The 144179-nt window shown below is 41.0% G+C and overlaps 1 protein-coding gene and 1 long non-coding RNA gene across 9 annotated transcripts; one reads left to right on the forward strand and one right to left on the reverse strand.

Moving 5' to 3' along the window:
• Window positions 1–34943: 34943 nt before the first annotated feature.
• LOC116989504 (guanine nucleotide-binding protein G(I)/G(S)/G(O) subunit gamma-7) lies at window positions 34944–106243 on the forward strand. Of its 8 annotated transcripts, XM_033046959.1 has the most exons (5): window positions 34954–35025; window positions 35574–35635; window positions 50093–50152; window positions 94180–94300; window positions 99323–106243. In XM_033046959.1, exons 4-5 carry the CDS (start codon window positions 94220–94222, stop codon window positions 99446–99448), a joined length of 207 nt encoding a protein of 68 aa, XP_032902850.1. In that variant the 5' UTR covers window positions 34954–35025; window positions 35574–35635; window positions 50093–50152; window positions 94180–94219; the 3' UTR covers window positions 99449–106243. The 8 variants fall into 8 exon arrangements, with proteins under 8 accessions (XP_032902852.1, XP_032902850.1, XP_032902856.1 ...); XM_033046961.1 differs by lacking the exon at window positions 35574–35635 and having other exon boundaries at window positions 34944–35025; XM_033046965.1 differs by lacking the exon at window positions 50093–50152.
• On the reverse strand, window positions 73936–80724 carry LOC116989506. The gene is made up of 3 exons (XR_004416257.1): window positions 80665–80724; window positions 78163–78165; window positions 73936–73947 (listed from the first exon to the last, which is right to left on the reverse strand). It is a non-coding gene; the product is annotated as an uncharacterized LOC116989506 (long non-coding RNA).
• Window positions 106244–144179: the final 37936 nt, after the last annotated feature.

Raw genomic sequence — 144179 nt, forward strand, 5'->3', positions numbered from 1 at the left:
GTGCATTTCCATCACGTTTGGTTTATTAAGTAATAAATGCTGCCGACGAGGTATTAGGAAACTAAAAATACCAGGAAATATGTTTTCTGGAAGATTAGAACTCCCACACCACTTCCGCTCGGCTCAGTTCTCAAGGTATCACGTTTTCAAGGTCAGTTTATTGTTACATGTACCAATTAAGGTACAGGCAAATTCGAGTTATCAAATCACAAATTCTTCCTTAGGAACCAACTATCTGTAACATATTAGTGATGATGAAAGGTTTTCATCCCATTGATTTGTATCTCATAACTCCAGGAAACTTAACTATATGTTGGCGTCATTTTTAATTTAGTTTAGTTTAGAGATACAGCACGGTAACAGGCCCTGAGTCTGCACCGACCAGCGATCCCCGCACATTGAATACTATCCGACACGCATAGGGACAATTTACAATTTTACCAATGAAATTAACCTAAAATTGAAGCTTTTCTTAATACTGCTATTTTAGTTGCTGCCATCACGAGGCAAATATCCTGTCTTTCACAATTCTAAGCTTTCCAATTTATAATGGTCCCATTCTCCGCTCTAAAGTGGTGACCTGAGTCTTAAGGCAGCATTAACATAAAGGACGAGCTTGGTCAAGTGCAATGTCTATCCTGTGTGTGCCTGAGACGGATGAAAACTGTCCTGATATTACCGAGTTCTACAGGTAGAGATTAACAGTTCCAATCTGAAGCTTGCCCAGCACTTCCAACCTGGCCACCATGGTTTCAGATCTGACATCTAGTTAATCATCCTCCTACACAATAATTGTACACTGTCCAATCTGTCAGAAAGTTATTAACCTTCTTGTCTGGAAACAGTGTCTCATGAACACATGATTACAATCCCCGTGGCATTCTGTTGAAGAACCACCTTTCTTGGCATGGTGTCTCCATTCATTTAATCTTTTTTTAGATTGAGGTCCCCACTCCACTGCCCATTCAGGTGAAGATTTAAAGATCCAATGGCATTTTCCAAAGAGAAGTGAGGTATCCTCACAATACAGGTCGGGCAAGCTAGGACTTTATTCCTTGGAGCCCAGAAGGAGTATAGCATCATGAGGGGAATCGATAGGGTAGCTGCACAGAACCTTTTACCTAGGGTAGGGGAACTAAGAACCAGAGGACATGGGTTTAAGGTAAGAGGAGAAAGATTTAATAGGAACCTGAGGGGCAACTGTTTCACCCTGAATGTCAAGTATATGGAATGAGCTGCCAGAGGAGGTAGCTGAGGCAAGTACAATAACAACTTTTGAAAGACACTTGGATAGGTACATGAATAGGAAACGTTTAGGGGGATCTGTGCCAAATGTGGGCGAATGTGACTAGCGTAGATGGAGCATCTTGGTCGGCATGGACAAGTTGAGCTGAAGTGCCTGTTTCCTTACTTTATCATGCTGTGACTCTCCATGTCCCACTGAGTTCCACCAGTACTTTCCAGAGTATTTGTTTGATAAAGTGGTTTTACTTGTTGAGGGACAAATATTGGCCTGGAAAGGAAGTTGCAGCAAGGAAGTATTCTTTTAAAAATAGCATTTTGGTATTTTTTCCTCCAACAGAGAGGGCAGATGGGACTTGGATGTAACATCTTATCTCATGACAACATAGCTATGCAACATTCCGCACAGCACTGAAATTGCCAGCTGTCATGTCTGTGGGTTTCTATTGTGTTGCTACTTGTACAAGCATATGGACAGAGATAGCGTTGTGAAGAAAAAATCGTTTACTGACTGCAGTAACTCTTCAACTGAACTGCAGTCAGTGTGTGTGTGTGATCAGCGAATTACCAGGAGTCATACTACATAGAGCATAGAATAGTACAAGGTACACAAAAAAGCTGGAGAAACTCAGTGGGTGCAGCAGCATCTATGGAGCAAAGGAAATGCTATTTCCTTCGCTCCATAGGTGTTGCTGCACCCGCTGAGTTTCTCCAGCTTTTTTGTGTACCTTCGATTTTCCGGCATCTGCAGTTCCTTCTTAAACACATAGAATAGTACAATGCAGGTACAGGCCATTGGTCCGCAAAGTCTGTGCCGAACATGATGACTACTTCAACTAATCAACTCTCCCTGCACTTATCCCTCCATTCCCTGCAAATCCATGTGTCTATCCAAAAGCTGGTTAAATACCACTATTGTATTTGCCTCCAACGCCACCCCGACAGCACGTTCTAGGCATCCACCATTCTTTATGTAAAAACACTTGGCCTGCGCATCTCCTTTAAACTTTGCTCCCTCTCACCATAAAACTATGCCCTCTAGTCTTTGCCATTTCCATCCTAGTGAAAAAGTTCTCTCTGACCAGCATATTTATGCCTCTCATCATTTTATATACTTCTGTCAAGTCTCCCCTCTGCCTCTGATGCTCCAGAAGAGAAGAAACAATCCAAACCTGTCCAATCTCTCCTTATAGTTTACACCCTCTAATCCAGACAGCATTCTGGTAGACTTCTTCTGCACTCTTTCCAAAGACTCCACGTCTTTCCAGTAACGGTGTGACCAGAACTGCACACAATACTCCAAATGTTGCCTACCTAAAGTCCTATGAAGCTGCGACATGACTTCTTGACTCTTATACTCATTGCCCCAACCACTGAAGGTAAGCATACCCTATGCCTTCTTTACCACCATATCAAGTTGTACTGCTAATCAGTACATGACACAAACCAGTTTGTAAAGGAACACTACAACCTCACACACTTGTATGTGGGTGGGTAGATAGATATATCCACTATATCAGCTGCATAATCTTCTTAAATCTCTTAAATGGTATGAGGAATCTACATTCTTCTGAATCAGAAACAAGAATGCTACCCAGTGACTTTCTGAATGTTATTGGTGCAGAATGATTGCACTGCTGAAACGGTGGTTCCCACCCTTTACCTATCAACATCATCACACACAGATGCCGCTTGGATCAAAGCTCTTTGGCCCACTGACCCTGCACCAACCATCTTTTTACACCAATCCTACGTTAATTCCTTTTTTCAATTCTCCCCACATTCTCATCAACTTCTACCTAGAGTCCACCACTCACCTACACACTGAGGGCAAACTACAGTGGCCAGTTAATCTGCCAACCTGGTAGTAGCATTTGGGATGTGGGAGAATACTGGAACACTCAAACGATACACATATGGTCACAGGGAGAGCCTGCAAACTCCACGCCGACAGCGTTGGAAGTCAGGATTGAACCCGGGTCTCTAGCATTGTAAGGTAGTTACTTTTCCAACCACACCACTGTGCCATCCTGATATCCTAGGAGATATTCTACATGCAAATATTGTCCATATTATTTATTGTTAAATCGGTTGAAAAAGTTTGTTGGATTTGACATTCCAGTTTCCTTTTGAAACTTATAAGTGTAAATTGATTCAACTTACCGAGTTACACATTACGTTTCACTCTGTACAACCAAGGGCAGATGCTCTTGGTGTTTACATCTATCAACAGGAAGTAAATCAATCATATCAAGGTCAGCTCCGGCACCCAAGGCAGGGCGGCAATAAGTTGGCTTTTTTTAAGCCTGAATAGCCATTACCTATGTCGGTATACAAGAGTTAGGAGAGATTTTGTGATAGACAAAAACGGATTAAAGAAAGGGAGTTCAAGGGAATATGACAGCAAGGGAAAGGGAATGCATCGAATGCCAGCTTTCGCCAATTGACTGAATGGAGCAATCGTCCCTGGCTATGCATGAAATCAGTCAGAACTGTCAGTGCCTCTCTTCGCCTCAGCTCTGCATGAAGGGCTGGCAACCAGCCAAGTTTTTTTGTATTCTAAATGGAAATCGGAAAGGACAAGAGTGCTCTGATATTTGATTTCTAACGGATTGTGATGGACAGATACTCGATTTGCATTAAAGTGCATTCCAATTGAAACGTTAATTTTATGCAGATATAAAGTGGTCACATTTTTTTCGGGATTTTGTAATGTGTGTGGAAAAGCCATTCGAGTTCAACAGCGTGACGATTTCCATTTACAGCAACAGCTCCCTGAAGTAAAGCCTTGAATTTCTAACAGTTATTTCACATCCTCTTCCTTATGCAGCAGTGAGGCAGTGCGGGCAATGGTGTGTACGTAGTGGAGGACACGTGGCAGCCATTTGTGCACAACAAGCTCCTGTGAGTAGTCATGTGTTAATGAGGGATACATTTTGGTCAGTACACCAGGGAATAACTCTCCTTCTTTTCTGCAAAATACTGCAATGGGATTTTCAAGGTCGATTTACGAGAGCATTCGGTTTAATATAAGGTTAGCTCAGTGGCGCAGCTAGTAGAGCTGCTGCCTCACAGCACCAGAGACCTGGGTTCGATCCTGACCTCGGGTGCAGTCTGCGTGGATTTTGCACGAGTTCTCTGTGACCACTTGGGTTTCCTTTGCGTGCTCTGGGTTTGTCCCACATCCCAAAGACGTGGGTTTGTTGGTTACTTGGCCTCTAGAAATTGCCCCTTGTTTGTCATGAGTGGGTGCGAGATTGAGATAACATAGAATTGTTTGAGGCTGGTTATGGCACACATTACATCCAGCCTAACAAGCAGCCTTGATCCACTGCAGTTCGCCTATCACCACAACAGGTCCACGGCTGATGTCATCTACTTGGCCCTACACGCATTCCTGGAACACAAGGATAAGAAGGACACCGACGTCAAACTCTATTCAGACTGTAAGTCTTCTTTCAATACCATTATCCCAACCAAGTTCATCTCCAAACATGTGGAACTTGGAGTCAGTATTCCGCTATCTGTAACTAGACATTATTGGACTTTATCTTGCATTCAATGTTGTACACTTTATCCTTTTTTTTGTACACTGCGAACGGCTGGATTATAATCATGTGTGTGTGTCAATATATACATAAATAGATAACCTTATGGTTTACGGAGAGTTAGGTTTGAAAGTTTCCTGCTTTGTTTCCTGCAAAATACAGTAGTTAATAAGCAGAGGGAGTTATCAGTCTGAGCAATATTTATGATAACACTGGAGGGTCAAGTTGAAAAGACACTAAAATTGAATTTCTATGAGTTTAATGGAAAGAATTGGCTGGCATAGTGGTAGAGTTGTTGCCTTAAAGCGCCAGCGACTCAGGTTCGAACCTGACTACGGCTGCTGTCTGTATGGAGTTTGTACGTTTTTCACATGGGGTTTTCTCCGGGTGCTCCGGTTTCCTCGCACATTCCAAAGACAAGTGAGTTTGTAGGTTAATTGGCTTCTGTAGATTGTTCCTAGTGTGTAGGATAGAACTAGTGTATGGATGATTGTTGGTTGGTGTGAACACAGTGGGCTGAAGGACCTGTTTCCACGCTGTATCACTAAACTAAACTAAATTAATCTAAATCTATTTGAAGAGTTTAAAACCAAAAATCGATTTGGTAGCATATGTAGAGAACAAAACCTTTGATGAGGGGAGTCCAGAACATAAAATACTGAAATATAGATTACTAAAGGACTAAGAACTGGGAATCGATTGAAAGTTCTTGACTTTCGATGGGTAAGCATATCAATTGGAATAAATGCATGATTTGATTAAAGGGAAAAACAAATTATGGTCTAATTAAATGTCAGAATATGTTTCGGGGATTAAATGTCCTCCTACTTTTCGTGTGTGCGCTGAACTTCATCAGCAAATCCCCCGACAGAGCTGAGTGATTAGAGTTAGAGAGTCATAGTGTCATACGGCAGGGAAACGGGCTCTTTGGTCCAAACCATCCATATCAACCAAGATCTCCCATCTAAATTAGTTTCATTTGCCCACATTTGGCCCATATCCCTCTAAACCTTTCTTATCCACATACCTGTCTGAATGTCTATTAAATGCTGTTACAGTGTCTGCCTATCACCAAGTACTTCCTTTGGCAGCTCGTTCCACATACCCACCATTCTCTGAATGAAAATGTTGCCTCTTGGGTTCCTATTACATTTCACCTTAAACCTAGGCCCACTAGTTCTTGATTCCCCTACACTGGGAGAATGATAGTGTGTATTCATCCTATCTATTCCCTCATAATTGTATGCAATTATGAGGGAATTATAAAATCATAACATCTTTCTTTATAAAATCAGAACATCTTCTTTCACTAATCTCTTCTTTGGAGAAAATCTCTAATCTGTAGATAGTGTGTCACTCGTGAATATTGAGTTGTGATTTCGAAACAGCCACTCATTGGGGAATACCAAATCTATCACCATGTATTTACCATGTCAATGTCCTGTCAAGGCTGGACAGTAAGTGCTGACAAATTAATTGTCCATGTTGGGTATCAAAACTAGACCTCATTATGTCTTCTCGTTAACCCTCCAGAAAATTAACTACCTTTTCTGTGTCGAATGCAGTCTCAATGTTGTTTTCAAATTTCAGGATCCTTGACTGAAACACATGTCATTTAGATTTAATCATGGATCAGATTTATGTCCAAGACCAAATACCACACATATAATGTGGGTGATATTTAATTGCCCACTGCAGAGAATGGGAGGATAACTCAGTTGTATATTTTTCACACTGAAGTCTGGCTCAGCCTAGGAATAGACTGGGTGACAACCAAGAATAGTTTGGTGACTACTGGAGAGACAGTTGACGGCCCCCGGGAAAGGTTGGGTTAGCACCCCAGTCTGTGTCTTTCGTGAGAAAGAGACCCAATAAAGCTACGGTAAGGCGTAATGAACCACCATGGCCTAAAAATCCATCAGGCGAGAATGAAATGCTCGGAGAAGGGGATAGAGGTGCAGCGTACAGGCCTTGAACCTGGTGAGATGCAGGAGGAGCCCGGCCAGGACTCACCCCAGTCCCTCCACGCACAAGAATCTCCCAACCCCTGCAGAGTAGTTATTAAGATGGCTGATCCGTGGGCGTTTGCTGCTGGGATGCAAGTCGAGGCCTGATCAACCCTGGCTGGGTCGCCTGGGCGAGGGTGTCTGATGTTGTGAGACCCGAAACACCCGATGACCCCCGATCACATCACTGAGGATGCGTCCCAGTGCATCTAGAAGATGTATATTTTTCACACATAATATGGGTGATTTTTAATTGCCCACTGCAGAAGCTGGGAGGATAACTCAGTTGTACAAACCCCACAAAACTTTTCCAAAGTTAAGGTGCTGAGAAGACCAGACAGCATTACTTGCCCCAGTGAGATGGGAGGTTACTCAAAATAGACCCACCATCATCTATGGGACGACAGATGGCACAATGGGCTAAGTGTTCGGCTGGCAACCGGAAGGTAGCCGGTTCGAATCCCGCTTGGAGTGCATACTGTCGTTGTGTCCTTGGGCAAGACACTTCACCCACCTTTGCCTGTGTGTGAATGTGTGTGAGTGATTGGTGGTGGTCGGAGGGGCCGTAGGCGCAGAATGGCAGCCACGCTTCCGTCAGTCTGCCCCAGGGCAGCTGTGGCTACAGAAGTAGCTTACCACCACCGAGTGTGACTGAGGAGTGAATGAATAATGCGATGTAAAGCTCCTTGAGTATTAGAAAGGCGCTATATAAATCCCATCCATTATTATTATTATCATCTTTATGATCACGTTTTGTCATGGTTATATATTATAAGAAAATGAAGCTGCACTCATGATAGCTAAATATAATGAGGCAGTGGATTTCCAATCATAGGAGATGCCATAACATATTTCAAATTTAATCCTAATCATTATATGATTTTTTTTAAAAGAGTCAGTTCCAGCATTGGTTTGCAAATGTATGTAAAAAAAAAATCTAAGTCTGTGGGCGATTTGTGTAGGTCATCAATTATTCATCACTGTTACATCAAAGTGAGCAGAAATCCCAACATATTTCTCATTGTCAGCAGCTGCTTCTGCCTGCTGGGTGGCAGTTCTGATGCAGTGCTGAGGTTAACAAGACATGCACAACACTTTGATGCACTCTCGGTAGATGCTAATATTACCCACAGCGGGACTCTGCAGGAGGGATCGCTGTAACTCTGAGCCGCATCTTTACAGCGCTGGGTTGAAACTCAGATGTGATATGAAGACCCAAGGTTTCTTTTAAGTTTCTCTTTTTTATTCTAATATTTTTTTTATCTTGATTCATCTTGTTCCTTTTGAATGTATTTACTTCTTCCTAGAGTATGTCTCCCAAGGCAGCATTGGGATGTGAGACCAGACATTAATGGAAAGGTTACTGTAGCCTGTCCCCAAACCACACACTGGTTTGTGATTCTAGTAAATGTTGCTAAATCATAATTGGGGGCAGGAACTCTCGACAGTTCGCCCCTCAATAACTCAGGATCACTGTGTCCTTGCAATGGGGATCGACAGAGAATAATCAAGAGGAGGAACTCGGGATAGTTTACCCATCTAGAGTCACAGAGAGTCGTACAGCATGGAAACAAGGCTCAACTCGTCGATTCCAACAAAGATTCCCCATCTAAGCCAGTACCATTTGCCCGCATTTGGCCCATATCCCTCTAAATCTTTCCTATCCATGCATTTGTCCAAGTGTCTTTTAAATGCTGTTATGGTACTTGCCTCAACTACTTCCTCCAGCAGCTTGTTCCATATACCCACTACGCTCTGAGTGAAAAGGAAATCTTGCCCCTGCCATTTTGCCCCAAAACATATGACCTCCTGTTTTTGATTGCCCTACCCAGGGTAAGAAACTATGCATTAATCCTATCTATTCCACTCATGATTTTACACACTGGTGTAAGATCACCCCTCAGCCTCCTGTGCTGTAAGGAATAATGTCCTGGCCTGCCCAACCTCTGTCTATACCTCAATGCCTAAAATCTTGGCAACATCTTCATGAATCTTCTGTGCAATCTTTCTAACTAAATGACATCCTTCCTATAGCAGGGCGACCAAAACAGAACAGAGCATTCCAATGTTGCCTCACCAATGTCTTTCTCAACTGTAACTTAACGTCCTACCTGCTGCACTCAATACTCTGACTGATGAAGGCCAATGTACCAAAAGCCATCTTCACCACCCTATCTACCTGTGTCGCCACCTTCAGGGAACTATGTACCTGTGGCTCTAGATCCCTCAGCTCTGAAACACTCGCCAAAGCCCTACCATTCATAGTGAAATCCTGTCCAGGGTTGACTTCCCAAAATACAACATCTCACACTTATCTGACTCAGGATGCCATGTCCTTCCAATAGAAATCAAGAGGTAATAAACAGAAGATATGAGGAACAGCAAAGTGCTGGAGGAAGTCAGCGGATCAGGCAGGATCTGTGGAGGGAATGGACAGGTGACATTTTGGGTCGGGATCTTTCTTCAGACTAAGCAGAAATCCCAGGCAGTTCACCCCTCATTAACCAAGAATCATTTTGTCCACCAACTGGAAGCATTGGATAGTAATTAGGAGAAGGAACTTTGCTTTGTTGACCTCTTGTAAAGTCGGAACACTGAGGCTAGTTAGCTTTATATTTCACTCCAATTTCACCCCCATCCCCATATTTGACACCCTCATCACCTTCTGGTCTTGTTTTGCCTCCTTTTGTCTCCATTGGTCACCCATCTACCAATCACCCCCACACCTCACCTGTACCTACCTATCACTGTGGAACTGCTGAATTGAGTCTGAAGAAGAGTTCCGACCCAAAATATCACCTTCCCATTTCCCCAGGGATGCTGCCTAAACTGAGCTACTGTTGCTGTGAGCATTTTGTGTCTTCATTCCCTCTATCATTTGCCAGGCTTTGTCACATTCCCATCTTTTTTCCAGCTTTCTTCCTCCTACTACAATCCAACTGAAGAAAGACCTCAACCTGAAATGCCACCAATCCATGTCCTCCAGAGATGCTGCCTGACCCACTGAGTTACGACTGCACTTTGTGTTTTACGCAAGATTCCAGCATCTGCCGTACTTTGTGTGTGTCTAGCTTCAGCACTACCTTGCCTGAGTCAGGTAAGGACAGAGACAAGGAATTCTGTTGATCTGGCTGGTTCTTGTCTTAGTACCAATCCAGGTGTTGCCTCTTAAGGATTTGCTTCTGGAAACAAGCCCTTTGGCCCATCGAGTCCATGCCAACCCTTGATTACACTAGTTCACACCAGTTCTATGTAAGCATGTTTTCGCATGCACTCATGACACATTAGGAGCAATTTACAGCGCTCAATTAACCTCTGGCAATTTGTTTCCAATATCCACCACCCGCTCAGTGAAAACGTTATCCCCTTGGGTTCGTATTAAAACTTAGACCAATTAACCTACAAACCCGCACATCTTTGCAATGTGGGAGGAAACCGCAGCACCAAGGGAAGCCCATGCAGTCACAGGGATAAAGTGCAAACCCCATACAGACAGCATCTGAGGTCAGGATTGAACCCGGGTCCCTGGCACTTTGAGGCAGCAGGCATACCAACTGTGCCAGTATGGTACCATGTGTCTCCATAAATTACCTCTGCAACTCCAGCAGCACTGTGAGAAGAAATATCTTCATGTGGCCAGGGTTGGTAATATTCAGGACAAACTGTTTGAAAGATTGGTGGAATCAGATTCAACCAAGGCAACTGGATATGTACCTGTACAGGAGTGATTTCAAGGTTAGGGGATAAAGCTTCAGTGCAAGGCTAGATATGACACACCAGTTTTTATTTATATAGCCCCTTTGACACAGCAGATCATCCTGAACCACTCATGGAGGATTTGAAAAGCAAAACAGAAAACCAAGACATGAGGAATTGGAGACAAGGTTATCAAAAGAGAATGGTTTTAAGGAGTGCTTTGAAAGAGGAAAGGGAGCCGGAAAAGTGGGGAGGTTCAGAAAATGTATTCCAGAGACGAGGGAGATGACTGTTGAAGGCACAGGTGCCAGTGCTGGAGCGATAAGGCTCAAGGAGTCCAGGATTGGGAAGAGTTCCACAGAAACTCTACGGCTACTGCAGATGACTAAGAAAGGGAAGGGCAAAATCCTGTAGGGGATTGAAGATGAAAATTACGGCTTTGCTTAACTAGATGATTGGGACCCAGTAGAAGCGAGAGCACCAGCAGCAGACAGACAACCCTTTGTTGACTTTGTTTACAAAGGGTGAACTGAAGGAATTTGGGCAGGAGTCCAAAGGAATAGTCAGGTCGCTAATTAACAAAGGTGTGGATGGGAGTTTCGGCAGCAGATGAAATGAGATAATAAGGAATGCGGAAATAGAAATGGAAATTCCAGTGAATCTTAATCGGGTGAGGATAATTTGGACCTGTTACCAATACAATTATATCGCTAATATTTCAAATTTAACCCATTGTTCAGATTTGGCCACTTATTTATTAAAATGCACTGCTGGCCTGTCACGGTTTAATTTCACCAATGGTCTGAATGTTTGTATCTGACACCACCCTGCTCAATTTACCATTATTTTTTTTTATCCCCATTCCCAAATTAGTAATCTCCAAATTCCACTAATTGCTCTTCAACAACTTGCCTATTCCTGGCCAGGCGTCCCTTCCCCTCCCACTCCACTGTGGCACCTGGCCTAGGTCTGAGATGCAAAGGTACCTTGCGTCAGTTCCTTGACTGAAACACTCGTCGGCACCTTGTGTGCTTTTGCATCCTTAATGGCACTGTGCAATTACTAGGAGCTACTGAAGGGGAAGGAAATCCCTTCACATACCCCCTCTGTAAGGTTTATACCTCCAGTCATAACCTGAAATGCGTTTCCTGAAACTGAAATTGTTCCTTAGTCTATACCTTTAAGATATTTATGTGGGCAGGAGGTCCAGTATTTACTGTTTAAGAAGGAACTGCAGATGCTGGAAAATCGAAGGTACACAAAAAAGCTGGAGAAACTCAGCGGGTGCAGCAGCATCTATGGAGCGAAGGAAATAGGCAACGTTTCGGGCCGAAACCCTTCTTCAGTCTGTTAGATACCCTTCTTCAGTTCTCCAGCTTTTTTGTGTTCCGTCCAGTATTTACTGTCTATCTTCAGTTTTATAAATTCAGCATGGAAACAGGCTCTTTGGCCCACTGAGTCCTCAGCGACCACCGATTACTCGTTCACACTAGTTCTAAGTTATCCCACTTTCACATCCACTCCCCACACACTAGGGACAATTTACAGCAGCCAGTTAATTTATAAACCCTCATATCTTTGGGATGTGGGAGGAAACCGGAATACCCGGAGGAAACCCACGCGGTCACGGAAAGAACGTGCAATCTCCACGCAAACAGCACCTGAAGTTCAGATCAAACCCGGGTCTCTACCAACTGCTCTACCAGCAGCTCTAACAACTGCGCCACTGTGCCACCCTTGCCTTGTATGGCTCACTGGACCATATCGGGGAGCGGTTAGGAGTCAACTACAGGTAGAACTGGAATCATCAGGGATGGGTAATGATGGCAGATTTCCTTTCCTGAAAGACATTAGAGAAGTGGCTGGTTTTGAATTTGCAATTGGGCAGTTCATCGTTACCAATAAAGATCCTAGTATTTTGAAATATTCAAAATACATTTAATTACTTAAATATCCATCTCTGGATCAACTCTCTTGACATTAGTCCTGTAACATAATCACTAAGCTACTATATCCCTTAGTATACAATAAAGCATGTTTTATCTGCATGGAAGGAAACTCAGCCAATTTATTTTTTGCTGTCAGTGAGTTTCATGAGTTTAGTCTTTAATTTCTGCTTATTACTTTGATGGGCTGATGTTATCATTTTTCTTCTCTATTATAAATGCCAGCTCGTCAAAATGATAAACAGCAATTTATTTCTGGAAAATATATTTTTGGTAACTGCTTATTATCTCCAATTATTGATTGTCAAATTAACTGTCTCTGCATTGGTCTGGTTTTTTTTTCTGTCTCTTGTTTCTGTTACTCTCTCGGTCTCTTTCCCGGTCTGTCTCTCTGCACAGTGTTCTATACTTTAAAAAACACTTCATGGCACAGAGTGCTTGTCTGCAATTTTATTACCACTCCTGTAATAGCTTTTCATTCTAAAAATGGATGATTAATATCTGCAGCACAGTAGTTTACAGTTGACTGAACGTACAGATTAAAATGGACTGATACACTCACTGAACTCCATTTTGTTGCATTTCAATCCTCAGAGGAGATTCAGTGCATGAATACAATTAAATACCTCAAGGTGAATAAAACAATCCATAAATGTTATTGTTTTGCTTTTGAAGTGGCAGTCAATATTCTCAGTTTAATTGATCATCAGAATCTATTTTTATTTCAGGCAGGTCTCATTGACGTCCTTTTGTTGAACTGTCTGCAAAGGTCCTGAGTGTGGTCTGTTGTTCAAGGCTAACCAAGTTCGATTTTTAACTCCTGGGCAGGAATATGAAACAGTAGGTGACCATGCCAACCAAGAGCCTAGGCCAGTTAACAGGTTAGGCCTCATTAACTGGCTGACATCCAAACAAAAAGAACAATGGAACTCCAGAGCTCACTTCCATCCCGGATGGAAAATTATCCTTGATTAGTTGTACTAAAGCCAATGCAATCAAATTTTAAAAACAGTATGCAGGGTGGAACTATTTGCATGTTTTGTGGAAGCATCCAATCCTTTGGGTACCAGGCAGTGGTGGACTGGGTCTAAAAATATTGGTTGCCAGGAGACAAAGGGGGCCCACTTCATCAGGGGCCCACTTGATATAGGGGGCCCACTTCATCAGGGGCCCACTTGCCATCGGGCAAGCTGACACCCTGGCCAGTCCGCCACTGGTACCAGGTCAAATTAAAGTTATCTAGACTGAGATTAATGGAGAGTGGTGAACATGAGGGGGTATGGAATAAATGGAGGTAAATTAAGTTGCAGATAAGTCATGATCAGATTGAATGGAAAGCAAACTCAAGAAGAGGCAGGGTCAGGGAAATGGGAACAAAAGTCTTATGGCTTGCTATGCTGGACCCTGGAAAATCACTTTGCATTGTTATCTTCCCATATTCATAACTGAAGGAGTGTCCACCAGGAACACCCGAAGAGGAATTAATCTTCCATTAATTGTAATTTTTAAGCTCTTCCATATTGCATGGAAGAAACTGGAGTGACCCTCATCTCACTCTCCTCCTGTCTCCCAAATCCAATCCATTCATATTCTTCCCGCAAGCCAGTTATTTTGATCGTAATTATAGCTACCTCAATTTAGCCATCTTTGTTCCCTCAGAACCCCACCTCCATTCAGATTTATTGACCCGAATCGTAAACATTCCAACAACTCAGCATTTTTGGGGTAAGTAATTACAGATTTTGATTAGGTTTGTCAGGGTAAATGTGGAGATGATGTTTCCTCTCATGCAACAGTTTAATAATAATAATAATAATAAATTTTATTTTTATAGCGCTTTTCTAAGACTCAAAGTCGCTTTACAATAGTAACAGACAATAGCAAACGGAGAAGCGGCGAACAAACAGCGCCAGCGTCCTCTCCGTGCAGCACATAAAGAAAGAATACAGACATAACAATAATAGACATTTAATCGGAATAACATATAATCGGAATATAACAAATAATAAAGACATCACAGAGACACAAATTAAAAACAGAATTCAATCCAAAAACAGAAAATCAAAAACACAGTGTGAAGAGAGAGCAGCGGCAACCAATTCGTGCCAGCGTCCACTCTCCCTTCACGGCAGCCATCTTGGACACAGACTTACAAGACTACAGTTAGACAAAAAAAAATCATCCCCCCACAGTGGATAGCACTATGGGGGAAGGCACAATGTCCAGTCCCCACCCCATGTTCACCCCAAAGTCAGGCCTATTGAGGCCACCGCAATTGCCTCTACGGAGGCCCGATGTCCCTGGCCGTTCTCACCGGGTGGTCTTGCCCCGGCGTCGGGAGAGTCCTTTCGGCGGCTGGGCCACTTGGAACGGCCGCTTTCTGGTTGGAGCCCGCGGCTGCCGAAGCCGACAAGGCCGCGCCGGTTTGGAGCTCCCAGGCTCCAGATGACAAAGTCGGCGCCGCCTCTCCGCAGCCCGCAGCCCGGAGTTGTTGCTCTCGGCGGTCCAGCTCGTTTGACACTTTGACACTTGACACTTTGACAGTTTGACACTTAGCTGTGATCTGAGGAGGAATTTTTATTCTCAAAGGATTGTGAATCCTTGGGATTCTCTATCCTAGGGTACCGAGAAAGATGGCTTATTAAAGGCTGCATAATGGGCGTGTCCCACTCACGCGACTTTTTCGGCGACTGCCGGCACCTGTCATAAGTCGTTGTAGGTCACCGAAAATTTTCTACGTTGAAAATCCAGAGGCGACCAGAACAAGATACGACTCTTTGGGCGACTACTCACGACCATACAGGGGGTTCACACCGCGACATGTCGTCAGGGTGTCGCCTGTATAATCGTGAGTAGTCTCCTCAGTTGCCCAAAGAGTCGTAGCATCTTTCTGGTCGCCGCTGGATTTTCAAGATGTTGAACATTTTCGGCGACCTGCAACGACCTATGACAGGTGCCGATAGTCGCTGAAAAAGTCGTGTAAGTGGGACAGGCCCATAAGGCAGACTTTTGCACTGAAACAAAATGTTCAGGCAGGAACATGGAGCTGAGGCTAAAACCACTCCTGATTCTATTTCTTATGTTGTATAGAGTTTAGAGATATAGTGTGGAAACAGGACCTTTGGCCCTCCATGTTCATGTCAACCATCGATCACTCGATCACTCGTAGTTCTGTTATCCCACTTTCACATCCTACACTCGTGGGGGTAATTTATAGAACACAATTAACCTACAAACTCACACGATTACAGAGAGAGTGTACAAACTCTACATAATCAAGATTTGTAGTCAGGATCGAACTCTGGTCTCAGGCGCTGTGCGGCAGCAGCAGCTCTACTGTTGTGAGACTGCAACTCATTTTTATTGTTATTTCTACCACTATTTCTACTGGCCCTTGCATATGGTTTTGTTTCAGTTTTATTCCAAAATTGCTTCGCCTCTCCTGTATTCCTCCACCAGCGGAAATGTTTCTCTGTTTCTGCTTGGAGGAATCAATTTACCACTTCTATCATCCTAAGTGAATGATCCCTGGTCAAAGATGTAAATCATGTGAATGTAATCTGTACTTATAATATTATCCTTTAATTCTGGTTATTGTAGAAGGGCATCGTGGTGGCTCAGCGGTAGAGTTGCTGCCTTACAGCACCAGAGACCCGGATTTGATTCTGACCACATGGTGCTGTCTGTACAGAGTTTGTACGTTCTCTCTGTGACCTGCGTGGGTTTTCTCTGGGTGCTCCGGTTTCCTCCCACACTCCAACAATGTAGAGGTTTGTAGGTTAATTTGGCTTGGTAACATTGTAAATTGTCTCTAGTGTGTGTAAGTTAGTGTTAGTGTGCGGGGATCACTGGTCGGCCTGGACTCGGTGGGCCGAAGGGCCTGTTTCCATGCTGTATCTCTAAACAAAACTAGACTAAATAGATCTACATATTATTTGAAGGGTAATACTTTCTATTTTTATATTGTGGGATTTCAATCTTCCTACTCCAAGGCCAGTATTCATGCCGCAGATTATAGAAACATAGAAAATAGGTGCAGGAGTAGGCCATTCGGCCCTTCGAGCATGCACCGCCATTCAATATGATCATGGCTGATCATCCAACTCAGTATCCTGTACCTGCCTTCTCTCCATACAGTTGATCCCTTTAGCCACAAGGGCCACATCTAACTCCCTCTTAAATATAGCCAATGAACGGGCCTCAACTACCTTCTGTGGCAGAGAGTACCAGAGATTCACCACTCTCTGTGTGAAAAATGTTTTTACTGTTATAACTGTTACAATGTTATAACTGTATTCCGTTTTCTTCTGTACTTGGAAATATATACTAATCAAGTTTAATTCATAAATACGGCATTTGTTTGCGTTACTAGCTTATGTAATCCAGCTGTGTTTGAAAATTGGTTCAACATACAATTGTAAGTTTAAAAAACACTTTGTGGTTTAAAATGAGATTGATGGTAATCTGAATGGACTGGAACATAAACGTTGGGAGTGTCAGTTGTGGGAGGAGGAAGGAAGACTCACAGCAGCGGGTTAGGAACACTAACATTTAATGAATCACATCTGAGTTTATGGATGGAAATTGTGGACTTGGCAGTGTCTTACTTTGGCTGCTGCTGTTACTGGAAAGCGGTCAGAACACTTCCTCCGAATTCCCAACTCATCGGCACCACTGGGAACATGGTAAATGAAAGTGGAAATAGGAAGGATTTTATTTTTTTTATGTTTTCTAATGTTATACTCGAGTTCTCTTGTCAAGATAACTTATGGGTAGCTGTTGGTTGCATCAATCCCAGAAGCCTGGGCTACCCAGTCATTCATCATACTGTGCAACATGTCTGATTGTTTCCAGAATCCATATTTCTCGCACTGATGAAGACAATACTGTATGAAGTACTGCTATAGAGGTAGTTTTATGCATATGTCCCTTCTGTTACATATACCCACAGCCAGGTGCCCACTGATATATATATTTGCAAAAGCATATCATCACTGATATACAATCTCGCAGATACAGCTTTACAGATATACATTAACACAAATACATCCCCACTGATATACAATCTCATAAATACATTTATACTGATAACATTCCCGTGATCACATCCCAACTGATGTACATCCCCGCAATCTCAAGCACACTAATGTACATGCCCTTCACATTGATATGAGTCCACATCAGATACAACCATTCAGAAATACATGCCCATGTACATATCCCTACATTTGATTATGCCACATTGAAATGCATTGTTCATCCCTACAACCTGTCCTGGTCCAACCATGTGGAAACAACAGCAAAGTATATCAGTGTCTCCACTTCCCCAGGAGGGTAAGGAAATCCGGCAAGTCTCGAATGATTCTTACCAATTTTCACAAATATGCCAAAGGAAGCATCCTATTCGGGATGCATTGCAACTTGGTATGGCAACTGTTCTGCCCGAGGCCACCAGAATTTCGAGTTGTGAGCGCGGTCCAGTCCATCATGCTAAGCAGCCTCCCCCTTATAAACGCCATCTCTTCTTCAGGAAAGCAGCTAACATAATAAAGGACCACTTGCACCCTGATCATTCTCTCTTCTCCCTTCTTCCATCAGGCAGCAAGATACAAAAAGCATGAAAGCACATATCACCAGTTTCAAGCAGAGCTTCTTCCTCAACTCTTGAACGCACCTCCCATATGCCAAGGATGAATTCCTAATCTTCCAATCTACCTCATTGCAACTCTTGCACATTTTTAAAATTCTGCGCTTTCTCTGCAGCTATAACAATAATTTCTGCACCCCGTATTTTATTTTTAATTTTGCGCCATGTAAAGTATTTAGGTGCGGTGTGATTTGTCTGGATAGTACACAAAATAAATGTTCACTATCTCAGTACACATAATAAAAATTGTATTATATTTGTCCACAAGCATGTCCACATTAATATATACTCACAGGACACTCCGACCGTTAGCAGTGTCCTTCAACGACATCAATCTACTATCCCTATCCACAAATAGAATTGTGCTGATATGCACACAGAACTTTATCTGCAGCCTTATCCAGTTTCACACACATATATATATATATGCCCACCCCAGATTTACATGACCTTCAGATACACCTACACTGCTTTACACACACATACATAACACTGTGCATTAACACCCAGTGCCTGAGCCCATTGCCTAAGGAGCCAGAAAGTGACAGTCTGATGAAGCCAAGCTATCTTGAGTCGCTACTCTCAAGCGGGATGACTACTCATTTAGCTGTCTACACGAGCATAAGCTAAAATCGGCCCCTATGGTTAGGGTGATAACCTACACTGGAACTAGTTTTAAGTGTTCTTATTTCATTGTTGCATATAAAACCTTTTGATTGTAAAGGGAATGCGCGGTAGTCTTGTAAAACAGATTTAAAAGTGGCTGCATTGTTCCACCTCAGGCACCACATCAAATACTTTCCACACTGCATGTTTTGCAGATGCTTCAGTTCACATCATTGAAGTGGCTGGAAATGGATAGCCCAGAGGAAGCGATTGGCTACTGACGGCCCTTAAATCTCTGCCTTGCTTCCTACTCTCTCTTTAACTCTTTCCCTTCATTTTTTATGTCCTGAATTCCATTCATCAGTTTGCAATCTTACTCCCTCTCTTCGACTTAGCCTACCCTTCTCACTCACTATTTATTTTCCAATTCTCTTTACTATTTGCCTCATTAACCACCTTTTTACATTCTGTCTGTGACTTTATTTTTCACTGAGTTCTTCGCTCACCGCTCTATCTATTCTCGTTTTACCAATGCATCTTTGCAGACAAAATGTGTAGGAAGGAACTGCAGATGCTGGTTTAAACTGAAGATAGAAACTAAAAGCTGGAGTAACTCAGCGGGACAGGCAGCATCTCTGGAGAGATGGATTGTGTGACGTTTCGGGTCGAGACCCTTCTACAGACTAAAAGTCACGGGAAAGGGAAACGAGAGACATAGACAATGATGTAGAGAGATATAGAACAATAATAATAATAATAATGGATGGGATTTATATAGCGCCTTTCTAATACTCAAGGCGCTTTACATCGCATTATTCATTCACTCCTCAGTCACACTCGGTGGTGGTAAGCTACTTCTGTAGCCACAGCTGCCCTGGGGCAGACTGACGGAAGCGTGGCTGCCAATCTGCGCCTACGGCCCCTCCGATCACCACCAATCACTCACACACATTCACACACATTCACACACAGGCAAAGGTGGGTGAAGTGTCTTGCCCAAGGACACAACGACAGTATGCACTCCAAGCGGGATTCGAACCGGCTACCTTCCGGTTGCCAGCCGAACGATGATAAAGGAAACGAGCCATTGTTAGCTGTTTTTTGAATGAGAACAAGAAGCTGGTGCGACTTGGGTGGGGGAGGGATGGAAAGAGAGGGATGCAGGGGTTACTTGAAGTTAGAGAAATCAATATTCATACCACTGGTTTTTAAGCTGCCCAAGCGAAATATGAGATACACTTCCTCCAATTTGCATTTAACCTCACTCTGACAATGGAGTGAGAGAACAGAAAGGTCAATGTGGGAAGGAAGGAGAATCAAAGTGTTTAGCAACTGGGTGATCAGGTAGGTCCAGGCAGACTGAGCGTTGGTGTTGCAAAGTAGTGCACAATCTCCCCTTGACACAGCTCAATGTGGAAACCCCCCCCCCAAAAAAAACTTAAAACTCAGTGATGAGGTGAAAAGGCACAAAAGACTGCAAGTGCTAGAATCTTGAGCAAAAAAAACCAAACTGCTGGAGGAACTCAGCGTGTCAGGCAGCTCCTGTGGAGGGAAATGAACAGTTAACGTTTCAGGATGGTACACAAAAATGCTGGAGAAGGGTTTCAGCCCGAAACGTTGCCTATTTCCTTCGTTCCATAGATGCTGCTGCACCCGCTGAGTTTCTCCAGCATTTTTTTGTATTTGCATTCGATTTTCCAGTATCTGCAGTTCCTTCTTAAACAGTTAATGTTTCAGGTCGGGACCATTCTTCAGACTGAAACAGACCCTGTCCATTTCCCTCCAGAGATGCTGCCTGACCTGTTAAGTTCCTGCAGCAGTTTGTGTTTTAACGAGATAAGGATTATGGGTGCAAGTTTAAAACAGGGTAGCTAGCGATGCATCCATGAATCCTAAGTTTGAAGCAGAGTTTAAAATAGAAATGTTACTCTATCGTTTAGTGCATGCAACAGAGGACATATTTTTAAGCAAAGTGTAAGTTTAGAAATGATTTTAAGAAGTTCTTGCAGATAGACCGCTGACACATGGAAAGAACTTCAGGGCAAAATAATAGAAGCAAAATAACAGCAACGTGCTTATTGAATGTGACAAAATGTACTATGATGTTTTATAGTGGTGTTATAGAATTACAGAATAATAAAAATTCATGCAACATTTAGCTCATTGTGTCCTTAAAAGCAAAAAAAAAAAAGATTATTGGAAAACATGTAACGCAGAGGCACGGAGATTCTAGGAGAGGTGGTCAAAAGGTTTGCTTTTAAAGCAGCGGGTATAGTTGGAAAGGTTTAGGGAAGGAATTCAAGAGCAGCACAGTAGCACTGCTGGCAGGGCTGCTGCCTTACAATTCATAGACCCTTGTTCGATCCTGACCTCAGTTGCTGTCTGTGTGGAGTTTGCATGTTCTCTCTGTGACCACGTGAATCCATGGCAGGCTTGAATCTGTGGAACGTAGAGAGCACCAATTTAATTCTAAAGAGTCTTGGAGGGAAAGGTGGGGTAAACTCTATGGATAAAAATTTTAATCTTCATTTGAGGCTTTGATCTGGGTGCCATTGTAAGTTAATCACCGCGGGGATGATTGACGAACAGGATGGTGTGAGTTTTGGCAAGGGCAACAGAAGATAGATGATGGTAGAACAGCATGAAGGAGAGATATAGCTGCAAATGGGAAGAGGAAGGAGCAGAGATGGATGCTAAAGCTAAGAAAGATATTGCTGCCACTGGTATGGTATCAAATGTTTAGCCAAAGTGCCAAGTTGGCAAATAGTGTGCCATCAATTATAAATGACTGGACACCTGTGAATGAACGAACAAGTTGCAATGGACAGGAACGGGTTAAAGGGATATGAGCCAAATGTGGGCAAATGGGACAAGCTTAGATGGGGCATCAGTTGGGCTGAAGGGCCTGATTCTGTGCTATATGACACTATGGGTAGATCCTGATTTACGCCGAAGATAGACACAAAATGCTGGAGTAACTCAGATACTAAGGGGTGACCGGCCGGCTGAATTGCTCCAGCATTTTGTGTCTATTTGACTATGACTGGTCATACTCGTCCATATTTATGTAATGACTGCGCTTGGGTTGCCAGGTTTAAGCAGTGTGGTGCACTTACTGGAACTGTATCTCAGGTTGAACCCCTGACACAATGCCGTCGAAAGTAGATACTCATCAAGCCTTTATCACCCCTTTCTGTGATGCCTCTGTTTTTTTGTGTAGGAGAGGAACAATGAGTGCATGCGACAGGCCAGAAATTTACCAGCACATAATTCATCGACTCAGCAGCACGGCCAGTCCTCAATCTAACCCCTGGGAGGATTTTGTCAATTCAGGTCATCCTGATATGCAATTAATATAATCCCTGCAGGCCTGAAGTACAAATGGATCTATTTGTTTCTCTTTTCCTTTGTTCTCTCTATCTCTATCTTTCATTTTAAGCTCTTTGCACTAAAGTGTTTTTTCTTTTAATGGTGGCTCTTGGCTGCCAAGGTCAGCTGCACCTTTCTAAATATGCTTATCTCATCCTTTTTCTGCAAGAAGCAGGACTCAAAACACAATGGGTGAACTGGTGACAAGAACAGGCTTTAGTGTTCAAATCTCTTCGTCCACAAGATTCATTCAATTCCGAAAACTTTATCTGAAGAAGGATTTCGGCCCGAAACGTTGCCTATTTCCTTCGCTCCAAAGATGCTGCCGCACCCGCTGAGTTTCTCCAGCACTTTTGTCTACCTCCAAAAACTTCATTGGCGGTGCAGAAAATAAGGTTCAGAAAATAGATATTTCAGAATGGTATCAACTTTCAAGTCCTGGCTCGCGTATATGAGAAAGGACTTTTCAAACCAGGGAAGGGGTTTACATAGTATGGGTCCCGTGTTTTAAAATGGGAGGAAATTGGGGTAAATCAGGTCAGATGCACTTGAGATGGACATTTGACTCCTGTAAATGCCGGACAAAATGGAATCCAAGATCTTAATATATTTATTAATGTTGAATGATGGTTAGATATTGGGCTGCACACTGGGAGAATGCACTCTGCTCTTCTTTAAACAGCGACCGTGAGATCATGGGCATCCATTTTAGTAGGTGAATAAAAGTCCTGATTTTCCCTTGCTCGCATGAAAAGGTGTGTCTCCTGATAAATGACCCAGTTCTAATTATGCTTGATTCATTCCCAAGGGGAAATGGTTTCCTAATGTCAATTTGAGTGAAATCTTTTAATCTTTAAAAATATTTTAGGTTTTCGGTATTCAAGGGTGCACAAATCCAATTTATGCCTCCTGATTCATACATTAACCTTGAAGTCCTGCTTTGCTCATCGGAGAATGATCAGAGGGAAGAGATGGGGATAGATAGCAGAGAAGAAAATATGGCTGAGGCTAAGTGTATGGTGTGGTGATGTGATGGATACGTCAATAATAAGATAGTACCAGCATGTATACTAGTATTTAGTACTGTATGCTAATTTAGAGTTTTAGCTGGGCACAAAAGTGTTAAAGAGTTGCTCAGACACAGCAATTCTATGATAGAGAGGAACAAGGAGCCGCAGATACTGGTTTGTAAAAAATGACACAAAATGCTGGAGTAACTTAGCGGGTCAGGCAGCATCTCTGGAGAACAAGGATCTGACCTGACCTGACCCTAAATGTCAATTATCCATGTTCTCCAGAGATGCTGCCTGGCCCACTGAGTTATTCCACCACTTTGTGTCACTTAATATTTCGCCATACATGCCTCACATGCTGTTCATATTCATTCTGGATTTATGTCTGGTTATTCAAGGAGCAAACACCCCATTCTGATTGAGTGTACTGGGTGAAGCCCTTTCATCAGTGCCTCTCTGCTGTGTAGATTCATACTGACTGAGCAACGTTGAGGACAGCTGGTCACTTTAGAATCTATTTCCTATGCTATGAATCAAATGGGATGAATAAAAATTACATAGAAGACCTGGTAGATCATGTTTCTTCCCTCAAGATTAGTTTCCCATTGATTATTTTTCACTTGCTGATCTGATCATTGAGTTTGTATAATTCCGGTAATGCATCCTGCTTCACCCCAATCTCCCACTCAGACTGAACAGAAGATTGATTGCAACCGAGACTGTTCAGGTTATGAAATTGCATCATGAAGTGCTGTACCATTCTGGCAGATCAAGTTATTATATTTTGTCGCCTATTTCCTTCGCTCCATTGATGCTGCCTCACCCGCTGAGTTTCTCCAGCACTTTTGTCTACCTTCGATTTTCCAGCATCTGCAGTTCCTGCTTAAACAAGTTATTTTATTTTGTAGCTTTTATTTGAAGGATGCAGAATGAGCGGACCTGGTGCATAGAGATTAATACAAAGGCATTTCATATTCAACAATTCCACTCACTCATGTTGACTGGGCAGTAGCAGCAGTGATGCAAATATAATTCCTTGATGATGACCTGTCTGAAAGTGTGGTGGGAATAGTTTGGAAATAGACTTGTAAAGAATTGACTTGCATTGCCAATGGATGTGGGATGGATGGGACCAAGGAACTATATAATGTGTCCGAAGAAGGGTCCAGACGTGAAAAGTCACCTGTCCATGTTCTCCAGTGATACTGCCTGACCCGTTGAGTTACATCTGCACATTGTGTCTTTTTTTACATTATAGGCTGAATGGCTTCCTAATGTACTGATGATGTTATGCTCGTTTATGGATATTTCTGCAAAAATGGGTCTTCGTGTCTCTTTTTACTTTCTAAGTGATAAGCCTGTGATGCTCTCCTTGTTATCTCAAGTGGACTTAAATGTACTGAATCAGATGGAGCAATGGGGCTCTACAAATGCTCTAATGCCCTTTGACTAGGGAAGAGACTGTAAATCAAGGCATTCATTCCTGACTGGCTATAAGCTAGAAGTTACTTCCATATGAATATCAAGTGGAATGTCACAATCTGTGACCTCAATCTAGTTGACTAGCCGACTGGGTGTGTGCTATGTTGGTTGATACATGAAAAGATGGAACAAGTAACATACCAGAGTATAACTAGAATCAGGCTCAATTGCTTTTAGATGCCTATTGGTGCTGGAAGCTCAACATTTATGTTTAAGTAGGGCTTTGATCTCTAAAATGGCTGGGGCGCCATCCTCTATCACAATGGTGGTTGACCAAGGTTAAATTCTTCCTCTAAAGGAGGGGAAAATAGTGGGACAGTTAAGGGTGATTGAATGAAATAAAGATGAAATGGTTAATGAATGCAATATGACTGATTTTTTGCAGTGTTAAATTCCACTCTTTTTTTGCTGATGTTTAAAAATGTCCTGTACCTAATGGAATTGTATGAGTTACTGTTGCATGAAAAATGCAGTAATTTGCTGACAAATGTACAATGGCTTCTACAAAAAGCTCATTCCATTCTTTGCAGGGCTTGCTAAAAAAAATCAACACTCTACATTTCTTGTTTTACCAGAGTAGATTGTCACTGGCTCATTTTCATCCATTGAATTTAAGAACATGATTAACTCTTAATGGGCTGCAAGATATGGAGATATTGGAGATATTTTCGAAGTTTACTTTTTCTTTCCACTGTCAGTGCCTTGGGGTAGCTGTATTTTAATGATGTGGGTTTACAAGGAAATGGTAGTGGAGTCGTGAAGTTTACTCTAAGGTTCTGGCACTTGGAGGGTTATTGTAACAAATAGGGTGGTACTACTATTCTCATCTTAGAACATAGACAGTACAGAGGAAGAACAGGCCCTTTGGCCTAGAATGTCTGTGCCAAACATGATGCCAAGACCATCACTTATCTACCTGCACGTAACCATCATCCTTCCATTTCCTGCATATCCATATCCATATCCAAAAGTCTTTTAAATGCCACTAACGTATCTGCTTCAACCACATTCCAGACGCTCACAACCCTGTGTGTAAAAAAAAAAGTTGCCCCTTTAAACTTTGCCTCTCTCACCTTACAGCTATACTCTCTAGTATTCGATTTTTCCATCCTGGGGAAAAGATTCTGACTGTCTACCCTATCTACGCATCTCATAATTTATAATAATTCTATCATAAGATCATGTGACAGGAGTAGAATTAGGCCAATCGGCCCATCAAGTCTACTTCGTCATTCAATCATGGCTGATCTATCTCTCCCTCCTAACCCCATTCTCCTGCCTTCCCTCCATAACCTCTGACACCTGTACTAATCAAAAATCTATCTATCTCTGCCTTAAAAATATCCACTGACGGCCTGCACAGCCTTCCGTGACAAAGAATTCCACAGATTCACCACTCTCTGACTAAAGAAATGTCTCCTCATTTCCTCCATAAACGAACATCCATTAATTCTGAGGCTATGACCTCTAGTCCAAGGCTCTCCCACTGGTGGAAACGTCTTCTCCACATCCACTCTATCCAAGCCTTTCACTATTCTGTACGTTTCAATGAGGTCCCCCCTCATTCTTCTAAACTCCAGTGAATACAGCCCAGTGCTGACAAACGCTCATCATAGGATAACTTACTCGTTCTAGGATCATTATTGTAAACCTATCCAGAGCCAACTCATCCTTCCTCAGATATCGTGCCCAAAATTGCTCACAATATTCCAAATGTGGCCTAACTAGCGCCTTATAGAGCCTCGGGTCTTTAACCTCCGGCTTTCCAGGGAAAACTATCAATGTCTGTCCAACCTTTCACGGGAGCTAATATCTCCTAATCCAAGCAGTATTCTGGTAACCTACTCTTCACCCTATCCAAAGCCTCCACATCCTTCCTGTAATGGGGGCCACCAGAACTACACGCAGTCTTGCGTTGAAATATAAGTGTCATGTTATTAATATTAATCTTCCAAACATTTGTGTTGTACAAACAGAAAATGCTGAAAACATTCAGCAGGTCAGGCAGCGTCTGTGAATAGAGAAACAGAGTTAATGTTTCAGATCCTAAACCCTTTGACGGAACTGGGAAAGAGAGAAGATAAGTTGGTTTTGATAAATGGTTTTGTACCTGAAATGCTAAGTGTTTTCCACAGATGCTAACCTGCTGAGTATTTTCAGCTTTTTCTGTTTAATTTCACATTTCCACCATCTGTGATTTTCTTGATTTTCATTTTGTTTTGTTTCATTTTGTATTGTGCATTTTTTTCCTTTTACCTTTGTGCCGACATGACAGAGGAAATGCATCTTTCTGCACTCCCCTGCCACCCTGCCTCAACTTTGAATGAGATTGATTCCAGTCTGATGCATACTTGCAACACAAACGGCTGAAATGAAATCACTTATAATTTTCCAAACATTGCTGATTCGTGTTTTTGATACCATTTTCTTGCATAGTAACTGATGCACTTGCATGAGGTATGGAACCATCTTATGAAATGATTTCAGAGCCTGGATCACCTGTTTAAAGCATTCTCGCTAGTACTCGCAAGTACTCGCTAGAATTTAGAAGATTGAGGGGAGATCTTATAGAAACTTACAACATTCTTAAGGGGTAGGACAGGCTAGATGCAGGAAGATTGTTCCCGATGTTGGGGAAGTCCAGAACAAGGGGTCACAGTTTAAGGATAAGTGGGAAATCTTTTAGGACCGAGATGAGGAAAACATTTTTCACACAGAGAGTGGTGAATCTCTGGAATTCTCTGCCACAGAAGGTAGTTGAGGCCAGTTCATTGGTTATATTTAAGAGGGAGTTAGATGTGGCCCTTGTGGCTAAAGGGATCAGGGGTATGGAGAGAAGGCAGGTACGGGATACTGAGTTGGATAATCCGCCATGATCATATTGAATGACGGTGCAGGCTCGATGGGCCGAATGGCCTACTCCTGCACCTATTTTCTATGTTTCTATGTTTCTATGTTTCTCTTTGGACAGGAGAAAAAAATATTTGTCTAAATGTCTTTAAAAATTACACTTTTCTTCCTTCCATAGCTTCCTCTGGCAACTCATTCTCTAATATTTTGTGGTAGGGCGTCAAGATTTTAAGTGAAATTATCATTTACATTTTTTTTTCAGGCTTTAATATAATTATCATGCTCACCCAATTCCTTCTTCTCAATAGACAAGATTGCTGGTTACCTTCCTTACATTTGCTTTCATTGACACTACATTCATCTTTGATCTCAAATAAGATCAAATAGAACGAGTTGTCCTACAACTTTAGGCTGTGCACGCCATACGCAAGAAGAAGAAGATGGAACCTGATTTAAGTACCTGAATCCTTGACCAGGGCATTCAAGTTTATGTTGGGTTTAATTGCAACAAGTCTAAGGCTGAGTACAGGAAAATTAAATTAATAAAATGACGGTTGACCAGAGACTCTGGGGTCTACTTTTGTACTGAAAGTATGTGCTCTGCTAAGTCATCAATCATCCTGCATTTGTCCTCTCCTGAGTCTGTTTGTCATACTCCCTTGAAGCTCACTAGGAAACTATTTCCCATGCTCTCATGAAACTCACTGTGGTCCCATTCCCCAAGCTCCATGCTCCTTTGAAACTAGCCAGGGCACTGTTTCAAATCCTCCTTTGAAACTCACCACACAAATAAGATCATTCTGTAGAATGGTTGCCCATGATGTGATTCGTTCATGCAAGCATATACTTAGTGCAAATTAAAATTAGACTCAATACTCATTAGTCGAGCATACTTAGTTAATTTCCATGCAGACCAGGATGGTGCCGGATAAATGGATAGTAGATGGTGAGTTTGCTGCATTTTGATTTGTAACATTCAGGCCAGTATAATTAGCTTTATTGTTTTCTTCAGGCAACAAACAAAAAGTTTAAATTGTAGTTCTAATTAATAGAAATAGGTATCATTCTCTCCTCAAAGCAAAGCCATCTGCTGAAGTACATCTTTTTTCTTTTAGAAAAAGTAATATCATACTAACATTGGGTATGCCACTGTTGCATTCTTTAAACCATTTTTCCATGGTCAGATTTAGCAATTTGGATCAATTGTGTATCTGTGAAGGCCAATAGCATTAATGGGCATATTCTAGTATATATTTATTTTTCCAAATTTCAGGCTTAAACCATATTGAAGGAATTTTTTGTTTTATTTTTTTAATTTGATGTAAAGTAAGAGATGGAATCAAGTCAAGTCAAGTTTATTTGTCACATACACATACGAGATGTGCAGTGAAATGAAAGTGGCAATACTCGCGGACTTTTGTGCAAAAGACAAACAACCAAACAAACTATAAACACAATCATAACACACATATTCTTTTACATAATAAATAATGGAAGGAAAAACGTTCAGTAGAGTTAGTCCCTGGTGAGATAGGTGTTTACAGTCCGAATGGCCTCTGGGAAGAAACTCCTTCTCAACCTCTCCGTTCTCACCGCATGGCAACGGAGGCGTTTGCCTGACCGTAGCAGCTGGAACAGTCCGTTGCAGGGGTGGAAGGGGTCTCTCATGATATTGTTGGCTCTGGAGTTGCACCTCCTGATGTATAGTTCCTGCAGGGGGGCAAGTGAAGTTCCTATAGTGCGTTCGGCCGAACGCACTACTCTCTGCAGAGCCTTCTTGTCCTTGGCAGAGCAATTCCCAAACCAGATGGTAATGTTCCCGGACAAGATGCTTTCCACCGCCGCTGCGTAGAAGCACTGGAAGATCCTCGGAGACACTCTGAATTTCCTCAATTGCCTGAGTTGGTAAAGGCGCTGCCTTGCCTTACTCACGAGTGCTGAGGTGTGTGATGCCCATGTCATATCCTCGGAGATGTGGACTCCCAGATATTTAAAACAGTTCACCCTATCCACAGGATCCCCATTTATCCTCGATGGAGTGTACCTCCTCAGATGATGTGCCCTCCTAAAGTCCATGATCAGCTCCTTCGTTTTTTTGATGTTCAAGAGGAGGCGCTGCCTTGGGTTTCATAATCCTATTTAGGGTTATGAATCCCTGCATTTGGCACTGCCCAGAACTGAGTATGTCTGCCAAATTGGAAGCCCACAGTTTTTAGGGATCTGGAACACCAATTTGAACACCCATCTGGCATTTACATGAATATCGGTTGCAAAACCATAAGTAAATTATGGGTTCAAATGCATGGCACACACAACGTGTTGTTCAGTGACCTGAGCTACCACACTAAAAGTGATTGATGGCTGTTCAAAAAATGACTAGAAGACATTTTTTTGTACTTTATATTTCTATGCAGCCACTAAGAGAATAAATGTTCATTCAAAAAGATAAAGTGCTGGAAAAACCTCAATTCATTCTACTCTGGTTTCACAAAAATTTTGTAAACTTGGTCTTAGTTTCTTGTTCTCCCTCTCTTCAGACCAACCTGAAGCCTGGTTTGGTCTCAAAATCAGTGAGCAGTATTAGATGGTCATATTGTCATCATTATTCTGAGTTTAAGTGAGCCCCATTGTCAAACCTTTTATCTTGTGGACAGCTTTATGCACCTGTCCTATTGCACTTGCAATTTCCATGAAAAATAAAATGTAATTGAAAACCTGTGGATCATGAAGTCAGTAATTTCATCCCAGTGTTCTTCGTGCATCTGATGCATAGAGGAACCTGAAGGTGCATATTGGTCTCTGATGTCATCTGGATGCTACATTTAATTATTTCTGTGCAAATTGATTTTTTCCTACACTTGTAGTGAAATAATGTTTGCACAAAACTCAAGGGCAGCAAGGTGGCGCAGTGATAAAGTTGCTGCCTTACAGCGCTTGCAGCGGCAGAGACACGGGTTCGATCCCGACTACGGGTGCTGTCTGTACGGAGTTTGTATGTTCTCCTCGTGACCGCATGGGTTTTCTCCGAGAACTTCGGTTTCCTCCCACACTTTAGACGTACAGGTTTGTAGGCTAATTGGCTTGGGTTTGTATACGCAGTGTAAATTGTCCCTAGTGTGTGTAGGGTAGTGTTAATGTGTGGGGATCGCTGATCATTGTGGACTCAGCGGGCCGAAGGGCCTGTTTCCACGCTGTATCTCTAAACTAAACTAAGCTAAACTATACATTTCTTTTTCGATGATAATTTGACTATTTAATGTTCTTACAGTTCTTTTCTTAAAACCTGACCTAAAACATCAACAAGTCTGCAGAAGGGTCTCAACCCAAAATGTTGTTCATCTATGTCCTCCAGAGATGCTGCCTGCCCTGTTATTCCAGCACTTTATGTTTTACTCAAGATATTCCAAGACACTCTTGTGTCTCCACAACTCCTTTTCCTGCTCTAATTGTATTTGACGTGAAATTAATGATTGGGCAGATGTTATAAGATTTATTTGGTTCAAGTTACATTAAGGACATTAATCAAAGTTATTTATCAATGTCATTTGAAGCCTCATGATTGTGCTTCTTCTAACTATTGCCATTAGTATGCAGATACAAAGAACTGCAGATACTGGAAACTTGCATAGAAAACATAGTCCTGAAGTAACTCAACCGGTCAGGCAGAATCCTTGGAGAACATGGACTGGTGGTGTTTCAGTCTGAAGCCTTCTTCAGAAAGGACATTCTCCTTTTCGTCTTGTTTAATCCCCTTTTATCATCCTTTTGTCTCCTTTTCATCTCCAGCCTTTGTCCACCCATCTGCCAATCAATTCACCTCCCCTTTCAACTATCACTTACCAGGCTTTGCTCCACCTCACCTGTTGTCCAGCTTTCTTCCCCCTACTGCAATCAGTCTGAAGAAGGGTCCCGACCCGAATCGTTGCCTATCCATGTCCTCCAGCGATGTCGCCTGACTCCAGCACTTTGTGTTCTAGGCATAAGTATGTATTGTACTACTTTAGCTCAAAATTACTTTTTATAAAGGGATGTAGATTTCTGAAAGCAATTCTCGTTTGATAACACTTATTTAATATTGCATTTTTAAAAGTTGGCATGTATGGCAGAGTGGGTCTTGTATATAAAACCCATCAAAATTGGGGGTGGCAAGGACAACACATTCTGGATGGGGCTAATGTGGGTTCTCAAGACCAGATTGAGACTGACTCAGAGATGCCTCCCTTAAGTAACAATAAATCAGATTTCAAAGGTCGCTGAAGGAATGCCTCAGCAGATATGCTCCACAAATGATAGATACAGATGAAGTCTGTATTATTAAAAAAAATATTGGTAGCATACAAATGTCAATGGACTTCACTGTGCATCCCCAGGTTCCTCCATGTATCAGATACACCAAGAACTCAGGGTGAAAATCATGGACCTCTAGATCTACAAAATTAATTCCAGGTTTTCAATTGCATTTTATTTTCCACGTGGAAATGTAATCACTTGGATCACATCAATGTGGCACCACATATCCCTATCCCTAGGCAACAGTTTTTTTTCTCATTTCTGATTCTTGTACACATCTACATATGAACCTATTAGAGGCCAGGTGAAGAAAGAAAATAAGCCCTCAGCAGAGCAGATGGAAGTCATATGATTAAATATCAACGAATTCTAAGTAAAGTTGGCGTGTAAACTAAATACAAATTGTCATATTTTTGAATAGTGTGCCTTCTTTTTTTGAGATGTTTGACCTGATTTGTAATGCTATAGCTCTTCTTCATAATAGAATAGTACTTAAAGTTTAGAGTGTGATAGGCACCAGCATCTTGAGGGATCAGGGTAATGTCATAAATTAGAAGAATTACATTCAAAGAGTTTTTGAGCATAATGTGAATAAGCTTATGTTCTTAAAATAGGCTCTCATATCTGTTGTGCCAAGAACATGCATACAGTTGGAGTCTATGAACAGCAATTTTATCTTGTTTTTGATTAATTTTCTATAGTCTAGAGCTCTGTGGCAAATAAGTTGAAACCAATTTTCCACAATTGAATCATATCATTTGAACAGAAGTGCTGTTTCTACAAGATCGGTATTTGAAATGTATCTGTGGAGACAGAAACATAGATACAGAATTGCACCCCTTCCCACTCTATCACCTTTATTTGGCCTCTTACACTGCTTCAACAAAGTCCAACATAAACTGAGGGAACAATAAAAGACACAAAGTGCTGGATTCTTTGGTCTTATGAACTCATGAAGAGTATCTCTTCTTCTGAGTAGGCATGATATGGTTCACAGAATTAAACATTGAATTCAACAGTTTTGATCAGGATCATAAAAGATCTCGTAGCAATACTATGTGGAATATCAGCTATTATCCCTGGTATGAGACCAAAAAATGCTGCAAATACTCAGCAAACCTGCAGAGAGAGAAACATGGTTAGCATGTTTGATGACATTTTATAGAACTAGGAAAAGTTAAAAAGCAAATATACCTTAAGGTGAATAGGAGAAGTTTTCCTTTCTAAAATGTCGGCTGAAAGAATTACTGAGGAAATCTAGCAATGTTGGAAATGCTGTCATGTCGACACAAGGAACTGCAGATGCTGGTTTTAAAAAGCAAAGCACAAAACGCTGGAATAATTCAGTGGGTCAGGCAACATATTTGGAAGAGATGAACAGGTGATATTTTGGGTTGTGTCTGAAACTGTCAAAACTGTCTAGTTCATAGGAAAGAACATCCATCAGTGAGGTTAACACAGTTTTTCTCTTTCCTGATTGTCAGCATTGTTTTTTATTCAGATTGCCAGCAGCTGCATTGTTCTGTATCTCACAGTTCCGGTTCATTTTTTAATTAATTCTCCTCTGTTTATTCATCTTCCTCCTCTGAAGTTTTCTTCAGAGACATTAGCTGTGACTAACAAGTCTTCACCACCCTCACTCAATGGGGGCGGCACAGTGGTCCGGTGTGCGGCACAGAGGTGCAGCTGGTAGAGCTGCTGCCTTACAGTGCCAGAGACCCGCATTCGATCTTGACCTCTGGTGCTGAATGTGTGGAGTTTGCATGTTCTCCCTGTGACTGTGTGGGTTTTCCGGGTGTACTGGTTTCTTGCCTCATCCCAAAGACATGCAGGTTTGTAGGTTAATTGGCCTCTGTAAAATGCCTAATCCGTAGGGACTGGTGTAAAAGTAGGATAACATAAAACTAGTGTGAACTGGTGATTGATGGTCAGCCTAGACTCAATGGGCTGAAGGGCCTGTTTTGAACCTACATTTCTCAATCAATCAATTGGTAATATCTCTTGGCCTTAATTTTATCAGTTAACCGTTTTGTTCTATATGTACCCCGTCCTTTTCTAAACCTCAAGATATGTTATCTTTTTAACTTTTCGTACTTCTATGGAAAGGTTATCAAATGCTAATCCTGTTGTGTAGGAAGGAACTGCAGATGCTGGTTCAAACCAAAGATGGACACAAAAAGCTGGATTAACTCATCAGGTCAGACAGCATCTCTGGAGAAAAGGAATAGGTGATGTTTCGGATCTAGACCCTTCTTCAGACCCTGTTTCTCTCTTTATCGATGTGGCCTGATATGACGAGTATTTCCAACATTTTTTGGTTTCATACTTGGGATAACAGCTGATGTTCCACAAAATATTGTTGTGAGATTTTTTTTATATGCACAGTGAGAAAAGGCAGGAATGCCAATTTAACATCTCATTGAAAAGATAGTATTTCCAAAGAAAATACAAAATGCTGGAGTAATTCAATGGATCAGGTAGCATCTCTGGAAGACATGACAGGCCGGTGACATTTTGGTTTGATACCCTTCTTTGGACCCAATCCCAAATGTCACCTGTCCATTTTTTTCCCTCATTTATTATATTGTTTACAGAGTACTATCAGTCTGAAGAAGGGTTTCGGCCGGAAACGTTGCCTATTTCCTTCACTCCATAGATGCTGCTGCACCCGCTGAGTTTCTCCAGCATTTTTGTGTACCTACTATGTTTACATATGCTGTTGTGCCGCTGCAAATAAGAATTTCATTGTTTTATCTGGGACATATGACAATTAAACACTCTTGACTCTTAGTAGGGTGTGTGCAGCTGGGGTGAGTTTCCCCAGCAATTTTGTGGCCTATTTCCTTCGCTCCATAGATGCTGCTGCACCCGCTGAGTTTCCCCAGCAATTTTGTGTACTCTTGACTCTTAACTTGACTGTTGACCATGTTTGGATTTTAATAAAATTTCCAATGATTTCACTGCTTGTACATCTATGCATTATCTGGTATCAAGATCCTCCCTCACTCTTGGTGTAATTGCAGCGTCTTCCAACTCTGTACAGTTTTTAATTCAGATTGGCTGGGCATTTTTATCAATCAGCCTGAGGGGGAGGGGGAGGGGGGGGGGGGGGGGGGGCCTGGGCCACAGCCTAACCTGCTGGGCAAAGACTGGCGCCTCTGTTGCCCCGCCTCCAGAGCCCACGACCATTGGCTGCCATCCGGATCACCCGCCCTTGGGATTGGCAAAGGTGGATGTCAGTCAGGGCGGGGCGGGCGAGTTTTCCGGTGTGAAGATTGGTTGGTTCTGGGCTCTCTGGTTGGGTCTCGTGCGAGGCTTTAAACCCAAGGGGTAAGTGCGCGCGCGGGGCGAGCGACGGTTGGGGCGGTTATTTGTGGGGGGTGGGGAAGGGGGTGGTGGGGGGGGAGAGAGAGAGAAGGGGGGGAGGTGAGGGGAGAGAGGAGGGTGGAGGGAGAGGGGGAGAGAGAGAGAGAGAGGGGGGAGAGATAGAGAGGGGGGAGAGAGAGAGAGAGAGTAGTGGTCGTTGCCATGGGCAACCCGTCAGGACGACGGGCGAAACGATGTCGGTGCCGAGGCGTGTTTTCAATGGGAGGGGAAATGGTTGAAGGAGACGGAGGGGGGTGTGGCACGAAGCGCACACAAACACACATGCATGTGTGCACACACACACACACACACACACACATACACACATACACACACACACACACAGTGGGGTGAGTTATTTCCAAACTCTTCTGCCCCAGTTTATAACTGGTGAGGTGTGAAGTGCACCCCCCCCCCCCCCCCCCAGTGCAGCGAGAGCGCAATTTGCAGCCTGTGGCTGAGGCCCCAGTTGACGGCTGGTGGGCTTCAACTTGCTGCTTTCTATTATTAAGAATCGAGGGTCCTCTCAACACCGGAGCATCCGCGTGAAGGCAGAGACCGGCCGAACTCTCAGGCAAGCAACCAATTCAGCAAGCATTTTGTTTTTAGCTATTTATTTGGTGTTTGTGCAGATTGTATGGTGAAATTGTAGCTGTTTTTGTTTAAACGCAGAATGATTGAACTCCGTCTAGGATATCGTGGGCGTTGAACGGTTCGTTCGTTACAAATTTCATAGAGGTGTTTACAATCAGATTGTACTGCCGTGTTATGGGACGCTGGATCAGTATGCCAGCCTTTTGAGTTGCAGTACAATATAGAGGTTTTGGCATAAAAATGTGGAACTGTGTATGGTTTAATTTGGATGCGATTGATTTGTTTTGGGACATTTCTAATTAATGAATACTGCATTACTGTTGACAGGAGTGCATTAAAGCCTGTTTATTATAAGAATAAGTCAATTAAATATTTTATTAGTTACTTGTATGTATTATGCCTCAATCCTAGAATATTTGTACTGACATGTCATCAATAATTCTCAGATATAAATAACGGTTATGTAAATGTCCTTTCTGATGGAAAAAAAATGGAAATTAAAGAAATATGATTTTTTAAAATCTAATGCTGCAAGCCCTGATAGATGAGTGTCAGCAGGATATATCTGATAGTTGTTCGTAACACAACAAAAACGTCACTTAGTATTGCATTACTATATACCAGATATCACATTTGGTCTGTATTCATTTTAGTTGGCATTGCTGTTGGGTGTGTCTCCTTATTTTCAAATGTGTGTTTGGGTGTCACATTTTGTTTACATACTTGTGAACTGTTTTGGGGTATTTTATTTCATTTAAAATTGGCATGTATAAACTACATTTAATATCAATGCTGCAATTAGTCTAGGTGTGGCTCTAGGTGTGGCTGGGAAAGGATGAGAAGTGATTTCCTGCTTTGCATTGTTGTTTAGTGACCTTTTTGTAGGGAAGTGTATGTGTGACTAGAACAAGCAGAACAACCAAGAAGAAAAAAGTTACTTTTTGGGTCAAGTAACAAGAGGACTACTGGAGTGAGTTCCTTCTGGACTGAGAAAAAAAAATCTAAAAATGATTGCAAGGGCCAACTAAAAAAAATTGCTGTTTTTTTTTCCCCTTTTTCCTTCCGCCCACAATATTTAATATGTAAAAGAATATGTGATTCTGTTCTATTCTGTTTGTAGTTTGTTTGTTTTTTGCACAAAGTCCGCGAGCATTGCCACTTTTCATTTCACTGCACATCTCGTATTTGTATGTGACGAATAAACTTGACTTGACTTGACTTGAACTAATCGGTGGGATCAAATGTCCTCTGTAAACCCTAAAGGTCAATATCATCTGGCTGTTAAGGGCCTGTCTCACTGTACGAGGTAATTCAAGAGTTGTCCCGAGTTTTCCCCTGATTCGAACTCGTACGAGTAACGGTAGGTACATGAGGAAATCTGGTAAACTCGTGACGTTTTTTCAACACTGAAAAATGTCCACGAGAAAAAAAAATACCCGTAATGAAAAAATTTGTTACTTTACACTCGTACGAGCCGCTACGAGACATCCACAAACTCCTACGGACCCGCTACGGACATTCTCCGAGTTCGAATCAGGGGAAAATTCGGGAGAACTCATAAAATTACCTCGTGCAGTGGGACAGGCCCTTTAAGTGAAACGTGATAGTTTCCTTCAACTTGTCATTTATTCCCTATTGTGTGTACCATACATGCAATTTGCTGTATTACTCACACTGACTTAAATATGTGAATATTTATCATGCACCTCCTATCAATATTGATATTACAGCAGCCCTTGATATCCCTTTCTGAAAAAAATGTGCCTTTACTTATTTACATTTCATAGTATTCTGAGTCTGAAGAAGCGCCTCAACCCGAAACGTCACCCATTCCGTCTCTCCAGAGATGCTGCCTGTCCCGCTGAGTTACTCCAGCATTTTGTGTCTACCTTCATAGTATTGCAAGTACTTTCATAATTGAAATAAAATTTGCAATCGTTTTAATTTTGCTACAATTGTATTGATTTTCTTGATTTGTATCAAGCGATACCCCATTCTGTTTCTTGTAATGTCCATAACACCAAATTGAAATGCACGACTAAAATGTGTGTGTTTAAGTAATTTCTGTAACAGTCATTATACTTGTATTTGTGTATAACATCAATTTGGTGCAGCTAATCAATTGTAAGTCTCAAATTTATTGCTGTCCAATTAACTTATGTGACTACTACAAAATGTTACATGCATTCAACTGAATTTTTTTTCTTTCCTTTCTGCCACCCCCAGTCAAGATAATTTGTTAGGTTATCTGCTCGTAGATATGCAACACTGTGAGGTGTTTGAACCCTCATAAGCCAGGGATTCCTTTTAAACAATAAGGGTTCAGCATTAAGTTGAATGTCTCCATTATATTTCGGATGAGAAAACTCCATCTTGTTAAATGTGCTGAAATGGACAACTGATATTTTTTTCCCCTGGGCAAAAGCTATTTGTCACGCTGAAGACCCCCTAAATAGCATGTCTGGTTTAATTAATATCTAGGGTAAAGCAAGTAGCAGTGTTCTTAATGTAGCCTTTATCAAATAATTTTTTGTTTTCGCAAGAATATTGACCCTGTGTTCTGAATTCAAAGATATTGGAATTTTGAAACTTTTCTGATTCATAGAAAAGTTGCTTGTTTCATCAAAATAAGATTTAAATGGAGGTTTTCAGTACCCCGTGTGATGAGAATAGTGCTTATGGCTGGCATATGTGGTGTTGAGTCAGAAATAACTGCAGATGCGGGTAAAATCGAAGGTAGACACAAAATGCTGGAGTTACTCAGCATCAATGGAGAGAGTGAATGGGTGACGTTTCGGGTCTTGCAGACTGATGTCAGGGGAGGGGGCTGGATAAAGATAGAATGTACGCGGACAGTAAGACTAGTGGGAGAACTGGAAAGGGGAAGGAGAGAGAAAAAACAAGGGCTATCTGAAGTTAGAGAAGTCAATGTTCATACCGCTGGGGTGTAAACTACCCAAGCGAAATATGAGGCGCTGTTCCTCCAATTTGCGCTGGGCCTCATTCTGACAATGGAGGCCCCGGCCAGAAAGGTCAGATTGGGAATTGGAGGGGGAATTCAAGTGCTGGGCCATCGGGAGATCAGATAGGTTATGACGGACTGAGCGAAGGTGTTCAGCAAAACAATCGCCGAGCCTATGCTTGGTCTTGCCGATGTAGAGAAGTTGACACCTGGAACAGCGGATACGGTAGATGAGGTTGGAGGGGGTGCAAGTGAACCCCTGCCTTGCTTTTTATCTCTCCATCCCCTTCCCAGTTATCTCACTAGTTTTACTGTCTCCTCCTACATTCTATCTTTGTCCCGCCCCCCTCCCCTGACATCAGTCTGAAGAAGGTCTCGACCCGAAACGTCGCCCATTCCTTCTCTCCATAGATGCTGCCTCACCCGCTGAGTTACTCCAGCATTTTGTCTGTGTTCTGTATTGACTTGGGCGCATAGATGACATAAAATCTTTGCTTAATAGTTGTACTTTTGTTTTAGTATGATTCTTCAATGGAATTATCCAGTCATGAAACAAAGGGATGGATGCAGGGACTGAGAGGAGGAATCTTGGGCTTTAACTTCTAACTATTTTTTATCTTAGATACATCAAAACCTAAACTCCTGTACTTTTACAACTATCTTCATTATGCTTGATATATAAGTGAAGCCATACCTGGTTAGAACACTACCTGGGTAATATCAAAATGTTTGTTTCAATCTTGCTCAGTACTGTTTTTGTCTTTAGATGTCCATTCGAGCAGCTACCAGAATTTACTATTTTTAGTCATGTTCAAATATAGTGCTGTATTTGTAACAAATACACAGCTTGTATTTATTTAGTTCATGTCTCTTCGCTTAGCATTACAAACTATATTAATGAAACTCTTGTGATGAGCTGAATTTGAGGGTATATTATGGCTGTAAATTCTTTCAGAAATTCATTGTATTCATTTCTCATTTCTCTTTATATGTGTGCCACTTAATTTCTAGATTTGAGAAACAACTGCTCCTCAGTTGTCAGCCAGTATCTCAATCTGTGACTTGGTTAGTTAATATTGATAGTTTGAGATGGATTGAATTATGATCCTGTTGGCAACAGCTGTCCATGTGTGCATTTCCTATCAGAGATTACAGTCACTTCTCTTTCCTCCATCCCCTACCCTTGGTCAGTGAAGGTGACACCCACAATACTTTGCATACTAGAAAACTGTTTGCATCCCAATTTCCAGAACACGGAGCCATGACATCCTTACATACAATGGGAAATATCAATTGATGAAAAACATCTTGTTCTCATGAAATTTGAGTTTTTATTCCATATGGGTTTTTTTTGGAAGTTTATGCATTATTGGTGTTTATGCAGCCAAGGTTTACTCGTTTAATTCCTGGGATGAATGGAGTGACAATTAAAGATTTACCAGATTGGGGCTATAATCGTTCGAGTAAAAAGAGTGAAAATTAATGTTGAAATTTTTGGAGGGGGGTGATTTACCATTTGAGTGGTAAGAGGTTTTCCCCCTCGTGAGGAGAATCTGGAATAAGGATGGGGCATATGGATCGCCAATTTCAGTTGGAAACAAGGCCAAAAAATTATGGTTTAGAATCTGGCCCGAGAGCCTGACTGGCCACCACAACCATCCCTATTTCTTTGAGTACTTACTGTCTAGGATACAGCACCCAGGGTACTAATGGTAACATTTTCACTTGGAGTATTTAAAAGGAATTGGATAAGTATCAGAGGGAGGATTGGGGGTTGCATCGAACTACTTCGGACGGGCCGTGAACATAGAAAATAGGTGCAGGAGTAGGCCATTCAACCCCTCGAGGCAGCACCGCCATTCAATATGATCATGGCTGATCATCCAGAATCAGTACCCCGTTCCTGCCTACTCCTTATATCCCTTGATTCCATTAGTCAGAGCTATATCCAACACTCTCTTGAATACATCCAGTGAATTGGCCTCCACTGCCTTCTGTGGCAGAGAATTTCACAGATTCACAACTCTCTGGGCGAAAAAGTTTTTCCTCATCTCGGTCCTAAATGGCCTACCCCTTCTTCTTAAACTGTGGTTCCTGGTTCTGGACTCTCCCAACATTGGGAACATTTTTCCTGCAATCTGTGATTCGCAGAACTTGATCAGTTACATGCTGTCCTGTGGCTTCCAGATAAATTAACGGTAAATCTGTTCTATGTTAATCATACGAATCAGAAGCAGAGGTATTAGTGAAGGCTAGGCAGTCTCGTCACTACCTTGGCTATATGACCTTGCTATTGAGTGAGACAATTTCTTCCCTGTCTGGAGATTTAAGATTGAGCTATGATAAGTTCTTATGACGACATTTTACTTTTCATTCTTCGTATTCCTTTTGCTCTAAGAAACAAATTCATAACACAATTTAAAAGGTATCAGCAGCTGGTCTGAGAGAGGTTAACCAGATCATTGTATAGCTTGAATCATTTAGTTAACGTTTTATTTTTCTTGCAATTTAAGGCAGAACTCTAGGCTTAATGTCCTATTTACTTGCATCTAAATCTTTCTTGCAGCAGATATCGACATACAAGTCGGCCTGATTGCGGCATTATGAAATCTCTAATAGCAGAATTTGTTGTCCAAATGCTCTATATAGCCAGCTGAATGTTTAAAGATGTACATTTTTTTTTGTCTATAATGAGATATTGCTTAAAACTTTTATTACTGGAGCATGCTTTAAATAAGTAACAATTCACCAGTCATGCAATTCCATGCTTTTTATTTTCTTCTGCCTCTTTGCACAGAATTGTGCCCAAGATATGGTAACTCTCCTGGATTTCTCTTGTTGCTAGGAGATTACTTCCTCAGAACTCAGCAGATTTCTGAGTATTTGAGTATAGGAGCAGGGAGGTTCTACTGCAGTTGTACAGGGTCTTGGTGAGACCACACCTGGAGTATTGCGTACAGTTTTGGTCTCCAAATCTGAGGAAGGACATTATTGCCATAGAGGGAGTGCAGAGAAGGTTCACCAGACTGATTCCTGGGATGTCAGGACTGTCTTATGAAGAAAGACTGGATAGACTTGGTTTATACTCTCTAGAATTTAGGAGATTGAGAGGGGATCTTATAGAAACTTACAAAATTCTTAAGGGGTTGGACAGGCTAGATGCAGGAAGATTGCTCCCGATGTTGGGGAAGTCCAGGACAAGGGGTCACAGCTTAAGGATAAGGGGGAAATCCTTTAAAACCGAGATGAGAAGAACTTTTTTCACACAGAGAGTGGTGAATCTCTGGAACTCCCTGCCACAGAGGGTAGTCGATGCCAGTTCATTGGCTATATTTAAGAGGGAGTTAGATGTGGCCCTTGTGGCTAAGGGGATCAGAGGGTATGGAGAGAAGGCAGGTACGGGATACTGAGTTGGATGATCAGCCATGATCATATTGAATGGTGGTGCAGGCTCGAAGGGCCGAATGGCCTACTCCTGCACCTAATTTCTATGTTTCTATGTTTCTAACCTCTAAGTAACAATGCAAGTACAGAAACTACTGTTAAACAACTGGAACTTTAGATATGTGACATTGAAGCAAAATATAGTTGTGTGAGTGATATTAATTCAAATTATCCTCCCAACCTAAAGATAAATGTTAAACTTGGACAGTTAGTTGCTGGGTTTGGTCATTAGAACATCCTGTTGAAAGTGTATTGCTTCAGACTAAAAATAATATCAGTAAAATTCGCTTTCTGGCAACTAAAGAATTATTTTAAATATTCACTGAACTGTCAAGGTATGGTTCTAACATTTATATAAACAAACATGTACAGGTCACCCTCCCCTCCAAGTTATAGAGAGGTTGTAGTTTCCTAGAAAACTGTCTATAATCATAAATTGTTTATAATTCAAAACACTTTCTGATTGAATCCCATCTCATAAGTGAACATACTTTTCTATGGGATGTTTGTTTTTCCCTCGAATGTAATGACTACCTTAGATGCTGGTTTATGGAGGTGGGGGGGGGGGGGGGCACTTAAGAGATTGCTTAGGAAATTGACTATGCAAACCTCTTAAGCGGCCTACAGCTATGTCAAATTCCTTATTTTAAAAACACGTAAATTTCAAGGCTAAAATCCAGTCGAATTTAAAGGGCCTTTTGTAGCAATGTTACAAAATTTTGAGATTTAAAAAATCAAGTCTGCAACTTATCCCATCAGATAAAGCATAAAAATAAGTTTAATTTGACACCTAATTCACTTTCATATCTCAAGTATTTAAAAAGTTATAGCCATTTTCATTCTGGGAAATGAGCATCTTGTTCCCTATTGATTTTCTATGGACATAACAAAAAAGCTGTGATCGTGAACAGTCAAAAGCCCATAACTTTCTTAAAAATTAAGAGAACTGAATGAAATTTTCAGTTATCATAGATTGAAGCATTCTGAAACAAATATAAAATAATCTTACTTGGATGACCTGAAATTAAAGCATATAATTAGTTAGTTACCTAATTGTAGCTAATTTCAGACTTCAATTACTAGATCTAAACATCTATCCATTTCTTAATAAATGATTAACATTTTTAAATAGCCTAAATGTCCAAATAATATTCACAAATAATTCACAATAAAACATGATTTTAAAATCTCATTTACATTAATTTATAGGCCAAATGGAAGGAATTCAGTGTTCAATTGCTGTAAATAAATGCCCATTTTAAATCAGCTTTCCAGTGGGTCCCTGTGGAACGCGCTGGTTTAGAACGTTCACATTGCGGTAGATTTGTGCCCCCAAATGCCGAGAAAAATACTGCGGGATATAATGGGCCCAAAATGAGCTACTCGCAATATTAAACTTTGTATAAAGGGATCTTTAGAAGCCCTTTTTAATGTAAAAATATACAACTTACCTTCTGTGGTTTGCTTTATGAGACCCTGCGGTTGCTGGTGGTCGCGGGTTTAGAAATTGATTTTTAAACTACTATAACTATTATACGAGGCCTTTAAAACTAATAATAGCTTTTGCGACGGGGTCTTCCAGCGATTTTTCGTTAATAATTAACTAGGCTGAACATCTTCGATTTGAACAGCCTAGAGAAAATCGCGTTTTAAACCCGCCCCCTCTAAACGGCGCCAAAGTCGCGCACGCGGGCTGGGACAGATTTTCAGCGACGCTTCAGGTAGGCTTTGCAACATACCTACCTTTTGGGTTCAGTGATTACATTGTAACACTTGTTTGATTATTCTACTCAACTATTGGATTTGATGCTTTTCAGATTTGAATGTTTTAGAGCATGAGGTAGAGAAAGAACAATGGTAGCCGATGGGAATTACATTCAGCCCTTTATACTGGGCTCTTTTAAAATGGTTTACGTTAACTATAAATTTACATCGCCAATTTTTAAATAATTAAAAATATAAAATATCAAATTTATATTTTGAAATACTTAATGGCAGAAAATTGGCTAGGTTAAAGCTTCTGCTCCAAAAGCAGTTCATATTTTGGTTAGATTTTCCCCAGCATTTTCTATTTGTGATTTCTAACACGGCATTTAGCTGGTGAATTTGTGTAAATCAATTTTAAGCATATTTTTCTGTAGTTTTGACGAAGCTTCTCTAATTTTAACATATTTAGTGATTTGGCTGTGAATTGCTGTATTCAACACTACAATTCCATACACTAATCCCATTCAATGTATGTATTGCATTCTGTCTTGTGCTTATCACTAGCTCCCCAAAGAGGTGAGATTTAAGTACTACATCTTTATATTTGACTTTGGCCATACAATTCATAATTCTGTTACTGGGTTAAAAGCTCATTTATTTATCTTATTTGAATGGCAATTTTTATCATTTAGACAAACGTCTCATCATATGTGAACTTTAAAGTTATTCACTGTCTAAATGGTAACCTATGATTATGTTGTGTGATGGCACCCTCTATTGTGCACGCAGGGAACAGGCACTTGTGATTACAATATGAAATAACAAGATTGGCATCACAAGCTGTTGGGGAAAGCTGAGGGAAAGGTGATGCTGACATGTAGCTAAGGATTTGAAAAGTTCCAAGTGTTGAAATTAAAAACTGGAAATGCTCAATAGGTCAGGCAACATAAGTGGGCAAAGAATGTAGGAAAGAACTGCAGCTGTTGGTTTACACTGAAGATAGACACAAAATGCTGGAGTAACTCAGCGGGACAGGCTTTGACAGGCAAAGACTACGTTTCAGATCAATGAACCTTCATTGGAATTCAAAGTGGCTAAGAAAGCCGGCAACTGACATTCATCACCAAGCTGTTTCAGGCACAAGAAGTTGTGGTTGATTCTCGAAGTTCACAATCCATAGTGATTTTTTTTAAATGATAAAGTCAAGTGTTCAGGATATCTTGTTGCAGGGTACAAGAACAATAGTTTACCCAGTGGATAGAGTATCTTTGGAGAGCTGTGGAGCCTCACATTTAATATGGAGATTAGGTAAATGTGGATTTGTAAATTAGGCATGTGGATTTGTCTTTGTAGGAATGTGACATTGAAGTAATAGATGAGCAATGATCTTGCTGAATGGCAGACAAAGGGCAGAATGGTCTTTACCCAAGTTCTAGTCATTGTCTCATCCCTGTGGGGAGATTGACGTGCCTTGTCTGGCCCAGGTAAATACGAGAGCTGTAGGCAGAAATTCTGGATGATGAAACAGGCCTGGCCTGATACAGATTGTTATTAATTATCAGTAGTTTAACTAAGTCCTTATCTGGCATTATCGCTGTGCTTAAAGTTGACAAATTGTGAAATCTATAGATTACGGTCTCAGTTAAATCTCGAATAATATTATTGTAGTGAGTTCCTTTTGTTAATGTTCTTATGGATGTTTTTGTACAATAATTTTGAAGGAAGGAAACTTGGATAAAATATGAAAGTAATGTCAATGCTGGGTGTATATCTTTGGACTTGCAATAATAAATCTTTCCTCACTGGATCGAATATAAAAGTGGAAGTTGCATATGTTTGGAATTGATCAAACCTTGTATTTAGTGTGACTGGTTATAGTATGTTTATATTTCCTCGTTCATCTCATAGATGGTGTTGAGAATAATCCCCTGATTGATCTCTGGGTAAAATTGGCTACTGCTGGTTTTAACAATTGGACAGTGTGAGGTGAAAATTTTTCATCAGTTCCATCCTCGATTGGCATTATGGTAGACTTCAGATCATGATCTACCTTGATATACAGTTTGGTCTGAGCCCTGTGAGGGCTAGTGCAAGTCTACAACTGCAGATTCCAAAGGAATGAGGCTGAATGGAGAGTTTGCTTTGCAAAATAGTAAGACTTCTTGGCACAGGAGGAGCCCATTCAGTTCAATAAGTGGCTGAAGATGCAGTGAACCACCTTTTGCATAGTTCCTGGAAATTTTGCTGATGCTTCAGTTCTCAAAATTAACCAACTGTGGCAGAGTTTCAGTTGGGTATTAATTGATGGCATTTTGCAAAGCATGTGATGTGAAGTTGTTCCTAATTTTGCTATGATGGTTGAAGCACGATGCATCGAATGATGACGCCACAAAAAAGGTAGATAATTTCATTGATAACTTGGTTTAGTCTGTCTTGTGGTCTTTATACTCGGGTTGGTGAAATCAACTGTTGCATCAGAAAATTATAGCTGCCATTTGTTTACCTTAACATCGAATGTCTGCAGCCTTTCTTGGCCTGTGAGTGGCAGGCATAGTTGATTCCATAATAGTCAATATAGATTCAGCTGTAGGATAGAAAATATATGTGAGATGTAAAGCACCATGAGTTTATTTAAATAAGTATTTGGTGATTGAAGAAGGCAATCAAAAACCAATTACAAAACATCACTGATCGGGGCTACGGATGCTTTGTCCACTGACCCGGACACCCCGCGAGTCTCCCACAGCGATTCCACTGACCCTTGCCACTCTACCGCCCACCAGCGGGCCGCAGCCGTCACCTTACCTGAGTTCCAGGCCGGCAGACTCTGACAGCATGTGGTCTGATTCTGCTGGGTCCTACTGCTCCCCCTCTCCTACAGGGAACCTCAGTGTGAGTACCGCTTGTTCTTCCCCTTCCCCTTTCAACCAGGCGGTCCCAGCTACTCCCCACCCATACAATAATACCCATGCCCCCCTCCTCTCTGAACACCCACCAGACATCGCCTCGGCCTCCATCTACTCACCTGCCCCCCACCCCCCACCCCTGTCTTGTCTTCACCATCCCCCCTGACCTCTCCTTTTCTGATACAGAAAGATCTGTCCTCAGAGGCCACACCTTTGTTCCTATCCGCCCCCCACCTCAACGGATTCCATGCCCGCCACGACGTAGAGCTTTTCTTCCATCACCTCCGCCTTCGTGCCTTTTTCTATGGGAAGGAAAATCGGGCAGGGCTGAGGAACAATAAGGTTGGAGGCTTTGGAGGGCAGTCAGCCGGAAGTAATGAAATCTGAAATGGCGTGTGATATTAAGTCCCGATGCTCGTCTGTGGGATCATGGTCTAGGGATAAGTAGAAGGTGTCCGAGAGTTGTTGCCTGGCCTCATCCCGGTAGGGGTCAGCGCGCCAGACTACCACAGCACGTCCCTTGTCGGCCGGTTTGATTATAACGTCGGGGTTGCTGCAGAGTGAGCGAAGGGCTGTATGTTGAGGGGGGGGGGGGGGCGGGATGGGTAGAGTAGGTGAGGGGAGTGGAAAAGTTGAGACGGTTGATATGATGCAGTTGGAAATAAAAAGGTTTAAAGTGGGTAGAGGGCCATCTGCAGGAGTCCAAGAGGATGGGAACCAGTGGAGACCTGAGAAAGGGTCATCACTGGGTGGTTCCTCAGCCCTGCCCGATTTTATCTTCTCCCAAAATCCACAAACAGAACTTCCCTGGCAGATCCATTGTTTCTGCTTGTTCATGTCCCACTGAATTAATTTCCACATACCTCAACTCCATCTATTCCACCCTGGTCCAATCCCTCCATACCTATGTCCAAGACACCTCGCACGCCCTTCGTCTCTTCAATGACTTTCCTTTTCCTGGCCCCCACTACCTCATCTTTACTATGGATGTTCAGTCACTCCACACTACCATCCCCCACCAGGAAGGTCGTAAAGCCCTCTGTTTCTTCCTGGACCGTAGAAACAGCCATTTTCTGTCTACTTATACTCTCCTCCGCCTAGCTGAGCTGGTCCTTACCCATAACAACTTCTCCTTCATCTCCTCCCACATCATCCAAATCCAAGGCTATGGGCACTCGCATGGGCCCCAGCTATGCCTGCCGCTTTGCAGAGTACGTCGAACAATCACTGTTCCAGACATACACTGGCCCATCCCCGAACTCTACCTCCACTACAATGACTACTGCATCGGTGCTACCTCCTGCACCCATGCAGAACTCACTGACTTCATTAACTTCACGACTAATTTCCATCCTGCACTCAAATTCACTTGGACCATCTCCGACATCTCCCTACCATTTCTAGATCTCATCGTCTTCATCACGGGAGATGGACTATCGGCTGACATCTATTATTAACCCACTGACTCTCACAGCTATCTGGACTACACTTCTTCCCGCCCTGCTTCCTGTAAAGACTATCCCCTACACCCAATTCCTTCATCTATGCCACATCTGCGCCCAAGATGCGGTGTTTCATACCAGGTCATTGTAGATGTCCTCATTTTTAAGGAACGGCAGTTTCCCTCTTCCATTATAGATGAGGGTCCCTCTAGGGTCTCCTCGATATCCGCAGTTCTGTTCTTGCACCCCCTCCCCCCATTCGTAACAAGGACAGAGTCCCCCTTGTTCTCGCATTCCACCCCATCAGCCGTCGCATACAGCACATAATCCTCCGACATTTTCGCCATCTCCAACGGGATCCCACTACTAGCCACATCTTCCCATCGCCAACCCTTTCCGCTTTCCGCAGAGACCATTCCCTCCACAACTCCCTCATCAACTCGTCCTTTCCCACCCAAACCACTCCCTCCCCAGATACTTTCCCCTGCAATCACAGGAGATGCAACGCCTGTCCCTATACTCCCCCCTCGACTCAGTCCAAGGACACCGACAGTCTCTTCAGGTGAGGCGGAGGTTCACTTGCAACTCCTGCAACCTCATCTACTGTATCTGCTGTTCCAGATATGGACTCCTGTATAGGGGGGTTGCAGTAAGGTCACTGGGTTATAGGGCTCGACGCATGGAGCCGCTAAATCCAACTGGAAGACATCCGTAACTTCCGGTATATGTTATTAATGCTAGAAACGCGTACTTTCCTACCTGTTTAAAAACCGCCAAAATGTTGAATTTTTGCACCGAAAAAAATTGGGAGTCGGGGTAAGTGTGAGAGACATGTACCCAACTTTAGAATTCCAAACGTGAAGCGAAATGAAGGTCTAGGGAAGCGAGAACTGAAGGGACTACAGCAGCTAAAGTGCTTGGTAAACATTGAAAATATTGGGAATTATCGCGTTTGCTCACTGTATTTCATCAAGTAAGGCATTATTTGTGTTTTTTCTTGATTCCTTTGGTATCTAAAAATTCTCAGAAGTGATAAATCTGGCTGTAAATTTTTCTGAGTCCGCCTGATCTCCCGGTTGCTACCGATGCGTTGTCCACAGTTCTCTGACCAGTCTTACAAGGCTCCAAATACATTTTATCTCTGTACTGCACACTCCCCTGACATCAGTCTGAAGAAGGGTCTCGACCCGAAACGTCACCCATTCCTTCTCTCCAGAGATGTTGCCTGCCCCGCTGAGTTACTCCAGCATTTTGTGTCAACCTTTCATTTAAACCAGCACCTACAGTTCTTTCCTACACCTTAAAGTTATTTACTGGTGCTAAATTAGTGTAGCTAGCATGTTTGCAATATGGTGACTTCTGTTGAGAAACTTGTAATTTAATTACGATACTTGGGCGTGAATAGTATTGCAGTATTCACGATAAGAAATCACCAGTGATTTGAATTGAATTTATTCCAACCCTGTATGGCCTGTGGCAGTATATCCTTTACTTAGTCTGGTGTGATTAATGCCATTTGGTAATGGAACTGGGAGTTTGGGATATTCAAAGGTCTTTTTATTGTCACGTGTACCAATTAAGGTACAGTGAAACTCGAATTACCATGCAGCCATCCTAAAAAAAAAGCAACAAAACACAACTACATAAGTTAACATAAACATCTACCAAAGCGGATTCCCCCCATTCCTCGCTGTGATGTAAGGCAATAAAGTCTAATAATCTTCCTCTTTATGCATATGATATTAATGCACAAGTCATGACTCCTGCTCAAAGTACTCATCAGAGAACCCACTGTTGCAGTGTATTGCTTTTAAAAGTGAATAAATAGAATTCAACACTGGCTCTTTATACATGAATAAATGTTGACTTTAAATAACAGTATTGAAGTTCATTTTGTTAAAGTAATCCTTATACATAATTTAAATTCACATTTTTGCTGTAGAAAGTAATTACCGGTAACTTTTTTAAATTTCCAGATACTGTTCATTTCTGTTGGAAGATTACGTAAAACATCAATTCCATTTGGATCAACTAAGGTAAATATTTTGAGTAAAATATGTGGTTCAATTTCTTTTGTTAAAGAAGAACATGTTCACAGTTTTATTCCATTTGAATGGGATTTACTCTTTGTTTTGCTAGTGTTATTTGATTAATCTTGAGCATGGCAACTATCCTGGTGACGATAAAATACCAAACAAGGATATATTGATGTCCTCCATTAAATAGTACCAGAAACCTTGGCTTTGATTGTGTTTCTAATTTTTATTTTTTCAGGGCTGTATTCAATTGCGTATATTATGTTTATATCTCGGAGCAGTCGAGTTTTGCAGTTAAAGGTGATCATTGGCCAATTTTTGAATATGTTGATTTTTGTTGTTGGATGAAATGCCACAAGTGGTCTTCGTGCCTTAAGAGAGAAAATAGATGAGTTCCTATTTCTAGCAATTTGTGGTTTATGTTTGTTGATTGACTTGTCTTTGATGAAACGGGTTATAAAGTGCAGAAACCTACTATTACCTTCATCAGCAGTACCTCCTTGAAAAAATGATTTGCTTTTGAGAGAAGTACACCAGTCATAAGGGATAATAGTCGTTAGCGCAGGGCTGATCATTTTAATTTTAAAAGCATTTAATTGTATATAGGGTGAGCCAAATTTATTCAGGTTTAGTAATTCGCTTGCACTTTGCACTAACGTCCGAGTTGATGAAGTGCTTTGTGAGGCTAGTTATGGCACGTATGAACTCCTAAGCAATAACCTGGATGTATTCTATTTTGCCTACTGCCACAATAAATCAATGTGGGATTGACACAAAATGCTTGAGTAACTCAGCGGGACAGACCCGAAAAGTCACCCATTCCTTCTACCCAGAGATGCTGCCTGTCTCACTGAGTTACTCCAGCATTTTGGGTCTATCTTTGCTGTAAACCAGCTACTGCAGTTCCTTCCTACACAATGAGGGATAGGGTCTTGTCACCCTCTGCTCTGGATTGGACTACTTGGGCAATGAAAACCCACATTTCATGCTGTTACCTGAATGGGGTTACCTAAAATTGGAGAATTTATGTCATTTGAGTTCATGCCATTTGGGTTGTAAGCTACCCAAGTGCAATGTGAGATGCTGTTTCTCCAGTTTGCCTGTGGCTTCACTCTGGCAATGGAGGAGGCCCAGGACAGTGAGATTAGTGTGAAAATGGGTCGGGGAGTAAAAATTGTTCGCAACTGGGACATCCAGTAGGCCTTGGCATACCGAGTGTAGGTGTTCAGCAAAACAGTCGCCAAGTCTATGCTTTGTCTCGCCGATGTACCATAGGCCATATTGGGAACACGGGAACACAGGATGCAGAGATGAGGTTAGAGGAGGTGCATGTGAACCTCTGTCCCACCTAGAATGACTGCAGGGATCCTTAGATGGAGGTGATGGAGATTGTCTTGGGACAGGTGTTGCATCTCCTGCCATTGCAGCGGAATGTACCTGGGTGATTTGAGAAGGGATGAGTGAACCACAGAGTTGTCATAAGGCCACTAGATAGGTGCAGAAGAAGGCCATTCAGCCCATCAAGTCTACTCTGTCATTCAATCATTCTCCTGCCTTTTCCCCATAACCCCTGACACCCGTACTAATCAAGAATCTATCTGTTCCTTAAAAATATCCATTTGCCTCCACAGCCTTCTATGGCAAAGAATTTTGCAAATTCACCACCCTCTGACTAAAGAAATTCCTCATCTCCTTCCTAAAGGAACATCCTTTAATTCTGAGGTTACGACCTCTAGTCCTAGACTCTCCCACTCGTGGAAACATCCTCTCCACATCCACTCTGTCCAAGCCATCCACTATTCAGTACGTTTCAATGAGGTCCCCCCTCAATCTTCTAAACTCCAGCGAGTACAGGTCCGGTGCCATCAAACACTCATCATATGTTAACCCACTCATTCCTGAGATGATTCTTGTACACCTCCTCTGGACCTTCTCCAGAGCAAGCACGTCCTTCTTCAGATATGGTGCCCAAAATTGCTTGTAATACTCCAAATGCAGCCTGACCCGTGCCTTATGGAGCCTCAGCATTACATCGGTGGACACAAAAATGCTGGAGTAACTCGACGGGACAGGCAGCATCTCTGGAGAGAAGGAATGGGTCGAGACCCTTCTTCAGACTGATGTCAGGGGAGTGGACGGAACAAACTGTCTGTCCTGCTGAGTTACTCCAGCATTTTGTCTATCTTTGATTTAAACCAGCGTCTGCAGTTCTTTCTTACACATTTTGTCCGCTCCACTGCAAAATCTCCTCAAGTTATGATTACTTTGAAGAAGTTCTCCTCTCCCCGACGTGAGTTCAACAATGTCCTCTACATTCTATCTTTAGCCTGCCAATTCCCTGACATCAGTCTGAAGAAGGGTCTCGACCCGAAACGTCACCCATTCCATCTAGAGATGCTGCCTGTCCCGCTGAGTTAATCCAGCATTTTGTCTACCTTCGATTTGAACCAGCATCTGCAGTTCTTTCTTACACACTCAGCATTACATCCCTGTTTTTGTATTCTAGCCCTCTTTAAATAAATGCTAGCATTGAGTTTGCCTTCTTTACTACCAAGTTGTGCAGGGAGTGGTCTCTGCAGAAGGTGGGGAAGGGGTGGAAATGGGAAGATGGGTGGAAATGGGATCATGTTGGAGGTGACGGTAATGTCCTAGTATGATGTGTTGGATGCGAAGGTGAGATCTAGGGGAATTCTATCCTTGTTCCTTCTGGAGGGAGGGAAAGCAAGAACGGAACTATGGAACACAGGTTTTACGGGTAAGGTATTCTATGACAGAAGGGGGGGACTACATTTACTAAAGAGAAAAATGTCCCTTGCCTATGCTGACCTATTACCTGCCATGCTTTTTCCTGCCTCTCCCCATTTCCTGCCTCCCCCCATTTCCAGCTCTCTTTTACTTTCTCTTCCCCCCGCCCTCCCAAACACAATCAGTATGAAGTCTTGTCCCAAAACTTTACCTATCCAGAGATGCTGCCTGACCTGCTAAGTTTCCAGCACTTTATCATTTAGTGTGTTAACCAGAAGCTAAAATTCCTTATTTCTCTGTCTTTTTACAATACTGGCACACAATGTGACAAAGGGGGTCAAATTTCAAATTCCTTCAAAAAAGTTGACAAGCACGTTATTGGGCTCCTGACCAATATAGTATCAAAAAATATATAAGAAAATATAGCATATTGATGGCAAGTTTCCGAAAATGGCACCAGATTACACACATACATTTTGTGTAACGGTTGTCGAGTGGTGTCCACCAGTGACCTGGTTGGCACTGTAAGTGCATGTATTTCTTATTCCTTTCTATGTTTATGAATACCACATGGAATAATAAAATTGCAAACACCATTTCCACTTCATTCACCTGATCATGTAGTAGAATACTGCATCCATCTGAGTGGACACCGCAACGCGCGTTACACGATATTACACACAAACGTAGGTTGCGGTATATCCGCAAAGGTTTGGTGTCCCACAAAACAAACATTACATTATTAGAGAAAACCAAGTTATATCCATAGATAGAAAAAATGGCACCTTACCTTATGGATTCGATGGCCGATGATTCATCGGAAAGTTTGATTTGGGATGATTTTTTTAGTAAGTTAATGTCTCCGTAACAGTCGTTGTGGAGCTTCCGGAGGTTGACACGAAGGAATGAAGTTAGCGACTTGGTCGGTACGAAAGATAAACAAGAGACAGTGTTGCCAAATTGAAGATTTTGCTCAGTTTCTTAGTTTTGATGACCAATTTATGCCGCCAAGATTTTTTTTATTGACTTTAAAAAGTTGGAAAATATATCATAAACGGTCGTTGTGTTTTTGACACTACGATGTTTTTGATATATCAAATGTGAATATAAGAAAAATAATTAACTCACCCAAAAATCACCCAAATACCATAGGATACATCATTGGGGTTTGTGTAAAGCAGTAGAGGTTTGGAGCCTCCGTGGTTTAACTTACGGAGGTACCGACCCCAATAACGGTCGTTGTGACAATGGACACCAAGCACAACGACCGTTACGGGATCTTTGCTAGGCAGAATACCAGCCATGCTACTGTAATTTTCACCTGGTATTGATGAAGATATTTCCCTAGATCATTATCAAAACGTATATGTATGAGGGCCCATATGAAGTTTATTTATGAATTAAATATTCATGACTAAATGTGGCTTAGTTTTTAATGCCACATTTTTGATGTCCAAAATGGTGCTAAATCGATGAAAATATGTCTGTTATGAAAAAGATTTTGAGTTTCGGTCTTGAAGTTATCTAATTTATATCTGTTATTTGTAATGTTTCACATGATGGGTAGATTTTTGTTAAGAACAGTGTATTAGTGTAAAAACCTGAATAATAATCTTGTTCCTCAAAATCTCTCCAGTATTGTAAAAAGACTCGTATTTTAAACTACAAACTGTCTTGATTGCACTAATTTTGTGGTTTTTGTTGGGCTTTGTGTTTTTACTTGATTTGTTTTTTAATTGATTTTTTTTTGTTTATTTTATTATCATTGGGGTAGTGTGTTTACAAACCTCTAGTGGTGCTGCAAGTAAGAATTTCATTGTTGCATTTTGATATTTTGACAATAAACATTCTTGATTTTGAATATTTGGTTTCATGATAGTTAACCAGCAGGTGGTGCTGTTGTCAGTGAAACGACAAATACATCGATGACTTGTGAACAAACAGTTTAAGGATGTTTTAATATTTCAACGCCAATTGATAATTTATCAATAAGTTCATAAAGTATGATTGTACACATTCTCTTATCAATAACAAAGATGAGATGTTGTGGTATTTACAGCCATTCCTATAGTGCAATTGTTGCCAATTGTAAGCCCCTTGCTAGTCCCTATTCTCTTTCCTCTTCTTACACGCACACGCGCGCACCCCCCACAGGTAATAAGTCCAGCCTTTCCTCAGAAGGCAGCAGAAGACTACCGGGGAAAATCAGGTTGGTACTGGAGCCCAAGAAAGGGAGTTTGTAGAGTGCCTCCGAGATGGATTCTTAGAACAGCTTGTACTGGAGCCTGCCAGGGGGCAGGCAATTCTGGATTTAGTGTTATGTAACGAACTGGATTTGATAAGGGAACTCAAGGTAAAGGAACCATTAGGAGGTCGTGACCATAATATGATGTTTTAATCTGCATTTTGAGAGGGAGAAGGTGAAATCGGAAGTGTCAGTATTGCAGTTGAACAAAGGGGACTATGGAGGCATGAGGGAGGAGCTGGCCAAAGTTGACTGGAAAGGGACCCTAGCAGGGATGACGGTGGAACAGCAATGGCAGGTATTTCTGGGAATAATCCAGAGGATGCAGGATCATTTCATTCCAAAGAGGAAGAAAGATTCTAAGGGCAGTAAGAGGCGACCGTGGCTGACAAGAGAAGTCGAGGACAGTATAAAAATAAAAGAGAAACATAACAAAGATGAGCGGGAAGCCAGAGAATTGGGAAAAGTTTTAAAGAGCAACAGAAGATAACTAAAAAGGTAATACGGGGAGAAAAAATGAGGTACGAAGGTAAGCTAGCAAGAAGCTAGAATTTAGAAGGATGAGAGGCGATCTTATAGAAACATATCAAAAAAATTAAGGGATTGGACACGCTAAATGCAGGAAACATGTTCCCAATTTTGGGGGAGTCCAGAACCATGGGCCACAGTTTAAGAATGAGGGGTAGGCCATTTAGAACTGAGATGAGGTGACGGAGACAGTGGGCTGTGGAAGAGCTGGGAAGGGGAGGGGAAGGAGGGAGAAAGCAAGGACTACCTGAAATTGGAGAAGTCAATGTTCATACCGCTGGGGTGTAAACTACCCAAGCAAAATATGAGGTGCTGCTCCTCCAATTTGCGGTGGGACTCAGTCTGGCCATGGAGTAGGCCCAGGACAGAAAGGTCAGGTACGGAGTGGGAGGGGGAGTTGAACTGCTGATCATTGGTCATCTCTCATGTCATATTTCTGTGTTCTCCCCATATCCCTTGAATTACCAACTGAGCCACTGCAATCACTGCTGGCAATACTGACACACTGTTCAGGTAAAAACATTTTAGCCTTGTGGTTTCAAGGAAGTTTAAATTATTCAAGCACAATTTGCATCTCAGCAGTTAAAAAATTAATTGAAATTCAATGGTTTAGTCTCAAGTTTCTCATGTTATTATCACATACCGCATAGTTTTCATTAACTAGTGCAGAAAAACAGTTAAACTTATCATGCAGTATGTTTAAACTTTTTAAAGGTGCTGTTTAATGTTACTTTTTAATGAGTAACAACATTCATTTTGGGGTTTTGTAATCCATTTATGTATTATACTTCACCCAGCTCGCCTAATTTAAAATATGTTACTAAAATGCTATTAACATAACCCTGGGGCTATTTGATGATATCTGAAAATAAAAATCAATAACCTTGTTAACAAAAAAATTACAATAAAGTGCCTCTTCTGACAAAACTCTTGGGTTCAGTTTTGATCATGACGATGATGTACTAATGCAATCAGAATTTTATAATTGGAATGATATTTGCATCGTAGATTTTTGCAATGTGTTGGTTGATATTCTGGAACATGTCTGTTAAATATAAATTTTGCTACCTATTTTAATGAAGCATCACTGTAATACTGGAAAATCAGACCATTGCCAGGAGCTTCCATCCTTTATGGATTTGTGCCAGGGCAGTAAAAGAGCCAGCATCTTCTCAGTAGCATTCTCCTGCTCAAAGTCCTGGTGAATAGCCACTACCTCTTACAATACAATACAATACAATACAATACAATACAATACAATTCAATTTATTGTCATTTGGACCCCTTGAGGTCCAAACGAAATGTTGTTTCTGCAGCCATACATTATAAACAAATAGACCCAAGACACAACATAATTTACATAAACATCCATCACATTGCTATGATGGAAGGCCAAAAAAACTTATCTCTCCACTGCACTCTCCCCCCCGATGTCAGAGTCAAAGTCAAAGCCCCCGGCGGGCGATGGCGAATTGTCCCGCGGCCATTAAAGCCACGCCGGGTGATGCAAGGTCGCACACCGGGTCTTGATGTTAGAGCCCCCGGCGTGCGCTCGCAGTCCCGCGGCCATTCCAAGCCGCGCGGGGCGATGCTGTAAGGCCCCGCTCCAGGAGCTCTTCAACCCCGCAACTCGGGCGGGAGAAGTTGCCGTTGCGGAAGCCCCGAAAAGCGGTCTCCCTCCAGGGACTCGCGGGCTCCCGGTGCCGCCGTCCGCCAGACCCGCAGTTGCAGCCACCGAATCTCCGGAGGTCGGGCCGCAGCAGCGTCCACCACAGCTCCACCCGCTCTGGACTCGGCCAGCTCCGCGACGGTGAGGTGAGTAGTCGGCACCACAGCCCCCGGTCTTCCTGTTGGAGGCCGCTCCTCGTTGCAGCCCCAACGACAACGGAGACCCGACAAAGAAAAGGTCGGGTCTCCCGTGCAGGGAGAGATTTAAAAGTTACCCCCCCACACCACCCCCACCCCCCCCCACACACATACCCCAACAAAAAATAACAAAAACTACATAAAAACATAGACATAAAATAATAAAAACGCAGACGGACTGCAGAGGCCGCTGCTGACGAAAGTCGCGCCGCCCACCGAACTCTTGAGTCTGCACTGCTTCAGGATGCTCATTATTCCACTGTATAAAAGCCTGACCCGAATCCATGGAATAGTTGATGTGCTTGTAATTCAATAATTTGTTAATTTTCTATCGGAAAGCCTAACTGGGCAAAGTCATCACAGTGAAGGATGTGGTAGGAGAACAAGGAAATGTCAAACAAATGTTTGAAAATACACATTCTGTTGTTGGTTTTTCATTGCCGTGCTTGTATATTAGAGTACAATAGTTTTTTTTATAGCGTTGAATTCTAAGCTATACTGCAGTTTTTTACTTTCTATCCCATTGTTAATTTAGAGTCTTGCACAAGTTGTAGATTATTGTCGGCAAACAGACTGGAAAAAGTGTCCCGACCCAAAACGTCACCTGTCTGTTCTCCAGAGATGCTGGCTGACCCTCTGCAGAGACAGAAGCTGAGTTAATATTTCAGGTCAAGGATCTTTCATCATAATTCTTTTTAATGTTTACAGAACTAATCCTAATTTTGCATATGTTTTCCCATTGAAATTAATTTTGTTAAAATAAATAATAATTCTGGACAGTGGTTTTGCCAAGTTTGTAATTGAATGTTTTTTGCATATTTCAAGCACCAATAGGAAAAATATATAAATTATCATGAAACAAAGGTTTGAAATACTGATGCTATCTGACATGATTTGCTTCCAGTTTTCTGTTTATGGATGCAGCATTTACTTTGCTTGTTTTTCACTGTTGTACCTGTTGTATCCATTGGAGGGCACTGTTTTCTTTTGTACAGAAAATGATTTATAAATGACTGTTGAAAGTTGCATTTTCAGTCGGTTTAGTTAGATGCAGGCATAAAATCAACAATAGGGACATCTTTAATTCATGAAATATTTGCATAATTAATTGAATCAGTTTTGTTTGGATTTCTCTCAGTACCTCGGCTTGCCTTTGAGGATTTATTACTTCTGCCTGCGTTTTATAGCATTGATCAAGGTAGCATTCTGGGAATCAAATGTGAAGAATTTCTAACACATTTTGTAAATTTGAGTTTGCGCTCAAATAAATCTTGGCTTCTGTTGGATATTTAATATTCCAGCGAATCAGACTTTCCAGTATATTACAATCCAATAATTCACTGATTAACTTATTCAGTTTCAGGGGAAACTATAGTGTTTCCTTTTTATATTTGTTGAAAACGCTAATTATTTATATCCTACTGTGGTGCTTCTATGAGCCAGCTTTAAATGGAATTGATCATTCCCATTTGTAAGGGGGAATAGAAATTGAGGGGGGGGGGGGGGTGGCGGTGGAAGAGATAAAAAGTTGAAGCCATATCAAACATGCTTGTATGGTTGTGTTACAATTTTGATATATTACTGTTTGTTTTTTCCTACTGTGTACACCATTTATAACTGAAATACAGGTGAATTGCCTCAAGTGACCACAGATCAAGCTTTGGTCGGTTGCTTAGCGATGCATGTTTCTTTGACTTTTGGCTTCTGTGGTTGCTACACTGTCGCAGGTTTAATAGCTTGTTCAGAGGAGAATCTGTAAAGAGCAGCCTGTCGTTATGCCTCACCCCTTCCCCTAGTTTCTTTCTACCAGCTACCTTTTGCTCCATTAGTCTGAAGTTACCGACCAAAAGTGTTGTCTGTGCATGTCCCTCTACAGACGCTGCCTGGCCCACTGAGTTCCTTCAGCTTTTGCTAGTTGCATTGTTTTCTATCTCGTAGTTACTTGGAAGTTTTTAATATAATTTGCATTCTGCCTCAAGGATGACCCTGTGGCGGTCCCTGGGGGGTAGGCCACTCCTTGGATCATCCCCCTCGCCGATTGAGGGACAGGGGCGTTGGTCTGCCACGGGGTTTCCTGACGACTCCCTAGGGGTAGAGATAAGGGTGTCGTGGTGTGTACTCGGGCTGCTGGAATTAAAAAGCTTCTTTTGAATCCCCCTGGTGTCCGGTCTTTTCCTGACCTTGACCAGGCCACTACACTGGTGACCCCACGTCGTTCATCACGCATTGTGATGGATAATAACGCCGTTGCGTTGAAGCTCCCAACTCTGTGGACCGAAGAACCCGAAACCTGGTTCCAGCTGCAACCACTACAACCCTGAGATTTAACTTATCTGTTGCTTAAATTCTTTATTCCATTATCACTCTGACATGCCTTTTTAGCCTCCAACAATATTTCAAATATTCCATATTAGCTAAAGTTGCAGCACCATTCATCTTCTGTTTCGGCTCTTACAATTCTATTAAATGCAACAATTTCGAGTAACCAGTCTTTCCAGTTAATGTAAGAGCTGCCCAGTTTTAACCTAAAGTCGCCAAATTGTTACATAGTTATCTAGTGCCTCTCAGGAAAAGTTAGTAACTCTAAGATTCGACCAATTCAAGGAATGCAGAAGGTACACAAAAAAGCTGGAGAAACTCAGCGGGTGCAGCAGCATCTATGGAGCGAAGGAAATAGGCAATGTTTCGGGACGAAACCCTTCTTCAGATGTTCTGTACTTGAATAATTGTGACCATTACCATTGCAACATATCTGGAAATTGTTATTTGAGGGAAAAAATACTTGCATTTATTTAATATCTTTAAAAAATATTGGGTTTGCCAAAGCAGCTGGTAGTTAATAGAGTAAGAATAAACACTTATTGCACATTGAAACATGGCAGACAGTTGTACACGTTTCCTTTTTGAAAATGGAAGTATCTTGCACTTTATTTTCTCTCGAGGTAATTGTCTATTTAAAATATTAGAGATCTAATATCCTAAAACTAGTGTCCCACACCCTCATACTCTTTACTCCATGGCCCTGCAAATTGATGTTGGATATTTATCCAGTTCCTGAAATGTACAATTGAATGTATCTTCACCACAACCTATCTACTGTCTTGGCACAATCTGATTTTAAATACTCTTTTGTTGGATCCCTCGCAACCACTTTTGTTCCAGGGATCAGCCGTAACTCCAGAGTGTTCACATAACTAAAATCACTCTTTGGTAATTTTGGTAAATCTTTGTGGGGTATGTACATTACCAATTGTCCTGAATGGAAACAGGCATGTACAGCCACCCACAAGCCAAAGGGTCTATTTCCATGTTACATGGCACTACACAAGGGTCAAAGCCACTAACCAGATGTTTTCCACACACAGTTTAAAAAATCTACATATATTTGGAAGAAGCCTAATTAAACACGAATTGGCTTTTGGTAAAGCTTTAGCACCATAATTGCATTTCTCCTGAAAATGTAATTTGGGATGGTTGGGAAGAATTTCAAAAGATAAATTTGTGCTTGGTTAATTTTGTGTTCCTTGAAAATGCAAATATAGACTAGAATATTGCACTAGAATTTATATTTTGAAATTATTTTTGATTAAATTAAGTATCAGGATTCATCAAATAGTTAGCAAACTCACTTTAGGATAGATCGCTGAACGTAGGAGGGCTGTGTGGTTGAAGGTGAAAGAGATGTGTAAATGTGTTATTTATCTTGAATTGTCTAAATGAGTTGGATTTGGTCTGATCATAGGATATTAAAAACTGGAGTAGGTGCAACTAAAAGCTTATAATTAAAATACCAGGAATATGGGTTTATATTTGGGGAAAATAGTAACAGGTATTCTTTTCACCTGCAAACAATAAAATTGAGTGACCGAATAGAGGAATTTAGAATGAATAAGTGGTTTTGATACTTAATGATGTGCTTATATTTTGGGAAAGAGCAAAAAAGAAGCATTAATGTAAGACTGGCATCAAGATAACCAACAGGCAATTCTGTTAACTGCGAAGTGGTAATAATGTGGAACAGTCTAAGATGGGAAGTGGCTGCAAATACAATAGAGAAAGAAGGTAAAGCAAAATAGCACATAAGTAAAGGGGATAGATATTCGCATAAATCCAAGGTGAGAAAATCTTGGAGTAAAATTGTGTGGATCAGATGGCATATGTTTTGTACATTGCAAGAAATTAGGCTGAGCCACTTGTGACCTTTGGCATCATATCTATTTAGTAACATGCTGGCTGTAACCACAGTATCTTGAGTCAGTTAATAGGATAAAAAGCTTTCTTGTGCATTGAACCAGTAAACATAGAGGAGCACATGACCCAGAAATGAGATGTTTAAAAGTGTTTGGGAAATTACTACATGACAGGAAGTGAGCACAGTTATATATTATCCATTAGTATTACAAGCTATTGTTTCTGGCAAACTGCTTTAATTCCATTAGATCTGTCTTCCCGCCTCCACTGCCGCCAGTGCAACACTAAGCTTCTGTTTCTTGTCTTTTGAATTGTTGCGTGAGTGGCAGCATGTATATCAAACTTCTCCTTTGAAGAAAATACTTAAACAAATATTCATTGTGTTGACAATCACAATTTAGAAAGAACTGTAAACTCGTTTTTTGCTTCTCCAAGATTAATATTTTATCTTTTAAAATTCCTCAAATATTTCTCGCTATCAACTAAGGCAGCCTTTATCTCAACTACATGGCCAGTTAATAAATTGTAGGTGTTGTTCATGGACAGAGCTGTGGATCCCAAACTTATCTGATGCTTTTACAAGTATTACTGCTGTTGAAAGTTATTGGAGCAGTAATTCTAACTAGTGTCAGTTCAACTAAAGTTCCAGATTTTTGTTTTTGTTAATGGATAAAAAAAAAAAACAGTTTCCTGTAAACTGTACCATTGCAGTATAAGGCTTTGTAGCAGCATTAGCAATATGTAGAATGACAGAAATGGGACCAAAATCAACTAAAATCAAACCAAGTGGATTTAACTAGTTGAACCTATTAATTTAATTGTCATTTTTTAGTGCAGTAAATTTCTTTCTGTGCACTAATTCAGAACTTACCTGAAAAGTTCCAACATTGACACATACTGCTGGGAACAACAAGCATTGGGTCGTCAAAAACAGTGCTCTCACTTGAAACAAAGAAAAAAGTGAGCCCCTAAAATCTTTGATACCGCAGCATCCTTGGATCTGTTGTGTGCAAAAGGAAATTTTGACCTCATATTAGTCTAATCGGCCACCTTTGAACAAGCCACAATACCATTAACTGGATGTCACTGTCTTTCTTGAACAAATAACAAACAGTAAATTCTTTGTCAGATAAATATATAAATTTATTTTGCTAGTTCATGCCAGTTTGATTTGATCTACAAAGTAGAGCTCTTACAATCTCATGCGACTCAAATAGCAGCCATTTCGTTTTTCCTGTGTTTTTAGCTGACGTCTATGGAATCCTCTTGTATAACAAACAATTCAGGCTATCAGCGTTTTAAATTTCAATTTAGGTTTCTCCAGCTGACTACCGAAAAATAAATGGAATTTGAACGTGTGCTCCTGTAATTGGAGTCATTTAAAATTTCATATGTATGTTACAGGTAACATTTTATAGGTAAAATTTCATATGCATCTGCCTGAACTGCTAAATTATTCCAGCACTTTGTTTATTTTGTCAGCCAGAAATTGCAGTTCCTTGTCTATGCTCATACAATCGCAAGTGTAGAAATTTGAGCTTGTGTTTTCTAAATAGCTCATTTGAGTCCTTTTGAGATTCCCCGATTAAGTATTTTCTGTTCGTATAGATTTTATCAGCTAGTTGTGCCAATCCTGCCACACTTGGTGTGTATGGCCTGGTTTCATGCCTGTTATGTGACTAAAGGGAAATACAAATAAAAATGTACCTTGAACTTGAGTTTCATTTTCCATTCTTTTATGTCCTAGCTGGGCTTTCCACATGTGGTCTTGGATATCCATAAGATATTCTGCTTGTTTACTTTCTTCTGAATTTTTTGTGCTACATTTTTCCTCTCTCCCTCTGCCACTCTCAGTTTCCTTGAGTTGTACTCTTTAATCATTATTGCACCTTGACTGTGTTAGACTATTGGCAGTTGTTTTGGCATTAGCAGCTGATCAGAAGCAAACGCATTGCTGCATCCCTGCAAGCTAAGCCAGCTAAACACCAAATGTGCACTAAATGGTTTACCTTTAGAAGCTGGTTAAGTAGACTTTATGAAAAATCATGTTGTAAACCCAAAGTTACCCATCTCACTGAATATGGATTGCAAGATCCGTTCCTGGTCAAAGCCAATTGGATAAGGCGATCCAGACAGACCAAATTAGTGGTCTGGCTGGAAAATCTCTGGCAATCTTGCGCTGCTTACCATCGCTTATGTGCAGGCGTGCACCCTGAAGGTGAACCCTTGCCTGTTAGCTTGGACTAGGAGGAAGTCTTTGACAAACAGAAAGATTTTGTGGGGAAGGACTGCAATCTAAAATCCTGCTATCACTGGCTACCCAAAGGGTGGAACGTGTGTTAAAGCCCGGCAAACTCTTGAAGGATATTTTGTTCAGAGACCACAGGAACGGCATTCGTGAATTGTACTTAGAATGTACTTGATGACATTACAAATCTGTAGACTTGACAGCACTATTAATGTATAGAATGGTCGGCACTATGAATGTAAAGAAATCCAAGTATTGTTTTGAATTTCTTGTGTGATAAATCTCATAAAATTCTCTGCTATGATTTCTGTGCTACAAATTTACTAGATACACAGATGAAGAATAGCAACGTTCAAGCTTTTTATTTTTATGGATGATTTGAGCACCTGGCTAGCAGCTTGTGGTTTTTAAATTTCAGCTGAATCCCACTATTTGTATTTAAGGTTGCAAGTACAAACACAGTGGTTTTGATTTTCAGAATACCATGCTGCTCATATAAACATTTTTTTTAATTGAGTCGTTCTTTGGATCTATTTCTGTTAAGATAGTATGACATTAAAACAGAATATATGTAGAAAATTAGATGCTCAGCCCCATTTCAAGCTTATTGGCTATGCAGTCCGTTACATGGAAACCAAAAATAGACTTCCTCGAAATATCCTTCGCAAAACAGAAAAAACAACCTACTGCAACTTCTCCCAACAAAAGCAGGTACATGTATTCAAAGAGGTGCTATACGATGATGACAACTACATAAATGAATGAATTTGTCCTATTACTTAAAGCTTTAAGGATGGGAAAGTTATCTTGACATCTTGTTCTGCCTGGATTAAGCGTTGTCACTTTTTGCAGCCATTGTTATGAAGGTTGATTAGTTGAGGGAAGCTCCAGAGGATAACAGTGATGCAGCAGTCAATTCCACTAATTCCAACTCTCAGGACCTGGGTTTAGTCCAGACCATAGACACAAAATGCTGGAGCAACTCAGCGGGACAGGCAGCATCTCTGGAGAGATGGAATGGGTGATGTTTCGGGTCAAGACCTTTCTACAGACACTTATAATGAGGGGTGTTTAAAAATGTGTGGGACAAGTTCTCTTTGCTGGGTGTAAATCCAAGAGTTTCCTATCCAATAAAGTGTACTTGACCAGATCTTCAATGGTTCAAGAAAGTCACAATAGTACAGCACAAACTTCAGCCCACCACATCAATGCTGACTTTTTTTGCCAATCAACACTAATCTTATTTGCCCGCATTAGGAGTCTATCCATGTATGCCTTGCCTATTTAGGTGCCCTGTAAATGCGACTCATCAATGGCAGTTACTGCACAAACCAATCTCCATGCCATTGACTCCATTTACACTTCACACTGCCTCGGCATGCCATCAACATAATCAATAATGTCCTTTTCTCTCCTCTCCCATCAGGCAAGATGTACAGTAGTGTCAAAACGCAGACCTCCAGATTTGGGGACAGTTTCTTCCCAATTGTTATCAAGAAATTGAACCATCCTATCAGAAACTGAGAGCATTCCCGAGCTATTATTGACCTCATCGGGAGACTGTCGGGCTATCTTTAATCGGACTTTGCTGGACTTTATCTTACACTAAATGTTATTTCCTTTATCATGTATCTGTATACTGTGGATGGCTCAATTGTAATCATGTATAGTCTTTCTGCTGACTGGTTAGCACAGAACAAATGCTTTTCACTGTCCCTTGGTACACGTGAGAGTAAACTAAACTGGTTAGAAATAGGTAGTGGGTGCCACCCCAGACAGCTCTACCTATATTTTACAATCCAAATTTGAAAATAATTGGAAGTCTTGATTCCAGAGCTTTAAATGACAGCACATTGTTTGCCCAGCTCCACATGGAAATTAAATTGCCTTTGATTCTGAAAGTACAAAAGAAGTTTATGGTACCAGCATAATTGGTGGTATTTACGCCTCTATTCTGGAAGAGCACTTGTCAGAACCATTATTCCGTTCTCTTCAATGTTTCTGATTTTGATCTTGGAGGTGGTAACACAGATGTGTTATATTAAAAAAAACATTTACTCTTTTGCAGATTCCCGTTTTACCCATTATTTCAACTATGATAACTATTATTTGTAAGCCTTTTCCCAGACAAAATAGTAGATTTGCCAGATTAGCCAAATAACAGTTTGCCAATGTAAAATTACAGATGGCACATAAGAACAAGGGTGTTTTGTCATCCAAATCAATGTTCCTCAACTTACAATTGCAAAAGTCACTTAGTCGTCTTCTCGTTGTGTGCAAACTAGCTTTGTTTACCATCAAGAGATACAAAACTGAAAACTGACCCGTCTCAGTGGGTCAGATGGCATCTCCAGAGAAAAGGTATAGGTGCATTTTGGGTCGAGACCCTTCTTCAAACCTGCACTATCTTCAGTGATCAGGCACTTCACAAGTTCTCTTTTTCCATCTTTGTAAATATGTTTGCCTATGCAATATCCATGTGTATTGAATATACAAATAACTGCTGGTGCTGGGAAAAGTGTGCCAAACAGGTCATCTTGATGGGAATAATATTATTAATTGTACCATTTTCTTTTCCTTAAGTTGTGGTCTTTTAGATTTGCAATTTTGCGTTTGTGTAGGGATGGTGTGAGTGGGCAGTCTATTTGGGAGAGGCTTGTATGCAAGCGCAAGCATGTAGGTGGGGGAAATCTCCATGACTTGATAACTTTCATTAGAGCCAAGCATTTGTCACTCTTTTGCTTGCTGAGAAGAGGGGGAGGAAACCATGCAAATAAAAAAATATCTTGTTTGTATTGGGTCAAACCAAAAGTAAACCATGTGTGGTTTGACCTCTTGATTGGGTGGAGGAGAGAATAAAGTAGCACATTAAGCAAAGCACAAATATTAGCTTGGTTACATTTTCAGTACCTTTTGGCAATGCCAGAAGAAATATGTAATTAATAATTAAATCTTGCTGAATCTGAAAAACTCCATCTCCTAAATATATTTAGGCCAATTGTGCTGCCACCTCTGCGGCCTGGGCTAATGTCACAGTCGTATCTGCAATCACATCAGAAACTGGTTTTATTGATTAGGAATGAAAGTTTCTGCATATCATATTACAGTACTTAGGAATGAAATTATTGTAGTGATGTCACAGAATTGAGGGTGTAATTTATCATTTTTAAATAGGGGATTTTTTTTTGTGAAATAAGTTTAAAAAGAAAAGGTGCTTTAATTACTTTAAGAAAGTTTTCCGTTTTATGGGAAGCCTTTTACTATTTAGCAGTCCAGAAGAAGCGTTTCAACCTAATATCAACTGTCTGCTTCTCTCCACCTGACCCAAGTTCTGCCAGCAGCTTGTTTAGGTTCACATTCGGCATCTGCAGTCTCCACCTATTTGGTCATGCCTCACTTTCATATTATCAGCAGAAAACTTTTTAAATGTTTTAATTTCAATTTGTAGTCAGTATTAGTAATTAGAAGAAAAGCGAATTGCTCCATATTTGTATCTGATATAGCTTTTGACCGATTCAGATAGTTCTTGCAGTGTCATTTGAATATTAAACATAAATCTAGCACATGGTTTATGTGCACTTTGCTGTGCTTTGTTACCACTGATGAAGAAAAACCTGACCCCACTAACTCATGGCTTTGATTGTTATTTAAACCAGAGACATCATCAATGTCTGAGATGAATGCCATTTGGGACATTTGTCTCCCCTTGACCTTATCTGCTCTGAGAAGAATGCCAGTTTCTTTGGTATTGCCATAAAACCGTGTTTGGTATTTTTCTATATTATAGATGTAGTTCTAGTGCAAGTTGTTGGTTAATTTATCTTTTGAAAGGTATTTAAGTTTCCATGGTTCCCCTTTTTTTTATGACGATCAATCTGTAGCATACACTTCTCTCTCATTTTACTTGTAAGGAGAGTTCCGCCTTCAGTTCCTCAGTTTGTCAACAAGCATTCTTGTAACAGTTTAAGTATGTCATTTATTTCATAAACTATCCAGCTACAGCTTTATCTTGCGATATGAAATAATTATCACGTTTAAGAAATGTTCAACAGTTTGGAGTGTTTTTTTGTCCAAGGTGTGAAAGAAATGCTTGTTTTTCTTATGAAAGTATAACTTCAAATTCTTGTTATTTACAGTAAAAATGTAATCTGTCGTTTAATTGTTAAGAAATCCAGTCTGGTATCTTGCATATTTGCTACTCCCTTAACTTGCTGGGCTTGCTGGAAAATGCATTATTATTTGTGTGTGATGCTTTGGTATTAATAGCTATAACATCCAATAGTTTGGAAAATCTGTTAGTCTTGCACTATCAAAGTCCTAAAGTATTAGATTATTTGAGTTTTACTGTGTTGAAGTTCATGAATCTGATTAGGAGTAATTTATTCACCTGGAGTTATGAATCTTTGGAACTCACTACCCCACAGGGCTTGTGATGTTGAGCATTTGTGAGCAACTTGCTGTTGAACGTGAAAGTGATCATATGGGTATTTGACAGCAAATGGAAGCTGAGGTAGAATTTTAAGTAGGTAGAGCAAACAAAGGCTCTCTGGCCTACTCCTAGTCCTGCTATTTCTAATGTTTTTGTGCTCATAAAAGTGTGATTGGTCCAATTTATTCAAAAGTTTCAGAATTTTACGTAAACTGAATTTATTGGAGTTTGCCATGGATAGTTTTGGAAACCAAGTTTTGGAGCAGTTAAGGCTCAATCCAGTAATAAAACTAGTTGAAAATTGTGATTGAAAAGCAAAACACTTCAGATGTTGGGATTTTTTTTAATTGAAATCAAGTGCTGGAAATACCCACCAGGTCAGGTAAGATCTTTGGAGAGAGTATCGCGGTTAATGTTTCGGGTCATCAGAACTGGGAAAGTACTTTGTGTGAGAAGGAACTGCAGATGCTGGTTGAAACCAAAGATAGACACAAAAAGCTTCAGACTGATGAAGGGTCTTGACCCGAAACGTTACCCATTCCTTCTCTCCAGAGATCCTGCCTGAGTTACTCCAGCTTTTTGTGTCTACCTTGGGAAAGTATTTTATCTGACCAAAAATTGCTATCAAATTGGACATTGTTGTTAAATTGATACTTGATGTACTCTGTGTTGATTTTGTAGTTTCAGTTATTAAATACCAATTGAACGCAAAAGGAGGCTTGTTGCTATACCTAGGGTTTGAAAGCAGCGGTATCATTGTATATTGAAACTTTTTTTGAAGGAAGAACAGTGGTGGTTTTGTGTCAGACTGATGGCTCCTCCCATGGAGCAAGCACATCACATTCAGTTACTCTGGTTGCTTTTGGCCTTGAGCATCTAAAATGTCAATAATGTGTATTTATAAAGTCAATAAAGTAAGACTTTCAGCATATCATATTACAGTACTTAGCCGTGTAGTAGATTTTGCGTTTTAAAACCACTCCTCGTCTTTGCACCTCAATTTGTTTTGTTGCCAATTGAACCCATTGCTCTGGTTTCTGCGAATGCTGCACGATTTTATTACAGAATGTTCAAGATCTGCACTTCCAGTGAATCTTCCCCATCACTAGACTGTGCTTTGAGGTCTGATATTTGAAGAGCAACACATGTATTCAATCAGTAGCTGAAATGCATTCCACTTAATCTTTTCTCCGCATACTACTACAAATGGACATCTTAGTGCGATAGTATTGCAAAATATAATTTACAAATTGCATGGATGCAGTGTAAACTGGTGCTCTGTACACAGAATTACAAAGTAAATACATGGGATTAGAACCAAACTAAGTAGTGGGTATTGGCTTTAGTACATGTAAGGATTACAGTATGTTGCCTTGCAATCAAATCATTATCAAGCCTGTTTTTACATGCAAGTTTAATGTATGGTTCCAAGAACTTGATTTTAATTAAACTTTGTTTTAATACAATTTCCAGCACTAGTATTTAAACTTAAATCTAGCTCCTTTTCTCAGAAGCAGACCTGTATGTTCCGTTTTAGTGCTGCTGCAGTCTGGAGTAGAAAGGAACTGAGGCCAGCAATAGATCAGCCATCATAGATAAGTAGAAACCAGGTGCAGGAGTAGGCCATTCGGCCCTTCGAGTCAGCATCGCCATTCATGTGATCATGCTGATCATCCACAATCAGTACCCCATTCCTGCCTTCTCCCCATATCCCTTGAGTCCGCTAGCCCTAAATATTAAATGGCAGGGCTGGTTTGAGGGGCCTGGAGGCCTACTATTTCTTTTGTGTATTGAAATAAAGCCCATCCCAAAGCTTCCTCTGTAATACAGAGTGTAGATGAACCCACTCATTTCTTGTAGTGTCTCAGCAGTTCTGCATTATTCCACTGTCTTGTGCTTCTGAAATTATAATTGACCCAAAAAGAGCTTTCTTGATAGCATTCTAATTGTACTGTAAGAACTTTATAATGAAAATGTTATCAAAAGTCAATAGGTGGTTAAAAATGTATTTAGCATTTCCCCAAACCAAGCTCCTTAAAATGTTAATGTAGAGAAGTTCAGCCCAGTCATGATTGAGCTCAGTCATATTTTGAATGAAAAGCATCAATCTGATACAAATTACTGTCATACCCAGCAATACTAAGGTCATAACACATCATTCCGATGCTGAGATGATTCAATGTTCTGGTAATAAAGCTACTCGACCTTGATGTATTCTGAAACATTTACTCTTAACATGCAAGGCAATGAAGGTGGAGAGGTGCTTTTGGTTGGTAGAGAAAATAATTGATTTTTAAATTGTTTCAATTTGTTTTATGGATAAATGTATTAAAATAGTACTGTACTGCAACACACATTTCATTATGTTGTGTCCTTTGGCTGTGCTGAAATAGTTCAGTTGGTTTTCCAGATTTGCATCAGACTGCAAATTCTTTCTATGACCATGAACTTTGGTGCAGCAAGGGTTATTGGTTCATAATCAGATACTTATTGGAAAATGGAGACATGAGACTACTGATGCTGGAATCTAGAGCAAAAAAAACCACACTGCTGGAGGAACTTGGTGGGTTTAGCAGCATCCGGGGTGGGGCAGGGAATTGTAGATTTTTTTGTCGAGGCATCAATCTGGACTGAGTATGAGGGATGATAGCCAGTTTAAAATGAGGGATGACATTGGCCAGTGGGTGATAAGTGAAATGTTGGAAAGTATTTGTGGGGAGTTGGTTTCAGGCTCTGCTCTGCTCCTGCCTGTATACACTTGATACCAATATTATATGTTGCCAATCCCAGTTTAATATCTCCATATGGAACACAAATATGTATTTTTAGAAAGGTACAAAGGACTTATTAAAATGTTTCTTACTGGGTTGGTTCTTCTAATGAAAGTAAGCAAAATATTTTTGGCATGGAGAGTAAACGTTTTGAAAAACCTTTTCTGTTATTCCAATGCCAATTCAGCTAGTGCATTGATCGACAAAATCAAATTGCTGAAAAACAATTCTCTAATAAAATTCAATGTTTTGAAGCTAATTTATTGTAAATGGGAACTCAGTACTTGCTTTCGTAGAACCATTTTTGAATAGTGGATACTCAAATGGTATGCAAAAGCAAGAAATGTTAATTGAATTTCTGATGCATGTTTTCGGAAAGAAAAGCATAATAGGTGTGCGAGATCTGATCATGTCCATGCAGATACAGGTAGCAAATCTGGGATATGGTCTCTTGACAGAATGATGACGTGAAATGTACATGCTGCCATTAGTATATATTCAATATAATTACCAGTTAAGCCCTTTAATTTGCCAATGTCAGTGACAGATAGATACCAGTCATCTGATTGTCACTGTCAAGGCAGTGTTGACAAACTAATTATGCTGTAAATTTGGTCTGCCATGCTATAACCTATGTAACCAAGCTTGAACCAGAAAGCATGGGTTTGGGGAAGTTGTGTGACCAAAATTATGTTTATAATATAATAGTTTAATTATTTGTTCTGCAAATGAATTTCAGCATTGCTGATCTTCAGTGTCACTTACCATTTCTTTACTTTCTACTGCTGTATGTTAAAATGCTAGACACAATGTTAGGTTTCAGCATATGGACTCCACAACAGTGTTAAATGAGCAATGGTGCAAAGCTGCCTGCTGAAGGACACATCTTGGTTGAGCCGCCCCAAAAGGCTGTTTGATGAAAGGTCATAATATTGGGTCCTCCTGCTGGTGGAAAATGATGGGCTGGTCCCTACGTCCAGAATTTTTAACTTTTTTAAATTATTAGTGAGGAAATGTTTGGGACTGAAATTAATGACTAGCACTTTCACTAATAATATGTCAGGTGCAGTAGAGAAAATATGATGTCCTGTGTTTTATAAATTGATCATTTTATGAACAAATCAAGTTTCTGAAAAGCGTTCCTTAATTTGCTTACGTGAACTCCATCAAAATCTTCAACAACCTAATATTCTTCTACTTGATATTTTATTTCTGATTGACTTACAAAATTTAATTCCAGTCAATCTGTTAATGTAAATTTTGAGTAGAAATTGGGTTTTAGGAATGGAAGAATGGATCTGTCCAATTCTGTTAATTATCAGATCCTTAAGATGATAATGTTTCAAGGGCACTCTGCAGCTTTGGAGAAACTGTGTAGGCAAAGATAATTCTTTGCCAATGTTCTAATTGTTTTGATTTGTTTCATGAAATTTTGCCCAAGGAGTAGTAGAATTGCCAGTTTGTAATTCATGGTATCAATGTGTTCCTGTTGCAGTGTTAATTCTGTTGCATTTTGTTTGTAGCGTTACTAATAAAAAAATTTTTTTTGAAATTAAGAATCTGTAAAGGCTCACTTTTACACCTGTCCAGGGACTCACAGGCCAGTTGTAGCATACAATGCCACTCTCACACCAGGGCCAAACTCATTATGCTATTATATTTTAGCAATGAATGTGCGTATACATAGTAGGCGTTCCTACTGTACTTGATGTCCTCAAGAACTTTCATCCAAGAGAATAAATATCATCCAATATAACCAAGCTGCCCCGCACAGGAAGGTACTGAATGCAACTCTGGGTTTCGACTGATTTGCTGATTTCGAATTGGCAGTGAAGAATGTCTACTGACATTTTATTTGGTAAATTTGCTGTGAATTTGAACAAGTTGACTGAACTACATTTGTTTTGCAGGTGTGTTTTTTGCAAAATCTGTTTTAAATATTTTAAAACTATTACAGCCTTCAATGGGTTAATCAGTACAGTACAACCTCCATACTTCCCCTGCATCTTTTGAGGTGATGTGTGAACCTCCCGTCCTATAAAGACATTTATTAAAGAAATCCCAGACCTTAACCTTTCTTATGTAAAAACCGGATGTCATGAACGATGTGCTGTGTGATTCACTGGTGTCTTTTCACTTGGTCTACATATCAGATTGCTACTATACATCCTGTTCCATAGAAGTGTGGCTTAGCTGTGGGTTGATTAACAGCTCCTCGTTGTGTAGGCAGTGCAAAGCAGCGTGGGAGGGATTCCTCTGCTAAAGGCCGCATCTCTGATGCAGCCACTGCGTCATTTCATTTACATAACGTGCTCGTCATGGGAGGTGACATGACGGTGCACACTCTAATGTCTGTTGGAAACCTTTTTGAAACACTATGTGCAGTACATTGACTACTGTATTTACAAGCCTATCAGAGAAATGGGGGATGGGGAAATCTACAGTCTTTGAGCACTTGTTTTTAAAAGAAAATTGTAGTGATCCTTACTGCAACAAAAAGGGCACACTTGTACCGTTTCAATATTGTGTGGATCATGAATGCTTTAATCTGATGACAATGTAACACATATGGGAAAAGATGCTTAATGGTTTATGGTATTCAGTTAATTCTAAACCTTTTCAGGGCAGCTTCTATTAAAATATATTTTCAGAACACGTTTTTTGAATTTGAGAAAGGGGGAAAATGTTAATCTGTGGCTTGTACCATGAAAACTGGAGCCATTTTTCTTTGAAACCAGTATTCGTGATATTTTGCTCATCTACAGGAAGATGCTAAATTGCAGGTGTAATTACAATCTTGCCTGTTCTTCCCAGCTAGTGTCACTGAATAACAATCAGGAAAGGGAAACCTTTCATATTTCCATTTGAACCTGGTAATGCGGAGACCAATTGTCATAGTCCCATACCATGTAGGGTGACCAATGTGTTAGAATGTATTCCATTGAATTGCAATAATTAAATCTATGGTCTACAATATTTGACATGTTATTTAGTGATGGAGGAACATTTCTTAAAACTGTGGGAAAAATCAAATATAACAATTCTTAAAGTGCAGAGACTGGAGGAAGGAATGATGCAAAAAAAAAGTAATCGGATGGAAAGCAAGAAAGGTTAGATGTCAATAATGCTGGGAGTAGAAGTAAAGAAACAATGAAACATGGGAAAGGTGTAAAAGAGAACAGCAAAATCAGCATCAAACACTCATATGTTAACTCGATCATCCCCGGGAACCTTAAGGTGTTAAGTAAGAGGAAAAGACGTTAGTAGTTGTGGATTTATGATACAGGAAGCAGATTTGCATTGAAGATTTCTCAAATGTTTTTTGTGCATCTACTGAAACAGATGGGTGAATGTATGAGTGAAATGTGTGCTTTATGAAACCAAATCTTATACATTAAATTCACTTAAATAAAATTGTCTTAATTTCTGTTTGCCAATGTACAATAGGATTCTCAGTTCGGGAAGCAATCTGGCATAAAAGCCCTCTTGCGTTCCAATATTTACTGAGATCCAAATTCTAACAGCCAGCTGGGCCTAACTAGATTTCACTGGAAGAACTGTCCGCCAACTTGGATCTATCAATGCCTCCTAGTATTGCTTCTGTGTTCTATTCGTGGCATGGGCAGCAGAGTGTTTGATTGCCATTAATTTTGTCAAAGGTTTTATACATTATCATGCTTTGCATTTGGACCCATGGTGACCTGAGCAAACAAAGTCCAGGCACTGGTGATACATTAAACTTAAATTTGAAGCACACAGATCTTAAAATTGCTATCTGACATTAAAGCTACTTCCAGTGATGTTCCTATGTGATAAATAAGTAAGAGCCCATATGAAAATCCAGCAAGCTTAGTCACAAGATGCATTCTTCAATTTCAACAGACAGCCATTGCATTAGGAAGGAGGGAGAGAGAACTAACCCATATTTTAAATGTTACATAATCTTAAATCATCAGATGTGGGGAAGATAGACACAAAGAGCTGGAGTAACTCAGCAGGACAAGCAGCATTTCTGGAGAGAAGGAATGGGTGACGTTTCGGGTTGAGACCCTTCATCAGATTCAACCCGAAATGTCACCCATTCCTTCTCTCCAGAGATGTCGCCTGTCCCACTGAGTTACTTTGGCTTTTTGTGTCTATCTTCGGTTTAAACCAGCATCTGCAGCTCCTTCTTACACAGATGTGTGGAAGACCTGTCTCACTCTTGAAATATTCTTGTTGTGAAGTTAAAACACACTTGATACTAGAATGGAGGATAATAATGACCTTCCACTGCTCTTAAATAAGAACATAAGAAATAGAAGCCAGAGGAGGCCGTACAATTCTTTTGTCTGCTCCTACTTATCCTCTGTGGCATTTTTCAGCACTGTCCACATCTCTTGATCTCCTTCATACATAGAAATATATCCATCAGTAAATTGAATGTCATGACTCAGGCTGCACAAATATCTGGTAGAGAATTTTAAAGATTTGACACCCTATCGAGCAAATTTCTATATAAGCTAATGTCATGTGATAAAGCACTTCAGGAGTCGGGTGTAGATTTGTCAATGACCACTGTCCGCAGAAGACTTCATGAACAGAAATACAGATGCTACACTGCAAGATGCAAGCCGCTGGTTAGCCGCAAATATAAGATGGTCAGGTTACAGTTTGCCAAGAAGTACTTAAAAGAGCAACCACAGTTCTGGAAACAGGTCTTGTGTACAGATGAGACGAGTGATGGCAAGAGCAAAGTATGGAGGAGAGAAGCAACTGCCCAAGATTCAAAGCATACCACCTCATCTGTGAAACATGGTGGTGGGGGTGTTATGGCCTGGGCATGTATGGCTGTTGAAGGTACTGGCTCACTTATCTTCATTGATGATAATTAATTCTGAAATGTAAAGACAGAGTCTATCTGCTCAAGTTCAAACAAATGCCTCAAAACTTATTGACCGGCGGTTCATTCCACAGCAAGACAATGATCCCAAACATACTGCTGAAGCAACAAAGGAGTTTTTCAAAGCTAAAAAATTGTAATTTCTTGAGTGGCCAAGTCAATCACCCGATCTGAACGCAATTGAGCATACCTTTTATATGCTGAAGAGAAAACTGAAGGGGACTAGCCCCCAAAACAAGCATAAGCTAAAGATGGCTGCAATAAAGGCCTGGCTGAGCATCATCAGAGAAGACACTCAGCAACTGGTGATGTCCATGAATCACAGACTTCAAGCAGTCATTGCATGCAAAGGATATGCAACAATATACTAAACATGACTACTTTCATTTACATGACATTGCTGTGTCCCAAACATTATGGTGCCCTGAAATGGGGGGACTATGTATGAACACAGCTGTAATTTCTACATGGTGAAACCAAAATGTATAAAAATGGCCTTTATTAAAATCTGACAATGTGCACTTTAACCACGTGATTTAAAAAAAAAATGTTGTTAGAAATTTCAAATTGTGGAGTGGCAAATAAATAAATGATAGGTCTTTGTCCTAAACATTATGGAGGGCACTGAATATTCCAATTGCCATGTTCTCATCGACAGCTTATCTATATCTACATGGTTACCTGTAGCTGTAACCTTTTAACGTAATGATCAACCAGTTGGAAGTTCGACTCATCTTGTTTGCTGAAAGCCTACACTCAAGTAGCCTGCATGCATGTCTACCACATTCGGCGCTGTTCCATTGTGATTTTTCTTTCTATAGAAATGCTGATATCTGGAAAAAAAAGATCTACTAGATACTACCTTCATTATAACTGCAGTATTTTCAAAGTTTCTAATACTTGCGTTATTTAAAAAAAATATCAACAAAGAGCTTCTCGTGCATTTGAAGATTTCTGTCAAGTTTTTAAGAAATTTAGTTAGCTTATTCCTTTCACTATTTGCTGACGATTGGTAGGAAAGGTAGGAATCTCAAACAAGTTCAAAACTCTGTGTATACACTGGCGTTTTCTGAACTGTGATTTGCATATTTCTTGTTAAAATTCAGCAAAGTTTTTCCCCAATGGTTTTTGAAACTATGAAGAAAGATCTGTTGCAACATAAATCACAAAAATATTCCCATTGCTTTTGCTGTAAAGAACTTCATGAAGTGTGCAAAACAAATTTCTATTTATAGGAAAAAATTCAAACAATGTCATTCACTAGTCTTTTATTGAGTTATATAGTTGTAATTTTAAATAGTGCTTTCATTGACAGGCAGACAAAAGTGAAAAAGTATGCCTTTTCTTTTACTTCTGAGGGAAAGGTTAGGAGCTTTACATGGGTTTCACATGATAGTTCGTCATGCCTTTTATAAGCAGCATACCAATACACAGAATCAATGGGGAGTTGAGTCACGAGTTGCAGTGAAGTTGCCAGATGCTGTAAACTCTGGAACGGAAAGGGAATGCTTCCAGCTCTAAACTGGGGAAGGTCAATCTTTTTCAAAGGCGTTAAGAGATGGAATATTTTGCATAACCCTTGGAGTTTCCTGCAATGGGAAAGGTGTTAAAATTCTTTAGAAGTCTACTATTTTTAACACTGTTCTGAAGAGGAACTATTTAAGTGGTACAGATACAAAGATTCTAAGTCACATTGGTAATCCAGTTTTTAGCACAAGTTTGTGTTATTTCTATTTAGGTTTTGCTAGTGTCACATGAAATACGACCAAGATTTGTTGAACATGAAAGTATAGATGTTGCAAAAAGGATAATTTCGCTTAAATGTACTTCCTCACATGCAGATCTTAAACCTACGGAATTATTACAGCATAAAAGGAGACTATTTGGCCCATCGAGTTTATGCAAGAGCAATCTAGCTAGTCCCACATCCTTGTCCTTTCTTGCATTTCCCCCCGCAAGTGTTTTGACCACAATTAAAACTGCCTCTTCTACCCCGTGCACTATTCCCCTCCCTCTCTCTGCAGGTTGTACATTTTAGAATCTAGCAACTCTTAACATAAAACAAGTAATTTTCTTGATCATTTTGCTAATTGCCCTGTAAATACGTCCTCCTGATGTTTGACTCTTGCAATGGGAGCAGTGTCCCTATCTACATTAGATAGAGCCTTGAAGGAAAAAGCAAAATTCTGAAGGAACTCAGTGGGTTAGGCAGCATGGAAGAAAATGAATAGATTACTTTTTAGATTGGGGACCCTCCTGCTTGACCCACTGAGTTTCTCCAGCAATTTGTTTTTGACTCTGGGTTATCTGCAGTCCCTTGATGAACCACATACCAATCACGGAGTAGATTGTATTCTTAACTCTTAAACCAAGACATGGGATATTACCAAAATCTGAGCTATTACACCAGTAGAGTAATGAGGGAATTGCCCCAGATGTCAACTTTGACGAGATGTTAAAGCTATATCCCACCTCTCATTTAAGTGGTTGTAAATGTTCTTCTCCAATGGCCAACGTCCATTCTCCCACACCTAAAACAACTGCAGTGTAAAACAAATATAACTTAAATTACAATGATTATACTTCAAGTGTACCTCGCTAGTAGTAATTGTAAAATGTTTTGGTACATCCTAAGGCTATGAAAAATGCAATGGCTATTCTATTGATGTCTTTCTTTCTCGGCCTCTAAATTTGGAGTTTGAAAAGAGTGGCATGGATGCCAGTTATTCCTCAAAGTTGCAAAAGTTCTTCAGAAGAGTCATCGTTCGGGCATGGTGTATTCCTCTGCGGGATAATACCAAGTCTTTATTAAGATCTGACAATGTGCACTTTAACCACGTGTGATTTTTCTTTATTTTTTTAATTACAAATCTTAAATTGTATACAGAGGCAAATAAATAAATTATGGGTCTTTGTCCCAAACATTATGGAGGGCACTAAGTCGCACATAACAATTGTAAAGAAGGCATTTGGCATGCTTGGTTTCTTATGTCGGGGCAATGAGAATAAGAGTCAAAGTCATGATGCAATTTTATAGGACTTTGGGTTGTATTTGGATTATTGCATGCATTTCTGATTGTCCTATAATAGGATGAATGTGGATGCCTTTGAAAGGGTGGTTACCAAAATGATGCCTTGATTGGTGGGTTTTAGCCATTGGATTGTTTTCTTTAAATCCCTAGAGGTTGGGGAGACCCGATAGAATAGAAGTACATAAAATTATGAGAGATATTGATAAGGTAGACAGTCAGAAATAGATTTCCCCAGGATGGATATGAAGCTCGGTCTTTGCATCAAGTTCAGCACAGACATTGAATGTCGAAAGGGCTGTTCCTGTGATGTACTGTTCCATATTCTGTAATTTATAATTTTTGCTGAACTGTTCTAGCAGTATCAGAAAATAAAACACATTTTAGAATTGCTTCTTTGTTATGATGATTACATGCTAACAAAATAATTTGATCACTATTGTAGTCATTTGAAAGTAGTTTGCACATTTTTATTAAAAGCAGATTATAATGCTTAGCAGCAGAATACCTTCAATAAATTATAGATTACTTTTTATGCATTGGTTTGTTCATTTTTCTGTTTTTTGTGAACTACTCCCTTCACTTACATTTGGGGCAAATGATTGCAGTTCTTGAAACATTTTCCATTAACGCTCTATAAAGCTATATTGCTTTGAGGTATAATTGAGTGAAACCCCCTGCAGAGGATCAAATACCAAACCTGTCTGCAGCACGTTCCATTTCATTCTGTGAACAGGAGTACGTGCACTGTGAGACTGGATGGATCAGACTTCAAGAAAGTACAGTCTGTATTTCTAGCTAGCATCATGTCAGAATCCATGACGCAGGGTAACATTGCCTACCACTATAACATTAGTAGGAAGACATCAGAAATAGAAAAGCGGTTTCATTGTTGAATGAAGATTATGGTTTTTGTCAAGTTATTGCCAATCAAATCAAGTCCGCTTTGGGATATGTGATTGACTCAGACCAAAACGTTACTAGGCCTGGCAAGAAAATCTTGGAGCCTTGTACTACTCGGGGTTGCATTGCCGATCTGCAAAATAGGATGACTTATTGGGGGGGGCACTGAGGGTGGGCATTTCATTTGACAGATTAAAACACATGATGGATGGGCTATCCAGATGGACCTTGGTGAGGAAATTGGTTATGATTAAGCCTCACACACAAGTAATGCAGTTTAAATGGGTAGGAAATGGAAAGTTTTCCATCATGGGGTTAAATAATATTGCCAACTCTTCTGAGCATCGGTTGTGTGTTATCAAGAGACTTTTGGTGAATCCATCAGGAAAGAAACAAGAGTGATAATGCCAGGCAGTGGGGCACACAGGTCAATGCCTCCTTGCACATGGACAAAGTCATGCCTTCTGCTCTAACCCATTGCCAGCCCGCAGATTTGATTGCTGCATGAGTGGCCATTTCAGCAGCTGACCAGACAGCATGGTGGGAGTCTAGAATCTGCTGCAGAGGTGGTAATGGAGGTGAGATACGATAGTGACATTTAAGAGGGTTTTAGATAAGCACATTGATGTGCAGGGAATGGAGGAATATGGATCATTTGCAGACAGTAGAGAATACTTGGCGTCATGTTTCGCACTAACATTGTGGGCCGTAGCGCACTTTCCTATACTGTACTGTTTTATGGTGGGCAAAAATGCTGGAGAAACTCAGTGGGTGAGGCAGCATCTATGGAGTGAAGGAAATAGGCACCGTTTCGGGCCGAAACCCTTCTTCAGGTTTCGGCCCGAAACGTTGCCTATTTCCTTCACTCCCTAGATGTTGCCTCACCCGCTGAGTTTCTCCAGCAGTTTGTCTACCTTCCATTTTCCAGCATCTGCAGTTCCTTCTTAATCACTGTACTGTTTTATGTTCTATGTACAAATCAAGTGCATTTTAAAAGAAGGTCATGATTTTCACTCATGACTATTCCTGATGCAGGAAATAACTTCCACATTTTCTGAATTCAGTCTTGGAGATGTGAGATAATATGCAAGAGCCAACAAAGTGTAGGAGCACACATTTTATGTAGTAGGATACGAAGAAGTGTGGAGTGAAAAGGGGGTATCTTGTTATATGTGTCCACAGAGGAAGCATATAATTAAGGTTTTTGAGATGCTGGCCTTTTCAACTGAGGCATGGAATTTAAGAGCAGAAAGATTAAACTAGAACCATACTAAAACATTAAGACCACCATGTGCTGTTCTGGTTGCAAGATTGTGGGAAGGATATGATGGTAGTATGGAGAGGGCAGAGGCAACTTAAGGCCATCTGGGCCAGGGCTTTAAAGTGTTAATTTGATAAGAAATAGGTGGGATTGAATAAAAGGAGATTGAGAGAAAATGTACTTAAAGTGTACAAAACTGAGGAAGCTAATCAGTGATTGGCAAAGAAGATGCGAGCTAAAGTATTGAGATTTGGAAGAACCTTTAATCGGCTGGGGACAATAAGATTGCTACTCCTGCTGTAAATCTTTGAACTATCAGTGCAAATTTACTTTATTCTCCAAATTTGTATTGCAGGAACCTACTTTAAAAACAATTTATGCCAGAACCACTTTCTAATGATGCACATTGAGATCTGTGAAACCAACAGGTCCAGGGAACAGTGATATTGAAGGTCTTTGTTAGTTAACAATGGATTTATAAAGTTTCCTTATCAAGGATGCATTTGAAATAGTCTAATACAGCAAATATTTAAGAGCCAGCATCCTTGGCTTCATTATAAAGTTTGCCCAGCAGCCATACATGGGAATGTTGCCTCTGTGTGGGATAACAGGAAGAATTTTCAAAAGCTTAGTGCTGACATTGTTCTTATGGCATTCTGAATGATGTAATTGCTATTCACTCATATTTTATGTGGTGCAGAGAGAGTCATTGTGTAACGCAGCTGTGCTATGCTTGCCAATGTCATTTACACATTGGCATTGGTGTTCGTCATTGCTGGCTGTGGAGGTTATTCATCTGTTTTTATATTTGGACACATTTGTGAGCTAACCTTTCAAACATCACCTTTTCAAACATAGTCATTTAGTATTTTGGAGAATACTGATGGATTGTTGACCAACATACACTGCCCTCCATAATTTTTGGGACAGACCCATCATTTATTTATTTGCCTCTGCCCCACAATTTGGGATTTGTAATAGAAAAAATCACATGAGGTTAAAGTGCACATTGTTAGATTTTATTAAAGGCCATTTTTATACATTTTGGTTTCACCATGTAGAAATTACAGCTGTGTTTATACATAGTCCCCCCCCCATTTCAGGGCACCATAATGTTTGGGATACAGCAATGTCATGTAAATGAAAGTAGTCATGTTTATTAGTATATTGTTGCATATCATTTGCATGCAATGACTGCTTGAAGTCTGTGATTCATGGACATTACCAGTTGCTGGGTGTCTTCACTGATGATGCTCAGCCAGGCCTGTTTTGCAGCCATCCCCTTATACTATTATGTTGAAAAGTGGCCCTTTTTGATTTTTGCTCTGGATTTGTCTGCCTGCCACTTTTACTTTTCACCTTGCTACCTATTGCTTCTACCCTCATTTTACACCCCTCTGTCTCTTTGCTCATGCTCCCATCCCCCTGCCACATTAGTTTAAAGCCTCCCCGACAGCACTAGCAAACACTCCCCCAAGGACATTGGTTCCATTCCAGCCCAGGTGCAGACCGTCCTGTTTGTACTGGTCCCACCTCCCCCAGAACTGGTTCTAATGCCCTAGAAATTTGAATCCCTCCCCCTTACACCATTTTTCAAGCCACATATTCATCTGCAATATCCTTCTATTTCTACTCTGACTAGCCCGTGGCACTGGTAGTAATCCAGAGATTATTATTTTTGAGGTCCTACTTATAAGTTTATCTCCTAGCTCCCTAAATGCCAGAAATACTCAGAAGCACTTGCACATACTCTGAAGCACTTACACCCTATAATAATTATCTCTTCTCCCCTCTCCTGTCGGGCAGAATGTACAAAAGCTTGAAAGCATGTACAAACAAATTTCTGACCAGTGTCCTAACTCCCAACCGACTTTGTTACAACAGTTACACTTGGTTTTATCTGCACTTTCTCTGCTTTAAAGCTATATTCTGCACTGTTTATTTTTCTCTTTGCACTACCAGTTGTACATGTATAGTTTGATTGTACTCGTGTATGGCAGATTTGACTGGTCAACACATAAAGGGTTTTCACTATCTCAGTACACGTGGCCATACCAAGATAATGTACAACCTGATATTTTGTCATAACTTTGTTTTGTTTCAAAGTGTTCCAACATTTATAATTCAGCATCTATAAACTTGTAAATTTAAGTTGTGCAAGGGAAATCATTCAAACGTTGAATATTCAAAATGGCTTGAACTGTTTTTTTCAAGCTTCCATTGATGTGGTCAATTGATTGATGATATGAGTTGTGGAATCTATTTTTAGATTCATTCCTCTTGTTCAGAATTATGATAGTCTCTTCAGTGAATAAGTCATGAATTTTTACATGCAGACACCACAAAAAGCTTGTTTTCCCCATATGAAATGATTCCTCGTCAATTCTTCAACAGTGGGCAAACTACTTTCTCCTAGTCACCAATCATAGAAATGTGCATGACTAATCAAAGTGACTAAAGTTCTCATTCCATCAGTGTAAAATCTAGCTCGACTCTTGTGTGCTTGAGTCGAATAACTTATTCAGCTGTTGAGAGCTTTGGATGATGCTTAAAATGGTGCATAATGAGTTGGTTCCAGTACAAAAGAAAGGAAGTAACTGTCACTAAAGTGTACGTCAGCAGTAGTTTCTCAGGAGGTCTGGCCAATGTTTTGGGAGATATAATTGATTGCTGAATAAAATTTTGTCTACAGTACATGTGGGAAAATATATTTTTCTTAAATGTAAGTGCCTCAAATAGAATATTGGATAAATAAACTGTTATGTGCTCTATTTATAAGTTTCAGTTTGCAGGAAGCACTTTATTTTTAATCTAAATTTCCTTCCCTGAAGTGGTGTATCTCATTGGTATTCTTGGTTTCAGCAATGCAACTTATGAGACGCTTTTCATTTTAGTGACAATTTTGTTTACATTTACTTGTGCCCTTCAGTGGCTGACTTGACTCTTCTGGACAACCTTTCCCCAGGAGCCTTTTTCCTGTAGAAATCGTGAACAGTATTTATTGTAAATTGAACTGAATTTGATCTTCATTTATCTATTAGCATAAATTAGAATTTATGCTAATATGTAAATTGAGATCAAACTCAGTTTAATTAAAGAATGGGCATCTAGGCAATTTTCTTGTATGTTCCAAATTGTAGTCTGCCTGGTAGCATGGGAGATAACCATCTGAGAAGAAATTTGTGCCAAATACATGTATTTTGGATAAGAAATCTAATGAAGCAAGTTATCTGGTCAGTTCTGTTTTACTATTTAATTGGTCCAGGCTGGCCAGTGCCTCGGTTATACATTTATTTGCATTTTTTTTCCAAAGTAATGGACACCAATTTGAAAATGATGGAAAAAGAGCTCAACATCTTGTCGGTCTCAATTCATTGAGATGGGAATGGTGGAGGTAGAAGCTAATAAGGCCTCTGCTGAGGAAATAACATTCAAGTTTATACAAGGGAAGAACCGAATGAATACAGACTTTTGCAAGCTATTGGATGAGGTGCAATGTATAAGCAGTTTATCTATGAACAGTGAAAGGTGAAATTCAGAATTTACATTTAAAAACAAATGCATCTTTTGGAAGTAAGCCATTGATATCTACATCTTAAATTTATTACAGCTGGGTTTCGAGAATAAAAGGTTTAATTTTATCATTCAAGCTCCGTATTAAAAGTGTTTCAGGTTCGTTCAAGTGAGTTTATTGTCATGTGTCCCTGTATAGGACAATGAAATTCTTGCTTTGCTTAAGCACACAGAAAATAGTAGGCATTTACTACAAAACAGATAAATGTGTCCATATACCATGATATAAATATATACACACATGAATAAATAAACTGGTAAAGTGCAAATAACAGAAAGTGGTTATTAATAATCAGAGTTTATGTGCAAGAGTTTAATTCAACTGTAAGATATTGATATGTATTACTCATACTTACTTTATTAGCCAAGTAGGTGTTGCAACATACAAGGAATTTGATTTACTGTATTACAATTATTATTGGGTGGCACAGTGACTCAGCTGGTTTTACTACTGCCTCTCAGCACCAGATACCCAGGTTCAATCCTGGCTTCAAGTGCTGTTTGGAGAGTTTGCAAAGTCTCCCTGTGATCATGTTGTGTTTTTTCTGGTTTCCTCCCACGCCCTAATGACATGCAGGTATGTAAGTTTCTGTAAATTCTCTCTAGTTTGTAGGGAGTGAGTGGAATAACTAGTGTGAACTAGTTAATCAGAGTGCACTTGATGGGATGAAGGGCCTGTTTTCCGTGCAGTATTTTTCAAACAATCAATAATTAATTATAGCTTTGATATTGATAGGGGTCAGTTGGTGACACTAGCCATGTATTCAAAAGAAGGATAGACCTCAGTTCCATCTATAAATATTTTAGCAAGATTTTCCAGGTTCCAGCACTTTTTCTGTGATTTTCTGGAGTATAATAGTACAGAGATAATTGTTTACATTGTAATCTATAGTCTATACGAGAAAGAATCAGAGACTCCCGTGGACTTTAAAATTCCTTGAAAATTACTCATATAAGTTGGTAATAGTAGTTGCAGAAACCAGATTGTGGTGAAAACTGGAATGCAGATTAGATAATTATAGGCATTGAAACCAATTTTTCATGAGGCAACAACAAAATATTTTCATTCCACAGTTGTCATTTTGTTAGCAGGTAGTTTCAATTATTTTCATTATGTACTCAGTATTGAATTCCTGTGCAGAAAACTGGATTGGTTGAAATACCAAATCAATTCCAAATAAGGTAGATAGCACTTTAATTTTAATGTGTAGAGTAGCACATCACCCGTGTCTAATAACCTCATGATCAGGCTGCTTCTATCCAATAGTTTTTCTGTTTTATTATAGGTGTGCATTTGCTTTCGGAAAGCTTTCTGTTGATAGATAACAGGACATTGACTAGGTGGTATTAAGCTATTAGACTCCCAGATTCCGTCTACTTTGTTAGCTGTGCTTAGTTGTCAGCCTTGTATTAATGGCATTGATGCCCCTGATTCTACAGGGGAAGAATCCTTAAGTATACTAATATATAATTAGGAAATTGTGTACTGATAACTACATTTGGAGATTGTTCAGATGATGTTCTGGGGGTTAACAGGTGGTATGTGCCTAATGTGTGAAACTATGTGGAGTAAATATTAAATAACGTATTGTTATTAGCCCAAGATGTGTCTGATTAAGAATGGCAAAGGAAGGTTTTAAATGCTTGCCTTTTCCTATGGGACAACTCACCTCTGCATGCATTGTCAGCCGTGTGAAAACGCAGTTCGCAGCCACTTTTCGGACTTGTGAACTGTTCAGGCTACAAACAGTTCTTGGGATCAGATCCCTGCTGTAACACGGGAAGGAACCTGAAACTGTATTCCATTGCTCTATCCCTAGACCAACAATAAAATTGTCAGTGCTATAAATCTGAAAGAAAATACTGGAAACGCACAGCAGGTAGCATTTGTAAGCACAGAATCTGTGTTCGCGTTTTGGGTCTGAGCCCTTTCGTTTCCAAGACAAGGCGCTTGTCCTGTAGAGGATTATGGCTTCAAGTCCAAGAGATGACTTTGAGACTCCATGCTAGCTCCATATAATCTATGTGAACATATGCTGCATGACAGCACTAATTTTCTTTAAAATCATGTCTTTCATCTGATTCCAAACTTTCAGCTAACTCGGATGCCAGCTGCAATTCAATTTCGGACGGAAAAAAAATAGTTAGATGAAAGCTCACTAAGCCCAATCGGTATGACATTGAAGATAGACATTGAATGCTGGAGTAATGCTGAAGACCAGTCTGAAGAAGGGTCTCAACCCAAAACGTCATTCATTCCTTCTCTCCAGAGATACTGCCTGTCCCGTTGAGTTACTCCACCTTTTTGTATCTATCTTCACAATTATCTGCAACCCAAGGATATATTCTCAGCCATCTACTATACTCATTGTATACTCATGACTGTGCAGCCAAATAGCAATCCAACTCAATTTACAAATTCACATACAATGCTACCATTGTGGGCTGGATATCAAATAATAAGATGGAGTACAGGAAGGAGATTAAAAACCTTGTAACCTGGTGCCAAGACAACCTCTCCCTCAATGTCAACAGGACAACGGAGACTGATCGACCTCCAAGAAGCAAAATGGTATACACACCCTGATATACATTGAGGGCTCTGAAGTGGAGATAGTTGAAAGCTGGAATAAATATCACCAGAAATTTGTTCTAGACCAGCCACATCAAAGCAATGGCCAAGAAAGCACATCAATGCCACCCTTCCTTAGAAGGCTTAGGAAGTTCAGCATGTTCCCAATAACCTCTACACATGTACCATTGAAAGCATTTAACAGCCTGCATCACAGTATGGTTTGGGAACAGCTCCATCCAAGACTGCAAGAAATTGCAGAGAGTTGTGGATGTAGCCCAGACCATCACCTAAACCAACCTCCTTCCAATGACTCCATCTGCATTTCATGCTTTCTCAGCAAGGCCACCAAGAACTAGTCTCACCCCAGTCATTCCCTCTTCTCTCTCTTTTTTGGTAAGTGTGACAGAAATTTGAAAACACATACCTCCAGGTTCAGGGACAACTTCTTCCTAGCTGGTAACTGAACCGTCCTCTTGCCAGCTAGAGATCAGTTCTGACCACCCACCTCCCTCATTGGAGACCAAACTATCTTTGGACAGTTTGGATAATTCAATTTGGAGAAATGGACTTTATTTTGCACTAAATGTTGTACCTTTTATCAGTACAGTATAAATGGCTTGATTGTAATCATGTATAATCTTTTCACTCACTGGATAGCACACAAAAAGCTTTCCACTGTACCTCGGTACACATGACAACAATAAGAAACTAAACTAGAACCTTTTGCTGAATCTATCAAGAAGGATGCTTTGTCAAGTCATGTTGAGTTTATTGTCACATGTACAAGCATGGTGAAGTACAGGTACAACGAAAATCTTGCTTACAACTGTATCAAACAGACTTAAAGACAACAATAAATTATACATAAATTATATCTAAATTACATAAATTCTACCAATGATAAGCAAAACGACTGCAAAAAAACCATTAGCACAAAACATAATTATAAAACAAGACTAGCATATTGCAGGAGGTGCTCCATTGTGTTCTGTTGCTGGGGTGGGATTAGGGCTGTACAGGTCGATTCGAGAACCCCATGGTTGTAGGAAAGTAGCTGTTCCTGAACCTGGTAGTATGCAGGGGCGGAAATCGCTATCAAAGCATGGGGGGGGGGGGGGGGACACAATTCCTTGGTGGCCGCGTGTGCACACACGTGCGCGGATTCGGCCGTGGGCCCTGTGGACGGTAACATCGGTTGGTGACCGACTCCGAACTCCAGCAACAGCAGCTTCATCCGCCCCGAATCGTGGGGCTTCAACATCAGGAGCCTCGACGCAGCAATTTGACCGAGGGACGGTAGAAGATCCCGCGGCTGATTTAAGCTCCGCTCTATGATCTTTGCTCTACTAGGACGTCTCCCGCCTCCAATCACCGCGCTCTATCCTCAGTCCCACCCCCCCCCTACTTCCGCCTCTGACCGACACCTCCCTCTTCTAATCATCGTGTGTGTGTCCCCGTTGCTTGCTGACCGACGTCTCTCTTGTCCAATCGGTGCCCTCAATCATCAGTCCTACCCCCACTGTCTTGTGGAAAGCGAAGATTTTTAATAGATTTTTTTTCACCGAATTTCAAAATCTGGATTACAAAACATGGGGGGGATTGTCCCCACCTCTTAAAACATGGGGTGGGGCGGGACGTGTATGTATGTGTGTCCTCCGGGATTTCCGCCCATGGTAGTGTGGAACTTCATGCTTCTGTAACTCTGGACCTGTACAGGAAGAGGTGATAATGACAGGCAATGGGAGCTTTCAGCCCAAACCTACCTGTACATTCGCAATCTTCTGCTCAGTTCTATGGTCGGTCTGCAGGTTGATCAGCATCTGCTGCCAGTTTGAGGAGGCCTTGGAGCTAGAGTCAACCACAGGAAGATTGTGGCGTTCTGTGGCAACTGGCCCCATCGATGACAATAGAGACTAGTCACGGGAAAGGGAAACAAGAGATATAGGCTAAATCAAATGGATATTTGAGATTAACAGATTGTTGGTTTGTAAGAGCATCAGGAGTTATGGGGAGATGGCAGGAGAATGGAGTTGAGAAGGAAAAAGATCAGCCATGATTGAATTGCAGCCGAATGGCCTAATTCTGCTCATAACATGCATTAAGTTCATTGGGGAGGACTGCACCATCACCAGCAATGCTGCCCAACTTCACCTTGCAGCTAGTTATAGTATTCAAGCCTTGCTACACTACGAATGATTATACTGGGATTCAAGTTTCCTTCCTGAGATAAATAAAGTTCGATGGTATCGTAAGTTTGTCCCGGCATTGTTTCTCGGCATGCTATGGAAGCGCACAAACGAATGGACAAGTTTGTCAGACTCCAGACTTGATGGGAAAGCTATGCTTCCCACCCATTAATTTTGACTATTACTGATATCTTGACAATTTGGGATTTGAGTATAGGAGCAGAGAGGTTCTACTGCAGTTGTACAGGGTCTTTGTGAGAACACACCTGGAGTATTGCGTACAGTTTTGGTCTCCAAATCTGAGGAAGGACATTATTGCCATAGAGGGAGTGCAGAGAAGGTTCACCAGACTGATTCCTGGGATGTCAGGACTTTCATATGAGGAAAGACTGGATAGACTCGGCTTGTACTCGCTAGAATTTAGGAGATTGAGAGGGAATCTTATAGAAACTTACAAAATTCTTACGGGGTTGGACAGGCTAGATGCAGGAAGATTGTTCCTGATGTTGGGGAAGTCCAGGACAAGGGGTCACAGCTTAAGGATAGATGGGAAATCCTTTAGGACCGAGATGAGAAAAACATTTTTCAATGGTGAATGTCTGGAATTCTCTGCCACAGAAGGTAGTTGAGGCCAGTTCATTGGCTATATTTAAGAGGGAGTTAGATGTGGCCCTTGTGGCTAAAGGGATCAGGGGGTATGGAGTGAAGGCAGGTACGGGATACTGAGTTGGATGATCAGCCATGATCATATTGAATGGCGGTACACGCTCGAAGGGCCGAATGGCCTACTCCTGCATCTATTTTCTATGTTTCTAATTGTGATTTGTTCATCTTGAATAGCCACACCGATTAAGGAGATCTCCAATATAATATTTGGCCTATTTTTAGCTGATCTGTTGGTCTCACTGCTATTGGACAATAGATGGGAATTTCTCTTTGGATTTCAGTGGTCACTTCATGTGCTAGCTCTCGTCATTATGCAATTTAGTAGGGACTAGACTGGAGCCTTTGGAGCCAGTGATCAGTGTGCGCACAAAATATTTCTGAGTTTTGTACTTCAAGAGGGCTGGAAAACAAGAGATTTAGTTCTTACTCCACATAATACTGCCGGTCATAGATTTTCCTGCAGGGGTGGGGTGATGTTGAATTGCTATATTTTTACTGGTAATCTATTGTAGGATACCCATTGAGAGTACGTAGCATTTTAGTGTGAATTAAATGTGGCCAGTGCTCAATGGTTCAGTCATTTTAGCAGTCAGGCACCCAAACGTGGATAAACAGCCTTGTGTTACCAGACAGTACAGGAAAGGAGGAAATTTGGCAAGGGTGGTTTAAGGTTAAAGTATGTAGTGTTTCTGGAAAAGTGTTTCACAAAAGCTTTTCCATTCATTTTTGAAACAAAGACAATGAAGTACAGTTCACATTAATTGGAAAATCATTCAAATTGTAGAATAATTGTGTTTTGGGATCTAACTTTCTGCTTTAACATTTAAGCAGAAATCAAATTAAGCAAACTCTCAGCAGACTATAAATCATGTTGAAATCTGATATTCCATTAACACATAATAGGTGTTGCAATGACTTCTAGTTACCCAAACACAAAGGCTTGAACCTTTTCTTGAAAGGGTGTTTCTCTTAGGCTGTACCTTTTTATCATGGTTTATCTTTTCCTTCTGAAGTGCAAGGATTCAAAAATACTGATTTTCCTAATGTCTTGTTAGTATCTCTGCATATCTGTGCTCAGGGATAAACATAGTCTGTACATCTGTGCTCATGCATTCCTTCCACTAATATTCCAGTATATTTACTAAATTGAATTGCACAAGATAAACTGCAGAAATCATCTAATAGTGGTCTACTTCCACGTGTGTGCATGCAGCCTTCTATTTCTGCAACCATTACCTATCATTGTTCTGTAGAGAATTTGTTAGTTTTTTCTGCAAGTTAACCCATGCAATGCTCAAATGTCTCTTTAAAAAAAAAAAAAACACTTTAGACTATAACCTAACCAAGCCAACATTGTGTTGCCACATATTGGGGCAGCACAGTGGTGCTGCGGCAGAGTTGCTGCCTTACAGCGCAGGAGACTTTGGTTCGATCCAGACTACGGGTACGGAGTTTGCACGTTTTCCCTGTGACCACATTGGTTTCATCAAGGTGCTCTGGTTTCCTCCCACATCCCAAAGACGAGCGGGTTTGGAGGTTAATTGGCTTCTGTAAATATTCCCAAGTGTGTAGGATAGAATTAGTGTACAGGTTGGCGTGGACTCTGCATGCCAAAGGGCCTGTTTCCCCACGCGATCTCTAAACTAAACTAAACATATGAGATACTAGCATGGTATATTGCCTTACATGTGCTGGTTACTGAAAATTTTCAAGGGGGAGGATGAGCAGCAAGAAGTTGGTGTACATATTAGTACCAGAAATCTAGGTAGCAAATGTGAGATCCTGCGGGGAGGAGAGAAATGGGTGCAAGGTCAACCAGGGCGCGAGAGAAGGTTATGGGGAAGAAAGGGAAGGGGGAGTGAAGGGTTTTGTACGGGTTACCAAAAGCTGGAGAACTTAATGTTCAACAGTTGGATTGTAAACTACCCAAACAGCATATGAGGTTCTGTTCTGGGCCTACTCCATTGCTGGAGTGAGGCGACACACAGACTGGAGGAACAGCAATTCCATATTCTGCTTGGGTTGCTTTAAACCCAAAGGTATTGAATTCTCCAACTTTAGGTAATTTCTACAAAACTGCCCATCAAAAAAGTCCCTTCACCTGTGTACACCTATGACTAGCCATAATTTGGCCGACCCTTCCACTCTTCCAGCTTTCTTTCCTCCCACTCCTGCAGTCAGTCTGAAGAAGGCTCCCAACCCGAAACGTTCCCAATCTATTTTCTCCAGAGATGCTACCTGACCTACTGAGTTACTCCAGCATTTTGCGTCTATCTATGGAAACAGGCCCGTCAGGACTTGCTCAGTAAATGGTAGGGCTCTGGGTAGTGTTGTAAAATGGAGAGACCGAGGGGTGCAGGTACATAGTTCCATGAAGGTGATGACGCCAGTAGACGGGGTGATGAAAAATCCGTTTGGCTTTATTGCCATTTGTTAGTAAGGGTATTCAGGGCAGGAGTTGGGACATCATTTTACAATTATACAGTACTTTGCAAGGCCACATTTTGACTACTAGATACAGTTCCTGTCACCCTAGCGTAGTTTAGTTTAGAGATACAGTGTGGAAACAGGCCCTTCAGCACACTGAGTCCGCGGCGATGAATGATCACAAGTAGGCTACCGTCTGAAGAAGGGTCTCGATCTGAGACTTCACCTATTCCCTTTCTCCAGAGATGCTGTCTGACCCACGGAGTTTCTCCAGCTTTTTGCGTCCATCACCAGTAGACCAGTTCTGGGATCTCAGTTTTGCATCCTATACACTAGGGGCAATTTACAGAAGTCAATTAACCAACAAACCTGCATGTCTTGAAATGTGGGAGAAAACCAGAGCACTCGGAGAAAACCCACGCGGTCACAGGGAGAATGTACAAACCCGGACCCGCAGTCAGAATCAAACCCGAGTCTGATGCTGTAAGGCAGCAACTCTACCTCTGCACCACTGTGCCACAGGATGTCATTTAACTGGAAAGGGTGTAAAAAAGATTTACAAGAATGTTATTGGATCTGGATGGCTTGAGTTGTATCGAGAGGCTGGGTCCCTGTTCCCTAGAATTTAGGAGGTTGAAGGGTGACTGTATAGAGATTTAAACTCGTGAGGGGCATAGATAAAGTGAATAGCCAGTCTTTCTCGCAGGGTAGGGCAGTCTAAAACTAGAGGCTGTGGATTTAAAGTGAGATGAGTGAAATTTAAAAGGAACCCGAGTGGTAATCTTTTCAGAGTAGTGCGTATGTTAACAGGTGCATGGATAGGAACGTTTGGGGAGATATGGGACAGATGCAGACCGGTGTTAGGCAACTTGGCTGAAATAGAAAGCTAGTTATATACCGGGAAATGGCTAACACTTATAGTTTTTTAACTCCCTATCTCTACCTGCTGTCCTGGCCAACTCACTACCTCAATATCTTACCTCAGTTTCAAAATAATTCTTGAGTGAAGGGTTGAGGAGTGATGAAAGTGGTCAAAATGTTGACTATTTGACTAGTGTTCCTTTCATCTCAGGAGAGCAATTTATCTGCTTGTCCTGACCATTGAGTTCTGTTAACCATGTCAGAAACTAGATCCACTTCCAACCTGGGGTTCCCAGTTATTAAAAAAATAATGCTAATGGAAGTAAACATTTATGCAAAATAGCAGATGTTTGAATATAGCATTGCATGTATTTTTTTTTTAATAATGATGGGACAGCAAAAAAGTTGACATGTACTATGTTTGCATATTCTGTTGTGCTGCTGCAAGTAAGAATTTCATTGTTCTATCTGGGACATATGACAATAAAACATTGACTCTCTGGACTCTTGAAATAATTTGAAGATTGCTACAAGGATGTTAATAGGATTAAATTTTTATCAAAAATATTTAAGCCTTTCAAATTGGTATATCTGTTTTGACCCTCTTTAAATATCTGATGTGTATCTTTGTTCCCTTACAGAATACCAAGTCCGGCCTTGGCCTGAAATAGATGGCTGACAATGTCATCATCTAACAATATAGCACAAGCACGGAAACTGGTAGAACAGCTAAGGATTGAGGCAGGCATTGAGAGAATCAAGGTGAGATTGCTTAAACACTTGCTTTCTTGTCCAGGATCCAATTTATTTTTCATGTGTATGCACAAATGCATATATGGAAAGTTGTTTCTGAAATGCTTCTGTCCATTCAGTTAGTTTGCATTGTATGATACTATGTCAGAAACAAAATCTTGCATATGTGGCATGTCTGCCTTGAAACACAATTGTCATTACCAATGTATTTCTTAAAATGCTAACCACTATTTTCTGTAATAGTTGCACAAGGGGATTAATTTTATTGAGTTAAGTGCCAGGCACTGATGGAGATTAATATTTACCCCAGACCCAAGAAATAGTCTTTGTAGTAATATTTTTAATTATCATAGAACAATGTTTTTAGTTTGGCTTCTGTTTCACATTTTAATAACTTAAACCTTAATGCCTGACTCCTGACGCTCTGTGCTTTAATTTGTCTGTTTAAGTCAAAGGCCTGAAGGCGTAACACAACAGTCTAGAGTCTGGAGCCAATTAATGACTTAAATTCTGAACTGTGTTTTGAACGAGACAGTGGAACCCACCCATTGAATCATGCAAATTACTGAAAATTTGGCTGCTTCCGTCTCTATAAGTTTGTTTCATCAAGTTACTACATCTAATTCTGATTGTGGTGTTTTTATTTTTGGATTGGACTTCGGGAAGAGATTGATCTATGCCACTCAGTAATTTCTACTGCTGTCTTAGCTACAAAGCTTCTGCAATTTAACCCTTGCACAAGGAGAAACATTGCATCAGTATAGACTTCTTGGGCTGTCCTTCAGGGTTAAAAATGGCACATTTCTACATCAGTTCTGCTTTTGCAGTTAGTTATACAGTTCCTGGCACTTGTGGAGCAAATAGCGTTTGAAGGGGTGCATGGGATGTTTGGGAGATTCTGCCCTCTAGTCACAATTTTTATTTGGGTCTCTGGATTCCTTTTGGAAAACAATGGGTACCTGGTAGCTGTCTGATGTTCATGCTGAGTGTTAATAAGGGGATTCTGATGTCAGTGAAGAAGCTACTTATTTTCACTCAAGCTTTGAGAACAACCTTGAAGTGTTTTCTCAGCCCTTTTAACAATTTCTTGCTGGGATGGTGCTCATTTGGGGTGCTAGTATCAGACGTGGATGATGTGGTGTGATCACCTGAAATGGATGAGTATAATTAGAACTCCTACTGCTGGAGATATTGCCCTGATTCATCTATCCTATCAACAGGTTGACAGACTTGAGCAGAGAAATGTTAATATCTCTCCACTACTTTAAAGTGCTGCTTTTAGACAGAACATGTCCCCAAAGCATGCAGGAAAGTGCCGATCACTATTGTCTAGTAGCCCACATGGGTTTGGTGCTGGATTTGAGTTCTTGATCTTCACTTATTCATCTTACATCCTGAGAAGGCTTAGGTAGTTCAGCATATCCCCAGTGTCCCAGACCAAGTTCTATGGATGCGCAATAGATAGCGTTTTATTGGGATGTATCACATCATGGTTTTGGAATTGCTCCATCCAAGACCGCAAAAACTCGCAGAGTTGTGGACCAGCCCAGACCATGAAGCAAAGCAGCCTCCATTGACTCCCATCTACACTACACGCTGCCTCGGCAAGGCCACCAGCATAATCAAGAAACAGTCACACCCCAGTAACTCCCTCTTCTCCCCTCTCCCATCAGGCAAGAGGCATGGATGTTTGAAAATGCACGCCTCCAAGTTCAGGGACAGTTTCTTCCTGGTTGTTATCAGGCAACTGAACTATTCCCTCGCCAGTTAGACTGTGATCCTGACCTCCCATCTACCTCATTGGAGACGTTTGTACTATCTTTAATTATCTTTGACTGGAAAACGCACAACAAAAATAATTTTACTGTAGCTCTTCCTCAGATAGCCAAAGGCAACACTAGACATAATGTTGAATTACTTTATTGATGCCTGCCTGCCTTTAAATGGTATCTCCAAGATATGAAAAGTGATCTACATTTTCCACGGTCAATGTGAACTTTCATTGTCAGGGTTTGTGTACAATTAGGACATCTTCAGGATGTTTAGTGGAAGGCCCATTCTTTCATATGTTTCATTAAATTGGTCAGCAGTAACTGAGGTTAAGATTTCTGAAAATATATTGCCTTTGTCACTTAGTTCATTGTTTTTGGGGACCCTACTCTATAAAAATAAATAAATAAATAATATGCTGAGCTACTTGTCTATTGTCTGTAACAGTTGCTCCAAACATTTAAATGGCTGTCAGATATTTTGGGGCATTCTGAAGCCAGGAGAGGCATTATTTAAATGGGTGTCTGTTTTTCTTTTTGATACAAGGGTATTGTAGCCTTTTTGATGCAGAATCAGTTGGGATAATTCAAATAGTTTTAGATCAAATCCATGTTCGCTGTTGTTGATTCATATTGCATGTTTCACATATACTCAACCAGTCTACACTGTTTCGGCTCACTTCCATGAGAATTGCCTCTTGAACATGGAACAGAATACGGCCAGTGACCTTGAAGCGCATGGCATTGATTAGCATCTTTAGCAGAAACACATTATATTCACAATTGCAATCCAAATCTTTGAGAGAATTGTGATCTGCAGTGAAACAAAAACATGGTTATGCTTGGTAAATACTGCATTGGATTGTTTTGAGTATAATTGCATTTGGTTGACCACAGCCAATTAGATTTGTAAAGAAGTAAGTGGAAAAAATATTTTCTCCTTCCCAGTAGCAGCACGCCATCAATAACGAACAATGTGCATATCAACCGTACAACTTTTTATTTGGCACCAATCTTCCCCCAACTCTTTCCACAATTAAGAAGTCACTGAGCTAATATTTTCACTTCAAAATAATAAATTGATTTGCTGTAATGAAAATATCACTGATATACTACATGGCTGACACATTCAGGATGTTATTGATTCATTGTGAATTCTTAACTTTGTCCAGAGAATTTGAATGGGACAACTGGCAGGTGTGTTTATAATCAACAGAACAGCTGATCTTGTTTAACAACTGCCCTATGTTATTTTGCAATGCTTCCTGTTATGTACTGAGATCATTCTTGTTTTGGTTCTTGCAAGCAGTGAACATTTGCTATTGAAAGATATGGTCAGAATTTCAGTGCAATTTGCAGTAAATTCAGTATTATTATGCTAAGCCTACTACTGGTTGAAAATGATTAACAAATTAAATTCAATTTTTTATAATGTGAAAATCTTCTTGGTATATTCCTGGAGGATCAAATGCATTGAATGAATTTGTAATTAAGGTTACTAGTTTATAATTGAGAAGCTGTGGGACATTTGCAATGCTTTAGTGGTGATATTCTGTCAATTTTGAAAACTGCAAATCAGTAGGTTTTGCTGGGATACCTTCACAATTGCAGTGCAGGGCAATGATAGTAATGTTTGCAATTCAAATCCAGATAAAATGAATTAACAAATCTAAACAGGTATCCTAAACAAGATTTTAATTAAATTATTATTATTATTATGGAATGTTTCTCGTTTGGGCTTAATTTCTACAACAAATATTTCTAATCTAATTTCATCACTTTTCCTTTCATAAATTTGGTAATTTTTAATATTGTATTGATAAATGTCAAAACTTAACGCATCTCCATCTAAAGGGCAAGAAAATATGCAAATCCTTTCAGCTGGTGGTATTGCACCCGATTTCTCAACTTTTTTCTTCTGGAAGCAAAATCCCTCCTCGAGGCATAAAATTTGTGCCTCAAAGCAGGATTTTTGCTTCCAGCAGAAAGTTGAGAAATCGGGAACAAGAATACAAGCTGAGATTCTTTTAATATGTTCTTGCACTTTAGAAGGAGATGTGTTAAGTTTCTATGAAGCTAAATTAAATTGTAAATTAAAACAATACTTTTGTAAAAGTTGTTGGGTTTTACCTCGTCTTCAACAAGCATTTGAGTTTTTCACATGTGATTACTTGCAGCTTTTTAATCGCCTTATTTTCACCTGCACCCCTTTTACTATTCAAGCCTTTTTTTTACTATTGTCATGCAACTGAATAATGTATCCCACACATCAAATGAACTGGTCAATTATCTGTAATACTCTCCAGAATCATTAAATTAAGGAAAATGAACGAGCATTTGTGAGGATTTATATTGCTATAGTGGTGAAAAAATTAAATACTATTCTCTAGATAAGCCTCAAGAGATGTTTTTACAGTTTCCATCTGTTCAAATAAAACAAAATTGAAATTTTACAGATGCTTAAATGTGTTCAATAGAAATTATCCTAAATAAGGGAAATTATCCTAAATAAGGGAGGGGAATCTGATTACTATTTATGTTCTACGGTAAAACACATTTGCATATGCACTGTAATGATCGGATCATATTTAGCCTTGTGGCCTTAATTTATTTTTGACACTTGCTGGATTTATCAAGCATCGAGAGTGTTCTGAAACGGAACAATGAGATTCCTGTTTGCAACAGGACAGCAGATATGTAAACATAGATGTGTAGGAAGAACTGTTAATGCTGGTTTACACCGAAGATAGACACAAAATGCTGGAGTAACCCAGTGGGACAGGCAGCATCTCTCAATAGAAGGAATGGAGACATTTTGGGTCGAGATCGTTCTTCAGACCCTAAAGAACTCTGAAGAAGGGTCTCGACCTGAAACGTCACCATTCCTTCTATCCCGTGAACATAGATGTTTGTTTCTAAGGATTTTTTAATCTGACTGATAATGAATGATTTGCAATCCCTGTTGTTGATGTATTCAGTCTGCCTGCAAATACTATTTAGATCTGCATAAAACGCCACTATCTCTTTGTCATATGGATCACTCCCCAATAACTTTTTTGGAAATTTTGGAGAAGCCAGAATAGCTCATTTCAATGTTGTAAAGAGAACAATTTCCTATTTAGCTAAATTTTATTTTTAGAATATGTCTAATTTTACAATGCAAGTTAACTGCATTAACATACAATTAGAATGGAATTAGTTGTTACAATATATACACCCAAAAATAATCTTGATTTTTGTTGAAATTATTATCTCATCACAGGTATCCAAAGCTGCTGTAGACCTCATGAATTACTGTGAGCAGCATGCCCGAAATGATCCACTGATTCTCGGAGTTCCGACGTCTGAAAATCCTTTCAAGGAGAGAAAGCCCTGCATCATCCTATAGCTTTGCCCATAATGGATGAAGCACTGCACTCTAACACCCAGTTTGTGTTTGCCAACATTATGAAGTACTCATAACTGTGAAAACAGGTGTCTAAATAAGGATTGTACTTTTTTTTAAAGCTATAGTTGAACCAGTGTTTGCAAATCTAGCAAAGCAGATTTAGAAATTAGCCAATGCAAATTAATTTCACCAGATTAAGAAGGGGCAGAATTTTAATGTTTTCTCATGGATATGCTTTCTCATTTGTCTAACGTTTGATTGAAATTAGTTGATAAATTTGTTATTGTGGATGGAAGGGATAATGTAAGATTATTTTACTGGCAGAAATCCCGATTAAATTGAATTGAACAAGTACCTTCAATCTGAAGAAATTTCCAAATACTTAACAGAAAATAGAGATCCCAAATCAATTGTCCAAGTATTTTAAAATGTCCAAATATGTAAGTAATAGTTTATCCTTAAGTGCATAACCAGGCTTTGTAAATAGATCGGTTTTAAGTTACTCCGCTTATATTTGATCAATACTGTGTGCATCAATTCTATTAGTAAATTTGATTTAACTCTGCTCAGTAGGATTTTTGTGAAATGGTATCTCACAAGCATCATCAATTTTAATCAAGATTGTCAAAAACATGTTTTAGAGAATTGAACATTGTGCAGCAAAGTTTCCCAAAGTGTAGCTTCTACATGGTAGATCAGCAGTATAATGAACATTATGTGTTAAAGTTTTGGGTTAAGGTTATATATTTAAAAAATGGCATTGGTTTCTTTGTGTCCTAATTTTACTGGCAATTGTGTAATATGGAACACTACGAATATTGCCATCGGTATTCGTTTAAAGTTGTTTTTTCATAGTTCTCTAGTGCATTTGGCAGTTTGATATTTTGCAAAGAGGTGGAAGGAGGCATAACAAACTTATCACTGACTAAAACCTGGTGGGAACGTATTGCTTCTAATACTTTATATTTTCAGGTGACTCGATCCTGCATTATAAATGCTAACATAATAAAAATCATAAACTTGTAATCTTTTGTCTCTTGGCTAAACATGTTTTTAATTGGCTAAAATTTATAATGATTAAAACCACTTCTATGGACTGTGGAAGAAGCTATTAAATTTTAGAAAATATTCAGATCAATTCAACAATTGCAACAGACAGTATTTCAAAAGAGAATGTATAGAATCTTGCAAGATGGATAGAATCTGTGCAAATTACTTGAACCCTTTTAGTGCTTGCTTCCGAATTGTTATTCAAGTTCAACAGTCTTGTGCAAGAGCAAATTAATTATGCATGCAATATTGGTTGAAATGGGAAAGTACGAGTGCCAACTAAGGTTTTACTCTACTTTAAACTTTTTTAATTCATAATTTGAAAGTGAAGTATTTATACAACAGTATTAACATACATTTGTAAGTTAGTTTTCTTATTTCATGAAAAGGCTTTCCTTCTAATTACAACTGCCAAATGTAAATGATATCTACCCAGATAGTGAATTTTCCTGTGGTATAAAATTAACTACCTGGTAATGCTGCATGATGTTAATATACTTTCAGGTCCTACCTCATTCAACTGGGAATAGCCTTTGTCCTATCAATGCTGAAAGGCTTTCGCTTTAAAGAAATGGACTATAGTACTAAGGGAAAATTGAAATGAAAATTCACTGTCTTTGTATATATTATAAATGATAACCAAGTTCTGTGTATTAAAAAAAGTAAGTTAATTTGTCAAAACCTGCCTGAGTTTAAAGTTTGCTGTGTCTTCTAACCCTTCAACCTGCATTTTGCACTCGGGTTTATTAATCTCTTATTTCAATATCCATAATATATTTGTAAAAAAAAAACTATTTTGACTCTTTGCAAAGAGAGCATGAGAGATTATTATTCCATCAGGATGCTTGGATGAATATTAGTCAGAAGACCCAACTGAAATATTGCATTATTTGTACTCGGTGCTATTTATATTCTGTAAAATACACAGCATACATATCTGATTGATTTCATACTAGGTGGAACAGTTTGAGCAATGTTTTTAATGTTTGAAAAATGGACATTAGAGAAAAGGAGAATATTATTGCCCATCCAAAATCTCTTGAGAAAGTGGCGATCTACCACCTTGGTGAAGATACTGCTATAATACTGTTGGGGATGGAATTCCAGTATTTAGTATTCCAATACTGATGAAGGAATGGAGAGATCTTTCAAGTCAGGATGTCGTGCCACATAGAATGGACTCCACAGCTAGTGGAGTTTCCATGCATTTAATGCCCACATGCATGATGATAGATTCACTGGTCTGGGAGGTGGACTATGGTAGATGAGTAACCACTGCATTTTGTAGATGGCAGCCGCAAAGCATAGATGGTAAAGGGATGAATGAGATGGCAATCAAGTGGGCTGCTTTGAGATGGATGGTGTCACGCTTTGACTGATGGTGCAGTTGCACTCATCCAGCCAACGCAAAGTATTCCATCATGACCTGACTTGTGCCTTGTAATATATCATCTTAATTGCTGTGACCTTTCCTACTTTGGAAAGTACACCTCTTCATTTGTGCCATCTCCAGCCACCATGAGTGATTAAAGTTTTGAATGATATCGGAGCCACCTTCTTTACTGATATAACAACCAATAAAGCACCTTTCATGTAATCTGGTCAAACTTCCTTGATGCAAAATATTTTACAAAACAACTGAGTCCCTTTTGTCGAGCATTCACTGTTGTATCTTTGATATGAGTGCTATATCATTTCCATACTCTGCCCTTGCCAGCTGTAAACTGGAGGGACTAAAATTGATTTTACTCGGTTATCTGTTTACTAGAAATAATCAGTTGCATTACCAAATTCTCTTTATATTCCCACGTGGACATGAGGTTTATATAACAAATACCTTTATTTACCAAAATTAGTACATTTTTGTCTTTAATCCCTGAATGAAAAGCATCCTGCTAAGCACCAAGAAAAAAAATCAAACTAGAACAATCCCATTTTTCCCACTATACAGCCTTTTCACTTCTTGCACTATCCCCCTTTCCATTTCTCCCTGTCCCTTGCACCTTTATCTGTTCCTCTTGCTTCACGTTTCACTCCTCTTCTGTCCTTATCTCACAATCTTTTGTCTCTTTTCAACTCTAGTCTTTGTCCTCTCATCTGCTAATCAAAATCCTCTACCCTATCACTTGTCTGGCTTTGTCCCACTCCCACATCTTCTCCAGCTCCCCCCCCCCCCCCCCCCTTCCACAATCTGTCTGCCAATCTATGTCCTCCAGAGATGCTTCCCGACCGCAGTGCTACTACACTGAGGCAGAGAATTCCACAGATTCACAACTCTCTGGGTGAAATTTTTTTTCTCCTCATCTCTGTTCTAAATGGCATATCTCTTATTCTTATCCTTCACATCTTGGCACATGAACAGATCAATGTCCTGAAATGCTTTCAATAGAATAAATTGGATTGAATTAATTAAACCACATTGGCCATGATTCAGATTGTAACATGTGACACATTGGAGATGTGAATTTGCTTATTTGTGCTCCAATGCATTTGCATTATGACATGCCCCTTTTAAGATGGGTTGAAAGTGTGATATGATTTAAATCGGGCCTATTTTTCATCATGGTACTTAGTCATTCACACCACACTGTTCTTGCACAACATTAACAGTGGTCTTTTGAGGTTGGCATTCAAAGCTTTGTTCACTATTCTGAATGCAATAAATAATTCAACCAAGAGTAGATTTTGTGTTTCTGTTACATTAATTTAGTTGATCAGTGATCTGTTAGCCTAATACTAATGTGAATTAATGGACAGTAATTAATTAAACATATCTAGAATTTATATTGCATGAGTCAACTTGATCTGCCAATACTGATTTATTTATTTTTCCTCCTCTCTAGTTAATTAATTGAGAATGTTTATGCCAACACCCCTCCAGCCAGTTTCTTTCAAAAGTGGCCATTCTCTATGCCTAACTTTAGATCAATGATATCAGAATTCAAGACTCAGCTTTTGGTCAATTCCAATTCTGCAGGTGATGACTCCATCAATGGACTTTTCATCATTGTTTACCAGTTTTTACTTAAATGGAGTTCTTTTTCCATTCAATTTTAACATTAGATATGTAAAAGTATTCATTCAGATCCCCTGTTCAAATGTTTCCTTTTTTGTGAATTCACTTGAACCAATTAATAATATATTCTGTAAGAAATTATAGGAGTATTTAATGAAATTATTTCCTCAATTAACACTAGGTATTTATTTGGCAAATGATAGGTAGATTGGACTTGAATTGGTTGCAAATTTTACTTGTGCTTTATTGGGGAGATTTCCAGTATTCATTTTTTGAGTATCTTAATATCTTTGTGAAATTCTTAGATGGTGTATCTGCTTCTGACAATTCACAAATGAATCATTGTAGTCTGTTTACTGTAAATGCTAAAACTGTATTTAACGCTAGTTGCATTGGATGCCAATAACTAAAAGCACAAACCATGTACAAGAACTTTGCTGGATCTACCAACCACTTTGATATTATATAGGCAATCTTCTCATTGTCAACTTTCTGTACATGTATTATTCATTGCATTCCAGAGCCTTTTAAAAAGGTAGTTGCCAAACAGTAGTTATTGCTCTTTCACCACGTCGGTATCCCAATGTGTATTCATCATTATTTACTTGCAAATATTCACTAATGTTATTCCTCCTTTTCCCTTCATTTGCAAATGCTGGTCATTTATAATCTCTGTATTTCATGATCTTGCATAAGTGGCTATTCTTCATGAATAAACTTGAACTATGATTTTCTTAGCAGAGTGCTTGAAGGTCTCCAGGTTACATACCCACTAATTAATTACAAATTAAGATTCCTGCTTTATCAAGTGGGTGACCTTTCTTCTTTAAATATGTTATAAAGTTTAATTAGACATTTACATTAGTTGTCCAATCAACTATCAACCCACTCCCCTTTAAGAGATTCTGTCATTTGAGTCTACTGTAGGATCTGCATTTTTGTGGTTCCAATTTTCTGTTAGCTTTTTGAGACTATTGTTTGTTTTCCAGACTATTAGATATTATCGCCATTAATATCCCAACACTTTTTTTGAATGTTACACAGTATTATCATTTTTTCAGTCTCCCCAGTGTTAATCGGAGCATGGGACTCCTGGGTCCCAGTGAATGTCTGGACAGTCCAGGAATCCCTCAGTATAGGGCATCATAGTATTGTACACTGTTATCAGATCCTCCAATCTGTACAGATTTTTCAGGATACAGACTCGACTAATATAAGCATAAACTTATTCATATTAGCTGAGGTTTTGAGGCAAAGGTGTTTTCAGTCTTGCAAGAATGTTTAAGATTATGAAGGATTTATGAAAGTTAGAAGCAGGTTTTAATTGCTGACCAGAGAGCATATGCTTTAGGTAATTGGCAAAAGAATTGGAAACTGCAGGAGAGATTTTTAGGTATGACTTTGTGAGGAGAGAAGTTATCATAAGGAGACAAACTCCTCTTCAATCATTAAAACAATTAAGTACGCATTCATGCACATATTCATAATGTGTGTCCTGAACATGCCACTCCAGAAGTGATCACATTTAAATTCCTGTGCAAGCTTTGCTGTGTAATATATTGCTATAGGCTCGATAGTAGCTTTGGGTGGGGGGTGGGGGGGATGAATACTTGAAGTAAAAAAAATAGAGTGATTTTGAAAGAGCTAACATTAATTTGATGGCTACAAACAGCCACCTGTGAATGTAGGATTAAGAGGGGAATGCAAAAGGTAATCCAAGACCTGATTTTGGTACAATCCTTTTGTTGTCTCAAGACATTATGGTATTTTACTGTAGCAAATTGGAGCTTAATTTTCCCATTCTAAATTTTATGTGCACAAAATGTTTCCATGTCATCAGTCTCGTACTGTAAAACAGAATACTAACCACTTGAAAAATTATTCTACTGATTATTGTAGCTCTGTAGGAACACATTGTTGTAATATTGTATGTTACTCACTGACCCAGATTACTGCTCTGGTTTATGGCCTCTACTTACAGAGAGAGCACATGTTTTGGAACAAAAAACACTCTTTAAATATGTTATAGCGTATCGTGCATTGGTAGTAAATCATTTTTAAATGTCCATAACTGATGCATTTCTTCATCAATGATTAAATGAAAAGAACTAAAATACAAATATTAAAACTACAGCAATTTTTCAATTCAATTTCTGTACATATATTTACTTAAATTATTCTCGCATTGTTAATTTATAAGACATCCTTTTCAGGTTAGCATTTGTACATTAATTAGACAGTTGTTTTCATTTATTTCAGTGCCTCTTATTGCAAACTATCTGGTTAGAGCACTTTGTAAAACAAATCTGCCAATTATTGGCATAATTTAAATCCTGACTTTCAAGTACTTTGGCTATCCGGCTGTTATCTTGACCATTGGTCACATATCTTCCTCTAGTGATGCAATTTTTAAATTTGCATCATTATTAAGAGCAAATATTACGAAATCCACTTTTGCAAATACAAATCTTGCAGAACCTGATCGTGTTCAGCATTATCTGTAGCAAATCCAAAGAAGTCATGATTTTTTTGAGAGAAAAAAAGCATGCACTCTTCTAAGACTCTTTTACAAAAGTATCATCTCTTTCACAAATCTCAAATTGTCAATGCCACCAATTAGTTTTTCTGCACACTCATCTTTTGTATTGAAGGCTGCCGTCTTTTAATGTGTTAAAAGCTTTTAGTTAAGAATCAATTATGTAGATTTGAACACTCATTGTTTGGAAAAAGAAAATCAGACTTGATATGTATAACATTTGGCGAGAGTGTGGATATGTAATTTATCAATTAATAATTCAGTAATGGAAAATAGTTATTGCTATTAACATGACCAAAATTGTGATCCTGAAGAATTTTTAATGCCAACCAGTCATCATTGAATAAGACAAGTTAACATACTATACTCCAAAAATGTTCTTGTACACCATGTCCCGAAATTGCCAAATCTCTTTTTACTAACAATTAGATTTTCCACCCTTGCTGATCCTCAAAATTCCAGTCTTTCGCAATACATGTTACAGTTACCTGGACAGGTGGTATGCAAGTTGCATTTTTCTTTCACATGTGATGTGAATCTTTATTACTTTTACACCCAGCAATTTTCCTGTTTTCAGTAAGGATTGAACCAAATCTAATCCTGCCTTCAATTAATATCAAAATGTGGAATTTTCCAGAGTTCTTCTTAGAGAACAGTAACAGTTCAGCCCTTCTGAATTTTGTTTGCCAAAAGTCAAGATGCTCCAGATGCTGAAAATACTTGGCAGGAGAGATACTTTCCAACATTTTTATTCACCCCAGTTTTAGGCACTTTGATGTCCACTGTGGAACCTCATAGCTGCTGAAGCTGACAGCAACTTACAGAGCAATCTTGGATCTTCAGGTGTAAATTAGTCTAGACTGATTAAGTGATATTTAGACACTACTATTTGCAGCAGACTAATTTAGTGTTTCCAAAGCAGTAGAGTAATTTTTTATACAACTGCCATTAAATAAAAAGCAGTTAGTAATAACGTGCTGTAAACTAATGTTCCTGATAAACATCTCCAAATCTGGTTTTGATTAATATTTCAAATAAGTTATTACTGAAAATCAAGTCTGATTAGTGTAAACAAAATAGTATGGCAGGGTGCGTTATGGGCTGTCCCACTTAGGCGATTTTTCAAGCGACTGTCAAGTCGCCGGTAGTCGCCTGAAATACCGACGACTGGAACGGCCTGTCAGAGTGGAACACACACACGCACACGCATCGCTTCCTTCACCAGCCCGTTATGCAGGCGGGGGACAGGGCAAGCGGGGGGAGCGCTATCTGAGTGAAATTCACACGGTGCAAAGCCAATGTGATGAACAGGAAGGTTGGCGCTGTAATTAAGACGATGAAATCACAGTGTACAGGAAGGATCATGTAAGTCTAAAAGAGGGGGGGGAGAAGGAATGGAGACAACTTTTAAGAAGCCAGAGATACACGGCTGTGAAGCTCGGCGGACATTTAACATTACCGGTCGGTTATCCTTGGTTCTGAAAACTACTGCTTACGGGGTTTTTTTCCCCAATGAGCCAATGAAATTCACCGGTCTGCACCGGCAACCCACCCACGGCACAAGAATTCTCGCTACTCTCCATGGCAGCTTCATTCTGGTCGCTGCTAATTTTTCAACATGTTGAAAAATTCGCGGCGACCATAATGAGGCAGCGACTTGTTCTCAGAATGCAGGAACTCCTCACGACCATGAAGGTGACTACCTGCAAACATGTGGCGACTGCATAGTCTGCAGTCGCCTAAAAAGTCGCCTGTGGGACAGGCCCATAAAGGAATTCTTGCTTCTCAGAACTGCATTTTGTACATTGCCCTCATTGGCTTCCTCAGAACCTACAAAACTGGAGTGGATGCAAGTCATTCTTAGGATACCCTAAGAAGAGTCACTATTTTTTTAAAAAAGGGGTGTTTATTTATTTACCGTGGGGTAGGTAGATCTGTTGGATTTTTCGTTTCACCTTTTTTCTTGGGAAGATCGACTTGTTGCAGAGTTATAGGATCCCAGGCAAAAATCCTCTTTTTGTGATCTTACACAATTGAAAATTGGTGATGAGGGCAAGCCATTTCATAATTTGATTGTTCTGCGCTTAACTTGCTCTGACAATGGACATATGTTTTGAGTAGAGGGAGCAAATGTACCTTTACAAATAGTATTGAAATATGTATATGGAGGTAGATTTACATAGTCATCAGTTTTAACATGAACATTTCATTTGGACTCATAGTATTACACTTGGTTTATTTCCATCAATGGCAATTTTGATTTGCCTGGTATTTTCATTTCATAAATGCTGCAAGCATGTTATTAAATCATTCTTTAGAGTCCTGTGACTAGCTATGAAGTGTTCATATTCTGCAATTTTATAAATTCTGTGACTTCTGTGAGACCACCTTCCTCAGCCAAGTTATTCCTCCTGCCTTATTTGACACAAGCTTGATGATATATCTCCCAAGGCTGTTCTGCATTGCTTATTTTCTGTTTTTAAGCTTTGATGGAACAAAAATAAATTAAATGTTGATGCTGAAATTAGATGTATATAATCGCCAACATTTTTAGAAATTAAATATTACTGTTTCCTTACCGATACAATGTTTTGTGCACATCAAAATAAAGTCACTTTATTAAGATGTTAAATATTGATCTCCCTAACTCTGATCAATCCTATATTTTCCAAGTCTTCGACATAGAGAAATCTGCTAATTTCATAATCAATAGGTAAGAAATCTCTTGTCTCATAACAGATTAGTTTTTGGACAATGTTTTTAATTATTCCCATTTGGACATCCGACTGCAGAGGTTTCTATTTGTACAGTTCCATTGGTACATTAGCATTGAATGCACTCTGAGTTTAGACAACAGTTACAAACAAGGCACTTGTGCCCACTCTCACTTGCTAGTGCAGCCTTTTTTCTTTGTGTATAAGATCTTGTGTCCAAAGCCCATTTTTCTACCCTTTCCTGGAGTGCTCATCTGCTGTTGTGCATCTTTCTTTTGTCTAGTAATTAAAAGTTTATCTTTAAAATCTGCTTAGCACTATAACATGTTATATGAAAAATGGTTTCCAAAATGTGGGGTCGTACTAATGAAGAAAAAAATACTTTGGTTTGAACAGATTTATGCAGATAATCTAGAGTTTCACCATGTAACCTAATTTGCAAAGTACATTTAACAAAAATACTTTAATACCTTGTAATAATGTTTTCTAGCAAATTTTGCCATATTCTGACTTTGTTGCCAAACTTGTCTGAATTTCTTACTGCCATAAAAGTATATGTAGCATTGTTTCTCCTCTAGTTTAGCTGTATTCTTAACCTTTTTTTCCTAATGTATCATGGCCTAGTTCATTTGTTTCTTTTGTGAAATGATGACAATAAAATATTCACATTTTCAAATCTGTCTTGAGGTTTTTCTTTGAGGAGATTGTGGCACAGCAGGCTCTCGTGCCAGTAACTTTGTGTGTGTGTGTGTGTGTGTGGTCTGATGCAATATACATTCATACCTCATTTGTCTGCATTTACTTAATTATCTCTGCAAATTATCCATTATGGAAAAGGAGCCCCTTTTGTGTTAAGTTCATAAAGCTACACTAAGGAAAAAAGAGGAAGTTTGAACCCACACTCCCCATGATGACTTTCAAGCAAAAACGCTAAAGAAAGGGAAGTGCTGCTGTGTGAGAGAATTCTAAGTGTGGATGTGCAACTGAGGTATTAAATGGAGGTCATGGAGTGAAATTAATCTTTGGAAAAAGATTGACAGAGGAACAGTATACAACTTTAACCTCACCTTTTTCTGGATCAAATGAGAATTCAGCTTAATGTCTCAGTTGCAAGATGTTATCTCCAACAATGGAGCATCTAACTATGGTGGAGTATTGACATGCCTTAATGCACTGTCTCTAGGATGGTGCTTGAAATCATGACTTGGCTCTGACCAAGAGTGCCTATTACCTACTTTAAAGTAACATAAAAATAGAACCTTTTGTACCTGCTCCGCTATTCAATTAAATCTCAGCTGATGGTTTAAAATAGTACTTTCTTGCTAAGCACCATATCCCTTGATTCCTTCTAAAAAAAATCCGTCTTTTCCTTGAATGTTTTCAGTGACTGAATTTCCACATTTCCACAAACAGAAAATTTCCAAAGTTCACTACATTTCTAGGTGAAGAAGTTTCTTTTCCCTGGCCTGGATGACTGATATTTAAAGATAAACTATGTGCCCCATAGTTCGAGATCTTAAGCTAAGGGAAAATCTCGTGCCAGAATCTACTATATAAAGAAAATAAACTCTACTTCACTAATACCAGTAAGAATTTTGTACAGATTTCAATGGAATCTTATTCCATCCTTCTAAACTCCTGAGTAAAGGTCCAGCTACTTGAACTAAGCATCAGGTTTCTGGTACCAATTACAATTAAAATCCAAAGTACTTGTGCTATAATGCCAGGAAAAGCACTCAACCAAGAAAGCCAAAGTACTATCTGAACTGATTAAACCAACTTCAGCTAAGGCCAATAACTAACTCCATAAGCAATAAACAGCAACTTACATGTTAACGAGCACATTAAAAAAAATGATTGTGTAGATGCAAGTATGTCATTGGGGTTACAAATATTAATCTGTGAACATTGATTATTTTTTATTTGGACCATTTTATTTAAGCTGATAAAATTCTAAGGAGATGTAGTTTCACAGCTGGCAGGCCTTCGGGGTACATGGTCATTTTTGTTAATGTGTTGCAAATCCAAATAAATATTCAAACTTTATTCCTCTGATTAATGTCTGTATAAAGTCCAAAAATAGCTAACTATATAGGGTTCATTTCCAATGCATCTTGTTCTCTGCTCCATGCATATTACCATCCTAGGAACTTGTATAGTTCAGGAGTTGAAACTAAGCCAGATTTTTTTATAGGTTCTATGAATACACTTAACCTTGCTCAGCTGATCATTCACATGGGAATGAAACAAATGTTCCATACCTTTGGAACATTTTGCCATTCTCTTGCTGCATGTCCTCTGCCTGGGACAATTGAATAGCAGTTTAAGTTGAATTTTTTTTTTTTTTAAATTCCCCAAGTGGTTTCCTGCAGAGCAATTTAGCAACGGCCGTCCATTTTGTAGGGCTACCTGCAAATGATCTGTTTAATATGTGACTCAATCCTCAGGACCTAATGTAATTTTTAATTGTTTTCTCCACCACCAATAGTCTTATTATTGCAACCATGAAACGTTTCACATTTGATCATTAAACTGCTGCAGGATACTTTCAGAATTGTGGTTGTTGGGGCACTGGGCTGGTGTAAACTATCAGAATACCTGCTTCCATTCCAATTCCTGATATGAGCGAGAAGGGTGTGAATGGCAATGACTGATCTTTCCCATAATTTATTCCATAAAACATAGGAGCAGATTTAAGCCATTCAGCCCATCGATGAATAACCCTGGCCTAACTAGTCTTGAAGAATTGTTTAAGAAGGATCTGCAGATGCTGGAAAATCGAAGGTACACAAGTCTTGAAGAATAGTTACTTGGGATAAGCAGTACAAAAGTATGCACAATATGTGTATTGGTTTACAATATTGGGATTTAGCAAAAGGAAGAGCACATTAACTAAAAAGTGTATATTTATTCACAGCTGCTTCCTTTGCACAAGTATGTATAAAGCTGTGGCTGGTCCACTTTGCATGCATTGACCTGCCCCATATCGGCAATAATTCATTTCTCCCCAACCTACCTGTAAATGCACTCATTATAGCAATGGGGCCTTTGTATTCTTCAGTTCCTGGCAACCTTTTTGGGAAACAATAGAATGCTAAAGTTCTTGAGGTACACTACACAGGCCTTGTTACGCTAATTGAGGGCTAGGAGAATCCTCAGCTCCAATAACATCAGTGACAAACTTTTTTACTCACAGGAGAATGAGTTGCAGTCAAATAAGTTCTAGTCAAATTAATTATTTGCATGTAATTGTACTATACATGGGAAATCTATCCAGCTCATTATTCATTTTGCATAAGTATGTGCTGGCACCTTGCCATCTTCTAGACTCGAATTCTAAAGATCACACCTTTGTCCAGTACTGAGCGTACAACTATTACAGATTACCTCTTGCCCCTAATGATACACATGAGATTGATAATATGGTATACCCCATGACTTATTGGTTGAAATAAATAAGCTATTATGTGCCTGAGCAGCATAAAACAGCAGCAAAGTAAAACCATGGGAGATGTTATTCTATTATTAACACTTCAACTGTTTTTCTAGTTCTATATATCTGAGGAGGTTTAAAAGAATTAGTAGAAGAATAATCCATTATCTCAAGGTTCTCTGAAGTTGTTTATTAGGTGTACAAGACGTTGAGGCTGCATTTGGAGTATTATGTTCAGTACTCCAGTTTTCCGTTTTGGTCACCTTGCTGTAAGAAAGATGTCATTAACTTGGAAAGAGTGCAGAGAAGATTTTTAGGATGGTGTCAGGACTTGAGGGCCTGAGACATCGGGAGATCTTGGGCAGGCTAGGATTTTATTCTTTGGAACGTAGGAGACTTATATGGTGATCTTATATGGATGTAAAAGGTGCATAAGGCAAATAGATAGGGTCAATAGGGGAAAATAGGTCAAAAGGATTAGATGGCATAGGTTTAAGAGAGGGGAAAGATTTAATAGAAACCCAAAGGCCGTCTCTCATGCGCGTGCACACACATTTAAAAAGACATTCGGATAGGTACATGGATAGGAAAGGTTTAGAGAGATCAGACCAAACGCAGGCAAATGGTTGGCATGGAAGAGGTAGGCAAAAGGACCTGTTTCCATGCTGTATGACTTCAAGTGCAGATTTTATATTGCAAGGGATCAGAGTATCAACACCGAGAAGCAATAAATTAATTACTTGAAGCGGTGGTAAGCAACATGACCTGGGATAGTATGTATTAACAATACTGTTTTGCTCTCGAAAGATTGGTAGATGGTGGGAGGAAGAAAGTATGCATTGGATCATCATAACTGGAGGGCAAAGGCAGTAAGTTGTATAAACCAGACAACTCAATTCAATTCATTGTCTGCGCTTTTAACATTATCTCATTTTGGGTGCTTCAGGTTTTCTTTGTGCTTATCTTAGGAGAGAACAAAATCCAGCCACGTTCCCACTCCTGATCATTATCTGATAACGTCTGAGTCACGGATGTCTGATGGGTTGTGCTCTCTGATGCATCCTGCATAAATTACAGCACTTGTCTAGATTTAAGCATGAATATTATGTCCTCGGGATAGTTGATGTTTGTAACAAGAAAGTGCAAGATCACACACTAAATGTAGATATTTCCGGCTCAGTGGCGCAGCGGTAGAGGTGCTGCCTTACAATGGAAGAGACCCTGGTCTGCTGTCTGTACGGAATTTGTATGTTCCTCTTGTGACCGTGTGGGTTTTCCTAGTGTGCTGCGGTTTCCTCCCACATTCCAGAGACGTGCAGGTTTGTAGTTTAATCGGTTTCTGTAAATAGTCCCTAGTGTGTAGGATGTGAAAGTGTGATAAAACAAATCTAGTGTGAACTAGTATTTCTGCCTGTCAAATATCCCCTAGCCCATATTCACCTATTACTTGTTTAAGAAAGAACTGCAGATGCTGGTAAAATCCAAGGTAGACACAAAATGCTGGAGTAACTCAACGGGTGGGGCGGCATCTATGGAGAGAAGGAATTGGCGACGTTTCGGGTCGAGACCCTTCTTCAGACTGATGTCAGGGGAGGGACAAAGATAGAATGTAGCTGGAAACAGTGAGACTGGTGGGGGGAGGGGATAGAGAGAGAGAAAGCAAGGGCTATCGGAAGTTAGAGAAGTCAATGTTCATACCGCTGGGGTGTAAACTACCCAAACAAATTATGAAGAAGGTCGGAAGAAGGGTCTCGACCCGAAACGTCGCCTATTTCCTTTGCTCCATAGATGCTGCCTCACCCGCTGAGTTTCTCCAGCATTTTGTCTATCGACAAGCAAATTAGGAGGTGCTTTTCTTCCAATTTGCGCTGGGCCTCACTGAAAATGGAGGAGGCCTAGGACAGAAAGATCAGATTGGGAATAGGAGGGGGAGTTGAAGTGCTGAGCCACAGGGAGATCAGGTAGGTTAAGACGGACTGAGCGGAGGTGTTCAGCGAAACGATCGCCGAGCCTGCACTTGGTCTTGCCGATGTAGATACCTGGAACAGCGGATACAGTAGATGAGATTGGTGGAGGTGAACCTCTGCCTCACCTGGAAAGACTGTTTGGGCCCTTGGATGGAGTCGCGGGGGGAGGTAAAGGAATGGGTATTGCATCTCCTACGGTTGCTGGGGAGGGGGTGGTTTGGGTGGGAAGGGACGAGTTGACCAAGGAGTTTCGGAGGGAACGGTCTCTGCGGAAAGTAGAAAGGGGTGGAGATGGGAAGATCTGGCCCATAGTGGGATCCCATTGGAGGTGGCGAAAATGTAGAAGGATTATATGCTGTATGCGACGGCTGATGGGGTGGAAGGTGAGGACAAGGGGGACTCTGTCCTTGTTATGAATAGGGGAGGGGGAGTAAGAGCAGAGCTGCGGGATATCAAGGAGACCCTAGTGAGAGCCTCATCTATAATGGAAGAGGGGAACCCCCGTTTCCTAAAGAATGAGGAGATCTCCGATGCCCTGGAATGGAAAACCTCGTCCTGGGGGCAGATGCGGCGTAGACAGAGGAATTGACAGTAGGGGATAGAGTCCACCTAGTACTTGCCAGGCTATGTCCTGCCCCAACTCTCTCCCAGCTTTCTTCCCACCCCACCCCGCCACAGCAAAATCAGCCTGAAGAAGGGTCCTGACCCGAAACGTTGCCTATTCATGTTCTCCAGAGATGCTGCCTTACCCACTGTGTTACCTCAGCACTTTGTGCCTTTTTTTTTATAAAACAGCAACTGCAGTTCCTTGTTTCTCCACAGAGTCTTGTTCAAAATTAGCCATAGAAGACAAAGGGTGTTACCATATTAGAGAAACTTGGATTGTTTTCCCTGGAGTGTCAGAGGTTGAGGGGTGACCTGCTAGAAGTGTCTAAAATTATCAGAGGCACAGACTAGATAAGGTAGACAGTCATACAGATTTTACTCCAGTGTGGAAATGTCAAATGCCAGAGGTCATAGTTTTAAGGTGAGAGAGGAAAAGTTTAAAGGAGATTTATGAGGCAAGTTTTTTTTACATAGAGTGATGTGCCTAGAACACGCTGCAAGGGAAAGTGGTGGAAATAGATACAATAGCTATGTTTAAGAAGCATGTAGACAGATGCATAAACACTTTCTCTGTAACTAAAGGGCCTGTCCCACGAGCATGCGACTCCATGCGGCAAGGGTGACCTAAGCGACTCCATGTCGCTTGAGCCGTACGGCCTCGCGGGGCTGGTCCCACTTCGATCGCCGGAGCCGTATGGAGTTGAGCGGAGCTGGTCCCGACGTCACGCGGGGCTCCGAAAAACTGACCGTGTTAAAAAATTCCGCGCGGCAACGGCCTGCAGCCGCCTCGACGCCGTACGTCACGCGCGAACTTCCCGCGGACTTCGCTCGAACTTCATGTCACTCACTCGACCTCCGCGCGGCCCCCACTTCTGGTTAGGTCGGGCTTGCCGCATGGAGTTGCTTAGGTCGCACCTGCCGCATGGAGTCGCATGCTCGTGGGACAGGCCCTTAACACTATAATGCTGTAAGACTATATTCATAATTCTGGCGTTTTTATGTTTGCAGTACCTGTTTGTTGCACTTGATTGTACTCGTGTATAATATGATTTGACTGGATAGCATGCAAACAAAGTTTTTCAGTTTATCTCTGTACACATGATAATAATAAACCAAAACCAATACCCTCAGGCAGAGAATTAAGGGACAGAGACCACGTGCAGACAGATGATTTGTTTAAATTGGCATCGTGGTCAGCACGAACATCAGAATTTAATAGAATCCTCAAAAACAAGTTCTTGTTATTCAGCAAAGATTACACAGTTATGCAGCTACACACTCTGCACTCTTCTAGTGCAACAACAGGAAAAAAGTAAGGCTGTGTTTCTCGGACTGGCCATGGATCAGGCTGGTCAAGATTACAACCCCTAGTAAAGGCAGCTAGATCTTTAGCAAGTGCAGCAATATCCAAGAAAAATGTAAAATACATGGGGAAAAAAAATTGCAAGCTGCATTTTCATTGCACTATGTGTTTACACATTGGGTAACATGACTCTTATGTAATCAGCATAATCAATTAGCTGGCACATCCCAGGTAACCAAGCCTAGGCTGAACTACATGTAATAGTCTCAGCTGATGTATATTGTTCAATTCTGGGAACTACATTCTGGGCTCAGTCGTGTGGAAAGAATCGTGCCAAATACAACCACATGAATATTGTTCAGGTACTAACACCATCTTTTGACAAAGTGAAATTATGACGAGCCTGTGATACACTTGCTCTGAGCTCCGAACCTCCATGAGACTGTTATTGCCAGAGCTCAAGATCAGAAGGATATTCACTTCACAACAGTCATAGGTGTGTACTTCAGTTTTCGGTCTAAAGAAGTGTCATAACTGAAATGTAACCTATAAATGTTCACCAGAGATCCAGCACTTTGTGTGTGCTTTTGATACTTTAGGTACTTGAATATGGAAATCCTGAATTTCCTTCGCTCCATAGATGCTGTCTCACCCGCTGAGTTTCTCCAACATTTTTGTCTCCCTTGGAAATCCTGAAATTACTATCTCTTCTACAAGCTGCACTATTTGCAGCCTCCTCATAATCAAGGGAAACTATTACAACCAATGGGAATTTACTCTTCCTAATTATTTTGCCCTGCGATAAAAACTCTGATAGTTACATGAAGTATGAAAGTTATTAATAACCTTCTCACCATAACTACATAGGTATTTTAAAATATGAGGGCACAGACAGGATAGACAGTCAGAACCTTATCCTAGGGTGAAAATGTCAAAGACTAGAGAGCAAAGTTTAGGAGAAATGTGTAGGGCAAGTTTTGTTTTACACTGGTGGGAGCCTGGAACATGCGGCCAAGGTTGGTGGTGGAGGTTGATACAAAAGTGGTGTTTATAAGGCTTATGGATATGGAAAGAATGAAGAGATATAGATCATGTCCAGGTAGATGAGATTAGTTTATCTTAGCATCAGGAAAATGGGGCTGAGGGGATAAATAGATCAGACTTGATTGAATGGTGGAGTAGAAGGTATGAACCAAATGGCCTAATTCTGCTCTTATACCTGATGGTCATGGTCATCATGTTTGGGACAGATATTGTCGGCTGAGGGTCCTGTTCTTGAGTTGTATTTTCTATGTTCTGTCTTCGTAACTATTACTTACCAAACCACTGTGCTAAAAGTAAATTTAGCATATGCGGATTGTAATTTCCTTGCATGCAGAGCGTGAAGATGTTTTTAAGTAATTAAGCTTCTAACTTTATTGAATGTAATAACATCACAATTTACTGATCACCAGTAATGTAATCCCATTTTTTATAGAAAGGCGGGAGAGAGAAAACAGGGAATTATAGACCAGTTAGCCTGACATCGATGGTGGGGAAGATGCTGGAGTCAATTATGAAAGATGAAATAGCGGCACATTTGGATAGCAGTAACAGGATCGGTCCGAGTCAGCATGGATTTACGAAGGGGAAATCATGCTTGACTAATCTTCTGGAATTTTTTGAGGATGTAACTAGGAAAATGGGCAAGGGAGAGCTAGTGGATGTAGTGTACCTGGACTCTCAGAAAGCATTTGACAAGGTCCCACATAGGAGATTAGTGGGCAAAATTAGGGCACATGGTATTGGGTGTAGAGTGCTGACATGGATAGAAAATTGGTTGGCAGACAGGAAACAAAGAGTAGGGATTAACGGGTCCCTTTCAGAATGGCAGGCAGTGACTAGTGGGGTACCACAAGGCTCGGTGTTAGGACCGCAGCTATTTACAATATACAATGATTTGGATGAAAGGATTCAAATTAACATTAGCAAATTTGTAGATGACACAAAGCTGGGTGGCAGCGTGAACTGAGGAGGATGCTATGAGAATGCAGAGTGACTTGGACAGGTTGGGGGAGTGGGCAGATGTATGGCAGATGAAGTTTAATGTGGATAAATGTGAGGTTATCCACTTTGGTAGCAAAAACAGGAAGGCAGATTACTATCTAAATGGCGTCAAGTTGGGAAAAGGGGAAGTACAATGGGATCTGGGGGTCCTTGTTCATCAGTTTATGAAAGTAAGCATGCAGGTACAGCAGGCAGTGAAGAAAGCGAATGGCATGTTGGCCTTTATAACAAGAGGAGTAGCGTATAGGAGCAAAGAGGTCCTTCTGTAGTTGTACATGGCCCTGGTGAGACCACACCTGGAGTATTGTATGCAGTTTTGGTCCCCTAATTTGAGGAAGGACATTCTTGCGATTGAGGGAGTGCAGCATAGGTTTACAAGGTTAATTCCCAGGATGGCGGGACTGTCAAATGCTGAGAGAATGGAGCGGCTGGGCTTGTACGCTCTGGAGTTTAGAAGGATGAGAGGGAATCTTATTGAAACATATAAGGTTGTTAAGGGTTTGGACACGCTAGAGGCAGGAAACATGTTCCCGATGTTGGGGGAGTCCATAACCAGGGGCCACAGTTTAAGAATAAGGGGTAAGTCATTTCGAACGGAGAGGAGGAAACACCTTTTCTCACAGAGTTGTAAGTCTGTGGAATTCTCTGCCTCAGAGAGCAGTGGAGGCCGGTTCTCAAGAGAGAGCTAGAGGGAGTCAGGGGATATGGGGAGAAGGCACGAATGGAGACTGATTGGGGATGATCAGCCATGATCACATTGAATGGCGGTGCTGGCCCGAAGGGCCGAATGGCCTACTCCTGCACCTATTGCCTATTGTTCCCCTTTAAACGATCGGTGCCAAAGGGGATATTCTTACCGCAAAGGTCACTAGTGGTGATATCTTTGTGGTGAGCTATCTCTGAGGTTAGCCGCATGGACCTGCTGTTTAAATGGATGACCACGAATTATGTGCAATTATTTTCGTCAGGTCGTGATCTGGAATGCATTGCCTGAAAGAATGCTGAATGCAGAGTCAGTAGTAGCATTCAAATAAGAAATGGAAAATTAGTTGGAATTCATTGGATACATTTGATAGTCAAGCAGATGTTTATAGGCCAAATGGGTCTTTCTTATGAATTACAACATTGTATAAATTGGGCTGCGGTTTCGTTCAGTAGATGCTGTTCATCTCTTCAAGCCTTTGGTATTGAGTGAATCCACACAATATTAGACTTTACACTTTAGAAATACAGCTTAAAAACAGGCCCTTCGGCCCACTGAGTCTGCGCCAACCAGCGATCACTAGTATTGTCGTACACACTAGGGACAATTTACAATTTTACCAAAGCCAATTAACCTACAAACCTGTACGTCTTTGGAGTGTGGGAGGAAACCGGAGGACCTGGAAAAAACCCACGTGGTCACAGGGGGAACGTACAAAATCCGTACAGACGGCACCTGTAGTCAGGATCGAACCCAGGTCTCTGGCGCAGTAAGGCCGCAACTCAACTACTGTGATGCACCACTGTGCCACTCCAGTATAATACACAATATTTATTGGCAGGCAAGATGACAGTCAAACAGTAGTTGTGAAAAAGAAACGGTATTGAACCAGAGAGATACAAATACTTTGTGGAGGGAGAGGGAAAAGAATAGATTTGGTTCCTGAACTTGTTGAGTTTAGTATTAAATCCTGCAGGCTTCAATGTGCCCAAACTAAAGATGAGCTTACTGTGGGCATTAGTGGATCATTTAGGTGGTTGAAAACAGATATCTAAGTGGGATGGAGAATTAAAATGGAGCTAAGGGTTCCTTGCAGTCTGCAAAGTGGTCAGCCAACCATTTGGTTCTGCAAAACAGTGTTCTCTTTATCCATAATTTCCACTGCCAGGAGCATCTACCCCTCCCATACATTTTCAGTGGTGCAGAGGAACCATTTCCTCTGTGACTCCCTGCTCTTCCAACTACACCAATCACTCTCTGCTCAAAACATTTCCCCAAGCAACCGCAGGAGGTGCATCATCATCCCTTTTGCCTCTTCCCATCCCTCAAGGTGTTGAGGTGAGGTGATGATTCACTGCCAGTTCAATGTTATTGCTTGTGATATGGCCCCTACATTAGTAGAAAAAACAAATGCAGATTAGATTCATTCATCTCCATTCATTCTGCAACAATGGCCCTGACTTTCCTGTCCCCAGTCACTTTAATTTTTTGCCCTACTCCCCCTCTAGTGCCCTTATCTTTGACCCATATATGCTTGAGGAAGACATAAGAAACGCTGGAATCCTGCGTAGAACAGCACAAAGTGCTGGAGTAACTTTGTGGGTCAGGAGGACGTGGATTGGCAACATTTTGGGTTGAGTGTTATTTGGACTAAGCTTGAGGAAAGCACTTCATCGGGATACATTGAACCCATATCGCTGTTTTAGTTTGTTATTTTTCTCTCTTTAATATTTATTTATTTTTAAGTAATTGGTATCTTCACAAATTTGGCATTCAATCTATCACCTCCATCCATAGAAACATAGAAAATAGGTGCAGGAGTAGGCCATTCGCCCCTTCGAGCCTGCACCGCCATTCAATATGATCATGGCTGATCATCCAACTCAGTATCCTGTACCTGCCTTCTCTCCACACCCCCTGATCCCTTTAGCCACAAGGGCCACATCTAACTCCCTCTTAAATATAGCCAATGAGCTGGCCTCAACTACCTTCTGCGGGAGAGAATTCCAGAGATTCACCACTCTCTGTGTGAAAAAAGTTTTCCTCATCTCGGTCCTAAAAGATTTCCCCTTTATCCTTAAACTGTGACCCCTTGTTCTGGACTTCCCCAACATCGGGAACAATCTTCCTGCATCTAGCCTGTCCAACCCCTTAAGAATTTTGTAAGTTTCTATAAGATCCCCCCTCAATCTTCTAAATTCTAGCGAGTACAAACCGAGTCTATCCAGTCTTTCTTCATATGAAAGTCCTGACATCCCAGGAATCAGTCTGGTGAACCTCCTCTGTACTCCTTCTATGGCAAGAATGTCTTTCCTCAGATTAGGAGACCAAAACTGTACGCAATACTCCAGGTGTGGTCTCACCAAGACCCTGTACAACTGCAGTAGAACCTCCCTGCTCCTATACTCAAATCCTTTTGCTATGAATGCTAACATACCATTCGCTCCACATCTCTGTAAACTAACATTGCCTGTTTAATCACTTTTCCAGTTCTGCTGCATAACTTACCACAGCACAAGAATAGTCCCTTCGGCCTACAATGTTTGGGCCGAACATAATGCCAAGCAAAACTGATCTCATCTGCCTGTACATGATCCATCTCCCTCTTTTCCCTGTATTTCCGTGTGCCTATCTAAAAGCCTCTTAATCGCCATTATCTTATATCCGCCACCCCAGGCAATGTGTTCCAATCTCCCACTACTCTCTGTGTAAAAAAAAAAACTTGCCCCTCACATCTGCATTAAACCTTCTCCCTCTCACCTTACAGGTATGCCCTCTAGCGTTGGACATTTCCACTCTACGATGAAGGTTCTGACTGTCTACCCTATCTATGCCTCTCATAACTTCACATACCTCTATCAAGCTCCGGTTAAGGGCCCTATGTAGGCCCTGAGAGGTCAACTTTGTTTTTCTCACCGCAGATGCTGCCTGGCCTGTTGAGTGTTTCCAGCATTGTCTGTTTTTGAACACATTGAGTGGTTGTTGATTTGACAGATCTGGTAACAGATTGTAGGCCAAATCCAGTCCCTTTCTGGCTCAAAGAGCTCCCGCCAGTCTGGAAGATATCTTAATGAAATGAGCACTTGGGAATCCTAACTAATACTTGTCTTTTTAATGATAATTGGGGGTAAAAATCTGAAATGTTGAAATTGAAATTGAAACTGTTCACTAATGAAGTGTTATTGCAGATTTTCTTGCGCTTGTGAATTGCATAGTCATCAAGAACTATACGCTTCATAATCTAACAATATTACACAAAATAACAAATGCATATAATCAATTTACCTTATTCATGATTTAACCTGATATTCAAAAGTGCAAAATTCAGTGCTAGTGCAAACAAAAATGTTTGAAGAACATATCCCTAACCACTAGCTTTGGAATCAAAATATGTGTGGCATTATAAACCAATATGGATACATTTTCCATCCCTGGCCCTTATCATAATAAATATTTTCTGCCGTTGATAGGCTTTGCAATGGAAATTCTAAACTGAGCAAATGGGAACAGTTTCCCCTGTTTGTTGAAAGTATATAAGTATTGCGTTATTCTTAATTTACCTTTTTCCCTTCCGAAATTAAAATGAAAAGGAAATGGCAATTAGGGGGGGCATAAAGTAGATAAGCAATCCAATCCCAGGTGGTTTAGCCGGTGAAGATTAACGTCGATCTGCCTTGCCCAGCTTCAATGCAAACAGCCACTTGGACAAGACATTGAAGGGTGTGGCGATCCACTTGAATGACATTGCCTTCTACCAACCCGCAGTTTTTCATCCATTGAACCTAAGAGACAGACTGGATTTTCCAGACTTCCCTCAAGAGGGTTGTTGAAGAATTTTCCTCTTAAAAGAAATTCCAGGGACGGCTGAGGTGGCCAGGAGAGGCGGAGTGGAAACAGTGTTCAAAAGGATCCAGTCATTGTATAATGTGTCGTGCAGCATGTGGAAAGAATCAATGGGGAATCCCTTTCCATCTTTGTTTTCAAATGGGTGTAAATTTGACCTTTTGATTTTACAGTGACTAAGTGGAATCATTTATATGGGGAAAAAAATACATGGGTAAGCCAAAGTGAAATATTGAAATTGTTACTGGGACAAAATGTCTGGAGATATGGTTCCTGTTTGAGTGGTTTACATTTGACTTAAATTTTCAGTTTCTTAGAATATAAAATTGAGTGCCTGCTCTATTTCACAACCTTTAAAAAAAAATTGGACGGGGGGGGAGCAAGGGAATTTTACGACAAACCAGACCATCCAGTTTGTTTTTAAAGAAACGTCCTCATCCATTTGATATTATAAGATACCATGGAAGTTGTCTCAGTTTATTTCATTCCAATCTATTTAATATCATGATATATATCTTCAAGCAGGTATCACCAAAGGGTTTCGGCCTGAAACGTTGCCCATTTCCTTTGCTTCATAGATGCTGCTGCACCCACTGAGTTTCTCCAGCACTTTTGTCTACTTTATTTAATAGAAAGACTCAAATTTTTATTTTGTTTATCAGGAGTTCCAACAATGAGTTAAAGGCTGGCGTGTTGTTTTGGGCAATTGTGTGATCTTTTGCAGGCTTTGTCAAAAATGGCAATGTGCGGCAGTTTGGAGAGCCGGTGACACCCATGCTATAGTAGTGCTGCAAGAATCTGGACTGTAGGAGGAAATAAGGAGGGAAATTTGGAGGGAGAAATAACATAAATACTCCCGCTGCCAGAGGCAGCGACTTGCATTCAATGATTGCACTATGATGTTGTGAGGCCTGGTGTTCACTGATTTCTGGAGAATAATAGTGACTCCTTGTGGGTGGTCTAATTAAATGGGAGTTTCTGACAGATTAAAACAGCTGATGTATTCACAGTTTGCAGCGCTTTTTTAAAATTCAGGTTTTAAAAGGGGTCAGAGGCAGAGTCACGCAGCACGGAAATAGGCCCCCCCTGCCCAACGCATCCACGCCAACCAAGATGCCCCATAGAAGTTGGTACAGTTTGCACATTTGGCACATATCCCTCTAGACCTTGTTTAAGAAGGAACTGCAGATGCTGGAAAATCAAAGGTAGACAAAAATGCTGGAGAAACTCAGCGGGTGAGGCAGCATCTATGGAACGAAGGAAATAGGCAACGTTTTGGGCCGAAACCCTTCTTCAGACTGATGTGAGGTTGGGGGGGGGGGGCGGGAAGAAGCTTTCATGAGTGGTCTAGTTCCCGCCCCCTCCCCACCCTCACATCAGTCTGAAGAAAGGTTTCGGCCCGAAACGTTGCCTATTTCCTTCGCTCCATAGATGCTGCCTCACCCGCTGAGTTTCTCCAGCATTTTTGTCTACCTTCCCTCGAAACCTTTCCTGTTTGCCTACAATTACCAAACACTCCCTGCTTTTCCCACTCCCATCGGAATGCTTCCGTGTAAATCTCCGTGCTGGAATGTAACAAAAACAATTTTCTAAATGCAGAGCATAGTTGCTGAGAAAATAGAATTGGAAACTTTGAAATCTGTTCCAAGCAAGCTGGATTCTGTAACTGGACTGACTGGAAATCTAGAAGCTGGCAGATGAGTTCACAGGTCTCTCGTGTGGGAAGGAAAAGTAATTTCCTGGAACTAAACTGTTCATCAAAACAAGCTTGCAGGGACTATCTAAGGCAGGTGAAGTCACAATGAGCAAGCAGCCAGCAATGAATAAAATGCATGGAATTTTCAGATTGCTGGGGAATCTTGGCCAGCAGGGAGAGAGGGCCAGGCATTTTGTTTTCACACACTGTTGCGTACCGGAGCAGACACGCATTTGTGTCGTGCTCCTGATCTAACTAGACTACTCATAAAATCTGTCTCGTGTTTCTGTAACAAAAGTGACAGCACGAGACAATACCATTTGTTTGAGCAAATGTTGTTTGCCTCAGTCTGGGAATTTCACTCCAGATTATTGCAAATAATGATCTCCTTACTTAGAAATGAAGTTATTTCACATTAAAGTGGGGGGCGGTAGGTTTTGCTGTTCCAGCTGCCCAGACTTGGAATTTATTCCAGGGAAATAGGCCAAACCAGGCGGTCGCTTTGCAGTTTGCTAAACTGAGGAAATGTTGTATTGCATCTGACTAGACAGGAGGTATTTTTGACCTGCAATAGACTATAGGAGCATTTTATTGTGCAGTGGAGACTGGAAATGTGCTGGTTCAATGCACCAGACTGCAGGGAGGGGTGTGGATCATTCTGAGATGGAAGGAGAACAGACAGGGAGGGTAATGGGGACGTTTAGTTGTTTTATCCAACTTGGAATTTGGAAAGGCTTCAAGAATCTGACCTGTCTGGTCTCAAATTATTACATTGGATGTATCAGACATTTCCCTACTGAATCCCTTTGTTCTGTCGGGAAAGTAACTTGGAGTGCAGGGCCATTATTATTTTACAACTACTAATTCAGAGAATAATTTTTTGAAAATGGATTTAACATCCTTTAAAATTCACTGAACTTTGTGCTTCTTCCCCAATCTCCTGATTATTAAAGATGTTGGTACGTAACCTCAAAGATATTTCACGCTGGTGATTTTGCTTGACATGTTCAGACTTTTAATTGACTGGATAGCACACGAACAAAAGCTTCTGACTGCAGCTCGGTGCACGTGGCAATAATAAACTCAACAAAAGGAAACATGATTGCCAAGGTGGACAGCAGCATGCAATTCAACATCAGGACATCAGCATGCAATTCAACCAACCATTCTGCCTTCAACTGGTGTGGAACTGAGTGTTTAAAAAGATGCATCAACAGCAACATTAGGGGTAGGCTCTCAGTGGTAGAGCTGCTGCCTCACAGGTCATGGGTTCGATCCCGACCACGGGTGCTGTCTAGGCCGTGTATGTACATTTTCTCTGCGACCAGGGTTTTCTGGATGCTCTGGCCTCCTCCCACATTGTATTGTATTGTATTGTATTCAAATTTATTGTCATTGTCTCAGTTAGAGACAACGAAATGAATTTCCCTTACAGGCAGTATCATAAAAATAAAAATAAAAGACGTGCAGGTTTGTAGGTTAATTGGTTTCTGTAAATTGCCCTGAGCATGTAGGATGCGTGTAGGATAACATAGCACTAGTATGAACGGGTGATCAATAGTTGGCATGGACCGAAGGGCCTGTTTACCACGCTGCATCTCTGAACTAAACAGGGAATGCAGATTCCAGCACAACCAACACAAATGCACTTACTTGCCCTGAAGTTTGATCCTTAACAAAATTCTCGATGAGTATGTTTCGAAGAGTTCCCACTAGCTGAATGATCTCATTCTTTCAAATTGCTAGCAATGCTTCGTTTGATAGCATGGGACTGTTTCTGTGTGTGACTTCCTTATCGTAGAACTGAACCATGTTTACTGGCAGTGCTTTCCTCCTGTTTGTCTGGTGCTTTACAAAGGAGAATATCTTTGCCATATAAACATGCCTTCATCTCGGCAACATCAAAGTGTGAGTTCCTGGGTTTAATTATCCCTGCTGCAGGATCCCAAAGTTCATTCACTATATCCCAGACCACAAATTAAGTGTCATTTGAAATTAAAGCAACATGATATAAGCTGTTTAGTGACAACTTTATTAATTTCGTTTTTCAATAAACTACACAGTGGCGCAGCTGGTATAACTGCTGCCTCACAGCACCAAACATCTGGATTCAAACCTTCAGGCACTGTCTGTGTAGAGTTTGCATGTTTGCCCTGTGACTGCATGGGTTTTTCTGGCTGCTCTGGTTCTACTTGTAAAACACATGGAACAGTAGAGCACAGGAACGGGCCCTTCGGCCCACAATGTTTGTGCCGAACATGATGCCTAGCTGGACTGATCTCATCTACCTGCATATGATCCATATCCCTCTATTCCCTGTATTTCAATGTGCCTATCCAAAAGGCACACTGAAATGCCACTGTCTCCACCTCCATCCCTGGCAATCCAGGCTCCCACCACACTCAGTGTAAAAAAACTTGTCCCGCACATCCATGAAATGTTTCCCCTCTCACCTTAGAACCATGTCCTTGAGTGTTGGAAATTCCCGCCCTGGGAAAAAGGTTCTTACTGTCTACTCTATCTATACGTCACGTAACTTCACACACTTCTATCAGGTCTCCCCTGAACCTCTGACGTTCCAGAGAACCTTAGTGGGTTTGCAGGTTAATTGGTCTCTGTAAATTCCTCCTTCTGTGTAGGGAGTGGATGAGAAAGTGGTTTAACATAGAATGAATGTGAATGGGTTGGCATGGACTTGATGGGCCGAAGGGCCAGTTTCCAAGCTGTATCTTTATTAAAACAAAACAAAGGCTTTGTTGCACAGGTATAGAGACTGTACACTGTGTCTGGCAAAAAACTTGGAAACTGCTCGAGTCTTGACTCTGTAACTGGCATCAATTTAGCAAAACGTAAATAACAAGTTGAACTAAACATTTTCGGGAAGAGAGGATGGAATATTGAGTAGAGATCCAACAGTGGTTGCTGCCCAGGACAATGTAGATCAAATGGTCTCTTTTCTGAATACCAATTCCCCTCAATGGCCCCGAGTGCATGCACAAAGGTCATGGATGATTTTTGGTGGCCTTGGGTTTTATTGACCAACTGATACACACCGCATCTTGATTGATGTGACCGTTCTCATGGGTTCCAGGGGATGCATCATGAGCCGGTTCGGGAGAACAGGAAACAAAAGAAGCACGCACATTCACAACAACAACAAAAACTTCATGTGCATGAGAAAGTAAAATTAAAATAAATAGATCACAAATATTTTTACTGGTGCATTGTGCTAAAACCACCTCACCAAACAGAATGGGTCAGAGCTGAATAAGTGAGTAGTAAATAAGGGGTAAAAAATGAGACAGGTGTTTGCAATGTTCAACATGTGCATTATTTCAGACATTACTCAGAAGCTAACCATTCCAAATACCCATGTTGTTCCATGATTCATTTTTGACACAAACTGATACTCAGGTTTTTAATATTTTCACAGATTGTTATCCCTGCTCTCTTGGACTTTCTCAAAGTACAGATTCAACAAGATATGTGGGGCAATTGGCCATTCCTGTATCAGTTTAGGCTGTTAACTGGCAGCAGAATTGGGATCACTGTGAATGTACATTGACAAAAATTACTTGCATTTATATAACATTGTCTGAGACCTCTGAAGGCCAGTGGATGCTTTACAGTCAATAGAGTGGAGTTGCATTTCTGGTTCTGGGAACATAGCAGCCAATCTGCCTGCAGCAAGTCTCCACAAACAGTGGAACAACTGGCACAGTTGCTGCCTTACTGCACTGGAGACCCGAGTTTGATCCTGACATTGGATGCTGTCTGTGTGGAGTTTGCACAATCACCTTGTGACAAGGTGGGTTTCCTCCAGGTGCTTTGGTTGCCCCTGTACGTTGCCCCTTGTGTGCAGGGAGTGGATGCGAAAGTGCGATAAAAAATAACTTGTGTCAATGGGTGATCGATGGTCAGCATGGACTCTGTGGGTCAAAGGGCCTGTTTCCATGCTGTTTTTCTGTTGATTTCAATCAGTTAATCCAAGTGTATTCTTTTAGATGAGATGTTAAACCGAAGCCCAGATTGAAGCTCTCCACTATCTGACGTTAAAGAACCTAAGGCAGAAAGTGCTGGGACGTTATCCCGAATATTTATCTCTCAATCCAGTGGCTGAAGTCTCTCGATTGAAGGGGTTGGAGTCTCAGGCTGCAGAACAAGAAATATTTTGCAGCAATGAAGCACAATTCTGTACTCAGAGAGCAGTGAACTTGTGGAACTCATTACGCAGAGGAAGCTTGAAAATATGCACCACCAGACTCGGGAACAGCATCTGAACGATCCTTCCATAAAGTATCTCGAGTAACTTTTGATTCACCTCTACCCCATTGCAGACATTCGACTTTGTCTCTGGATCTGGTGTGCTGCAATGCTGAGAAATATATTCTGCACTCCGTATCTTTCCCTATTGTAATTTGAGTTTGGCGTAACACTATATATTGTATTATCTGATTTGACTGGGTAGCATGTAAAACAAAGCTTTTCACTTCACCTCGTAATGTTGCACTTTTCACTGTACCTCGGTACATGTGGTAACAATAAACTTAAACCTACCAAGGACAACAGTAAAGGCCAAGTCACTGAGTATTTTTAAGGAGATGGCTAAATTTATGGGCTCAAAATGAATGGAGATCTTTGGGGAGACGATGGGAATCTGGTTGCAATTGAGGATCAGCCATGATCATATTGAAGAGCAGGTCAGGCTTAAAGGGCTGAATGACTACTCTTGTTTTACTCTTCAATGTTTCTTTTAAGAAGCACTCTTTCCTATACAAATCCTAAACGCAGATAAAAAATATTTATGTGTAAATAAATATAATTTTTTGTTTAGCTGTGCTGATTGAAAAAACAACATTTATGCACAATGTTTTGTGTTTTCTGAAACCACCAATCAGTGTATATACTTTATACAGTTGTATTATTGATGAGATATATATAGAAACCTTACATTATAATGTGGTAGAGCAGTACAAAAATAGTGCAGAGGAATAGACTTGGTTTTCTTAAATATAATTCTTTATTTTTAAAACATAGAAAAATAGGCGCAGGAGTAGGTCATTCGGTCCTTCGAGCCAGCGCCGCCATTCAATATGATCATGGCTGATCATCTAAAAGCAGTACCCCGTTCCTGCTTTTCCCCCCCATATCCCTTGATTCCTTTCGCCCTAAGAGCTAAATCTAACTCTCTCTTGAAATCATCCAGTGAATTGGCTTTCACTGCCTTCCGTGGCAGAGAATTCCACAGAATCACAACTCTCTGGGTGAATAAGTTTTTCCTCATCTCAGTCAAGAGACAATAGACAATAGGTGCAGGAGTAGGCCATTCGGCCCTTCGAGCCAGCACCGCCATTCAATGTGATCATGGCTGATCATCTCCAATCAGTACCCCGTTCCTGCCTTCGCCCCATACCCCCTAACTCCGCTATCTTTAAGAGCCCTATCTAGCTCTCCCTTGAATGTTTCTTTAAGAGCTCTATCTAGCTCTCTCTTGAATGTCCTAAATGGCCTACCCCTTTTTTCATTAAATTTTCGTCTCCTGAAGGTGATATCTCACCCTAGCAATGTTGTTCCTTAGATCCTGAAGATCAATGATCGGCACTGAATAACAATAACAGATAGAGTCTGAGGAAGAGTCCCGACCTGAAACATCACCCATCCTTTTTCTCCAGAGATGTTGTCTGACCCGCTGAGTTACTCCAGCACTTTGTGTCTGTCTTTGGTATAAACCAGCATCTGCAGTTCCTTGTTTCCACAAGAAATTCAATGATGCAAGTATGGTGGACAGTTTGGAGAGATGTATTATACATGCCCAATATTCATTCCTATTAATTTCCACATAGGGATGACCAAGTAGTAATCAACAAGATCCCTGACAGCCCAACTAACAGACTAACTAACTAACTAAACTAACAGACTCTAACTAAACAGATAAACAAGTTAGTTTGAGTTTAAATGAAAGATCTCAAACTGAAACGTTGCCAGTCCATTTCCCTCCACTGATGCAGTCTGACTTTCTGAGTTCCTCCAGCAACTCTCCTTTTTATCTGCTACTGATTATAGGAGGTAACATCAGCATTCAAAGGTCAAGACTCTTCCCTGACTCTGAGATTCAGTTCACTGTTGGTGAATACACTTATCTTTTAAAAAATTGCCATCTACTTTAAAGTCTCCTCTTGTAATCATTACAAGATGCATGGTGCTAGTGTTTCTTTTTATAAAATATGTATTCACCTGCCCTTAAGATTTGTGTAGAAAAGCGTGCTTCTGAAAGGCAAGGTGTTAGGCAAGCTGTCCGACTCTACCTGACTGCTTCTTAGTACCACTCAGCTTGTTTAGTGTTTAAGGCTGCTATTAAATGTTTGGGAGTTACTGTTCAATAAGGCATTTTAATTTCAATTTCCTCACTAGCATACCTTGAAAAAGGTGGGAGAAGAGACAATTGATATCTTAATAATTACAGATAAGGATCACTTTGCACCAAAGTCAATTATAGTGGTTTCGGTAATAGTGCCTCAGGCTGCTGGTGCTAACGTCAGTCTTGTGTAAACTTATGTGTGGGTAGTTGGGACGATGCAAAAGCAGGAAAACAACACTCGCACCAACCAGTGCTTCCACACACCTCAAAAAAATAAATTCCTTAAATACAATCCCAAATTTCCTGGAATGTGATGGTATTTCCAGGCCCAGTGAGCCTTCCCCCAACTGTGCATGTGCGGCTGCCGCCGGAACTGTGCACACGTGGATACAGGGCCCACTGCGCACGTGCGGGGAGACGGTGTAATTTTGCGTCCCTGCCGCGTCACCGGCGCCATTTTCAATTGTGACGCGGCTGACGGGCCTCCCCCAACTGCGTAGGCGAGGATGGTCGTAAATATGCCCCCAAATCACCCCGTGGGCCGGATTGAACCCCTTTGCGTCACCCCACACGTGCGCAGTGGGCCCGGTAACCACGCGTGCGTAGTTGGGGCTACAGTCCATAGAAACATAGAAACATAGAAAATAGGTGCAGGAGTAGGCCATTCGGACCTTCGAGCCTGCACCGCCATTCAATATGATCATGGCTGATCATCCAACTCAGTATCCCGTACCTGACTTCTCTCCATACCCCCTGATCCCCTTAGCCACAAGGGCCACATCTAACTCCCTCTTAAATATAGCCAATGAACTGGCCTCAACTACCTTCTGTGGCAGAGAATTCCACCACTCCCTGTGTAAAAAATGTTTTTCCCATCTCGGTCCTAAAAGACTTCCCCCTTATCCTTAAACTGTGACCCCTTGTTCTGAACATCAGGAACAATCTTCCTGCATCTAGCCTGTCCAACCCCTTAAGAATGTTGTAAGTTTCTATAAGATCCCCCCTCAATCTTCTAAATTCTAGCGAGTACAAGCCGAGTCTATCCAGTCTTTCTTCATATGAAAGTCCTGCCATCCCAGGAATCAGTCTGGTGAACTTTCTCTGTGCTCTATAGCAAGAATGTATTTCCTCAGATTAGGAGACCAAAACTGTATGCAATACTCCAGGTGTGGACTCACCAAGACCTTGTACAACTGCAGTAGAACCTCCCTGCTCTTATACTCAAATCCTTTTGCTATGAATGCTAACATACCATTCGTTTTCTTCACTGCGCAGTTGGGGAAGGCTTACCAGGAGTCTGGGCCGAGAAATTCCCGGAAATTTCCCGAAATGATTTAATTTCCCTAAAATTACCCGAAGACAACTAGAATGTCCCGAATTTCGGGTAATTTCCTTCAAAGTGGAAACACTGCCTCACACAAGTGAGAGCAACTACTCCTGTACATTCATTGCTTCCCTTCCCCTGTGGGTGGAGAATAGCAACTTCTAGACCATTTCAAAATCACTTTCCCTTCTGAGACAGATAGTGTGAGCTATTTAACACGTGTGATCAAGATAGTAATCGCTTCAGTGTCACTTTAGCTTCTGGAAAAGGATCATCTTTCTTGATGGGTTTGGAAGCTGCTGGAGAGAGCTGCTTGTTTATGTCACAGAACTGTAAATACTTTCTAAAAAAGTAATTGATTGAGAGGCACTGCATGGAAACAGGCCATTCAGCCCACCCAGTCTATGCCCACCATCGATACTCTGTTCACACCAGTTCTGTTCAAAACTAAACCAATTCATTTCAAGAGCATTTAACCCAGGAGGGAAACATATTTTCCTCATTCAGAGGATGCAAGCTTTGCTGGTGAGGTCAGAATTTAGTTTAGTTTAGAGATGCTTTGGCCCTCTGAGTCCACACCGACCACTGTTCACACTAATTCTATATGATCCCATTTCTGCATCCACTCCTTACACATTAGGGGCAATTTACAGAGGCCAATTAACCTATAAACCCACACGTCTTTGGTATGTGGGGGACAAACCAGAGGACCTGGAGAAAATCCACGTGGTCGCAAGGACAACATGCAAATTCCATGCAGACAGCACCCGAGCCCAGGATCAAACCTGGGTCCCTGGCATTGTGAGGCAGCATCTTCACCAACTATGCCACTGTGTTTGCAAATAAGGAAAGGTGAACATGAATTTCTACAGATTCTTCCTGTATCTGTACACTGTGGACGGCTTGATTGTGAAGATGGACAGTCTTTTTGCTGACTGGATAGCACGCAACAAAAAGCTTAGTACATGTGACAAGAATAAAATTAAATAATCTAAATCAATGCCCTGTACTCACCATGCTTGATCAGTGCTGAGTGGCAGGAATTTGCACCAGTTCTCGACACAGCAGGATGCAGTTTACATAGAAGAGTACAGAATGGGAGCAGGCCCTTCAGCCCACAATGTCTGTGCCAAACATGATTCCAAATTAAACTAATCTTCTCTGCCTGTACATAATCCATCTGCCTCTTTTCCTTCATATACATGTGCCTATCTAAATGCTCCTCTTTTATCTACCCCTGTGTAGTGCATTCCAGTCACCCACCACTCTATGTGCAAAAACGTGCCCACATACATCTTTTTTAAATTGTGCCCCTATCAACTCTTTGACATTTCCACCCTGAAGAAAGGCTCCGACTGTCTAGCCTATCGATACCTCATAATGTTATATACTTCTAGTAGGTCTCCCCTCAGTCCCTGACATTCCAGAAAAAATAATCCAAGTTTGTCCAACTTCTTCCAATAGCAAATATTCTCTAATGCAGGCAGCATTCTGTTAAACCTCTTCCGCACCCTTTAAAAAGACTTCATAGAAAAAAAATAGATGCAGGAGGGGGCCATTTGGCCCTTCGAGCCTGCACCGCCATTCATTGTGGTCACAGCTGATCATCCACAATCAGTAACCCGTGCCTGCCTTCTCCCCATATCCCTTGATTCCGCAAGCCCCTTTCTGTTATGGGACGACCACTTTAAGGGGGTGACTTTCTGAAGTACCTGGGGCCACGTAACTATTGAGCGCTTGAACTGCAGGATCAAGAGTGCTACGGCAGATCGGCGTTCAGTGGGATTACACTAAGCAGGACACCAGGGTTATAGCACTGTTGATACTGAGATTTGTCTGGCCAGCCTGTTGATCACAAAAATACTGAACGGCACGCGTGCAGCTGCTGTTTTCAACCTCATTTTCTTCCCTCCCTTCCTTCCTCTCTTGAATGGGTTTTTGCTCCTTGCTGGGATATTTTCCAAGCCACCTGTCAATAGGCATGTATTCATGTAAAAACATCTACTAGCTTCTGTGCACGGTTTTCAGAAGGTTGCATTGATGAGGGAATGAGGTTCACCCTAATTATCCAAAGCCACATGGATTTCTACAGTCAGCTAATCATGAGGTGAAATAACAAACGGGGAAATGCATAATGTAATGCCACATTTTGCTGCTTAGAAGTGGTTTGCTGACCATGAAATATTGGCTGAATTGGCCTCAGCTCAACCATCCCCAAATCCGTGGTCAGAGGTTGAAGAAGTACAGGTGTCAGAGGTTATGGATAGGTCAGCCATGATTGAATGGCGGAGTAGACTTGATGGGCCGAATGGCCTAATTCTACTCCTATCACTTATGACCAACCTGAGCGCATAACCTGAGCTGAATTCTGAATTGACACAAGATTCACACAAGTCTGAAGAAGGGTCTCGACCCGAAACGTCACCCATTCCTTCTCTCCAGAGATGCTGCCTGTCCCGCTGAGTTACCCCAGCATTATGTGTCTCCATTCACACAGGATGTTAATCTGAGGAGACAGAGAAACTGCAGATAATGGAACCTTGAGTACCAGAGAGCAATGTGCTGGAGTAGACAAAAGTGCTGGAGAAACTCAGCGGGTGCAGCAGCATCTATGGAGCGAAGGAAATAGGCAACGTTTCGGCCCGAAACGTTGCCTATTTCCTTCGCTCCATAGATGCTGCTGCACCCGCTGAGTTTCTCCAGCACTTTTGTCTACCTTCCATTTTCCAGCATCTGCAGTTCCTTCTTAACTACAGATACAGGATAAAGGGCATAACGTTTAGTGCAAGATAGAGTCCAATAAAGTCTGGTTAAAGATAGTTTGAAGTTGTCTCCAACCAGCTGGTGACTGGATGGTTCAGTTGCCTGATAATAAATGCTGGCCACTGATGGCACTTGATCCATGTGTGGATTCCTAAAGCCTCCCTCATCCCCTTGGAGGTGACAGAAGCTGTTGTCTCCCTCTCTCTCTCTCAGTCTGTCTGTCTGTCCTGGTGCCAAGCTCAGTGTTGGTTGCCTTTCATTGAGATACCTCTGGATAGGGAGAGCTGTGTGGCCAAACTTGGTCCACTAAGTCCATGCTGATCAGCGATCACCCAGTACTGCAACACCATCCTACACACCAGGGACAATTTACAACTTACAGAAGCCAATTAACTTGCAAACCTGTACATCTTTGTAGGGTGGGAGGAAACCGGAGGCCCCCGGAGAAAACCCAAGTGGTCACAGGGAGAACATACAAACTCCATACAGTCACACACATATTTAGGATCGACCCCGGGTCTCTGGCGCTGTAAGGCAGCTACTCCACCTCTCTGCTGTGCTGCCCCAAAAGCTCTGGAGAAATTTGTGGGAGAAATCTCTGAAAGATTATACTGATGAGATGAGACGAAGTAGGGTGGAAAGAGGCTCATGTGGGCCAGAACCACCTGGATGGGCCAAATGGACTGGTCAATTGCTGCCATCTGAAAGAAATCTGCTTTTCAGCAGCCTTAAGCATTCAATTTGCATTGCCAGAACATTTCCCATATCCAAAGTTCCCAACAGCCAGCAAACATTCTCTGTTATTCCGACGCCTATCAACACAACATATCAAAGATGAGTTGATTCCTGCACTCTGGAGTCAGTTCCTGCAGCAATCGCGTCTGAATGCCACAACTGGCCAGTGGTATGCATAAATAATTGACTGAATATCAGAGCAAAGGCTTTACAAATTCCTTTTCCGTTTGTGCATCTCGCTTTCATCACTATATTTAGCTGTTTGCAAAAATAAAACACATGCCGCATTTGGTGCTGAGAGTATAGAGTACAGGATATTTGATATTAGAGTCTGTGCCATTTAATTTAGGATAGTTATGGCATTTAGCAAGGAATAATTTGAGAATATCGGAATCTTCTAACATTTGTTGCTTCCTTGTATTCCACACTTCTGAAGTCATCATTGTTCAATTTAATGTTTTTATTTGTCAATCATTTGGAGTGCAGACATTCTGACCATCTCCGATTAGTACAGCTTAGGTTAGAGATGCAGTGTGGAAATAGGCCCTTTGCCCCACCGAGTCCGCGGCAACTAACTATCACCCCGTACACTAGGGACAAGTTACAAGAGACTATTAACCTACAAACCTGCATGTCTTTTAATGTGGGAGGACCCACGCAGTCACAGGGGGAAACGTACAAACTCCATACAGACTCCACTCGCAGACAGGATCGAACCTGGGTCTTTGGCTCTGTAAGGCAGCAACATTGCTACTACGCCACTGTGCTGGCCCAAAGTAATTGCTCCTGAGAAAGTGGGGCTGAGCCATACTGCAGTCTCTTCTCTGGTGAAGGTATTCCCACCATTTCATTGGGGAAGGGGTTCTAGGGGTTTCAGATTCAAAGTCAATGAAGGAACACAATATATTTACAAGGTCAGGACCGCGGGTGCCATAGCAATAATCGTTAATTTAACTGAAATTTTCCCGTGAGAGGCCCTCTAACTTGGGAAACACCGCAGCGATTGCCTGTGCCTTTGGTTGTGCTCCTATAGAGTTAAATAGTTCTCCAGGAATCCCTTGAATTTCAAGTATGGATACTTGGAAATGTTGAAAACGATGGAGTGAAACCACAGGCATGCCCCCTCCTGTCCTATAGAATTTATTTGCTTTAGCCAAAATGCACCAACATTAATGTTCACATTCCAAGAGATGTTCCTCTTTATTAAATTGGATCTTTACTCCCCCAACTTTTGTCTGGATTGTGAATTCTTCTGGTTTCCCCAGAGGCGTTCAGATCCTTGTGTGAGTGGACTGGGGGCCTGGCACCGTGGCATTGCCCTGGCACGCTTGGCATTGCGGAATTGCCCTGGCATAGAGGGGCCCTGGCATTGGGAAGTTGTCCCTGGTATAGAGGATGCTGGCACTATGAGGTTATTCTGGCATCAAGGAGTTGGCCTGGCATAGAGGGACCCCCACATTGCAGAGTTCCCCTGGCATAGAGGGACCCTGACACCGTGGAGTTGTCCCTGGTACAAAGGGTTCTGGCGCTGTGGAGATGTCCCTTAAACAGAGGGGGCCGGCACTGTGGGGTTGCCCCTTACAGAGACGGAGACTGACACTCTGGAGTTCCCCTGGCACAGAGGGACACTGGCACAGTGGAGATATCCCTGGTACGGAGGGACACTGGCACTGTGGAGATGTCCCTTAAACAGAGGGGACTGATACTGTGTTACTTTCAGAGTCAGAGACTGGCACAGTGGCGATGTCCCTGGTACAAAGGGACTCTGGCACTGTGGAGATGTCTCTTACACAGAGGGAGACTGGCACTGTGGAGTTGCCCTGACACAGAGACTGGGTGACTGTCCACCTCCATTCTGATCTTACCGCCCGCCCCACAGTTACATCCACAGCCCCAATGGATTTGCCTCTCAGAAAATGGAGGTTCGACAGCTCAGCACTGGAACCTCAATTCTTTTCAAAACACAAAGAGCTGAAGGAACTTGACGGGTCAGGCAGCATCTGTGGAGGGAATTGGACAGACGAAGTTTCAGGTAGGGGCCAGCAGAGGGAGTAAGGGAATGGGGGGGTGGAGGGGGTGGTATGGGGGGGAGGGGGTTGAGAAGAAAAGCAAGCTGGCTGAAGTGAGGTCAACAACACATGATTCAATTTCCTCCGCTCTCTTATCATGACCAAGGTTATTGCAGTGGCAATGGGATAAGATTGACGGGAACCAGATATTGCAACATTCCAGGCTGTTTTGAGTAATGCCTTGACTTGTGGGAAGTCCAAAAGCCCCTTGCAGGAGATAAATTATTTTTATGTCATCCAATTTATGCATTGGCAATGTCCCAGCAATGGTGCAAAAAGGTGTTTGATTAATCTGCTTGTGTGAGCCAGGCTGCTAGCTCATCTCTGCAGAGCTGCACAGGGCGCGATGGAGGAAGGAGCCTTCACATCACTGAACCAGGCCGAACCCTTCTTCATCCATCCAATGCCGCCAGGACGCCGGTGTTTAGAGTGAGATTTATATGAATTGCATGACTTCTCAAGCCTTAACTTCTCTTAACTTTAGATGGCAAGTGAAGGTGATCCCATCCCATGCCTTGCCGTTATCCTCTGCATGATGGTGCAATGTAGCAACTGAACGTTCCCACTCTATGAGATCCAATGCACTTTAAACAACATGATTAAGGGAGTATTTAAGAAGGAACTGCAGATGCTGGAAAATCGAAGGTACACAAAAATGCTGGAGAAACTCAGCGGGTGCAGCAGCATCTATGGAGCGATGGAAATAGGCAACGTTTCGGGCCGAAAACCTTCTTCAGACTCAATTAAGGGAGTATCAAGGGCAAGCTGTGGGAAACTGCAGACGTTGGTTTACACCGAAGATGGACACAAAATGCTCTGGAGTAACTCAGCGGGACAGGCAGCATCTCTGGATGGATGGAATGGGTGACTATTCGGGTCGAGAGGTGGAGGGTCCGAAGAAGGGTCTTGACCCAAAACCTCACCCATTCCTTCTAATGAGAGATGCTGCCTGATCCAGAGGTTCAGAGTTACTCCAGCATTTTGTGTCTATCCAGGGCAAGGTGATTTATACGGTTGATGGGGCAGGCGTGTTGGGTACTTGGTGAGGTGGTGCACTCCTTCCTCTGATCATGCAGAGCTTCAGTTTGCTCCTGACACATGGCCCAGAGACCATCCTGAATGCTCCTTCTCTACTTTGAAAAGAGATCCCCAGGAGCCGGGGGGGGGGGGTTTAAACAAGAGTTTTTTCCTGGTTATACTCTCTCAAATGGAAGCACCTCTTAGCGTGGATCAGGTTAGAATGCCAAGGTTAAAAAGTAATGTAATTTTGATGTGTTTCTTTCTCAATTTATAAATTGTGATGAAAACGCTGATTGATATAAAATGGAGCTTAAATTCTCAAATGTCCACCTGCCATGAGTTAGAATTCCAAGGAACATGCATCTCTGAATCAAATATCGTGCGTCTGATTAACTTTCAGCTCTATATTTGACAACTAATGCTGCAGCTTAATCGGCATCAGGGGCACGATCTCTGGAAGGAGCATCGTTTTAATACATGCTCCCAGAGAGTCACCCAGTGGCCTTGACCATGAACACTAGTTTCCTGTGTAACTCTCTGCTCTCTAGCTTTCTATCTGAAAGACTTCTTTGTAAGTGCGGCTTCCCACGTGCTGGTCAGCCCCGATCCACCTCGCCACCATCACCGTCCCTTCCCAACCACACACCCGCCCTTCCTTCCCTCCACCTCCTTCCTTGCAAACCTGCAATTTGCTCAAGTGCCGCTTGTTATTGGAGAAGCTTGATGCTGAGATTCAAAGAAGGACATCCGTGTGATTTGAGGCAGTGCAGCGTAGGTTCACGAGATTGATCCCTGGGATGGCGGGACTGTCATATGAGGAAAGATTGAAAAGACTAGGCTTGTATTCACTGGAGTTTAGAAGGATGAGGGGGGGGGGGGGGATCTTATAGAAACATATAAAATTATAAAAGGACTGGACAAGATAGATGCAGGAAAAATGTTCCCAATGTTGGGCGAGTCCAGAACCAGGGGCCACAGTCTTAGAATAAAGGGGAAAGCCATTTAAGACTGAGGTGAGAAAAAACGTTTTCACCCAGAGAGTTGTGAATTTATGGAATTCCCTGCCACAGAGGGCAGTGGAGGCCAAATCACTGGATGGATTTAAGATTAAGAGAGTTAGATCGAGCTCTAGGGGCTAGTGGAATCAAGGGATATGGGGAGAAGGCAGGCATGGGTTATTGATTGGGGACGATCAGCCATGATCACAATGAATGGCGGTGCTGGCTCGAAGGGCCGAATGGCCTCCTCCTGCACCTATTTTCTATGTTTCTATGTTTCTATTCAGCTGATTGCAACGCCACAGCAAAGCGCGTACATCTTCCTCTCCAGCGTGCCGCGGTACATATACAAGTCTTTCCTCCCATTGCTGGGGCTGGTGTTGTTCTATCTTTTGTGCATTCCATTGCGTGGGGTCGAATAAACAGCAGATAATTTTGAACGCAAGTCATCGGCAAATGAACAAAACAAAATGATTAGTAATAGCAAATCATCATGTTCTGGTGTCCCCCATGTAATGGAACAGAAAGTGTTGTACAGGAGGAACCACTGGATGGAGATATGGAGTGCGGTTACAAGACTCTTTGTGGAGGAAGTGGGCTGGAGGGTGTGGGGGTGGAGAGAAGATTTGCAAAACGCTTCACGGAGGAGAATTCGAGGGGGAGGAGAGCAGCAACTGCATGATCAAAGCTGCAATGGTGAAGTTAACGCATGAGAAAGTTGTGCAAATCATCACAGGAGTAGATGGGTGGCATTACCAGCCAATCAGTAGGCGCAAGAATGCTCTGGGTTTTTAAATGTTAAACCAAGCTGAGATATGAGACGTCCTTTCAAAGCGCAGAGAAAAATGGAAGCCTTTCTATGTGGTTACCTAGCGATATCATTTTTGTATCAAAATATAGTGTGACTCAGAAAGGCTTGTTGCTTCCTATCCCCTGTTCAGCTATGAATGTCTGATATACCAGTCCAGCAACTTCTCCTTATCGGTTGGAGAAAGGAGCTCCATGCTGCAGGTGCTGTTATTGTGCACTGCACAGTCCTGCACGTCAGACAGCTAATCATATAGGAGTTCCCTCAACTTGCTCTGGCTCCAAACGTGTAAAAGAAAGCTTTGTTTTCAAGAAACTGCACAAACTGACATTGAAACTAAACTAGTTTCAGCTAAAACCTGATCTATCCGTGGCTTGTATATCAAGATTAGACAGATATCGCTGATACTTATGTTTAGGCTTTGCCCGTCTTAGTTTCAATTCATGTGAAAAGAACTGCTGGCTTCCATAAGTCTGTGGAATTCTCTGCCTCAGAGGGCGGTGGAGGCTGGTTCTCGGGGTACTTTCAAGAGAGAGCTAGATAGAACTCTTAAAGATAGTCAGGGGATATAGGGAGAAGGCAGGAACGGGATACTGATTGTGGATGATCAGCCATGATCACATTGAATGGCGGTGCTGGCTCGAAGGGCCGAATGGCCTACTCCTGCACCTATTGTCTATTGTCTATAAGCTGTGGTACAGCCCGATTCACCTCTACCTCATTGCGGACATTGGACTTAGTATATGGAATTGTTACGCTGCAATGCTGAGAACGATATTCTGCATGATGCATCATTCCTTTCACTCTGCCTTTAGACTTAACCGATACAGCGTGGAAACAGGCCCTTCGGCCCACCGAGTCCACGCCGACCAGCGATCACCCTGTACACTAGCACTACCCTACACTCTAGAGATAATTTCCAGAAGCCAATTAACCTACAAACCCGTACGTCTTAGGAGTTTGGGAGGAAACCGGAGCACCCGGAGAAAACCCACGCGGTCACAGGGAGAACGTACAAACTCCATACACACAGCACCCATAGTCAGGATCGAACCCAGGTTTCTGGCACTCTAATACCCCTGTCCCACTTAGGAAACCTGAACGGAAACCTCTGGAAACTTTGCGCCCCACCCAAGGTTTCCGTGCGGTTCCCGGAGGTTGCAGGTGGTTGCTGGAGGTTGCAGGTAGTGGAAGCAGGTAGGGAGACTGACAAAAACCTCTGGGAACCGCACGGAAACCTTGGGTGGGGCGCAAAGTCTCCAGAGGTTTCCGTTCAGGTTTCCTAAGTGGGACAGGGGCATTATAGGGAGCAACTCTACCGTTGTGCCACCGTGCTGCCCCTTGGTTATAGATCATAGAGCAATACAGTACAGGAACATACCCTTAGGCTCACTTGATGCGGAACATGAAGTTAAACTCATCTCCCCTGCCTGCATGTGATCCATATTCTTCCATTCCCTGCAAACCGATGTGCCTTTCTACAAGCCTCTTAAATGCCATAGTGGTACTGTTGCTGCCTTATTATTAACAACCCAGCAAATCTAACTCCTAGACACAAGGAATTTCCGATCCTGCTTTACAAAAAAAGGACTCAAAGTTTTGGAGTAATTCAGCGCGTCAGGCAGCAACTCTGGAGAACATAGATAGGTCGCGTTTTGGGTTGGGACCATTTTTCAGATTGATTGTAGACGAGTGGAGAAAACTAGAAGAGGGGTCATAAGGACATAAGTGATAGGAGCAGAATTAGGCCATTCGGCCCATCAAGTCTACGCCATTCAATCATGGCTGATTTATTTCCCCTCCTAACTCTATTCTCCTGCCTTCTTCCCTTAACCCCTGACACCTGTACTAATCGAGGTGTGTTCGGAATAAATCTGACAAATGATAGATAGGTGGATACTGGAGGTGGGGGGGGGGGGGTGGGGTGGGGGAGTGGGTGTTCATTGGCAGATGTTTGGAAAAGGACAGGGATGAAAAGGCAAAAGGTGTGAGAAGGATAGGAGAGCTGGAGAATATGAAGGCAGAGAGAGAATCCTCACAGCTTATACAACATCTCACCTCTACTAAAGCTACAGTGCATTATTTCAAGGCACACGGGAAGTTCTGAACTTTGCACCAGTTCTGCTCATTGACATAACCAAAGTGCCAATCCCTGGCACTGCGGTTACAGTAACTCTGACAGCTTTTTAAAAACTTTTATATCTTGCTTTTACTTCCTGTTTCAGTTCTGCTGGGAAGAGCTGTTCTTTGTAAAGGGCCTGTCCCACTTACGCAATTTTTTTTGGCGAGTTGCTGGCACCTATCATAGGTCGCCGAAAAACTTCAAGGTGTCGCGGAGTGACGCCTGTTTGGTCGTGAGCAGCCGTCCTAAGAGTTGCACCTTTTTCTGGTCACCGCTGGATTTCCAACATTTATGAAAAACTTCGACGACCTGCTGCGACTACGACGGGTGCCGGCAAGTCGCTGAAAAAAATCACGTAATTGGGACAGGCCCTTAACATTGCCTGCCTGTGATATAAATGACTGCAATAGGTCAGTGGGTAAGATCTCGCCCAGAGGTAAGAAGATTTTGGTTCAAGCTCAACTACAGGGACACAGGCTTTCAGCTGATGTGTTGACAGTACATCATTCAATTGGCACATTAAACTGAGGCCTAGTTTTTCCTTGCAGGTGAATATGATAAACTTGATTGTGTAGGAAGGATCCGCAGATGCTGGTTTACAGCAGCGTCCTTCCTCAAATTAGGGGACCAAAACTGCACACAATACTCCAGGTGTGGTCTCACTAGGGACCTGTACAACTGCAGAAGGATTGCAAGGGTTAACCTGTTTGATGGTGAAGTAGAACTGTGGTTATGTTGAAAATAAAAAAACACCAAATACTGGAGCACGCAGCAGGCCAGGCAATGTCTGTCGAGGGAGAAACATGCTGGTGCTTCAGGTCAAAGATAGACACAAAATGCTGGAGTAACTCAGCGGGAGAGGCAGCACCTCTAGTGAGAAGGAATGGGTGACGTTTCGGGTCGAGACCCTCTTCAGACCCTCCTTCTCTCCAGAGTTGTTTAAGAAGGAACTGCAGATGCTGGAACATCGAAGGTAGACAAAAATGCTGGAGAAACTCAGCCTGTGAGGCAGCATCTATGGAGCAAAGGAAATAGGCAACGTTTAGGGTCGAGACCCTTCTTCACACCCTCCTTCTCTCCAGAGATGCTGCCTGTCCCGCTGAGTGACCGCAGCATTTTATCTCTATGTTCGATTTCAACCAGCATCTGCAGTTCCTTCCCGCAACATTTTGGTGTTTCAGGTCAATGACCCAGGGAAAATGGGAAAACAAGTACGTTTTGCATTTCGGATTGAGGGAGATTCTGAGGGAACAAAGGGAATGTCTGTGATAGGGCGGAGAACAAGGTTCTCCAGGTGACTATTGTTTTTATTGCGGCTTAAAAATGAGCACTTGTTGATCTGCCTGGGGGAATGCAAATAGAGAGAGGGTGGTGCCGAGAGAATAGAACAATGCGGAACTGTGAATTACTGGGAAATTGGGTTTCACTTTACGTGCAGTGGCTATGTTGTTGGGCCAGTCATCCAGAAGCATGAATATAAATCAGAATTAACACAAAAAGCTGAAGTAACTCAGCATCCCTGGAGAGAAGGAATGGGTGATGTTTCGGGACGAGACCCTTATATATACAATATAAATCGGGAGGCTGATTCAACTCCCAGCAAGGTAGACCTGAAGTCTGA

Source organism: Amblyraja radiata, chromosome 29 (assembly GCF_010909765.2).
Source record: "Amblyraja radiata isolate CabotCenter1 chromosome 29, sAmbRad1.1.pri, whole genome shotgun sequence".
Lineage (NCBI taxonomy): Eukaryota > Metazoa > Chordata > Chondrichthyes > Rajiformes > Rajidae > Amblyraja > Amblyraja radiata.

Bases quoted from the DNA above. Each gene is read 5' to 3' on its own strand.
- LOC116989504 (XM_033046961.1), top strand. From the start codon at position 94,220: ATGTCATCATCTAACAATATAGCACAAGCACGGAAACTGGTAGAACAG. The intron at 94,301-99,322 runs GTGAGATTGCTT...ATCTCATCACAG, and splicing joins CAGGCATTGAGAGAATCAAG to GTATCCAAAGCTGCTGTAGA.